Genomic DNA, 120,390 nt, shown 5'->3' on the forward strand with positions numbered 1-120,390 from the left:
ACACTGGTAACAGATGTGCGCTCTGCAAGCAGTGAATGGAAATGCACACTGGTAATAGATGTGCGCTCTGCAGGCTGTAAATGGAAATGCACACTGGTAATAGATGTGCGCTCTGCAGGCTGTGAATGGAAATGTACACTGGAAATAGATGTGCGCTCTGCAAGCTGTGAATGGAAATGCACACTGGTAACAGATGTGCGCTCTGCAGGCTGTGAATGGAAATGCACACTGGTAATAGATGTGCGCTCTGCAGGCTGTGAAGGGAAATGCACACTGGTAATAAATGTGCGCTCTGCAGGCTGTGAATGGAAATGCGCACTGGTAACAGATGTGCGCTCTGCAGGCTGTAAATGGAAATGCGCACTGGTAATAGATGTGCACTCTGCAGGCTGTGAATGGAAATGCACACTGGTAATAAATGTGCGCTCTGCAGGCTGTGAATGGAAATGCGCACTGGTAACAGATGTGCGCTCTGCAGGCTGTGAATGGAAACGCGCACTGATAACAGATGTGCGCTCTGCAGGCTGTGAATGGAAATGCGCACTGGTAATAGATGTGCGTTCTGCAGGCTGTGAATGGAAATGCACACTGGTAATAGATGTGCGCTCTGCAGGCTGTGAATGGAAATGCACACTGGAAATAGATGTGCGCTCTGCAAGCTGTGAAAGGAAATGCACACTGGTAACAGATGTGCGCTCTGCAGGCTGTGAATGGAAATGCACACTGGTAACAGATGTGCGCTCTGCAGTCTGTGAATGGAAATGCACACTGGTAATAGATGTGCGCTCTGCAGGCTGTGAATGGAAATGCACACTGGTAATAGATGTGCGCTCTGCAGGCTGTGAATGGAAATGCACACTGGTAATAGATGTGCGCTCTGCAGGCTGTGAATGGAAATGCACACTGGTAATAGATGTGCGCTCTGCAGGCTGTGAATGGAAATGCACACTGGTAACAGATGTGCGCTCTGTAGGCTTTGAATGGAAACGCACACTGGTAATAGATGTGCGCTCTGCAGGCTGTGAATGGAAATGCACACTGATAACAGATGTGCGCTCTGCAGGCTGTGAATGGAAATGCGCACTGGTAATAGATGTGCGTTCTGCAGGCTGTGAATGGAAATGCACACTGGTAATAGATGTGCGCTCTGCAGGCTGTGAATGGAAATGCACACTGGTGATAGATGTGCGCTCTGCAGGCTGTGAATGGAAATGCACATTGATAACAGATGTGCGCTCTGCAGGCTGTGAATGGGAATGCACACTGGTAATAGATGTGCGCTCTGCAGGCTGTGAATGGAAATGCACACTGGTGATAGATGTGCGCTCTGCAGGCTGTGAATGGAAATGCACACTGATAACAGATGTGCGCTCTGTAGGCTGTGAATGGAAATGCACATTGATAACAGATGTGCGCTCTGCAGGCGGTGAATGGAAATGCACACTGGTATTAGATGTGCTCTCTGCAGGCTGTGAATGGAAATGCACACTGGTATGGTAATAGATGTGCGCTCTGAATGCTGTGAATGGAAATGCACACTGGTGAGAGAAGTTCGCTCTGCAGGTTGTGAATGGAAATGCACACTGGTATTAGATGTGCTCTCTGCAGGCTGTGAATGGAAATGCACACTGGTAATAGATGTGCGCTCTGCAGGCTGTGAATGGAAATGCACATTGGTAACAGATGTGCGCTCTGCAGGCTGTGAATGGAAATGCACACTGGTAATAGATGTGCACTCTGCAGGCTGTGAATGGAAATGCACACAGGTAATAAATGTGCGCTCTGCAGGCTGTGAATGGAAATGCACATTGGTAAGAGATGTGCGCTCTGCAGGCTGTGAATTGAAATGCGCACTGGTAACAGATGTGCGCTCTGCAGGCTGTGAATGGAAACGCGCACTGATAACAGATGTGCGCTCTGCAGGCTGTGAATGGAAACGCACACTGGTAACAGATGTGTGCTCTGTAAGCAGTGAATGGAAATGCACACTGGTAATAGATGTGCGCTCTGCAGCCTGTGATTGGAAATGCACACTGGAAATAGATGTGCGCTCTGCAAGCTGTGAATGGAAATGCACACTGGTAACAGATGTGCGCTCTGCCGGCTGTGAATGGAAATGCACACTGGTAATAGATGTGCGCTCTGCAGGCTGTGAATGGAAATGCACACTGGTAATAGATGTGCGCTCTGCAGGCTGTGAATGGAAATGCACACTGGTAACAGATGTGCGCTCTGTAGGCTTTGAATGGAAATGCACACTGGTAATAGATTTGCGCTCTGCAGGCTGTGAATGGAAATGCACACTGGTAACAGATGTGCGCTCTGCAGGTTGTGAATGGAAATGCACACTGGTAACAGATGTGCGCTCTGCAGGCTGAGAATGGAAATGCACACTGGTAACAGATGTGCGCTCTGCAGGCTGTGAATGGAAACGCGCACTGGTAACAGATGTGCGCTCTGCAGGCTGTGAATGGAAACGCGCACAGATAACAGATGTGCGCTCTGCAGGCTGTGAATGGAAATGCACACTGGTAACAGATGTGCGCTCTGCAAGCAGTGAATGGAAATGCACACTGGTAATAGATGTGCACTCTGCAGGCTGTAAATGGAAATGCACACTGGTAATAGATGTGCGCTCTGCAGGCTGTGAATGGAAATGTACACTGGAAATAGATGTGCGCTCTGCAAGCTGTGAATGGAAATGCACACTGGTAACAGATGTGCGCTCTGCAGGCTGTGAATGGAAATGCACACTGGTAATAGATGTGCGCTCTGCAGGCTGTGAATGGAAATGCACACTGGTAATAAATGTGCGCTCTGCAGGCTGTGAATGGAAATGCGCACTGGTAACAGATGTGCGCTCTGCAGGCTGTAAATGGAAATGCGCACTGGTAATAGATGTGCACTCTGCAGGCTGTGAATGGAAATGCACACTGGTAATAAATGTGCACTCTGCAGGCTGTGAATGGAAATGCGCACTGGTAACAGATGTGCGCTCTGCAGGCTGTGAATGGAAACGCGCACTGATAACAGATGTGCGCTCTGCAGGCTGTGAATGGAAATGCGCACTGGTAATAGATGTGCGTTCTGCAGGCTGTGAATGGAAATGCACACTGGTAATAGATGTGCGCTCTGCAGGCTGTGAATGGAAATGCACACTGGTGATAGATGTGCGCTCTGCAGGCTGTGAATGGAAATGCACATTGGTAACAGATGTGCGCTCTGCAGGCTGTGAATGGAAATGCGCACTGGTAATAGATGTGCACTCTGCAGGCTGTGAATGGAAATGCGCACTGGTAATAAATGTGCGCTCTGCAGGCTGTGAATGGAAATGCACATTGGTAAGAGATGTGCGCTCTGCAGGCTGTGAATTGAAATGCGCACTGGTAACAGATGTGCGCTCTGCAGGCTGTGAATGGAAACGCGCACTGATAACAGATGTGCGCTCTGCAGGCTGTGAATGGAAACGCACACTGGTAACAGATGTGTGCTCTGCAAGCAGTGAATGGAAATGCACACTGGTAATAGATGTGCGCTCTGCAGACTGTGAATGGAAATGCACACTGGAAATAGATGTGCGCTCTGCAAGCTGTGAAAGGAAATGCACACTGGTAACAGATGTGCGCTCTGCAGGCTGTGAGTGGAAATGCACACTGGTAATAGATGTGCGCTCTGCAGTCTGTGAATGGAAATGCACACTGGTAATAGATGTGCGCTCTGCAGGCTGTGAATGGAAATGCACACTGGTAATAGATGTGCGCTCTGCAGGCTGTGAATGGAAATGCACACTGGTAATAGATGTGCGCTCTGCAGGCTGTGAATGGAAATGCACACTGGTAATAGATGTGCGCTCTGCAGGCTGTGAATGGAAATGCACACTGGTAACAGATGTGCGCTCTGTAGGCTTTGAATGGAAACGCACACTGGTAATAGATGTGCGCTCTGCAGGCTGTGAATGGAAATGCACACTGATAACAGATGTGCGCTCTGCAGGCTGTGAATGGAAATGCGCACTGGTAATAGATGTGCGTTCTGCAGGCTGTGAATGGAAATGCACACTGGTAATAGATGTGCGCTCTGCAGGCTGTGAATGGAAATGCACACTGGTGATAGATGTGCGCTCTGCAGGCTGTGAATGGAAATGCACATTGATAACAGATGTGCGCTCTGCAGGCTGTGAATGGGAATGCACACTGGTAATAGATGTGCGCTCTGCAGGCTGTGAATGGAAATGCACACTGGTGATAGATGTGCGCTCTGCAGGCTGTGAATGGAAATGCACACTGATAACAGATGTGCGCTCTGTAGGCTGTGAATGGAAATGCACATTGATAACAGATGTGCGCTCTGCAGGCGGTGAATGGAAATGCACACTGGTATTAGATGTGCTCTCTGCAGGCTGTGAATGGAAATGCACACTGGTAATAGATGTGCGCTCTGAATGCTGTGAATGGAAATGCACACTGGTGAGAGAAGTTCGCTCTGCAGGTTGTGAATGGAAATGCACACTGGTATTAGATGTGCTCTCTGCAGGCTGTGAATGGAAATGCACACTGGTAATAGATGTGCGCTCTGCAGGCTGTGAATGGAAATGCACATTGGTAACAGATGTGCGCTCTGCAGGCTGTGAATGGAAATGCGCACTGGTAATAGATGTGCACTCTGCAGGCTGTGAATGGAAATGCACACAGGTAATAAATGTGCGCTCTGCAGGCTGTGAATGGAAATGCACATTGGTAAGAGATGTGCGCTCTGCAGGCTGTGAATTGAAATGCGCACTGGTAACAGATGTGCGCTCTGCAGGCTGTGAATGGAAACGCGCACTGATAACAGATGTGCGCTCTGCAGGCTGTGAATGGAAACGCACACTGGTAACAGATGTGTGCTCTGTAAGCAGTGAATGGAAATGCACACTGGTAATAGATGTGCGCTCTGCAGCCTGTGATTGGAAATGCACACTGGAAATAGATGTGCGCTCTGCAAGCTGTGAATGGAAATGCACACTGGTAACAGATGTGCGCTCTGCCGGCTGTGAATGGAAATGCACACTGGTAATAGATGTGTGCTCTGCAGGCTGTGAATGGAAATGCACACTGGTAATAGATGTGCGCTCTGCAGGCTGTGAATGGAAATGCGCACTGGTAATAGATTGCATTTCCATTCACAGCCTGCAGAACGCACCACTGGTAATAGATGTGCGCTCTGCAGGCTGTGAATGGAAATGCACACTGGTTATAGATGTGCGCTCTGCAGGCTGTGAATGGAAATGCACATTGATAACAGATGTGCGCTCTGCAGGCTGTGAATGGGAATGCACATTGATAACAGATGTGCGCTCTGCAGGCGGTGAATGGAAATGCACACTGGTAATAGATGTGCGCTCTGCAGGCTGTGAATAGTAATGCACATTGGTGAGAGATGTGCGCTCTGCAGGCTGTGAATGGGAATGCACACTGGTAATAGATGTGCGCTCTGCAGGCTGTGAATGGAAATGCACAGTGGTAATAGATGTGCGCTCTGCAGGCTGTGAATGGAAATGCACACTGGTAATAGATGTGCGCTCTGCAGGCTGTGAATGGAAATGCACACTGGTAATAGATGTGCGCTCTGCAGGCTGTGAATGGAAATGCACACTGGTAATAGATGTGCCCTCTGTAGGCTGTGAATGGAAATGCACACTGGTAATAGATGTGCGCTCTGCAGGCTGTGAATGGAAATGCACACTGGTAACAGATGTGCGCTCTGTAGGCTTTGAATGGAAATGCACACTGGTAATAGATGTGCGCTCTGCAGGCTGTGAATGGAAATGCACACTGGTAACAGATGTGCGCTCTGCAGGTTGTGAATGGAAATGCACACTGGTAACAGATGTGCGCTCTGCAAGCAGTGAATGGAAATGCACACTAGTAATAAATGTGCGCTCTGTAGGCTTTGAATGGAAATGCACACTGGTAACAGATGTGCGCTCTGCAGGTTGTGAATGGAAATGCACACTGGTAACAGATGTGCGCTCTGCAGGCTGTGAATGGAAATGCGCACTGGTAATAGATTGCATTTCCATTCACAGCCTGCAGAACGCACCACTGGTAATAGATGTGCGCTCTGCAGGCTGTGAATGGAAATGCACACTGGTGATAGATGTGCGCTCTGCAGGCTGTGAATGGAAAAGCACACTGGTAACAGATGTGCGCTCTGCAAGCAGTGAATGGAAATGCACACTGGTAACAGATGTGCGCTCTGCAGGCTGTGAATGGAAATGCACACTGTTAATAGATGTGCGCTCTGTAGGCTTTGAATGGAAATGCACACTGGTAATAGATGTGCGCTCTGCAGGCTGTGAATGGAAATGCGCACTGGTAATAGATTGCATTTCCATTCACAGCCTGCAGAACGCACCACTGGTAATAGATGTGCGCTCTGCAGGCTGTGAATGGAAATGCACACTGGTGATAGATGTGCGCTCTGCAGGCTGTGAATGGAAATGCACATTGATAACAGATGTGCGCTCTGCAGGCTGTGAATGGAAATGCACACTGGTGATAGATGTGCGCTCTGCAGGCTGTGAATGGGAATGCACATTGATAACAGATGTGCGCTCTGCAGGCGGTGAATGGAAATGCACACTGGTAATAGATGTGTGCTCTGCAGGCTGTGAATAGTAATGCACATTGGTGAGAGATGTGCGCTCTGCAGGCTGTGAATGGGAATGCACACTGGTAATAGATGTGCGCTCTGCAGGCTGTGAATGGAAATGCACAGTGGTAATAGATGTGCGCTCTGCAGGCTGTGAATGGAAATGCACACTGGTAATAGATGTGCGCTCTGCAGGCTGTGAATGGAAATGCACACTGGTAATAGATGTGCGCTCTGCAGGCTGTGAATGGAAATGCACACTGGTAATAGATGTGCGCTCTGTAGGCTGTGAATGGAAATGCACACTGGTAATAGATGTGCGCTCTGCAGGCTGTGAATGGAAATGCACACTGGTAATAGATGTGCGCTCTGCAGGCTGTGAATGGAAATGTACACTGGTAATAGATGTGCGCTCTGCAGGCTGTGAATGGAAATGCACACAGGTAATAGATGTGCGCTCTGCAGGCTGTGAATGGAAATGCACACTGGTAACAGATGTGCGCTCTGCAAGCAGTGAATGGAAATGCACACTGGTAATAGATGTGCGCTCTGCAGGCTGTGAATGGAAATGCACACTGGTAACAGATGTGCGCTCTGCAGGTTGTGAATGGAAATGCACACTGGTAACAGATGTGCGTTTTGCAGGCTGTGAATGGAAATGCACACTGGTAACAGATGTGCGCTCTGCAGGCTGTGAATGGAAATGTACACTGGTAATAGATGTGCGCTCTGCAGGCTGTGAATGGAAATGCACACAGGTAATAGATGTGCGCTCTGCAGGCTGTGAATGGAAATGCACACTGGTAACAGATGTGCGCTCTGCAAGCAGTGAATGGAAATGCACACTGGTAATAGATGTGCGCTCTGCAGGCTGTGAATGGAAATGCACACTGGTAACAGATGTGCGCTCTGCAGGTTGTGAATGGAAATGCACACTGGTAACAGATGTGCGTTTTGCAGGCTGTGAATGGAAATGCACACTGGTAACAGATGTGCGCTCTGCAGGCTGTAAATGGAAACGCGCACTGGTAACAGATGTGCGCTCTGCAGGCTGTGAATGGAAACGCGCACAGATAACAGATGTGCGCTCTGCAGGCTGTGAATGGAAATGCACACTGGTAACAGATGTGCGCTCTGCAAGCAGTGAATGGAAATGCACACTGGTAATAGATGTGCGCTCTGCAGGCTGTAAATGGAAATGCACACTGGTAATAGATGTGCGCTCTGCAGGCTGTGAATGGAAATGTACACTGGTAATAGATGTGCGCTCTGCAGGCTGTGAATGGAAATGTACACTGGAAATAGATGTGCGCTCTGCAAGCTGTGAATGGAAATGCACACTGGTAACAGATGTGCGCTCTGCAGGCTGTGAATGGAAATGCACACTGGTAATAGATGTGCGCTCTGCAGGCTGTGAATGGAAATGCACACTGGTAATAGATGTGCGCTCTGCAGGCTGTGAATGGAAATGCGCACTGGTAACAGATGTGCGCTCTGCAGGCTGTGAATGGAAATGCACATTGATAACAGATGTGCACTCTGCAGGCTGTGAATGGGAATGCACATTGATAACAGATGTGCGCTCTGCAGGCGGTGAATGGAAATGCACACTGGTAAGAGATGTGCGCTCTGCAGGCTGTGAATGGTAATGCACACTGGTGAGAGATGTGCGCTCTGCAGGTTGTGAATAGAAATGCACACTGTTATTAGATGTGCTCTCTGCAGGCTGTGAATGGAAATGCACACTGGTAATAAATGTGCGCTCTGCAGGCTGTGAATGGAAATGCACATTGGTAACAGATGTGCGCTCTGCAGGTTGTGAATGGAAATGCACACTGGAAATAGATGTGCACTCTGCAGGCTGTGAATGGAAATGCACACTGGAAATAGATGTGCACTCTGCAAGCTGTGAATGGAAATGCACACTGGTAACAGATGTGCGCTCTGCAGGCTGTGAATGGAAATGCACACTGGTAATAGATGTGCGTTCTGCAGGCTGTGAATGGAAATGCACACTGGTAATAGATGTGCGCTCTGCAGGCTGTGAATGGAAATGCACACTGGTAATAGATGTGCGCTCTGCAGGCTGTGAATGGAAATGCACACTGGTGAGAGATGTGCGCTCTGCAGGTTGTGAATGGAAATGCACACTGGTATTAGATGTGCTCTCTGCAGGCTGTGAATGGAAATGCACACTGGTAATAAATGTGCGCTCTGCAGGCTGTGAATGGAAATGCACATTGGTAACAGATGTGCGCTCTGCAGGTTGTGAATGGAAATGCACACTGGAAATAGATGTGCACTCTGCAGGCTGTGAATGGAAATGCACACTGGAAATAGATGTGCACTCTGCAAGCTGTGAATGGAAATGCACACTGGTAACAGATGTGCGCTCTGCAGGCTGTGAATGGAAATGCACACTGTTAATAGATGTGCGTTCTGCAGGCTGTGAATGGAAATGCACACTGGTAATAGATGTGCGCTCTGCAGGCTGTGAATGGAAATGCACACTGGTAATAGATGTGCGCTCTGCAGGCTGTGAATGGAAATGCACACTGGTAATAGATGTGCGCTCTGCAGGCTGTGAATGGAAATGCACACTGGTAATAGATGTGCGCTCTGCAGGCTGTGAATGGAAATGCACACTGGTAATAGATGTGCACTCTGCAGGCTGTGAATGGAAATGCACACTGGTAACAGATGTGCGCTCTGCAAGCAGTGAATGGAAATGCACACTGGTAACAGATGTGCGCTCTGCAGGCTGTAAATGGAAATGCACACTGGTAATAGATGTGCGCTCTGCAGGCTGTGAATGGAAATGTACACTGGTAATAGATGTGCGCTCTGCAGGCTGTGAATGGAAATGTACACTGGAAATAGATGTGCGCTCTGCAAGCTGTGAATGGAAATGCACACTGGTAACAGATGTGCGCTCTGCAGGCTGTGAATGGAAATGCACACTGGTAATAGATGTGCGCTCTGCAGGCTTTGAATGGAAATGCACACTGGTAATAGATGTACGCTCTGCAGGCTGTGAATGGAAATGCACACTGGTAACAGATGTGCGCTCTGCAGGTTGTGAATGGAAATGCACACTGGTAACAGATGTGCGCTCTGCAGGTTGTTAATGGAAATGCACACTGGTAACAGATGTGCGCTCTGCAGGCTGTCAATGGAAATGCGCACTGGTAATAGATGTGCACTCTGCAGGCTGTGAATGGAAATGCACACTGGTAATAAATGTGCGCTCTGCAGGCTGTGAATGGAAATGCGCACTGGTAACAGATGTGCGCTCTGCAGGCTGTGAATGGAAACGCGCACTGATAACAGATGTGCGCTCTGCAGGCTGTGAATGGAAATGCGCACTGGTAATAGATGTGCGTTCTGCAGGCTGTGAATGGAAATGTACACTGGTAATAGATGTGCGCTCTGCAGGCTGTGAATGGAAATGCACATTGATAACAGATGTGCGCTCTGCAGGCTGTGAATGGGAATGCACACTGGTAATAGATGTGCGCTCTGCAGGCTGTGAATGGAAATGCACACTGGTGATAGATGTGCGCTCTGCAGGCTGTGAATGGAAATGCACATTGATAACAGATGTGCGCTCTGCAGGCGGTGAATGGAAATGCACACTGGTAATAGATGTGCGCTCTGAATGCTGTGAATGGTAATGCACACTGGTGAGAGAAGTGCGCTCTGCAGGTTGTGAATGGAAATGCACACTGGTAATAGATGTGCGCTCTGCAGGCTGTGAATGGAAATGCACATTGGTAACAGATGTGCGCTCTGCAGGCTGTGAATGGAAATGCGCACTGGTAATAGATGTGCGCTCTGCAAGCTGTGAATGGAAATGCACACTGGTAATAAATGTGCGCTCTGCAGGCTGTGAATGGAAATGCACATTGGTAAGAGATGTGCGCTCTGCAGGCTGTGAATTGAAATGTGCACTGGTAACAGATGTGCGCTCTGCAGGCTGTGAATGGAAACGCACACTGATAACAGATGTGCGCTCTGCAGGCTATGAATGGAAACGCACACTGGTAACAGATGTGTGCTCTGCAAGCAGTGAATGGAAATGCACACTGGTAACAGATGTGCACTCTGCAGGCTGTGAATGGAAATGCACACTGGTAATAGATGTGCGCTCTGCAGCCTGTGAATGGAAATGCACACTGGAAATAGATGTGCGCTCTGCAAGCTGTGAATGGAAATGCACACTGGTAACAGATGTGCGCTCTGCAGGCTGTGAATGGAAATGCACACTGGTAATAGATGTGCGCTCTGCAGGCTGTGAATGGAAATGCACACTGGTAATAGATGTGCGCTCTGCAGGCTGTGAATGGAAATGTACACTGGTAATAGATGTGCGCTCTGCAGGCTGTGAATGGAAATGCACACTGGTAACAGATGTGCGCTCTGCAGGCTGTGAATGGAAATGCACACTGGTAACAGATGTGCGCTCTGCAAGCAGTGAATGGAAATGCACACTGGTAACAGATGTGCGCTCTGCAGGTTGTGAATGGAAATGCACACTGGTAATAAATGTGCGCTCTGCAGGTTGTGAATGGAAATGCACACTGGTAATAAATGTGCGCTCTGTAGGCTTTGAATGGAAATGCACACTGGTAACAGATGTGCGCTCAGCAGGCTGTGAATGGAAATGCACACTGGTAACAGATGTGCGCTCAGCAGGCTGTGAATGGAAATGCGCACTGGTAATAGATGTGCGCTCTATAGGCTGTGAATGGAAATGCGCACTGGTAACAGATGTGCGCTCTGCAGGCTGTGAATGGAAATGCGAACTGGTAACAGATGTGCGCTCTGCATGCTGTGAATGGAAATGCACACTGGTAATAGATGTGCGCTCTGTAGGCTTTGAATGGAAATGCACACTGGTAATAGATGTGCGCTCTGCAGGCTGTGAATGGAAATGCGCACTGGTAATAGATTGCATTTCCATTCACAGCCTGCTGAACGCACCACTGGTAATAGATGTGCGCTCTGCAGGCTGTGAATGGAAATGCACACTGGTGATAGATGTGCGCTCTGCAGGCTGTGAATGGAAATGCGCACTGGTAATAGATTGCATTTCCATTCACAGCCTGCAGAACGCACCACTGGTAATAGATGTGCGCTCTGCAGGCTGTGAATGGAAATGCACACTGGTGATAGATGTGCGCTCTGCAGGCTGTGAATGGGAATGCACACTGGTAATAGATGTGCGCTCTGCAGGCTGTGAATGGAAATGCACACTGGTAATAGATGTGCGCTCTGCAGGCTGTGAATGGAAATGTACACTGGTAATAGATGTGCGCTCTGCAGGCTGTGAATGGAAATGCACACTGGTAACAGATGTGCGCTCTGCAGGCTGTGAATGGAAATGCACACTGGTAACAGATGTGCGCTCTGCAAGCAGTGAATGGAAATGCACACTGGTAACAGATGTGCGCTCTGCAGGTTGTGAATGGAAATGCACACTGGTAATAAATGTGCGCTCTGCAGGTTGTGAATGGAAATGCACACTGGTAATAAATGTGCGCTCTGTAGGCTTTGAATGGAAATGCACACTGGTAACAGATGTGCGCTCAGCAGGCTGTGAATGGAAATGCACACTGGTAACAGATGTGCGCTCAGCAGGCTGTGAATGGAAATGCGCACTGGTAATAGATGTGCGCTCTGCAGGCTGTGAATGGAAATGCGCACTGGTAACAGATGTGCGCTCTGCAGGCTGTGAATGGAAATGCGAACTGGTAACAGATGTGCGCTCTGCATGCTGTGAATGGAAATGCACACTGGTAATAGATGTGCGCTCTGTAGGCTTTGAATGGAAATGCACACTGGTAATAGATGTGCGCTCTGCAGGCTGTGAATGGAAATGCGCACTGGTAATAGATTGCATTTCCATTCACAGCCTGCAGAACGCACCACTGGTAATAGATGTGCGCTCTGCAGGCTGTGAATGGAAATGCGAACTGGTAACAGATGTGCGCTCTGCATGCTGTGAATGGAAATGCACACTGGTAATAGATGTGCGCTCTGTAGGCTTTGAATGGAAATGCACACTGGTAATAGATGTGCGCTCTGCAGGCTGTGAATGGAAATGCGCACTGGTAATAGATTGCATTTCCATTCACAGCCTGCAGAACGCACCACTGGTAATAGATGTGCGCTCTGCAGGCTGTGAATGGAAATGCACACTGGTGATAGATGTGCGCTCTGCAGGCTGTGAATGGAAATGCACACTGGTGATAGATGTGCGCTCTGCAGGCTGTGAATGGAAATGCACACTGGTAACAGATGTGCGCTCTGCAAGCAGTGAATGGAAATGCACACTGGTAACAGATGTGCGCTCTGCAGGCTGTGAATGGAAATGCACACTGGTAATAGATGTGCGCTCTGCAGGCTGTGAATGGAAATGCGCACTGGTAATAGATTGCATTTCCATTCACAGCCTGCAGAACGCACCACTGGTAATAGATGTGCGCTCTGCAGGCTGTGAATGGAAATGCACACTGGTGATAGATGTGCGCTCTGCAGGCTGTGAATGGGAATGCACATTGATAACAGATGTGCGCTCTGCAGGCTGTGAATGGGAATGCACATTGATAACAGATGTGCGCTCTGCAGGCTGTGAATGGAAATGCACACTGGTAATAGATGTGCGCTCTGCAGGCTGTGAATGGAAATGCACACTGGTAATAGATGTGCGCTCTGCAGGCTGTGAATGGAAATGCACACTGGTAATAGATGTGCGCTCTGCAGGCTGTGAATGGAAATGCACACTGGTAATAGATGTGCGCTCTGCAGGCTGTGAATGGAAAAGCACACTGGTAATAGATGTGCGCTCTGCTGGCTGTGAATGGAAATGCACACTGGTAATAAATGTGCGCTCTGCAGGCTGTGAATGGAAATGCACACTGCTAACAGATGTGCACTCTACAGCCTGTGAATGGAAATGCACACTGGTAACAGATGTGCGCTCTGCAGGCTGTGAATGGAAATGCACACTGGTAATAGATGTGCGCTCTGCAGGCTGTGAATGGAAATGCACACTGGTAACAGATGTGCCCTCTGCAGGCAGTGAATGGAAATGCGCACTGGTAACAGATGTGCACTCTGCAGGCTGTGAATGGAAATGCACACTGGTAACAGATGTGCCCTCTGCAGGCTGTGAATGGAAATGCACACTGGTAATAGATGTGCGCTCTGCAGGCTGTGAATGGAAATGCACACTGGTAACAGATGTGCGCTCTGCAGGCTGTGAATGGAAATGCACACTGGTAACAGATGTGCCCTCTGCAGGCTGTGAATGGAAATGCACACTGGTAACAGATGTGCCCTCTGCAGGCTGTGAATGGAAATGAACACTGGTAACAGCCTCAAAACATCAAAGTTTTGGATCCTTGGACAGGAAACTCCCCAGACCTTAATCCCATTGAGAACTTGTGGTCACTCCTCAAGAGGTGGGTGGACAAACAAAAACCCACAAATTCTGACAAACTCCAAGCATTGATTGGGCTAGAATGGGCGGCCATCAGTCTGTATGTGGCCCAGAAGTTAATTGACAGCATGCTAGGGTGAGTTGCAGAGGTCTGCTGCTCTCAGCCAATCAGTGCATCTCCAATCATTTCTATGGAGAGAGACTAATTTTAATTTTCTCTAAGGATTCCTTTGGAGTTAGTTGGCGCTATGGCAAGGCAACCCCACGCTGTGTCCCCCCGACTGGTTCAGCCTGGTGCTGGTTATTTGAAAGTAGGGGGAGCTCCACACAGTTTTTCCCCTATTTTCCAATACCAGCCTAGGATCAGAGGCTCGGGGCAGGTTATGGATTTGGGGGCAGCCCAAGCTTTTTTTTTTCTATTTTTACCTTTTTATTCACATTTTACACTAACAAAGCCTGTACAAATCTTAGTGATCTGTGCAGTGCTTCACCTAAACTCACTGCCACAGGCAGGTCTGTTGCCTGGACGTGTTTACCATTTGGAGCATTTGGAAGCGATCAGTAATAAATCTGCGGAAGTTGGGTTTTTGGTTGTTTTGCCATTGGTTTTGACTTTAGTAAATGGTCGGTTTGCAAAACAGATGGAAAAACGATCAAAAGCCCAAAAAAGACGTTTAGTAAATTTACCCTCTGACCATATTTATTCTTCTTATTAGTACTTTGTGTATATTGCACTAGACAAGTCTAAAGCCGCGTATCCTCTACACAACATTACTGAGCGATTGCACGATTACAACATCGTAGTCGTGCAATCGCTCAGTAATCGGGCACAAATCGCGCACATTAATGTTGGAAACGACCAGTTTCCGACATCTATCATTGCCCAGACATGCTGGTCATCCTGACGATAACATTAGGTTGAGCATGTTCGGGAATGATTGATGAGCCTACACTGAACGACTGCATGATTACAATGTTTCAATGTCTGCTAGTTTCACAGTCTGCTAGTGGATATGCACCTTTAGATTTTACCAACTAGTTGAAACTAGTTTTGGACAATTTGTGGCGTGTGGGCGTAAAGGACGATTATCTTATGCTCCTACACACTAACAGATTATAGGTCCAACCAGCCAATTAGTTGGGTGGTTGGAACAATAATCATTAGATGTTTGGCCAGCTCAAAACTGCTCCATAATGGGCTTCGAAGGGTGAGAAATACAGATAGAACGTAATGACCAAAAGGAAGAAAGGATCCTGCTAACAAACATACATTTTGTCCTTTAAGAGTAATACAATGTTATTTTCTCCCTTAGAGATCATGGGGGTCATTCAGACCCGGTTGTTAGCCCCCCACAGAGCATGCGCACGACGGCGCCGTCGTGCGCATGTGTGAGACCCGCTACGACTGACAGCGCCGGTCGTAGCGGGTCTCGATCCAAAGGGGGCGAGCTGTCGATGTTGATTGACAGCTCGCCCCGTTTGGAAGGCGGGCCGGGGGGGTGGCAGCCCAAACGGGGGCGTTCCCATGGCAATGCCTGCCGTTTGGGGGAGGCCCCACTGACATCACTAGTGATGTCAGTGGAGAGCTTCCGGCTCAGGCACAGCCAGAAGCTCTCCGGGGCTTACGACAAGGGAGACCCTACCCTAGGGTCTCGTCGTAAGCCCTGATGGTCGCGATGGTCTCTGACCATCGCAACCATCACCCGAGCGGTCGTTAGGCCTATCGACCGCAACAGAGGCGGGCGGTCAGGATGCAAGTGGCCGCCCAGTTTCTGAGTGACCGCTTGCATCCTCCTCTGAATGAGGCCCCATATGTGGCTACTTTAAAAATATTTTTTTTTGTGCTCAAATAAGGTTTTATCTTGTTTTAAATAAATAATAGTACACTTACAAATATATAATTCAATGTCCACATGCTGGTTGGTCAGGTTTCTACATACAGATCTGAAGAGGCTCAGTACTTGGGAGCATGGCCAAGTGTATGGGGGCATGACTAGGCCCTGTTGCAAATATCAGGGCTTTTTTTTTTTGCTGCAGGAGTGGTGACCCCACCATATTTGGAGAGTGGCTACACCCCTTTCCTCCTGCTGCAGGGGGTGTGACCACACCATATTCAGGGATTGGCTATAACCTCCCCCTACAGAGCCCAGGATCACTTGGGGGCCACCTGACCAGTCCAGGCCATATACAAGTACTCCCAGCATCCTTGATGCCGGCCCTGAATGAGACACCCACCATTTGCAAGATCCTGCTGTCCTCTTCTTATATGCCAGCCACAAATGTTGCGGACATAAATGTTGCTTGTGTCACCCAAATCGAACATCTTAACAATCCTAACGAAACCATTTGAATTATTAAGCATGTTGATAAATATGGTGGCAGTTAAGCTAATGCGGGCCATACATCTACGGCCCCGATTCCCTGTTCTGCCGATCCGATGATGGATGATCAATATTACAGATCCACAGGGAAAAATAGCATGTTAAAAATACCCGACTCGCCGATCATTTTTTTGGGTCAGGATTGGTGAATCGAAAATTTCCAATGTGTTGGATTTCCCCGATCGCAGCAGAATGGGGAATTGAGACAATACATTGCAGATGAATGGGCCCCTGTAGAGAGAACTGGCTAATTGCTTGTGTGCTGAATGGTCGCATATAATGCGATTTGGTTATATTGGACTCTGAAAGCCGTCCAACAAGTGGACATTCCAGGCCTCCATTCCCAAAACATGCCTCAACAACCAGTAATACACACATTTAATAAATAGGCCTCCTTCATCCACCAGGCAATGGCAGCACATTCTCTGCAGTGTTTACAATGTATGGATGTAGCTACTGGTGGTGGAGTCTCTATTAATTACATGTGGGGTTTATTAATATAATATGGCTTGATGGAGGCTGACAATATATTGTACCGAGTAATGCAGGGCAGAATCCCTGTATTAAATGTTGGGACTGATAATTTAATCACAAGGCTAGTTTGAGTGAAGGACGCCTATTTAAGACTCATACTTGGTGCGTCTTTAGACACCATTGGTCGCACCATCGAAACTTGTAGCAGCTCTATAGATAATGCAGATAACCCATCTGAGTACGGAGTCCTATGTGAACGGGTCTGCATCGCTGTATGCAAACACTTTCAGCCACACGCCCATAATACGCTATGTCCGTGCATCTGATTAGCCACCCTGTTACTTCCCAGTCATGCTAGTACCCTTTAGTGACCGTGCATGAGAATCTATACTGCATCTCGGATGCATGCGCAGATGAAAAACGTTGGCCATTTGCGTGAATATCAGCATAGCGGGCGACTCAGTATCAGGTCCTATAGCTTCATTTCTCTCTGATGAAACTGCCTCTTAGTGAATGCAGAAAGCAAGAATTTCACTCATAAAGATCTTCTTGGTTTCGGTTGGAAACATCACTCCAGATTGTTCCAGTTCAGCCTTCAGCTCTTCCGATGTTTTGCATGGTGTTTTTCCACAGTCCGTACCAACCTTCGATTTTCCTATTTCCCCCATGTCCAGGCAGGTTCTTCACAGTGCTAAGAGTAGCAAACTTATTAATAACATTGGGCACTGTCGAAACAGGGATTCCAAGGTCTTTAGAGGTGGCCTTGTAGCCTTTAGAGCAGGGATGGGGAACCTCAGGCCCAGGGGTCGTGTAGCTCCCTCCTTCCAGGAGGGAGCTGTCGGGCATCCTCAGTAGGGGGGCGTGTCCCACCAAAGGGGGCGTGACCCGGACCATGACTAGTCAATGGGGACGGGGCATGGGCGTGACAACGCGATCGCGTCATTGTGGCCCCGCTTCCTCTTCACAATGCCAAGATAAATGGCAGTGTGAAGCAGGGGGCGGGGCCATGATGACGCGAATCGCGTCATCGGGCCCCCTGCTGCCGGGGATAATACTGTATTCGCGGGGTGAGCCAGATGGATCGCCGGGGACCGGGAGACTTACCTACCTTTCCAGGGGGGCCGGGAGCGGCACCCGATTTTCGGGAGGCTCCCGACCAAATCGGGAGGGTAGGTAAGTATGGTATAAGGCTCGCGGAATCATTTGGTCTGGCCCTCTGAGCTTTTCTCTGGTACCTCATCTGGCCAGCAGGGTGCTTAGAATGGCACCCTGCAGCCAGAATCTATGCAGCAGTGCCGCCTGGAGCGTCCTTAGGACCCTTCAGATGGTCACACCGCTGCCCTTACAGCTCCCCAGAGCATCAGATTGTGGCCTCATCCCCCATGTGACGTTACCCGGAGGGGACATGGCCAGCAACGGGCCCGCGAATATTGTTATATATATCAAAATGGCCCTCGGCGAAAAAAGGTTCCCCACCCCTGCTTTAGAGGTCTTGTGTTTGGCGATAATAGCACTCCTGATGGTCTAGATAGATACTGTAGAGATCTCTTGTCATCACAATTGTGACAAAGTAACAGGGTATAAAAAGTTGCAGTTATCATTCAATGGTTACTGCAAGTCATGTATATAATTAAAATTGATTAAACAGGTGCCAATAATTGTGTCATGGCAATCTTTCAATTTTAATAGTTAAATATATTCTTTTTTGCACATGCAACCTGTGCTTGCTAGTTTTTCTGCATTATTTTTACTACTTAGAGGTCTTCGGTGCAGTTTCATTGGGAGCTGCACTGAGCATGTTTTGATTGTGGGGTTGACCTGTTTATATTTTCTGGGGGGATATCTTGAGACCATGTTGGCCTGTGCCCCCTACTTGAATTCATTGCACAAGCTATTTTTTTCTTAATCACAGTATACCTATATGAATAATGGGATCACTCTGAAGTACCACGATTCCATATTTAGTTATTTTTTTCATCCACCCAACCTGGATAATGTGCTTCAGCTGGCTTTCTAATGCTTTTGACCAGAGGTGCCCAAAATCGGTCCTCAGGGCACCCTAATGGTCCAGGTTTTAAGGATATCCATGGTTGAGCACAGATGGTTAAATCAAAAGACTGAGGTACTAAATTAAGTAACTTGTGCCCAAGCATGGTTATCCTTAAAACTTGGACAGTTAGGGTGCCCTGAGGACCGAGTTTGGGGACCTCTGCTTTAACTATTAATTAGTATATTAATAACAGAAGGACACTGTACTATTAACACTTCCTGTGCACATCACATTATCCTTTTTTTTACGTAGTCTCTATATGCCCTCTGTTTGCAGCCCCCTCCCCCATTTCTATGTAAGCGCTCTCAAATACGAATTTTGCAGCCATTTAACATAACCAATAATAATCTTTTCTAATCTTGTCATTTAACTGAACTATGGGTTACAGTAAATTAAGTACTAGGGGTAAATTTACTAAAGTGAGAGTTTTTAGAAGTGGAGATGTTGCCCATAGCAACCAATAAGAGTGTAGCTATTATCTTCTAGAAGGTGCTGGTTAAATGTTAAGCAGAATCTGATTGGTTGCTTTGGTCAACATCTCCACTTCTAAAACCTCTCACTTTAGTAAATATACCAGCTAGTCTCATCTACAGTCATTATCTGCCTTATATATAAAGACACCATTTTAGGTATAAATTGATATAATCAATCCTAAAACAGCATCACAAATCCTATTAAAACAAACAAACAAAAAACACATCCCCATATCTTCCACACAATATACTCAGAATTCTGGCATGAACAAGCCCCCAATAGACACAATACTAGAGACTGGCTTTTCAGCACTTTCAGTTACTTAGTAAACAATGTACCTAATTCACACAATAGTTTTTGGTTTCCAAGTCACCGTCACACGCGGCTGTACCATAACATTAACCGTTAACTGACTCGGCAATGATGCAGAGCACCAGCATATTTAAACTACATTTTGATGTAACTCTTAAGGACATGCATTGATTTAATAACTGGAACAACTGACGTCATTCTTCAATCTCTTGATAGGCTCAAGCTGCAGGACACAAGTAATCTAATGCAATACTGGCATTGTTAAATAAGAAAAAAATCTATTTCTTAATCCCTGTAGGGAATGTTCTCTGAAACATAAAAACATTGTACTTACTTGACGAGGGAAGTTAAAGGTACTAAATGTCCAGCAAACTGGCATTTGTATTAATAGGAATGTTATTAGTGGTGCCCAGCCTGATGATTTTGGCAGAGTTATGTTAAAGCTTACCCTAATAACTATGTAGCCAACACGGAGAGGAGGGAAAACATGGTTAAATGTTTTTGAAATAATAAAAAATTGTGGCTTATGTTTTTCTCTTCCACAAATCAGAAAGATTACTTTCCGTTATGTGTTCTAACCCGCAGTGGCTTCTGTAAGGGTCAGGCGGCATACCAGGAGGTAAGGCACCGCAAACTAGCACTACGCCGATGCGCTGTGGGTCTTATCGAGTTGCCAGAGGGGGGTGTTTGTCTGCCCCACCCCATGAGCTGAGATGACAATACATTGCAGCTTTCTTGTTTCCTGCTTTGCCTGGATTAGAGGCGAAACAGGAAGAGCTATAGTACATCACCCCCATGGGGAGAAACATAATAAAGTTTCTAATGTAGGGGTGGGCAATAAGCGGCCCCCCAGATGTTGTAAAACTACACATCCCAGCACGCCCGGACACAGTTTTGCTATTTGGCCATACTAAAAATGTTGCAATGCAAGCTGGGATTTGTAGTTCAACAACAGCTGGAGTGCCGTTTATTGCCCACCCCTGTAATCTAAGGAGTGGAGAAGTAGACAAGTTAATAGCTTATACCTATCATTTGATAGAATGTACTTTATAAATACTAGATAGAAACTGATTGGTTGCTATGGGCAACTTCTCCATTACTTAGAAAGTTTGACACTTTACACTGACCCTACAACAAGTCTCATTATTAATGATCTGAAGAGGGATCCTGTAAGACGGATCCTGTTAAAATATCTTGGTTATCCCCTCTTCTGTTTAATTTAGCCCTGGATCCTGGTACGCATCTTGCCGTCGTATGACGACTTTCAAGGCATCCCTATTGGTCGTAGTTCCCTGTAGTTGCTGTCCTTTGCGGATGACCTTCTCCTGTTTATTCCCAATCCTCAAGGTTGTTTTACTAAGATTATGGACAGAATCTCCCAATTCGGGATTCGTGGCTAACATTCACAAGTCTGTGGCTTTGTCCTTGTCCCATGCAACTTACCACTTTTGGACAAGGGGTCTGATTTAGCAAGGATCGCAGTAGCAAAGACACATGCAATTGGTCGATTAATTTGCATTGCGTATGCATATACATCGCAGTACACGTGCGCGAACTAGCAAATGCAATGAGAAATGCGTTTGCAGAGGCTACGCAGACCCCGAGCACATTGATTGACAAGAAGTGCCGTTTGTGGGTGGTGATGGGTGGGGGTCTGGTGAACACAGGCATGCCAACAGGGGCTCATAGCGTGTGCTGAAGTAAGCAATTCCTGAGTGAGGTCTGACCTGCCTTTACTGTGCTTATGGGTCCAATGTTACCGATTCATTTGCTATGTTGCCCAAGTATACGGATGTGTGTAAGGGGAAGTGGGCGTCCTTATGTTAGGCTGTGATCGCAATGCAATTGCAAACATTTGCATTTCACCACAAATGTTAGCAAATGCGGTGCGTGCATTCTAGCAGACTAGCGATCCTTGCTGAATCAGGCCCACAATCTTTAAATCGGACCTGGGCCCCCATTAGTATTATCCAGCTCTCTAAAAATGTCAATCTGTTATATTAATTGAATATAACCAAGGCCATTGATAAAGTTATGAACAACATTTGCAACTTTCATTCTTAGGCCGGGCTCATCTTATAAAGACAGTGTCCTTCCCAAAGCTTTTGTACCCGTTGTATTGCCCCTTTTGCTAACGACTAGGGATGAACAGGCCATTAACTCAGTTTTTCCCCATTTTATTTAGAATGGTAACAAGTCTAAAATGAGTCTCAAAGTCTTATAAAAACAAAAAAAGTTTGAGGGGGGACATAAACTTCCTCACCTCTCCCTTTATAACCAACCCTTTGTCTTTCCTTCGGACCCAACATTATATATATACAGCTGTCCCTAATCTTTCTCGGTCTGACTGGTGTAATGCGCTGGATAATGCATTGCTGGTCAGACACCAACCCTCGAAGGCCATCTCATTTATTACTCCTTCACACGTACTCCCCTCTTCTCTAGTGATTGCCGGACGGGTCTAATGGCTTGGCAGGAGCAGTTACCACACCTTAAGCTCTCTCACATTTTGAATGCCCCATCTTATTCGCTTTGCACATTACAAGTTGTTGGTGGAGAGATGTTGTTTAAAATATTGTATGGGGGCTATTGCTCTCCATCCAGAACTTGTGTGACAGGAATAAGGGATTCCCCTAAATGTCTCAAGAGTGCCACATCTCCTGCCATGCTGGATCACTGCTTCTGGGATTGCCGCCTGGTAAAGCAATTCTGGGTTTAGATCAAGCAATATTCTGTGTTGGATTTGATCAACTTTCTTCCACTAAGACCAGAGTGGGCAGTTTTGGGAATCCTTGGTTCTGAGGTTTCAATGACCCATGGCAGCAGGAAGCTTTTAACCATTTTTCCTGCTGTAGCCTGTAAATGTATTTTACAGCATTGGCTTTCTCCCCTTCTGCCTTTTAGCGAGAAAAGCTCTTTTTTTGCGTTTAAAATGGATTGGATTGAGGCCTCTCTCCACAATGAAGAGCAGGTCAAAATTTTGTTTCACCATTTGGGAAAGCTGGATTGATTCTTCATCTTTTTTTTTCATAATTGTTTCTTTATTGAAGCATAATCGTAAGCGTAGCTACAATAGTACAAAGAGTGCACAGATACCTTTAGGCTATACAATAACAGTGACATAAATATGACATATATATTCTACATGTTTCATCATCAACATATCACTGCAAGATTATACACAAAACTATGTAAATATAGATAATGTGAGGATGTATACATTGTGTGAGCCCGGGTCTTCAATATCGTCTCATAAACTCTCAGTAAATTGACCAAATATTTTAAAATAAAAGCGGAGGGTCTTCTGCACATATACGCGTTTCATATCAGAGTGTATTTCTAAAACATTTCCCTAATTGTTCTTTTAGTGATTGGGACAATGTTTCAATATAACTTTCCCGGGTGGCAAACAGTTTTCTGGAAACTTTTCTTTTTGCAGCGAGGCTTCCAGCCATTCCATTCGGAAGATATGGAAACGTTTTCCCTGAAACATTGTTAATGTAGGTGCCGTAGTCTGTAGCCACACTTCCAGAATGCATTTCTTCGCTACTGCTGATACAATAACTAATCATTTTTTAACTCCTCTTGGTACTTTGGTTTCTTTGGGCGTGATACCAAATATTGCCCACTCAGGTGTTAATGGTAGGCAATTTACCAAATGTCTATTGATATAATTTCCAACCATAACCCAAAATCCCCGTATTATTGGGCAGCTCCATAGACAATGCATCAGTTCTGCACCTTGTGTTCCCCAACGAAGACAATTAGAAGTTTCTAGCAATCCCATGGCATGACTACCACTAGGGGTGAGATAGGTTCTGTGTAACACATTTAAGAAGAGTTCTGTGTAAGATGTTGCTGGCACCAATTTAATCGATTGCTCAAATGAGCATAAAAAGTGGTCTATGGATAAAGATGGAAATGTTCTTTACACTGTGCCAAACCTGTTTTTTGAGTATTGTAATTTAATGGATTGTGTAAGAACGAGTAGTGTTGCGATATTGCTTTGTTTTGGGGATTCTCTGTTCTAAGAAGATCATCTAATCTACTGTCATAATCATTTGGCGCTAGTGTTTTAGAGAGCTTAACTATATAATGTTGGGCTTGGAGGTAGGATAATGGTGAAGTAGTAACTATTGGATATTTATCTCCTGCTTGGGTTAAGGGCTTTCTTGAGGCGCTACCTATAAAATGTCAGATTGAGGAGAGTCCTTGTCTATGCCATAAAGTAAATGGATGTCCAGCAATCCTGTGATGAAATTTTGGGTTTTGTATAAATGGAAGATGTAGAGAGAAATATGGGTTTAATATGTATCTATGGCGTAGAATGTACCATAGTTTTCTGGTAGTCATCAACAAAGATTGGCCTTAATCGTTTCTGGAATTTCCTCGTGTAAATGTAAAAAAAGCTATGATATTGATGTTCCCCAGAAATGCTGCTTCTAGTGTTGTGTTGGCATATTGATTCTTATTGTGAATCCAATCCCTTAAGTAGCGAAGGTGTGCAGCATGACTATACATATTGATGTTCGGTAAATTGATACCGCCATTTGATTTGTGTTGTTGAAGACTCACCATGCTAATTCTTGCCCTTCCATATAAAAGGTGCACATAATTTTTTCTATTTCAGATGTGTCCTTCTTAGTTAATAAGATGGGAAGGGATTGAAGTGGATAGAGGAGCCTTGGAAATAGGATAATTTGTACTAAATTGGCTCGACCCAAATAAGAGATGTTGAGATGTTTCCATCTCTCTATATCATTCCTAATACTATGCAAAATATGTTTCACGTTTATGGTGTATAAATTATTAAGATATTTAGGTAACTGAATCCCTAGATATGTAATAGAATTTGTTGTCCATTCAATAGGTATTTCTCTAAACCAAGCCGGTTTTGCACAACCTCTCTTTATATAAAGCGCCTTTGATTTTTCTAAATTTACCTCAAAACCTGACACTGATCCGATTTCTACTATTTGCCCTATTAACTGATTAAGTATTCTCCTGGGTTACGAAATAAATAAAAGGACATCATCTGCAAATGCCAACATTTTAACTGTCTCTGTGCCAATAGTAAGTCCCCTAAATTGTGTCCAGTTTTGCAAAATTCTCAACATAGGATCTAATACCAGATTGAAAAGAATGGGTGAAAGTGTACAGCCCTGTCTAGGGCCCCTGGTCATTGTTATTCCTTCTCCGATGGTTCCATTAATTAATAATGAAGTAGTTGGTTGTATGTAAAAGAATTTAATGAATGATTGGAATATCGGTCCAAAACCCCTTCTGTCTAGAATTGCATATAGATAGGGCCATGAAACCATATCAAAAGCCTTGGTGGAAACAAGACTCAGAAGCATAGACGGGGTCTCAGGTTGTAAATTGGCTGTCATCACTGCTGCTATTGCAGTACGTATACCATTTACGGAGTGTCTTCCTTTGTAAAGCCTATTTGGTGTGATGTAAGTAAAGTGGCAAAAAAATTTTGGAGGCGATCTGCCAATATTTTGGCTAATAATTTAAAGTCAGTATTCAATAGTGTAATTGGGTGGTATGATGACAATAAAGTCAAGTCTTTATTAGGTTTTGGTATCAAAGATGTGTATGCTTGATTAAAATTTGGGTAATAAGAGGCATTTTCTCTGATTTTGCTATAAAGAGCACATAACGATGGGACAATCTCGTGTTGTAAGATTTTGTAATATTCTGCCGAGTAACCATCAGGTCCCGGAGACTTATTGAGATGTAAGGACGATATTACAGTGGATAATTGTTTTGTGTGATCTAATTTTATTTGTGCTGGGGTTAACATAAAACTATCATTTAATTGCTTCGCTTCTAGATAGGCTGATTGGTTTTCTGTTGTGGGTTGAGAGATATAATCTGTCAATGCTAATTGTAAGGTTCGTTGTAATTCTGCATAGTGTGCCTTATTATCTTTATTTCTCCTTGCTATATAGGAAAGAATATGTCCACGTAGGACTGCTTTGGATGTTTCTCAGAATAAAATGTGTGTGTCCCAATGGTTTAGATTATCGTCCATGTATTCTGTCCACTTGGACACCAGATATTTTCGAAATTGTTCATAATTATATAAATATGATTTAAAGCGCTATATAAAGGGGCGTGATGGAATTGATTTTGCAGCTAAGTTACCGATACTGGTGCATGGTCAGATATTGCAATATCCCCTATTGAAGTAGATAGTATGTCCGAAAAGAGTGGTGCGGTAATTAGCAATTAATCAATTCGTGAAAAAGACCCATGAACTGTAGAATAAATAGTATATGATCTATCCGTAGAGTTGTGTAATCTCCAGACATCAGTTAAATTATGGTCAGTTAGAAATTGCCGTCCAATGTGTAGCTAAAGGGTTCGTTGGAGTTGGTAATTTATCCATGTTGGGATTAGCAACATTATTTAAGTCACCTCCAATTATTAAGTTATAGTTGACTCTGCTATGTAAAAGTTGTGTGATGGATTGAAAGAAAACCTGTTGGTCAGTATTAGGTGCATATAGATTTAATGTGTATTTACCTTAATAAATGTGAACATCTATCAATATGTAACGTCCCTCTGCTTCTAAGATGGAATTTAGTATGATATTAGGTAGGTGAGTAGCGATAAACCATTATTTTGCTAGAGAAGAAGCCTGAATTTGAAGGATCAAATTGTATATTTGGACATTAGACCAGCTGTTTCTACTGGCAGCAATTGGCTTAAACCTATCAATGGAGCATATAAATGCACAGGGTGCACCAACTGTCGCTACATGGTTATCGGCGAAGCTTTCCCTCATCCTACGAATGGATCTGTATTCCAACTTAAACATCGCATAAACTGTGAAACCAAATTTACAGTATCCGTAATCATGTGCCCATGTAAAAAATTATGTTGGCAAGACCATACAAATGGTCAAATAGTGAATCTCAATGCACAGATCCTCAATTAAGAAAGCATTTAGCAAACTTGAATCCATGACACCCCCTGTAGCTGGACACTTTGTCACCTGTGGACATACCATCAAGGATTTTTTCCTTAATGCCAATTAATCACGTACCACCGCTGAGGAGGGGTGGGGATGGGCATAAGCTGCTACTACAAAGAGTGCAGATGGATTCATCTACTTGGCACCATGTGTCCACATGGGCTGGAGGAGTTTACCCTTACTCCCTTTCTGGGACAATAATCCTCCTTCGTGCTGATCATCTAATTAATGTATCTATTGAGGAAATATTATGATTATGCGACAACCTCTTCAAGGCTATTGGTATATTGTCTCTGTCATAACAGGTAATATTCCTTTCTTATCATCCGATTCCATAAATTGTGTTTTAACGTGGCATTTAGATTACCTGATCTTGAGCCATATTGGCACCTGGTGTTGGAATAGAACAGGTGCTATAGATGGTTCATGCTTGACACGAGAATTGTGTATTCATTTTATATATTGATTGTTAAAATGTGGTGAGATGTGTCTTCTTTGTTTATACCCGAAATAACAAGCAGGCTGTGATTGGTCCCTTTGTGACTTATGCTGATCCTGTCAATAATCGTAATTTCTGACACATCAACGGATTGCAGCTGGCCGCATATGGGACACACACAGTGCATTCGGATAGTATTCACAGCGCTTCACTTTTTTCACATATTGTTATGTTACAGCCTTATTATAAAATGGAATAAATTCATTTTTGTCCTCAAAATTCTACACACAATACCCCATAATGACAACCTGTAAAACATTTTTTTTGCAAATCTAATAATAAAAAAAACAAACAAACTAAGAAATCACAGGTACATAAGTATTCACAGCCTTTGCTCAATACTTTGTTGATGCACCTTTGGCAGCAATTACAGCCGCAAGACTTTTTGAATATGATGCCACAAGCTTGGCACGCCTATCTTTGGGCAGTTTCGCCCATTCCTCTTTGCAGCACCTCTCAAGCTCCATCAGGTTGGATGGGAAGCGTCTGTGTACAGCCATTTTCAGATCTCTCCAGAGATGTTCAATCAGATTCAAGTCTGGGCTCTGGCTGGGCCACTCAAGGACATTCAGAGTTGTCCTGAAGCCACTCCATTGATATCTTGGCTGTGTGCTTAGGGTCGTTGTCCTGCTGAAAGATGAACAGTCGCCCCAGTCTGAGGTCAAGAGCTCTCTGGAGGTTTTCATCCAGGATGTCTGTGTACATTGCTGCATTCATCTTTCCCTCTATCCTGACTAGTCTCCCAGTTCCTGCCGCTGAAAAACATCCCCACAGTATGATGCTGCCACCACCATGCTTCACTGTAGGGATGGTATTAGCCTGGTGATGAGCAGTGCCTGGTTTCCTCCAAACAAAGCCTGGCATTGACGCCAAACAGTTCAATCTTTGTCTCATCAGACCAGAGAATTTTGTTTCTCATGGTCTGAGTCCTTCAGGAACATTTTGGCAAATTCCAGGAGGGCTGCCATGTGCTTTTTACTAAGGCGTGGGTTCCGTCTGGCCACTCTACCATACAGACCTGATTGGTGGAATGCTGCAGAAATGGTCGTCCTTCTGGAAGGTTCTCCTCTCTCCACAGAGGAATGCTGTAGCTCTGACAGAGTGACTATTGGGTTCTTGGTCACCTCCCTGACTAGGGCCCTTCTCTCATGATCGCTCAGTTTAGACGGCTGGCCAACTCTAGGAAGAGTCCTGGTGGTTCCGAACTTCTTCCATTTACGGATGATGGAGGCCACTGTGCTCATTGGGACCTTCAAAGCAGCAGATATTTTTCTGTACGCTTCCCCAGATTTGTGCCTCAAGACAATCCTGTCTCGGAGGTTTACAGACAATTCCTTGGATGTCATGCTTGGTTTGTGCTCTGACATGCACTGTCAAGTGTGGGACCTTATATAAACAGGTGTTTGCCTTTCAAAATAATGTCCAGATAACTGAAGTTACCACAGGTAGACTCCAATTAAGTTATAGGAACATCTCAAGGATGATCAGTGGAAACAGGATGCACCCAAGCTCAATTCTGAGCTTCATGGAAAAGGCTGTGAATACTTATGTACATGTGATTTCTTAAGATATATATATATATATATATATACACATATATACACACACACAGATTTAGTAAATTAACGATTTTAGTAAACAATTTTCGTTCATTTTTTTCCAAAGGAAAAATTAACGAAAATCGTTTACTAAAATCGTTCATTTACTAAATGGAATGAACGATTTTTTGAACTACAAACGATTTTTGCATATTCCCTTACTGAAAATCATTCAGTTGGTCAGTCTGACTGAACTACAAACGTGAACGCGCATGAACGATAATCGTTCATCGTTTTAACTCAGAAAGTGAACGATTTTTCCAACGACTAACCAATATAGTTATCGGTAATCATTGAAAAAATCGTGTGTATGCACCTTTGTTTTTTTTTTTTTGATTTTTTTAATAAATTGGCAAATCTCTGTTAAAAAAAAAAAAAAAAAGCTTTTTACACTTTGTCATTATGGGGTATTGTGTGTACAATTGAGGACAAAAATGAATTTATTGCATTTTGGAATAAGGCTGTAACATAACAAAATGTGGAAAAAGTGAAGTGCTGTGAATACTTTCCGGATGCACTGTAGTAATACCTAGCCTCTATCTATAATTGTATGTATTTATTAATGTTTGATGTTGCGAGGTAGTCTGCAATGTCACGTCCGGTGACTGGGAACCCTTTGGTGCTCCCCAGCAAGAGAGCCTTTGGATAGTTCCGCCGGCTGACGTCACTTCCGGCACAGCCAATTGGCCTGCTCCCATTTGCCGGGAGAGCCAGTGTTCTCTGGGCACTTTGACTGACGCTGATGACGCCATGTTACTCACACAGGTGATTGCAGTTATGTTGTATTAGAGGGGTATATAGTCTGCACTTGGTGGGTTGGTGAGATTGCAGTCCCTTGAGGAAGATTATATCGAAACAGCTGTTGGGACATGCTCCTAACTACATGGGCTTTTTTGTGGACATCAAGGGTTACTGAGCATAGCTCCCCTTTATGGCATTTAATAGATAAGTACTGATGTCTTTTTTATTTACAAATGGATGGCTTGTTTCCCCTCTCTGCTTGATTTGGTGGAATAAATAGGATTTTTGGTCAACTTACAGTTGAATCCTTTTCTCTAAAGCAGGCTGGGGAATACTGGACCATGGGGATTGTAGGTTGGGGCTGGAGCTGGCCCTTACTGAAATGCATCTTTAAATCCTATGATCCTCCCCCCTGCAATCCCACAATTCCAGTAGTTCTTTAAGAGAGTCCGGAGAGGAGTAGCAGTAACCCAGAGAAGCTGTTAGAGCAACCAAACAAACCAGTAGGTAAAAGACCGGTCAAGAACCAAATACCTCGCACGACTGAGCATGAGGGAGGGCTCACACTGTTCCCGAGCCTGCTTAAGAGAAAAGGATTCAACGGTAAATTGACCAAAAATCCTATTTTCTCTTGCAGCAAGGCTAGGGAACATGGGACATGGGACATACCAAAGCAACCCCCAGGGGAGAAAACGCTCAGGGTGCCTAACCAGACAACTGTATGCCCGAAGTGGGTAAACCTGGATGCAAAAAAACAAACAAAAAAAATGTAAATAAGAGCAACCATGCAGACAGAGGACCGGATTGCCGCACAGTGAACCTGTGCTTCTGAAGTCCCGCTGCCCAAAATATCGCCACTGCCCCAGGAGAAGGCACTGACACCCGGTCTGATGGCCGTCAAACCGCACCAGAATAGGCTTGAGTAATGACTAAGCTGGACCAACGTGCATGGAGCTGCTGAGTAGCCAACTAACCATGTTCCAACACGTCATAAAGAACCCGCAGAGAACCGTGCGGCTTACCAAAGAAAACACGTCCAAGGAAATCTGCAGGGCTCAGCCCAACTAGCAGAACCAGATCATCCCAGTCCCGGGAATTTGCCAAAAGGAGGAGGAAGAACCGGGAGGACATCCGAAAACCAATGTCGTCTGGAATCTTAAAACTTGTACCGCTCAATCTACATGGAAGACACGCAAATACAGAACTATGCAGAGGGAAGGCAATAGCTATAAGGAAGAACAGCTTCCAAGCAACTGACTGGAGATCCATTGAATGCAACAACTCCAATGGAGCCTGTGTGAGAGCCCAGGAGACTAGATTAAGAATCCACGGCTCTACCTGCGGATTAAACTGTCAAATACACAGCGAACCCTGCAAATACGGTCTGTACCCTTGGGAAAAAAAAAAAGTGTCAAACGCAGCTGGAAAGAAAATGACAGGGCCAAAACCTGTAACGTCACAAGACAAATTCATCAGCCAGCCTGCCAATCCTTCATGACCAGCGCAGCCAGCCTGAAGCCACCAGGATTACCCTCACTTGGAAAGCCTTAATACCCCTGGAGATGTGAAGGAAGAGTGTAGACAGTGGAAACAGATGCTCTGGATAAATATTCCACGGAACTGTCAAGGCAGCCACTTGTGGAAGCCAGCGGATACCCAGATCCCATCCAAAACGTGGAGCCTTGCAATCTTTCCGAGTGGCCCTGAAAACCTAACCTAGGTCTCACTCCTGAACATTAGGAAGACCACTAGAGAGAGAGACCGCTACCCTGTGAGAAACGTGGTTCTGTTGAAAAAGTACACTGTCCCATGTCCCACTACCAGCATGACAATCACAGAGAGAAGGAACAAAAACTTCCACCCCGGAAGACTACGCATACTTTTGTCTGCTGGAAGACGTACTTATGCCATCACCGGGTCGTTGTCCGACCAACTGCAACTGGCCAGCGAGGACGGAGGCTTGGGACGGGTGACCCAAGGCCCCAGCGCCAAAAACAACTTCATGGCACCTCAGTCCAGGAGACTCGCGGCCGTGCCCACCATGAGCCCGTTTGGAAGGACCAAGGAGTGGACCTGGAGATGAACGGAAACCCTCCACCAATGGAGAGTGACGGATGCTGCTGTACCTAATGGGAACGGAGACAAGAGGGATACCATGCAACCCTGTCAAGATTGGAGAATTACACACTGGGACTCCCATAAGTAGAACCTGGTGTACTGGATGATCTTCAGGTAGAGACCAACTTGCCCAACAACAGAATGTTCAATACGATCCATGGATGAGGCACCGATAGAACCATTGAGCCAAAGAATGTTAGGGTCCCAGCACTATCTGCCGCAAGACACTACTGGAGAGAAGTGTCAAAGGCCACCCCCAGAAGTGAAGGTGCAGACACAGAAGCAAGCAAGGACTCACAAAGTCGGGATACAGCCCTGATCTGAAAGTACTTGGAAACAAGCGACCGGAGAAGATCTGTAACTCTGAAGCAGAGGTATCCTACACAAGTAGAACCTCCTAAGAGGGCCAAATTGTGATACCTGCTGTGCTCACTATGCGTGGCAGCACCGACTGTTGTATTACAACCATATGGAGCTAGGTCTACACCAAATGGTAGGGTCCGGAATTGAAAGGAACAGAGAGTCAAGTACCCACTGAGGAAGTAGGACGACCTGCCTCAAACAGAATCCGAAAACACAGGTTCCAGACGTCTAGCTTGGCCTCCATGCTGTGGATCCCGGATTGGAGAATTCATGCAAACTGAACTACCCACTCCCTGGTGCTCAAGGCACGAAGAGACAAGAGTGGCTGGAATTAACCAGTTGGCCTGAGAACTAGGGAGATGGCAAAGTCGTGAAAAAAAAAAACAATAAGCCACTCCCTGGTGGCGGACCTCCAAGGTCCCAGATGGAACCACAGCGAAAAATGCCAAGCACCAAGCTGGCTAAAGATGTCACCAATCTGTCGCTGACCCGGAGCAACCGCTCTACCATGTGCAAGTGAACTGGTTAGAGAGAGCCACTCCATTAGGCCCTAGGCTTCCTTGGAGCATTGTCCCCATAACAGAGTGTTACTAGAAATTCTAGTAACACTAATTATAGAGGCAGAAGTTAACCCCTGCTGGGGAAGCGGCTTGTGGCAGACTGACCGTCCAAGGACGCACCACCCTGAAAGAGTGGAAATTTGGCAATGCAGACCCCACCATTGGGGAAGGCCACCGACAGAGAAAGTCCTTACCAAACAGTTGATAGTGTAAGGAACAAACTGGCAAGAACGCGTATGGGAAGAGTAGAGCCAAAAGGGCCCTTTAAGCCAAAGCGGTCGTAGCTGACAACTCGGAAGCTGCCTGTGCCCAGTATTTCCTGGCCTCCCACACACAGCTTGCCGCAAATGTCCTGCCAATGTAGAAGGGAATCTCAGGGCAAATCGCTGAAGCCCCATGATGAAGTCGGAAGTAGTAGTGACCATAGCTCACGCCACCCCTGCAGGGCTCGCCAAAGGCGGATAACAACCCCAGAGCCTATCAAACCAGACCGGAGACCACATTCCAAGGTTTAGCTAGCAGATCCCCACTGGATGCCGAGCCCCGGCCAGGAAGGGGTGTGTGGCGGTCTAAACAGCTACCGCAGCGACTACCGTGGGAGGTTCTCTCTCTTGGACACTCAATCTGCTAGAAGCAACTGTGTAAGGAACAGAGCTCTCCAAAACCGGCATTTCATAAGCGTCCTTGATGAGACTGGAGTTTCACCAAAGGGAAAGTAATGACCAACAGCTTGGTAATCCATGACTAAAACTGCCAACAGAGTGGTGCGCAGCACCAATGAGGCGGAAGACAGCAGGTCCTATTCCTTCGGGACAGAGCAAGTCTGTGCAAGGTCTTTCCTTTGTGAAACTGCTAATTGGGCCCTAGACCTGCGCCTCACAGCAGGATTCCTGCCCCCCTCAAAAAAACACTCCAAAATAGAATGACAAGTTGCAATGCTGCCCGCTGCAAAACACAGAACCAGAGTGGGACATACCTTGGCTTGGAACTAACTCTATAGAGGGAACAAAGCCTGTGCCAGAAATGAGGAAATACCCAAGCCTGAACTTGGTCTCCCTGTGAAGTGCCACCAGCTGCAGTAGGGTGTACACAGAACTGCCGAGAGCCCCAGCCCACGCAGGTTCTACCCTGGTGAACGCAGCATCCCAGATGCCTATGCGTCACCAGGTCCTATACACGCAAGGCGCGAGGGCAACTGCTCGTTACCCCACGCATGGGAGTAAACAGTGGCCAAAACACAGCAAAAACCCTGCATATAAACTCCACAGTTAGGGCGGTAGCGGGCATCAAACCCACACCACAGTACGGCAAGGCAACAACGCCAACTATCACACCGTCCGTGTTGTCAGGGTAGGGGATAGATCCTTTTCAGTAGACGTACCCTGACTTCATCAGTTACTGTCCAACGCCATTAGTCACCATCTATGTGGACATAGAGGGGGTATATAAATCTGTGGCGAGTCAGAGAGGGGGCGTATCAGATATTAAACAGATACTACACTTGATCTTAGCCAAAAGGTCAAGAAGAAGAGCATGTTGTCAGTTTGCTTCTGTAACATCTGACAGCAGTTGCACCTAAACCCAATTAACAGGTGGTAATTAAAACAGGTACCCAGTTAGTAAATGAAAACAGGGTTACACAGGCAGCTTAATACAGAAACAAGGGTACTTAGCCTTCCAGGGAGACAACACCGCTGCTGCAAAGGAGAGGATTTGTGCAGAGCAGGCGAATGCAACAGTCCCGGCAGATGCACGACTCATCCAGGTTCCCGCTGACTGTACCGCAGCGGAGGGGGAGAACTGCGCAGGAAGCTCCGCCCCCTCCAATCGTCACTCTCCCTGGACACCAAGTACTTCCCCGTGTGAGTGAAAACTCCGGTCCAGCCTGGCTGAGGTATGAGTGCTCCTCCTGCATCTGCATGAGTGGAGCCGCTGCCCAACAAAACCCGGCAAAATGGCAGTCGCCATTCAGGACCGCACCAGCACCCTCTAAAAGGGCGACAGTGTGCTATTTTGACCTAGAGTTACGGCGCCTGGTGCTTGCTACACCACCCTCAGTGCATGACATGCCACGTGGGAGTGGGGCCACAAGCGACCAGATCATTGCTGCCGGAAGAGGGCTGTTATGGCTGCAGTCTGCCATTTGCAGTGCCCAGAGGACACTCCGGGCAATAATGCATTTACGATTCCGACTACAGGATGCCATTCTGTGCGGTGGCACCGGTCGTCCATCGCTATTTACGGCCCTGGCACACATGTCCACAGTGAGAGAGACAGAAAACAAAAGTGTGAGATATAGGGGAATTGGGTAAAGAAGAGACAAGCTGAGAAGGGGGGGGGAACCCTAGCACCGCCTTAGTATTTAGGTCTCCATTTAAGAAAGTCATAACCCCTTTAACAGTAGTTTCTGCTGCTAAAAGGGATGAGAACTGCAATAAAATAGCAAACAGCTTACCGCTGTTTGAGCTCTATGCGCATACACAGACTGTTGTCAGGTATGTGCATTAGTCTGTGACCCTTCAACGGCAGCGTTAGGCTGCCAGCAACACAGCAGAGTATGCCACGGAGAATGGGGACACCGCTGTACCTCGCTGGATAGGTAATTAATGATAAATACCGGCGGCATATTCATGTATCACGCTGACACTAAACAAAATAGGACATCAGCATTTAGCATCACTCTTAAATGGAGCCCAAAGTATTATATAGATGTAGCATGTATTAATGACAGTATAAGATAAAAATATAATGACTAAAGCACAATATACTTCTCTCACTCCTCAGCACATTAATATAAATGGAACAGTCCACCACATTGACATACTGGGATTTAGAAGGCAGAGTGTAAAGGATTTAATTAGAAACATCATAGTCACAAGATAGCCTGGCCACACCTATCGGGTGCTGGAGGAGAGAGCATATGGTCCTAGGTTCATTAACCTGATCCATTTTTACTACTCCAATCCCACAACTAAACTAATCGTTTTCAACTTTGCTCTGGACCCCCTGCTACGTATTCTGCAAAACCTTAATAATTTTAAAGGCATTCCCATAGGCATGAAATCTCTGAAGATTCTGGCTTTTGCCGATGATAGTATGAGTGAGGTCCTTTCTAAGATTTCCCAATTTGGCCTAATATCTGGCTTTTCTATTAACATCCAAAAATCGATAGCCATGGCCTTATCTTCCGTTCAGTGCTCCCGTTGGGCAGCTAATTTAAATCTCCAGTGGGCAAACACTTCTATTCCTTATTTGGGCATTCAACTGCCAAAAAATATCTCTTTATTATACCCACTTAATATTACTAAATTAATCTCCAAAGTCACAGAGGAATTAAGCCGTTGGCAGAATCTAGTTATCTTTTTTGGGCCGTGCACAGTCCGAAATTATTATATATTTTACAAGTCTTACCCATAGTTCTAATCAAGGATGAGCAGAGCCTGAATTCCACATTCCACCGTTTTGTATGGAATGGCAATAAACCCAGAATCAGCCTTAAAATCTTACAAAAAAAACAAAAAAGGAGGTATTAATTTCCCTCATATAGGGTACTATAGCCAGGCAGCTATCTGCCGTTACATAAGAGATTGGATACATTATAAAAATCATTATGCCAATTCTGAATTGGAACAGCAGCTCATACCTGACATCCACCTAGTGGCCTTCCCTCATATGGCAAGGAAAGATATCCCACTTACAGTAATTGAAAATCCACTGCTAATCTCCACTAGAATAGTGTGGTTTAAAATGCGAAAAGCCTGGAAACTAAATCCCTCCTGCTCTCTTTTTTGGGTTTCTCAAAAATCAAACCTTTGCCTATTTCCAATCACAACACTATGCAATCACGTCCATACAAAATCTGTCAGAAAATGACTGGATTAACAAGTTAGACCTATCTTATCAGGAACAATTTCCATATCTCCAAATTTCAGAAATTATAACCACTTTATCCTATTCACTGAATATCCTACCGGCAACCACATAGAGAAATTATATACAAAATATTTTATAGGGGATAGGTTTCCCCCTCTCGGGCGGGTGTGGTGGGATTGTCGGACTCCTCCTCTTGTCCTAAATGTGGCCCTTATCTCGCTACACTTTTCCACTGCCTCTGGACTTGTACCCATATCCAGTCGTTCTGGTTGCAAATCACACACTATATAATTCTCCATTTTACCCAATCGTTTATACTAACCCGTTTGAGGAGAAGCTGTTTTTCATTTTTAAAATGGACTGGACGGGACGGAGGCCTCTCTTCAGAAGGATCTTTGAGTTAAAAGGTTTTTCGTTGTATGGGAGAGATACATAGCCTCCCAATCTAGCAATATTAGAAATATGATATCTAATGTTTTAATTTAACACAATGGCTACAGTCGCATACTGCCTATGCTGATGCCCGGCCCTAGACATGAAGCACAACCCTTTCCATCTTATTGTTGATGGGTGACTGGCTGTTGTGAGCTGCGGTGCCCCCTGTGCTCCGGTTCTACTGCTCCCCCCTCCTCCCTCTTACCTTTGGTACTTTCTCCCTATACTTTTAAGAATGATTCACTTCTATCTCATCTTCCTTTCTTTTAAAAAATAAATAAAATTTTATACTTTATTCTTGGAGTTCACATCATTGAATCCAATTCCAAAGTCTACGCCCGCCATATCTGATTGTTCAATGTTATTCGGTAATATCGAGTTGAAACTAACATTTCCCTGTGGACTCCTCAATATATTACAATACAAATTAACAAACGTCGGTTCAATTAGGACTCACTTATTGTGATTTATGTATTGTCTATTGTTATGCCAACTTTTGTTTTGCCATCAAAACTATGTAAACTTATGTACACTTTGAATACATGTTTGTATTTTAATCTGTCTCAATAAAAAAAATATTGATATATATATATATATATAAAAAAAAAAAAAAAAAAAAGAAAGTCCCATTCTGACAGCACCCATCAAACACGTCCAAAGATATCCCCCATATGTAGCAGATTAAGTAACAGTTCTGTCCCAACAGCTGTGGGATTTTGTTTTTATCCAATACTGTCCTGTCCTCAAGGTCATGTCATATTATAGTAATCACGCTGCAAGTCTGCCGACGCATAGAACTAAGCTGCCCTGATCTTTCGCCCAGTCACTACCTTATGGGAGTATGTCCTTCTGCCGGTGAGCTGAGCTGTGCGGTGTCAGGGCTCTAGTGTATGAGAGGCAGCAACAGCAAAGCCCTGATACAGGCAGTTACCATTATGACATCACAGCATGACCTCACAGACCCAACCAGACTGGTTATATCAGGTTTGAGGCCCCTGTTGTCTTTTACATAACCATGATTTCACTCCCCATTTAAAACTAGTTCATTCATATTAGAATATTATTTATTTTTATGGCAGGGTTTCCCTATTAATCTCTGGCTATGAGGCTTAATATGAACCCAATTTCCACTGTTGCTGTTTAATGTTACAGTGTATCGTTGATCACATCAATAAAGGATGAAACACTGTTTATGTCACTGACCTCCCTCAGAAGTTGAGATATTTAATTCAAAATCATATGGGCCGTAAAACTCAACATCACAGTCTCTCCTGTCCCTGTTCAGATCTGCAGAGCAACTATGGAAAGTTGTCGAGTAGAACTTTATGAAAAAAAATATTTTTTTTTAATATAGATCTACTAATTGCTTTTGCCGATGTAAGTGGTGTATAGTAGAGTTTCGTTAATATCTACCTGAGGGGTGAGGTTCCCAACTAGAGTATAAACAAGTCTTCGAATTATTTACTTTTATTTGATCAAATTTTAAATAATTTCTACAACAAATCAAATTTGTCTTTCTACGCTATAAATTCATCAATTACAATCACTAACTTTAGAACACACAAATGAACAAAAGCAATTTCTTATTTTAAGATTACAAGAAATCCACTGGAACCCACAGCTGCAGCTTTTCCCAGGAACCCTGCAAACTGAGACAATCAGTGCATCCAACCAGAGCCGTAACTAGACTTTTTGGTGCCCTGTGCCAGAAAGAGCATTGGCGCCCCCTCATTTTTCAAAGGAACATAATGCACCCAAAAAAGGGCCATGGCTTCATGGGGAGGGGCCAGGGAAGAGATAGGAGAGGCCAGGAGATGCTGGGGATGCAATAGGAAGCTACAAGCAAGAATGATGAACAGAAATTTGACAGGCCCAAACAGCGCCCCGACCTGTGCGATGGCACCGGCCGCACTACCCTAGCTACGGTCCTGCATCCAACACCCCATGCAATATGAGCAAACTAAACAAGGATTTTTATTAACTATCTAGCTATTCCATAAACTACTTATATTTCTAATTTAAAGTCTTCTATATTTCTTGACCAACTCTATATTCATTCTACACTTGTATCCCAGCTTGAGACTAACAAAAGTTCAGTGCTATTTTCAGTTTTGTGCATAAAGCGTTGCCCGGGTTGCTGACTATCCATAAGGCTATATTGTACACTATAAAGCAATGTACTCTGTTTCAGCCACTTATTCAATTTCAATTGAAGTCTCCTTTATAGTAATATTCTCTGTATCCTTAGTGCAGGTATTTAGCTGATATTTACTTGTAGACTGTAATTTTAATGTAATGTGCAACAATATCCCTTTCTAGCGATGACTTCACTGTATTATCCTTTATTTATATGGCGTCTCAAAGGTGCCGCAGCGCCTTACACAGTAGATAAATGAGTACAAGAAAAACAGTTAATAGTAATACAAAACAATGCAGGACAAGGACATGGTTATAGACATAGCTGCATAACACAAGCAGCAGGACATGAGCAACCAGGTGTTAGGTGCTGTTGTGGGGAGTTAGGAGTAAATGATACTATAACTAGGGGGAGGAGAAGCACGTGAGGGACGAGGGCTCTGATCGTGAGAGTTTACATTCTAAAGGGGAAGGGCAGACAGACAGGGGCAACACACATGGGGTAGATAGTGAGGAAGGAGCATGGAGCAGTGGGTTAGGATATGTGCTGCGGATTGTGTGTGTTTAAGCTGACCTGATGTATGAAGGACTTAATTTTTACATAACATCTATCTCTATGACAGAAAATAGATGGGTTATTTTGTACATCTATCATGTAAATAACACATAAAGTTGTAGCACTTTAATGATTGTGTGTTACATTTTAGCATCTATATACAGCCTGATAAAAAAATGCAGCTATTATGGGAAACTGTAGCAAAGCTGTATCAATAAAGTTATTTGTATCCATTTAATTTATCAGTGTCCCGTCTGCTCTCCTTGAGGTTGCTTTTAGTAAAACTGACTGTCTTGGTAGTATAAATCCTGTATTCATTGTGTTTAAGACTCCACAATTCCTGCAGTTGCTATGCGAATCTCTTCTGTGCAGCAGTAGTATAACTCCTGGCTGGCCTACGCTTCTATTCCTGAGCTCACTTAATAGCGTATATGATGATCACTAACAAAGGCTCAACAGAGACCAGCGTGGATGTAGGGGGGGGGGGGGGCGGGGGTCAAAGTATTTCTCATCCTCTTGCATATAGTCTAATAGCCTCACCTTCCATATTTTTTCCCAACCTGTCCATTTATTGTACCATTCTCATATCAACTCCCCTTCCACCAACCCCATCAGTATTATTCTGCCTTTACACTATTATTGCACCATCCTCAAACGCGCCACACTAATTTTTTCCATCAAACATCTGTATTAAAATGCACACCATCTGTATCCACCGTGATCCATTTGCAGTGAAGCCCACTATATGCCCACAGTGGTCTTAAGACAAACAAAAAGACTTTTTTATACAACATAAAAAAATTACTAAGATTTAATCCTCTTTGCGCTGAAGAGCGCCCAATCAGGAGCAGCGATGCTCTACATAACCACCCCCGGACTGACACAGAGACAGACCCTTGACAAAGTCTCCCAGGGGAGACTAAACGAGTTGGTCCTGCTTAGTGAATCCAGCGTGCCTTCTCAAACGAGTGGCACAGTGCAGCAGAGTGAACACCTTCTTTGAGAAGAACCAAAAAATTCAATTTTAGCTTGGAACGGCCTCCTCCTGGCCCAGTGCTTCTCAGGTCTCAGTTTCTCCCCACCCACTCTTATATCTCCCTCTGGGCCCTCACTTCTCACCTCCTACTTTTCTACTCCCTCCACACATTCTTTGACTCCTTTTCCACTCTATTCCTGGTCAACTTCTCTACCCTCCTATTTTCTTACCTGCTATTAAACCCATATTTGTGGTTACAGTGGTCCAGCCATGTCAAATAGGTCATCCAAATTATCTGGTGTGTATATACACATCCGCACTCATACCAATGGTGCTACTGTCTAGATTTTAGACTTTAAAGGATCAGAGTGCACAAGTGTATGGAATATTTAGCAGCTTCCTTCAAACAAAGCCATTAAGAAAGCAGCAATAAAACTCAACAGCCAACTACTTAGATAAATGGACTTTTATTCGACGTAGCATAAGATTCACGCTTCTTAATACAAAGCTGTAAGGAAGAAAACATAAAATGGTTAGTGCTTTCAGAAAACTGATTGATCAAGCAAAAAACATGACATGCTCCAGTAGCTCAGAGAAAAATAGAGTGATCCAAAAGCGCGATCTTCTATTAATTGATTCTGTCGAAGTGGAAGGAGAGATACACAAGAAATTAAATCCAAAGTACATGGACCCCTTTTAGGGCTTCAAAATTCTCCACCTCCGACTCACCTCCAAATGGAGAAATATGTTCACATAAAGGTATCTGTCTTGCGTCAGCTTACAGTGGAAATACAGGTATTCATATATTCCCAATTGGACCTCCCCTATGTAAAAACACTCACCTGGGACCAGGTATAAACGTTCCCATCAGGGTTTCTTTAGGTCCAACAGAGCACTCCTCATTCCAAAAGCTGGAAGCAATCCTATCAATACAATGATCCAAAAATCATATAAAAGTCCAAAGTTTATTGGTACAATACAGGAACAAATAAAAAATAGATAAAATCCAAGCATAGAGTCCTCTTTCCTTATTACAGGTAAGTAATAGAAATTCTCTCCTGAAACCCCAAATGAATGAGTATGGAGAACCAACCAGTAAAAGAATAAAAAAATAGCAGCAACAAGAAAACTTGCCACAGTACCACCAATGCGTTTCTGATCATAGGTCCTTCCTCAGACACTCTGCTATTTTTTTCTCCATACTCATTCATTTGGGGTTTCAGGAGAGAATTTCTATTACTTACCTGTAATAAGGAAAGAGGACTCTATGCTTGGATTTTATCTATTTTTTATTTGTTCCTGTATTGTACCAATAAACTTTGGACTTTTATATGATTTTTGGATCATTGTATTGAAAGGATTGCTTCCAGCTTTTGGAATGAGGAGTGCTCTGTTGGACCTAAAGAAACCCTGATGGGAACGTTTATACCTGGTCCCAGGTGAGTGTTTTTACATAGGGGAGGTCCAATTGGGAATATATGAATACCTGTATTTCCACTGTAAGCTGACGCAAGACAGATACCTTTATGTGAACATATTTCTCCATTTGGAGGCGAGTCGGAGGTGGAGGATTTTGAAGCCCTAAAAGGGGTCCATGTACTTTGGATTTAATTTCTTGTGTATCTCTCCTTCCACTTCGACAGAATCAATTAATAGAAGATCGCGCTTTTGGATCACTCTATTTTTCTCTGTGCATTTGACTTGGAGGCGTGGTGCCCCTAAGAGTGGACTAAGCAGCGGTTTGTGGGGCGCTGGTTGCCTTTACATTTTTTTGTATTTGTATTTTATGCTCCAGTAGCTGATGACTACCTAGAATAACTCATATACCAGTATCTGCGGATGGTTTCAGACTGCAATATACTGGTCAAGATTTGTTACACTCCATTGGGCCACAAGCCTGGACATATGGCTCTCAGACTAATCCATACAGCTACGATACCAGTATTGAGCTGCTTCATGTATCACAGCTACATTTAATGTTATGCTTAAAGGAAAAGTGTGAAAAATATGTACAGACTATAATAAAAAAAAGCCTAGGAATCAACTACCGGAGCCACATAAGTGTCTAGTGTTCATTCTAGCACCCTGAACCTATCACAACACATGCAGTTCCTTTTTCCTGTCAGGTGGGTCGTTCACTGCTCTGGTGCTTCTAGCACTCAGTTGCTGCAACAAACATCTGAGATACAGACCAGTGTGTGCTAGAAGCAACAAAGCAGAGCGACACTCCAGGCAGGAAATAGGAACTGCACGGGTTATGACAGGTGCAGGGTGCTAGAATGTACACTAAAACCACCCACATCAAGTGCAAGTAACACACTAACCTTTTAGTCATCCTGCTGCTGAACTGTTCCCTTCTCGGAGACATAGATACCATCCAAGAACTTTCTGATATCCTTATTCTTTACCGTGGTGGCTTGCTGGATCAAGGCCGCTGCACACCATAAGGAGACAAATACCACATCAATAAACGCATGCAACTTGTAAAAGAAAGTATTCTAGCAAGGAATACTCCCAGACTGGTGTTTGCCAACTGAAAAGTGTTACTGGGACACGCTGGTAAATCTAGGATTTACAGAGGGGGAATCTAGTTCGTTAGTGGTCATAGCAAATTTGTACACCTGGTGTCCTGAGCAGTCAGTACTTCAATAATGTGAAGAAGAACAGTGTCACCTGGACATAACCCAATGATTTTTTGCTGAAAACACTTCATGCTGTCTTATAACAGCAGAACTGCTTTAACGTTACACTGACAGTTAGATGTAGTGTGTCCAGGCAGGAAAAGCACTGTGTTCTGAATTCCTTGTGCCTCAAACATACAAGCAGCACACTTCTAGAATACAAATTAATATTTGAAAGAGTAGAGACCTGATGGCGCCCACCTGGTACAGGCTCGTTTTACAACTGAATTATATGCACTCACAGTTATGCAATATATATTACAATATTAAGCACCTATTTAATAGTTTCGCAAGCTGGGTGAATAAATCAGGAATTTGGAAGGTGGCGGACAACTGCAATATGCAAGGGAGTGTGTAATATGGACAATTTATAAATGTATCAGTTATATAATTAGCAGAATTCAGAGACCATTGTATGAACAAATACAGTTCTTGTTTAAGTGACAACTGGCTTCAGCTGGGCTTACAGTATGCAAGTGAAGGTACTAAAGTAACTGGTGTCCACCTCCTGCAATTCTATTCTGCTGGTAGGTGAGAAGCCGAATAGCTGAAGTGTTAGGGAAAATAAACCTTCACATGGGGCAATGTATAGGGGCCTGTTTAATGTTCAGTTTCCTCAGAGCAAGTCTGTATCCTGATTTACAGGGCACAACACAGAAACCACATGAGTAACATACCTGAGTTTGAGACAAGTTCAATGTCATTCCCTTCGAGAATCAGCTCGTCCTTCTGGGCTTGGGACAAAGAACATGCAACACCTAGAGAACCAACATATTCAGATCAATCACTGCAACGGGCCAGGACTTATCTAAGGGCACAAAAGGGACAATCAGCCTATTCTAAGACCCTGCCATGTTTGGATTACAGCCCATTTTACATAGTACCCTCCGCAATGTAAGCATGCCTCATTGTGTATTTCAATGCATGCTACACACTGAAGCAACTCAAGCACAATATTGTATACCAGTTATTAGCAAGCTACTGGGTAATGGGACTACTAGTAGTAATCTCCACACCCAAGCCACTTGGTAATGGCAATACTAGTAGTATCCTGCCACTAGGTAATAGCAGTACTAGTAGTGCGCCCCACATGCAAACCATTAGATAACGGCAATAGTAATCGTGTGCCTCACAGGCAATCCACCATGTTTTAACAGTCCTAGTAGTGTGCCCCAAAGCACAAGGTAATGCCAGCACTAGTAGTGTGCCCCAAAGCACTAGGTAATGCCAGCACTAGTAGTGTGCCCTACACACAAAGTACTAGGTAATGCCAGTAATAGCAGTGTACACCGCACGCAAACTGGATACCATTGTGATAAGTGCATTAGGTTATGCTGCCTGGTCATAAATAACACTTTGGGGCAATTCAATTGAGCGCGATGTGAATAGTGCTGGGAAGGGGTTCTCTGAGCTATTCAATTGAACGCGCTGTTATGTCCAATTAAAGGGTTTCTGCTCGCAAACTTCTGGGGGTGCGAGCAGAAACCTGACTAAAATGCCGGCTGCAATGTTATTTTGCAGCTTAGAGCTGCACTAACAGCATCGCGGCCGGCACTAAAGTCGGAAAATGCAGGTTAGTATGCCCAAACACCTGGCTTAAGGTACACGGTCTGGAGATGCTGGTCAAAGTGCCAGACGCGAGGAGGATAACTGAATAGCTCCAGGAACTCCTTCCCAGCGCTATTCACATTGCGTTCAATTGAATCACCCCCTTTGAAAGAAACAAATAAAGCTTCAAATACACACAAACAAAAGCTTTACCAAAAATACATAAGGGGTAATACAGGTTTACATTTTTCAGGAGGCTTTCCAGGGAGAATAAATTGTGGCCTTGTATACAGAATGAAGTTATTGCATGTGAAATTGCAAGGTTCAGATAAATAGAAACAAAAATGAGCTGTTGTCACTAGTGCCCCAAAGCACTAGGTACAAGGGACCAAACGCTTCCTTGCCACTGCTCCTTTAGCATTGTAAGCTCATCCAGTTTAACTAGACCGTGTCAAGAGGATTTAACCAAATCCATTTCAACAGCCTACTCAAGTGTATTACAGAAGATTCCAGATAAGCCAAGATTCAGAGTAAAATAAAACAGGACTCAAACTTGTTAAAAATTATCTGGTTTACTGTAAGCTTCTGTGACTACCAAATGGCCAGAGCACTCCAGTTTGCCTCTAGATTTCCGTTCTGGCAATGGAAATAACGAGTGCCTGATAATTGGAGCCTGGGCAAGCCTATCAGATTGCTTCCAGGTTACACTGAGACCAGGACAACTGGCTGCTGAACTCACAGGTGTATATGATCACCCTCCAATAAGTGTGATTTTTATTGAGCTATGCAATTTGTGTGGTTAGTGACAGCTTTTAAGATTTTGTTGCATCTTGAACGGAATTCTGAAATGCGCCCTTAACAGATTTTAGAATACCATAACGTGACACCAATACTGAACTATTACAGTATACAGATTTAATTAGCAATATCTTTATCTGTAAAATTTAAGCAATTCAATGTCTTCTAGATGGTCCACCACTGAGTGATAACCCCAATATATATACCACTACATACGAGAGTCAGCAAAGCTGGGTAGAGAAAAGGATAAAGCTCTTACTGTGAACACAAGCTGCCAAAAACAACCAGTTAATCGGTTAAATAATTTCATCCCCAATTCTGTGTAAGCTGCAGTACATAAGGTAAAGTCATTAAGGAAATCATTAACATGTTCTGTAACACTCAGTGCTGAAAAATACCCATGAGTGTTCCACATCACAACATCCAATTGTTACCAATTCTGTGGCACAAACTATTATATATCTGCCAGTAACACCTACAGATTATATACGGGTATGTGTATAAATCGTCAGCACCGCAATGGCAAGTGGGAAACACAGCCATATACTCTGTCAGAGTTCCCAAATACTGCCATTACAGTCCAGGTTTTAAGGATATCCATGCTTGAGGCCATATGGTTATATCAAATTGACTGAGGTACACAGCTCTGCATGTCAGGAGAACTCCCAAGGCTGCGACTGGTCAGGCCTGCAAGGGTAAGATGGCCACCGATGTGCAGCGATGTTGCCAATATTTACACAGGTAGGAGTCGTCGTAGGTAAGAAGGCAGCAGTGGGCATCTCTATGCTCGGGTGGATCTTTGCAGACATTAGTATATTTTCGCAGCTGCATTTCGTGCAAAATCGCAGCGGTGATCGCACTAGCGTCCATCTCTGAATCCAGCCCTATATTAGAACCATTATGTTCAGCTGTAAAGTGGAGAAAGACCAGCACAGAGCAGGGGTGCGGGGGAGTTTACCAAACCTGTCTAGCCAAGGAGTAGGAACACAAATGTTGAACCTGCAGAAGTTAAAGACTTGTCAATTCACCACCTGGCCTGGAACCATAGTAAATTGTATATTTCACCTAAACATGCCACCCCTGAAGCATATCATGCTGGATAAGCTACAATACCAAGCTGTGTCACAGCATTAGCTATCCCAGACTTCACTGCTCCATTTGGTAACAGATGGGTGGCCGGAGTTAGGAGTTGTATTAAATGGAGGTTAGTGGAAAGTTCCATGGAATGGTTTCCCAAAAAATTTAGTCACATGGGCCACAAAACCCTCCAGTTTCCATCTAATAATCCTTTTGTTTAAAGTTCTCCCAGGCTAAATAATCCAGGCAGCCGGAGTGAGCATCCCAAATCTCAGAGGCCTGCAGGTGATAAGGGTGTCCATGGAGGGTTCACCGAGATAAGACTGCACATCTGCTAAATAGTAACCATCTTAATATAAATGATACTGTACCATATATGGTTTTAATACACATCCATCCCAATTTGTTTTTCTGTGGTGATAAATAATGGTTACCCCAGCATTGTTTAGCCATTGTCTGCTGCCCGTGCTATAAGCAATGGAGGGGGAAGCAACTCGCATGAAATCACGTTTGAGCACCAGAACCCGGACAGTATATTTCCAGCAGCAACCAGGTAACCCATCCCCAGACTGAGTCCATGTAGCACTGTACATACCTGGCCTCATGCGCACCCTGCGGATGTACTTTTCACCCAGGAAGTTCCTGATCTCCACCAGTGCGCCAGTCTCCTGAATAACTACGTTTATGGGAAAGTGAGCGTACACGGACCTCATCTTGTAACGAAAACCCTGTGAATGAGATGATTGAAAGACTAACATTATGTGCAAAACTAATTCATCTCCACCTGAGCCAAATAGCAAAGCACACCACTAAGGGTTATAGCATTGGAGCAATCTACACATCCAATATGGATCACAGCTATTTAGAGAGCATGAGATTTGTAGTATACACAGAAATATTCCACTTACTACTGCCAATTACATTCAAAACAGGCTATGCATCAAGTACTAATTCAACTTCTCCAAGTTAGCGCCAGACTTTACAGCCGTGGAGGAAATGTGCTACCATGATGGAGGACTATTTCCTAGTCAGTGAAGCGTTCCCGCTAGGCCGTTTTAGCACGGTGCCACGCCCTGGCCTATTTCTGAAGGACAGAAAGCACCCTGCCCTCCAGCGCGGCGCTCCGCTGAAACAGCCTGCAGGTTCTGTCTCCACCCGCAGGTCAGTGTCCCGCAGGTGGTCAAAACGGCACAGCAGCGGTCACCGCAGCGCTTAGGGGCTGTCCGGCATTAAGTGCCGGGAACGCCCCCAGGAGTGACGAAAAGGGGACGCGTCAAAGACAAGCACTTTTAGTAGGCCACGCCCCCTATTTGGGCGTGCGCAGAGGTGCCCTATCTCTAGGTCCTGCGCCCTGCCTGCTGCCGGACCTAGAGTGAACACTATCAGTGTGCTAGTCCCCATCACAGAACCTTCACATTCCATAGGGGAGAAAAAAAAAAAAAAAGGAAACTACCTACAACCACACCAAATATATAGGGTGAGGAGGAAATCAGCCTGCATGAAATAAGACACTTGTATACCTTATTTCTTAGCTCTTTCAGGTGTGCACCTTCTGAAAGCCAGGATACAGACCTAAGATTTTTTTATTTTACACAAGATTATACACCCTTAAAAAAAAAGTTGTCCATCCTGACCTGTCCCTTCTTGCCTCCACATTCTAATCATGGAGGTTTTGCAGTGGGACATTCGTGCTGGTTGGATGTTTCCACTTTGAGGATTTCTCTTCTGCACACAATTTTGTAGAAAGGTGCAGCAAAGCGAGACAAGCGCCTCTGGTATGAGGCGGATAAACTTACCAGTGTGACTCCCTTGATCATGTTCTGTACATGACTGCAGATTGTGCGCACTGTGGCCAGCTCCTTCCTGTTACCCCACCATTTGTCTACACGGAGCTGAGGGGGGGAAAAAAACAAAATCATCAAACCATGAGGACTGACCCAGCGTGTGCTGGTGGATTACATACACCCATAGGTCACAAACCAGCTCTACTGTACACCTATTAATGGCCTGCAAATGACATTACCGAAAAGGAGGACTCCCTCTATTACATAGAGGAACAGTTACTTATATTGTCCAAATGTTACCATTCCTTCAGAACCTTCCTCGTACAGTAACGTAGGCTTAACATCTAGAAGAAAAGCAGCATCTGCAAACGCTGAGCAAACCCTGTAGTGGCCACTGGACAGTGCAAGAAGTAGGTGCATAGTATCAATTACATACTCTGCACAGTACTGACAATCAACATTACCCACTTTACCGTAGTAATCAAAATAACCGCATAAACCTGAGGTGTAGCGTAATAAGTCCACCCATAGGTCCAAGCTTTGAGGACCTAAGGAAAATAAAGCCATTATAACAACTCCTCACCCTCCGCTTCTTCTTGCCCAGTAAGCACAGTTCTACATTGATGTGGTTGAAGTTTTTCCGCAGGGTTCCCCTGGGCCCCTTCACAGTAACTGTGCGGCCCTTCAAGGAGATTTCAACTGTTGAGGTAAACAAAGCTGTCAGAAAGAACCAAGTACAAAGTTAGGCAAAAGCATGCAAGGGCTGTTATGGGGCGGAAACTCACCCTTGCTGGGGATGTCAACAGTCTGGTTGCTGAGAATGGTCTTCATTCTGGAGAACGGAACAGTATTTAGTTTCATGTAAGTGATTTACACAGTTCAAGGATAAGAGCTTCGTAAGTCACACACTGCAAGACCAGCACTGATTGTGTAGCTCCAACAACAGATAGTCCTAATATTCATAATTATGGCAGTGATGAGGAATAACTGAATGCATACACTACTATCTAAATATAAACTTCTCAACTCATGTATTAAGATTGTCATATACAGCAGGACAGTGTAGCCAGCAAGAGGACATGCCCAATAATCTGAGGTGAGCTCCATTCACCTTGAAGCTGGCTTCACAATTGATGGATTAAACAAGTTTGATAACCAAATGATGCAGGTGTTCAGGCTGTGTGCCATCAATGTTCAGTACCATAAACTATTCAAACCAGTTATTTATAAAAGCCACTTCATACAATTATGCAAAAACAGCAGTTTCAGCATAATTTATTCCCACTATGAACTAATAGCCTAATGTCGAAGATGTCAAATCTCCTGCAAAAGGCTAATTAGCACCACAGAACACAGTCCCCAATATTAATCAATGGGGACTATGGTCTGACCTCTATGGGCTCGATTCAACTGCCCGCAATGTAAAAAGCGCCGGGAGATAGCTCCTGGAGCTATTCAACTCTGCGCAGTGTTTAGTCGGAGAATGCCCATTCTCGCGACTAAACACCCTGTTTAAGGCGCAAGAACGGGCATCCCCCGACCTAACTTCCCGGTGCGATGCTGTTTTCCAGGCGCGAAGGGTGGAAAACAGCTTCGCGCATGGGCTTTTGTCGGATTTCTGCTCGCATCCCCGGAGGGGTGAGAGAAGAAATACTTAGTCGGGCTTAGCAGTGCGGTGTATTGAATAGCTCCGGGAGCTGATTCCCAGCGCTATTCACTTTGTGCAGAATAGAATCGAGCCCTATGTGCCGAAAAAAAAGCGAAGCTTTTTGGTCCTGTCCACAATTTCAGATGACATACACAGCTTTATGACCCCTCTCCTACAGCCTCCGGAATCTGATGCTGTGCGCATGGTCACATGTGAAATACTCCTCCAATATGTCGGGGATGTAAATTGCATGATCACTGTCCCTATGAGTTACACTTAGTATATAGACGGGGCATTATTTGTAAAAAAAAAAAAAAGCCCACTGCAGATATTAATACATGGGTCCCTTAGTAGTTAGTTTGCGCGTTTACGTAGTGTATGGCCAGCTTACTTCCAACAAGACAAAAACATACCAGAAAATCCTCCCATAATGTTATTTATATAGCACTTCCCACAATAGGACTCAGTGCTTTACATTTGCATTTAAAAAACAAAACAAAAACACAAGACAAAATAAGTTTAACCAAAAAGAAGCTAGGTTTAAAATAATAATAAAAAAAAATCTATAAAGCTTATTTTGACAGCTCCTTGGTACATAGGGCAGCCTATCCATGGGTACATCTATTAGTGCTAAAACAACCCTCACAGCTGTACACATGCCCTATTGCTCTATGAGGGTTAGGCAAATAAAAAGGACAAACCCAGGCACCAGCACATCCATGGTCAGACCCAGGCACCAGCACATCCATGGTCAGACCCAGGCACCAGCACATCCATGGTCAGACCCAGGCACCAGCACATCCATGGTCAGACCCAGGCACCAGCACATCCATGGTCAGACCCAGGCACCAGCACATCCATGGTCAGACCCAGGCACCAGCACATCCATGGTCAGGCTCAGTATAAGTAGCAACAGTGTGATCAGCTGCCACACACAGGTATAGGAACTGATCTTCCCACACACATACACTTTACAAGTAACACTACGTACAGCGCCGTGCACACCTCCGGCGAGTAGGGGCCTCACTGATCAGAGTAAGTAATGTCACAGAGGGGAGAGCAGCCCCCAGTACCCGGAACACACACTCCCTATAGACACCAGGACTAGGCCAGGCCGGGGGGAGGTGACGTTACCACCCCGTTACCCCGAGCCTCCGGGCACACAGCACGCCCATATCTAGCACAGCATTAGCCGCAAACCCTGCGGAGGCTGCCACACAGCGCCAAGAGGCCGGGTGACCGGCACACAGCCAGGATGGACCCGGATTCCTGCACCCAGCCCGCCGATAGCCTCCATATCCTACCTCGCTGCTGACAGAGGAAAGGGACGGCGTTTGACGTCATCACGTATTTATACTGCCGGCGGCGCCAGGGACAGGTCAGCGACGCGATCAACGCAGCCATGATCAATCGAGGTCCGATGCCAGCAGCCAGCGTAGTAATACTACAGAGTTACAGATACAAAGAGTAGTAGTCTACAGAGTAGCACAGTGGATGGCAGTCTGCCGCTGTGACGCTGCAGGCACCGACATGAGAGATTAGCAAGGCTTGCTGCGACTTGTAGTTAGACAACAGCTGGGGTGCCATACATACATTGCTGAAACACAGCTTCGAAGATTGGAGTAAACTACAACTACCATTATCAACTAGCGCTGCCTGGCTACGGAAGCCCACTGGTTACAAGCTGGTGAAATCAGTATTATACTAGAAGTGTCAGCGCAGGCCGGGGCCTCAGGCTCGACCAATCGCTCGCAGAGCCGTGCCCTTACCTGCAGGTTGCCCAGCTGACAGTTCAGTGAGCGGTCTCAGCGGGACGATGAGGTTGGTCGGGCTGAGGAAGGGAGCAGAGCTGATTCGGGTCACTGGGGTGAGATAATGAAATTATCTAAATAATGTACACCCTATGCTAACCTGTACCTTCGCTCAGGGCCAGGGTGCTTGCTGGCTCTCCAATGCAGTGACCATAGGATAGGAAATCCAGACAATTCTGGGAGAACATACAAACTCTGCACAGATGGGATCCTGGTCAGCATGAGTGACCCCAGAACTATTAGGGTGTAATATTTAGCACTTTGCCGCTCTATGTTTAGATGAACAGCACAAATGGCAGCAGAGACGGTGTTAGCATTAATGCCTGACAGTGGCCCTGGGTGCGATTCCCACTAAGGCCCTAACTGTGTGGAGTTTGTATATTCTCCCTGTGCTTGCATGGGTTTTTTCCCACACTCCAAAATATACAGGTAGGTTAATTGGCTCCTGACAAACAAATGAACCGTAGTGTGTATGTGTGTGCTACATAGGGAATATAGATTGTAAGCCATACTTTTGAAAATGCATTTCAGGGAGATTGTGAAAACACCACCTATGAGTGCGCCCTAAAGTGGGTGTGTTCTGCTACATCTAATGGTGCGTACACACTGGGCGATAAAGTGGACGACTGAACGATAACGATATCGTTATCGTTCAGTCGTCCACTTTATCGTCCATTTTTAAGCCCAAAAAGATGAACGATGACGACGACGCGCGTTCCCCCGGGTCGTTCGTCATCATCGTTCATCGGGCTGACATGCAGGCCAACCTGACGATCTCGTCAGGTTGCTGCATGTCAGGGAATGGGGGAGAGAGCCCGGCGCTGAATGATATCGTTAATGATATCGTTCAGTGGCTGTGCTCAATGTCATGAACGACATTGAGCACAGCCTGCCGGGGACAACACTACACAATATCGCTCAGGGAGCATATCGTGTAGTGTGTACCCACCATAAAGAGGCGTATCATAAAATTGACCTAAGCTGGGTACACATTTAACCATGTGTACCCAGCCGACCTGTCATGCGATGGGACCAGGCGGGGGTTCCGGCATCGGTAAGTGCATACACACTTGCCGTTGTTGGGAGCAACATTGCAACAGTGGGCAGCATGGCCGACTATGTCTCCCCCGACGGACCTGCATGCAGATCTGACGGGCGATGTCGCTGATGATGCGCAGGTTCGCAAATTGTCAGTGACATTGGACGGAATTCAATTGTTTTAGCACGCCTGATTTCTCGTCCAAAGTGACGGGAGATCGTGGTGCTCTTTTCAATTGATGCTAATTATCTCGCTGATCGCACCCATAGAGGTCGGGTTTAGCAGAATAAGACAGCTAAACCCGACCAAAGTGCGTGCTGGGCGCGATCATGAAAAGTGCCATTTGGGCGTCCAAATGGGTCACTTTTCATGCATTTCAGCTCACTACCCCCGGGGGATGCGACCTGAAATGCTGGCGCCGGCAGCTGATCACGCCTGGCAGGAGCAACAACTAAATAGCTCCGTCGGGCGTGAGGGTAGGTCATCTGCCTGCGAAAAGAATTGAATTGCGCCCATTGAATCTACATTCTAGATGTTGCGGATATGTCGTACGATCTGGTGACATATTGTCTAGTGTGTACCGACATTACATCCAAATGTAAATAAGCCCCAAAGCAGCTAATAAAATCTATTTGTTGATGAAGACACACTGATACTTTTCAGAAAATGCATGTAGCCATAGAGATCATTGTGCCTTATAACCAATGCAAGGAAATTATACTAATGATCTCATTTGAATGTATATATCTCTGTTTTCACTAAAACAGCTTCATAATAGTGGTAAGGTGCAATCAGGGAGATTGCTAGACTCTTCAGGAAGTCAGGGAGATTGATACTATGTCAGGGAGACTCCCTGACAATCAGGTAGAGTTGGCAAGTATGTTGTAAACTCCACTGGGGCAGGGACTGATGTGAGTGGCCAAATATTGTCTGCAAAACGCTACAAAATATAGGCCTGATTCAGCAAGGAACGCATTTACTAATACAGATGCAATCGTGCGCTTACTGCGTATGCATCGCAGTGCGCGAACTAGCATTGGTGATCCGAACTGCGTTTGCAGAGGCCACGCAGACCCAAAGCACAGTGATTGACAGGAAGTGTAGTTTGTGGGTGGTGACGGGGGTGTGGTCGGGCAAACGCAGGCGTGCCAGTGCGTTGCAACGCCATTGCAGGGGGCGTGTATAAATGATTCACTGCTATGGCCATATGCAACATGAGGCCTCACAGCGTGCGCTGAAGTTAGCAATTCCTGAGTGAGGTCTGTCCTGTCTTAACTGTGCGTATGAGTCCGATGTTACCGATTATTTTGCTATGTTGCCCAAGTATACGGGTGTGAGTAAAGGGAAGTGGGCGTCCTTATGTTAGGGTGTCATCGTAATGCGATTGTAAACATTTGCATTTTACTGCTGATTTTAGCAACTGTGTAGCGTGCGTATTAGCAGAATAGCGATTCTTGCTGAATCAGGCCCTATGTGCGCCCTATATGAATTACTAGTAATAAATAAGTAAATTAACAAAATGGTAGCCAACTTGCAGCTATCCTTCAGTTTAGTCGTATATTCTAGAGTGCCCCTTCTCCCAGACTGCGCCCTGCCCGCTGTTCACCCTAGAGTGAACACTATTACTAGGGTCATGGGTTCGATTCCCACAACGGCCCTACCTATGTGGAGTTTGTATATTCTCCCTGTGCTTGTGTGGGTGGCGTAACTAAAGGGGGTCAGCTGGGGCTCGTGCCCTGGGCGCCACCGGCCGCGGCCCCGGTCCGTTAAAGTCAGTGTAGTGCAGACCGCACTACACAGTTGCAAATACACAGCCTACCAGACTCTCATTGGCGGCTGCACCCACAGCCAGAGCCGGGCTGGAGTTCACTCATGAGCTCCATCTTCCGGCTCCCGCACTGGGCGAAGGGAGAGACGTCATGACGTCTCTCCCGTAGTGCCGAGCGGGAGGAAGGAGGAGCGGATGGCGGCGTGCGCAGGAGTGGTGATTCAGGTAAGTGTTTTGTGTGTGTATGTCTGTGTGTTATATACGTAAAGGGGCACTACTGGCTGGGGGCACTGTATCACTACTGGGGGCACTGCATAGGGGCGAACACTACTGGGGGCATTGCATAGGGGGACCACTACTGGAAGCACTGTATAAAGGGCACTATTGGTGCACTGCGTAGGGCGACCACTACTGGGGGCACTGCATAGGGGCGGCTACTACTTGGGGCACTGTAAAAGTGGCACTACTGGGGGCACTGTATAAGGGTGCACTACTGGGGGCACTGTATAAGGGGAACTACTGGGGCACTGCTACTTCAGACATTGCATAAGGGGCACTACTACAGTGGGCACTGCAAGAGGGGCACTACTACTGTGGGTATTAAGGTGCATATGGAAAGGAATGTTCCCAGAGTGATGAGAAACGGTGGTGTGTCATGTTGTCATGACCCCATTTCTTCTTCAGGGTCCATAGGGATCCACAGAGATACCATGGGGAATATTATGGTTGGAGGCCAGGCACCAAACAGTTAAAGCTTCAGCTCCCAGGATGCCTCAGGTCCTCCTCCATATATACCCCGCCCCTAGCCATAGGACTTGTTCGTTTGATGCTGTAGGATCAAGACACACCTTTGTAACAGGGGACTGCTCTGGCAGTCCTAAGCTTTTATTTTATGTTATGTTATGTTTTTGGGTTGGCAGTACTAAGCTTCTGAATTAAGAAGCATATACTGCGACTCTATCTACCTCTGCTGGGCCGTAACACCAGTATCTGGGCTGGTGATTTCGGTGGGTCGCGACTAAGCTTGCTAACAGCAATGCTGCGACCTGGACTGCAACCGGACGCACAGAGATGTCAGGTAAAGCTATTCCTCACTTACGGGAAATCGTACGCGGCAGTCCTTGCTTCTGGTGTCAGAGACACACCAGAAGCCGCTGCTGTTAGGGCCCGGGATTGTCCGCGTCCTCACTATACCACTGGGGCCTTATCGTCTGACGCCGGGGATCGGCAGCAGACGCTTCTGTTGCCACGGGACCAGTGTACCCAGCTGGTTAACGCAGCTTAGGGGAGGTAGGCGCTCCCCCGGCAGCTTCTCCACCCAACCCAGACACAGTCCCTACGAAGGGTTTCGCGCGTCTGGGTTGCTCTGCCCACCCTCCACGTGTATATGAGATGCTCACGGTCCACGCTCAGTGCGCCCTGTAGCTGTTGGTCTCAGGAGGGTTTGGGTCAGTCTCCCTGTATACCTCTCCCTTGGTTAAGGTATATAGTGCTCTATGTCCTACCATTCCTGTGTTTGTATAGCTGATTTAGAGTTGATTGTAATTATATTACATATGCATTGTATGTAACTATTTGCTAGCTGCTGTATTGACACTGTCTTTTATTTCTGTCTATCACTTCACATTCATTAAGATTTTGTGAAGGCTGTCACATAACATTGGAAGTTTTGCCTTTATTGAACATGTCAAAAGATAAAGGGAAACAGGAGGGGGAGCCCTGTGTGCTGGTTTCATGTAAATCATGTACGGCCTATGTGTCCTCTCAGGACGTATAGGATGGTTTGTGTGTTGTCGGTTATAAAGAGCCTTCTCACCAGTCCAGTTTACCTGTCCCTAGACAAGAACCATCTTGTGTATCCTCTTAGTCCCAGGTAATGAAGCAGTTTGTGGATTATATGGCTGCTCCCACACTGCCTCCTTGGATGGGGTGTTCACAGCATGCTATGTTTGCACCTCTTATGCATCCTTCCTGGAAGGATGTTTATGGCCATTCTAGTCAGAGTATGGCACCATCTAATGTTGATAGCAGACCGGTAGTTACTAAGGCGCCTAAGCACAAGTTATCTTTTTATCAGTCTTCTCAACATATAAATTCAGACTAGGGATGTGCAGGCTCGGATTAGTTTGGATTTTCCCGCCAAAAATCGGGTCTCCGAAAGAGACAAAACGTCATCTTTCATGAACAAACATCATCATTCCTGGACAAAAGACCATGCAAGATGATGTTTGTCCATGAAAGATGACGTTTTGCCTCTTTCTGAGACCCGATTTTTGGCGGGAAAATTTTAACTAATCCGAGCCTGCACATCCCTAATTCAGACGCATCATCAGATGATTCAAATGATGCACAAGGTTCCTCTCCAGGGTCTAACTCAGGGGAGGAGGACCATCCTTCCACAGTGGATGTTCCTTCTTTGGTGAAGGCGGTTAAATCAATCCTAGACATTCAGGATGATGAACCAGCTTATAGTAAGAAGGCTCCAGTGTTTAATCACCACTCGAAGGTGGTTCAAACGGAGTTTCCTGTATCTGAACAGCTCACTGAGCTTATGGATGAGGCACGGGGTAACCCTGACAAACGTTTTTATGTGAATAAGAGAATAACAGCGTATCCTTTCCCGTCTTCTGTGTGTACTTAGCGGAAGGTACCTCCTACTGTGGATGCTCGCGTAACACATTTAATCAGAAATGCTACATTGCCTATTCCGTCGGCATCCTCCCTGAAGGATTCCACAGATAAAAAGATTGAAGCATGTCTTAAAACGATCTTTTCATCATCTGCAGCTGTTACACGTCCAGCTATGGCTGGAGCCTGGGTAGCCAAAGCTGTTGAAGAATGGATGGGAGCATTGGAAAATTCTCTACCAAATGCTACTAGAGAACAGATGATGTATATCTCCCATATACGGGAAGCAGCTACTTATCTGGGAGGAGCTGCTGTAGATGCTGGAATTTTAGCTTCAATAGTGGCACGAAGGGGCCTTTGGTTAAGATCCTGGAAAGCTGATACAGGATCTAAGAAGGCACTGGAAGTCTTACCTTTCTATGGAAAAGTACTTTTTGGAGCAGAGTTGGATAAAATAATAGCTACTCTGGCGGCTTCAAAGTCAGCAGGTCTGCCATCTACGGCAACTATAAAGTCTAGGCAGGTTTCTTTTCGGTCCTTCCGTTCTCGGACGAGCAAGGGAACAGCCTTCCTCCAAGACGTCTAGTTTTCGCAAAATATCATGGCGACAAACTAAGAGGTCTGGCCTGGCAAGATGTCCAGCTTCTAAGCCTGATGACAAGCCCTCTGCCTGAGGAGCGGGCCTCCTCCTGGGGGATCCCAGGGCGGGAGGCCGACATCTTCAGTTTGCGGATTGTTGGCGTCAAACAACAACTGATACCTGGGTCCGAGAAGTGGTCTCTCAGGGGTATGTCCTCACTTTCACGAGGCATCCTCCCCAGAAGATTTTTTTGCACAGATCCTCCAGCAGATGCTGTAAAGGCTTTGGCCCTTCAGGAAGCCATTCACTCCCTGCTGCAGGCTGGGGTAATAGTCCCGGTTCCTGTGTCACAACAAGGAAGGTGTTATTATTCCAATCTATTTGTGGTTAAGAAACTGAATGGGGCTTATCGCCCTCTACTAAATCTAAAAACCCTTAACAGGTTTATCCATGTACCCAAGTTTCGTATGGAAACTCTTAGATCAATTATTTTGGCAATGGAGCCGGGGGATTACATGGTTTCCCTGGACATTCAGGATGCATATCTGCATGTTCCTATTATACCATCCCACCAGCAATTTTTACGGTTTCCTGTCCTTCAGCAATATCAACGTCATCTTTCGGCCATCTCGGCAATATTCATACCGGGAGTACTCAATTGAGAAGCAGATTTCCTAAGTCGCCAGGACAGGAGTGGTCTCTTCATCCGGTTTTGTTTCAGCTCCTGGTAAACAAATGGGGTCTACCAGAGATAGATCTCATGGCGTCATGTCGCAACCAATAGACAGTCCATATCCTCTTTCTCTATGGCAGGATCTGCTAACGCAGGGCCCCTGCCGGCATCCGGACTTACCACATCTGGCTTTGACGGTGTGGCTCTTGAATATTTCATCCTAAGAGCAAAAGGTTTTTAAAATTCTGTAATGCACACGATGCTTAGGGCAAGGAAGCCTGCTTCTGCCTGCATCTATTACAGGTTTGGCATTCTTTTGGTCAATGGTGTTCCCACAGAAAGTATGATTCTAAGGTGTTTAGGATCTCCAGGATACCGGCTTTCTCCAGGCAGGTTTAGACCGTGTTCTCTGCCTGGCTACTTTGAGAGTGCAGGTTTCTGCACTGTCAGTCTGGTTCCAGAGGAAGATTGTCTCGTTACCAGATGTTAGAATTTCCAAGGAGTTCTGTGAGTTCAGCCTCCTTTTGTTCCAACGGTAGCTCTGTGGGATTTGTCTTTCGTTCTTAAGGGGTTACAAGCTCCCCCATTTGAACCTCTAGACTCTGTAGATTTGAAGTGGTTGACAGCGAAGACACTTTTTTTTTTTCTCGCTATCTCTCTTGCTCGCAGAGTCTCTGATTTGGCAGCGCTTTCTTGTCTCTCTCCATGTTATTTTTTTTTCACCAGCATAAAGCTGTTGTTATTACAAGGGAGGGTCACCTTTCTAAGGTAGTGTCCCGTTTTCATGTAAATGAAGAAATTGTAGTTCCAGCTTTTCAGGCTCCAGATCTTTCTGTAGGTGAAGCCTCCCTGGATGTAGTTTGTGCTCTCTGTATCTATGTGGAGCGCACAAACTATGTTAGAAAATCAGATGCACTCTTTGTATTATATGGTTTTAACAAATGAGGATGGCCAACCAGTAAGCCGACTCTGGCGAGATGGCTACGGATGACTATCTCTCAGGTGTACACACAGACTGATCTCCCTGTCCCGAGCATGGCCACAGAACATTCTACTAGGTCTGTCGGGCCATCGTGGGCATTTAGTCGTGGTGCCACGGCTGAACAGTTGTGCAAGGCAGCCACGTGGTCTTCTGTCCATTCTTTTCTTAGGTTTTATGCCTTTGATACTTTAGCCTCTCAGGATGCTTCCTTTGGGTGACGAGTTCTCCTCCCTAGAGGAACTGCTTTAGGACATCCCCATGGTATCCCTGTGGTTCCTTATGGACCCTGATGAAGAAAATTAGAGTTATGGTAGACTTACCTAGATAACTCCTTTTCTTCGAGGTCCATAGACTTCTCAGGGCACCCACCCTGACGCACCTGGCTGTATGGGTAATATTTTCTTTCGGTCACAGATTCCCTCATTCTGTGTAAGAGTGTTTCTGGTGTACGATTGCTTTTACTTCTCCTCTTTCCTTCTCCTGCCTTGAGGCTTGTTAACTAAATTGAAGTCCTATGGCAAGAGGCAGGGACTATATAAAGGAGGACGCGAGGCATCCAGGGAGCTGAAGCTTAACTGTTTGGTGCCTGGTCTCCAACCATAATATTCCCCATGGTATCCCTGTGGACCTAGAAGAAAAGCAGTTATCTAGGTAAGTCTACGATAACTAACATTTTTTCAGTGGCATGTGGCCTTGCCCACTTTTTAGGGGTGCGTGCACATAGGGGGGGCTCAATATTTAATCTTGCCCTGGGCTCCAAATACCCTAGTTACGCCACTGGATCTAAATAAAGCATAATAAAATAAATACTGAATATAATGTGATTATTATAATGATCTACTTATTTGCTGTTCTTTAGTTGGCTGAGTACCACACATCGTACAGAGTGTCAGCCACTTTATCTGATGAAAAGAAGGACCTTATTCAAAATGGGCCAGACCTGGGTGATTTCATATCCGGAGACTTGACAGACAAACATGCATGGGCAGATTACAAAGGCACCCTGAAGAGGCAGAAGGGGGAGAGGTAAAAATGTGATTTATCTGTAGGAGTATTCCCAGCTACAGTGTATGATGTGTGGGTAACTACTTTCCTCCATCTTTATCAAAATGCAACGATGTTCTCATGGAGATCTGGTAACATTTGAAATCATATGTGTAAAGACTGACATAGGATAGAATAGTATGGTGCCATAAAAAAATGAGTGAAGAACATGTACTTCTGTTAATCTTTATATATGCGCTGTAAATGCGGTCTAAATATGTCTTCCCCCCCCCCCCCCCCCAAAGCTCTGACTCCCCCAGATACCTCCTACATGTCCAACATAATCCAATCCAGTCAATGCTGTCTTCCCACTGATGTTTTCAAACCCAATAGCTGTTCCCCGGACAGCTGTACCTCCAGAATAGAAAACAGGCAGGATCAGCGTAATAGAGGAATAGGAATCCCTGTGTACCCTGGTACAACCATGCTGCACTGCAGGTGGGGCAGATGTAAAATATGCAGAGATGTAGATTTGGGAGGGGGGTGTCCAAACTGACATCTAAATTGCAGTGTAAAAATAAAGCTGTGCAGTATTTGTGGGCTACATGCAAAAGCAGCCAGTGTTTATGCCACATGATAAAAAAAAATTATGTATTTGCACCCCTTACATTGCAGCATGGGTTGTCCAGGTGCACAGTTACTTGCTCTATCTTACTCTATTCCCATTTTTGAATCGGGCCCTTGTAGAGGTGTTAGCACTTGGGTAAGGTCCATCCCATATGTCAATTCAGGCAAAGTGTTCTGTGATACAATCCTAGAGTGCACTTTACCATTAAGTCAACAAGCAAAGTGACCCACTGACGCAGCTGCAAGAATGGATGTGAATTAACGGAATATGAAATAATAACATTATATAATGCATTAGTGTGTAGATCATGGATATAAAGACTGAGGCCCTCATTTAGAGGCGGCCGGAGGATGCAAGCGGCCGCTTGCATCCTGACCGCCCGCCTCTGTTTCGGTCGTTAGGCTGTGGGTCTACACCCACAGCTCTAACGACCGCTAGGGTGATGGTCGCGATGGTCATAGACCATCGCGACCATTGGGGCTTACGACGAGACCCTAGGGTAGGGTCTCACTTGTCGTAAGCTCCGGAGAGCTTCTGGCTCTGTCAGAGCCGGAAGCTCTCCACTGACATCACTAGTGATGTCAGTGGGGCCTCCCCCAAACGGCAGGCGTTCCCATGGGAACGCCTCCGTTTGGGCTGCCACCCCCCCGGCCCGCCTTCCAAACGGGGCGAGCTGTCAATCAACATCGACAGCTCGCCCCCTTTGGAAAGAGACCCGCTACGACCGGCGCTGTTGGTCGTAGCGGATCTCACGCATGCGCACGAAGGAGCCGGCTCCCTCGTGCGCATGCGCACTGGACAAACATCGTGTGGTCGTAGACCGTGCGGCCGCCTCTGAATGAAGCCCTGAGGGCCTGATACATTACGGATCACTATTGCGATCGCAGCAGCGATTACGCACGCAGACTCACTGCAAAAATATGCCAATGTTTGCAATTGCAATGCCATTGCAGCCTAACATAAGGACGTCCACTTTCTCTTACACACATCAGTAATACTGTCTGCGAAATCATCGGTAACATCGAGTACAATCAGAACTTCACGCACACATGCACAAGGTCTGACCTTACACAGGAATTGCTAACCTCATCGCACGCAATGAAAGCTCAAGCTGTGTAGGGCATCGCAGGGGCTAATTTATGCACGCCCCTGTAACTGCGTTTAAACGCACTGACATTCCTGCATTTCTCCGCTCACCACCCCCAAACGCTCACTTTCTGTCACTCACTCTGCGACGGGTCTGCGTAGTCACTGCGATCGCAGTCCGATCACAGTGGGGCTCTCGCTCACACGCACTGCCGTACACACGCATGCGCAGTACGCAACAATCGGCCGATTGCGTGCGTAATCGCAGCTGCGATCGGTAATGAATCAGGCCCTGAGACAATACATTACACTATCCTATTAACCATTTGTTGAGTACTGTCTATACAGTCACATTTGAGGTAAGTGTACCTTAGACTGAGCGTATTTAAAATGATTCTGCTTAGTAAGGTCATACATGGAAACCAGCTGTCAATGGCACTCTTGGATTCCAGGGATTGGACAGGGACCATTATGTATGTTTCCTGTCTTTCGGAACACAGGCCCTGATGGTTTGCTTACAACTCCGATGGTGGGTGCACTGCACATGCGCGGGACCAGTACAGAGTATGTGCAGAACGAGTCCTGTGACATTGCACGCAGTGCTGCGACCCGCAACATGATTGACATCCTGAGGCTGTTTGGTGGCGCTGCCTGCGTTTTCAGAAAACGGGGTTGTCTGCCCAGTTTCCTAGGAGTGTTGAGGCCAATGTCTAAATCTTCTGAGCGGATTTACTGGCCTCGCAAGCGGGGCAGGAGGTGGCCATTCTGAGTAAGCATTCTGAGTTAGCGTCAGCTTAGGCTTACTCAGATGGCCGATGCAGCAAACATCGCAACCGATGGTCATGATGTTAATCCGTTTCTACACTTTCGGGAGCAAACATTGAATCGGAGAACTTGGCTGGAGATGTCTTTTTCCTTCACACGCCTCCTGCAGGCATTAGCATATATGTTTGCACAAAGGCTGTTTCCAAAAGTGTACATCTCTGAATCAGTCCCGCAGTACTCAAAGTGAGCCCTATGTAAACTCAGTAGTGAAGAATGGACTTGCCTATTGATTACAGGAAATCCTATGATGTCACAATAGTACCAAACTACTATTTCCCTATAGACTGTAAGTTTGCGAGCAGGTCCCTCTTACCTTTCTGTCTGTCTGCTTTACCCAGTCTCGTTATATTACTGGTTTGTTCACAATTCTAAAACGAAACGGAATATGCTGGCACTATATAAATAAACTAGTTGGGATACCCAGCGTTGCACCGGTTGAAGAATAAACCTTAAAGTCCATCTGCAGCCTTCATTTTTTTACATTTTCCTCGCTTAGAACCCCATTCCATTTATCCTGAAAATTACCCCACTGTTTGTCAACATGGTTTTAGCACTGAAAAGGACCTTTCTACTCCGGGTCCATAGGGGGTCCACAGGGTTGACCTTGGGGTATAGCTGGATCTGGATCCACGGGCACCACGCAGTTAAAGCTTTCACTGCTCCCAGGATGCACTTGGGTCCGTCCTCCTCTATACCCCGCCCCCGAGCCACAGGCACCTCAGTTTTAGTTGGTGCCCGGCCGGAGTCGGGTCACCCTGTTGCAGTGGGGCTGTTTTTAGCAGCCCCTAAGCTTTATTTTTGAAGATAGAAGATTTTATTATTGAAATTTTTACTCTTCAGAGCGGCAGCATCAGACTGTGCAACTGAACGTCCACGCTGCCGCTCCAACAACCCCGCTGGCGCTGCGACGCCAGTACTGATCTGGGGATCGCAGCCGGACCCCGGAGTCAGTACTAGCATGGCTCCGGGACCTCCCACTGACTGCTGCCGGGCTCACAGGGATTAAGGTAAACCGCGAGCAGCGCTATCAGCGCTGCTCGAGTGGATTAATGCAGTCTCTAGCCGCCGGTCTGTGGGGACAGACCGGCGGCTCTAGTAGCGGCGGCGGGCTCCCCCTCTTCAGGCATACCCCGCGCGTCCGCCAGGGAATAATTGCTGGAGGGGAACCAGCGTCCCTGGGGTTACTCACTAGCCAGGGGAGGCAGCTTTCCCTGGTTTAGCGGCTCCTCCCCTCAGCTCAGCGCGCCTTCTCTCACGTGTGCTGGCGTCGCTGAGCTGTTCCTCATGCGGCCACTCCTCCTCAGAGCTCTCCGGCGGCCATCTTCTAGGCTGTAACGCAGACTCCCAGGCGGTGCGTGGACAGGTCCCCCTGTATACCTCTCCTCTTCAAAGGGACAGTGTATGCAGCGCTATAGCCCTCCCAGACACTGAATCTGGGAGGTTGATTGTAGCGGAATGTGCGGTGAGTCAAACCCTTACTGCATTGTATGTGACTATTGCTAGTGCTGCTATCTGTGACTTATTTTTAACTTACTGTCAGCTTGTACCTATCCCTTTCCTTTTGCATACGGCCCGACAGGTGTGGGGGGAAGGGCTTTTTTCTGTGGACTTCGCTTGTATAAATCAAGTATTTGCGAGGTCAGTCACATACAGTTGTGTGCTGCACAGTTCCATATTGTGGGCTGTTTGTGTTGCATGCTGTGAGTGGGGGGGTGTTTTTCACCGTAATTCCTCTGGTGATACGTATTCATTGAGTATTTACTGTATCATGTCTGATGAGGAGACTGAGCACTCCGGGGCTCCTGTGTTGTTTTCCTGCAGACGCTGTTCTGCTGGAGTTGATAGGGAGGATTTATCTCAGGATGGTCTGTGCGGGCGGTGCCATCTGGTACCTGGCCCCTCTATACCCCCTATATCGCAGGATCCTCCTTGGGCGATGTTTTCCCAGGTGCTGGCGTCTATTCCGGACCGTTTAGCGGTGCCGGCTGCAGTGCCTGTTAGGGCGTTGCCCCAGCCTAACATCTCCCATTCCCCGGGTATTCCGCATTTATTGCAGTCTCCCCCCGGGTCTCAGACTGTGGGTCCTTATGCGGGGTTGCCTGTGTATGTCCAGTCCCACTCTGTGACTCAGCAGTCGATGGTGCCTTTTCAGGGTTATCCTCAAGCAGCTCCTCCACCTTGGGTGGATGTACTCTCCAGCTCTGTGCAGAGTCTGGAGGCCTCATCCTCTGTTTTTCAGTCTATGTTGCAGACTGATTTGCCCCCTAAGGCGCCCAAGCGTCACGTTGTGAGTTCTCTAACAGCGCAGCTGTCAGACTCGGATGTGTCTTCGGATGATGGAGAAGTTCATGAGGACACTGACTCAGACGCCATGGCCCAGGAGATGGAGACTAAGTCCTCCATTAATGTGCCGGCATTGGTTAGGTCGGTGCCCGCTATCCTTCATATAGAGGATGATGCACCGGCCCCGAAGTCTAAGTACCCTAACTTTGAAAAGGCTAAGGTTACGTCGAGTGTCTTTCCCTTGTCTGACCAGTTGACGGATCATATGGCGGGGGCCTGGCAGTTGCCCAGTAAGAGATTCCAGCCACAAAAGAGGTTGGCATCTAATTATCCTTTTCCTGAAGCGCATTGCAGGAAGTGGGAAACTCCACCGGCGGTGGATTCCCATGTCACCCGCTTGATTAAGAGCGCTACACTCCCATTGCCGTCTATCTCCTCTTCAAAGGATCCCACAGACAGGAAGGTCGAGATCTGTTTGAAATCCATTTACTCCCTTTCGGGGGTGGTGGCGCGCCCGTCCATGGCCATCTCATGGGTGGCTAAGGCATTGAGAGCTGGGCTAACGCTTTGGAGGATACTTTTCCAGAGGATGCTCCGGATATCCAAAGAGCGTTAATTGGACAAATGAGGGATGCCGCTTCCTATGTCGGGGAAGCTTCGTTGGATGCCAGTCTGCTGACCTCTAGCGTTTCGGCTGCAGCTGTGTCTGCTCGTCGGTCCTTGTGGCTGAGGTCTTGGCGAGCAGATGCGGACTAAAAAGGGTCTGGAGGCATTGCCTTTTAATGGTGAGTTACTATTTGGTCCGGACTTGGACAAAATAGTGGCTACCTTGGCTAAATCCAAGTCGGCCTTCCTTCCTTTGGGTTCAGCGCCGGCTAAGGTGAGGAGCTCTGCCTTTCGGTCCTTTCGGGTTCAGGGTAAGGCCAAAGGTCAGTCCTTCCCGAGACATCCGGCAACCAAATCCGCACCCAAGCCCAAGAAGCAGGAATGGAGTGCTCGGCGCCCTTCTTCCAAGCAGGAGGATAAACCTGCTGCCTGATGGGACAGGCCTCCCTCTGGGGGACCTCAGAGTGGGAGGCCGACTTTTCCAATTCGCCCAGTGTTGGCACAATACCACCACGGATGCCTGGGTTCGAGAAGTAGTCTCTCAGGGGTACGCCCTGTCTTTTCGGCTCAGGCCGCCCCAACAGTTTTTTTGCACAAGTCCTTCTCTGGACAAGACCAATGCTTCTCAGATTCAGGTGGCTATAGAATCCTTGCTACAAGCAGGGGTCATTGTTCCCGTTCCGCAGTCTCAACGCGGGAAGGGGTACTATTCTACTCTGTTTCTGGTACAGAAGCCAAATGGTTCTCATCGCCCTATCCTGAATTTGAAGTCTCTGAACAAATTCCTCAGAGTTCCCAAATTCAGGATGGAAATGTTACATTCCATCATTCTAGCGATGGAGCCAGGAGATTACATGGTTTCCCTGGACATCCAGGACGCCTATCTCCATGTGCCCATAGCACCGACACATCAGCGATATCTGAGATTTGCTATCCTGCAAAGTCATTACCAGTTTCGGGCGTTGCCTTTCGGCCTTTCCACGGCTCCGAGGGTGTTCACCAAGGTGATGGCAGTTATGGCTGCCCACCTTCGGGACCAGGGTATACGGCTGCTACCGTGCCTGGACGATCTTCTGCTGCTGGCAAGTTCCCTGGAGGTACTTCTTCGGCATCTGCACCTGACCATTGCTTGTCTTCAAGCACACGGGTGGTTAATAAATTGGACGAAGTCATCTCTGATCCCATCACAACGGATGGTCCATCTGGGAGCCCTTCTGGATTCTTGTCAACAAAGGATTTTCTTGACTCCGGAAAAGGTGTCCTCCTAACAACTGAGGTTACACAGTTGTCTGAGCAGTCGCAGGGTGTCGGTTCATTCGGCAATGAGAGTCCTAGGGTCCATGGTGTCGGCATTCGACGTGGTGGAATTTGCCCAGTTCCATTCCAGGCCCCTGCAGGGGCAGATTCTATCGGAGTGGAACGGGTTACCTCACTGGATCCGATCCCAGATGCTGGTTTTGTCCCCGGAAGTGCGCCGGTCTCTGGCGTGGTGGCTTCGGCCAGCTCATCTCATCGAGGGTCGCCCCTTTTGGATCCCGGACTGGGTTCTGCTTACGACAGATGCCAGTCTCCGGGGTTGGGGGGCAGTGACCGGCTTGTTGTCTCTTCAGGGCCGTTGGTCGGCGGAGGAAGCAGTCCTTCCCATAAACGTTCTGGAGCTGCGGGCCATGTACAAAACTCTGCTGTCCTTAGGCACCGCTCTTTACGGAAGGGCGGTTCAGGTGCAATCTGACAACGCCACCACGGTGGCGTACATCAATCACCAGGGAGGAACTCGCAGTCGAGCGGCCATGTTGGAGGTGTCTCAGATCCTGGCTTGGGCGGAATGCCACCTTCCAGCAATTTCGGCAGTCTTCATCCCGGGAGTCCTCAATTGGGAGGCAGACTTCCTCAGCCGTCACGACGGGCATCCCGGGAAATGGTCGCTCCACCCAGAGGTGTTTCAACTTCTCGTGGACAGATGGGGACTGCCGGAGTTGGACCTGATGGCCTCCCATCACAACTACAAGTTGCCCGTTTACGGCTCAAGGACAAGGGACGCAGGCGCAAGTCTGGTGGACGCGCTGCCGGTGAAGTGGACATTTCACCTTGCGCACCTGTTTCCTCCGATCTCCCTGCTGCCTCGGATACTAAGAAAGATCAAGCAGGACGGAGGCACGTTTCTGCTGGTGGCTCCAGTGTGGCCCAGATGTCCTTGGTACTCCGATCTCAGGAGCTTGTCCATCGACGTGCCGCACCTTCTACCTCAGCGTCGGGACCTGCTGTCTCAGGGGCCCTGCCTTTACCCGGATCTGGGTCGACTGTCTTTGACGGCGTGGCTCTTGAGACAGCCGTCTTAAGGTCCCGGGGATTTTCAAGCTCTGTCATCAGTACCATGCTCAGGGCGCGTAAACCTGCCTCCGCTCGGATTTACCACAGGGTGTGGCACACTTACTTTCAGTGGTGTGAGTCCAGAAACTTTGATCCTCAGGTGTTCAGGGTTTCTAGGATTTTGGCATTTCTCCAGTCAGGTCTTGACCTGGGCTTACGTCTGGTTTCCCTGAAGGTTCATGTGTCAGCTCTGTCTGTGTGGTTCCAACGTAGGATCGCTACACTGCCTGATGTTCACACCTTTTTCCAGAGTGTTCTTAGAATCCAGCCTCCCTTTGTGCCTCCAGTGGCTCCGTGGGACTTGGCAGTGGTTCTTCGGGTCCTGCAGGGACCTCCTTTTGAGCCTCTTGAGTCGGTTGACCTCAAGTGGTTAAAGCTTAAGACTGTTTTTATCCTGGCTATTGCTTCAGCCAGAAGGGTGTCTGAGTTGGGGGCGCTTTCCTGTAGTCCCCCCTTCTTAATTTTTCACCAGGACAGAGCGGTGCTTCGCACTCGTCCTGAGTTTTTGCCTAAAGTGGTCTCTAAGTTCCACATCAATCAGGAACTTGTGGTGCCAGCTTTTCAATCCCCTGATCTTACAGCTGGTGAGGCTTCGTTGGACGTTGTCCGTGCTCTCAGAATTTATGTGGTCGGGATTGCTTCTGTTAGAAAGTCCGATTCTTTGGTTGTCCTCTTTGGTTTTCACAGGAGGGGTTGGCCTGCCAACAAACAAACTGTTGCCCGTTGGCTTTGTTCGGTTATTCGTGAGGCTTATGCACAGGAAGGTTTACCTGTTCCAGCCTCTGTTAAGGCTCATTCCACTCGGTCTGTGGGTCCTTCTTGGGCTGCTAGACGTGGTGCCTCCGCTGTTCAGCTGTGCAAGGCAGCCACTTGGTCTTCAATTTAGACGTTTTTGAGGTTTTATGCGTTTGACACCTTCGCCTCTAAGGATGCATCCTTTCTGCACAGGAGGGTCCCCGCCCTTAGTTGAACTGCTTTGGGACATCCCCAAGTTCAACCCTGTGGACCCCCTATGGACCATGAAGTAGAAAACAAGAGATATGGTAAGAACTTACCTTTGTTATCTCTGTTTCTACGAAGTCCATAGGGTCCACAGGGCGCCCGCCCTGACGCACCTGGCTTCAAATGGTCTGTGTGGCTGGTCACCGGTTTTTCCGTCTCCCATTTCTGTGAGTATGGTTTCTTGTGTGTTCCAGTCTTCCTTCTCTCTGTTTAGTCTCCTCCTCCGGCCTTGGCTACTTACCAACTGAGGTGCCTGTGGCTCGGGGGCGGGGTATAGAGAAGGATGGACCCAAGTGCATCCTGGGAGCAGTGAAAGCTTTAACTGCGTGATGCCCGTGGATCCAGATCCAGCTATACCCCAAAGTCAACTCTGTGGGCCCTATGGACTTCGTAGAAACAGAGATAACAAAGGTAAGTTCTTACCATATCTCTTGTTATCTATCCATTCAAATAGAGCAGAGTTACCCAAACGTGGTTCTCAGGCACCCTAACAGTCCAGGTTTTAAGGATATCCATGCTTGATCACAGATGACTTAATTAGTACTTCAGTCAATTGGACTTAACAACCTGTGCTCAATCATGGATATCTCTAAAACCTGGACTGTTGGGGTGCCTTGAGGCCCGGGTTTTTGGAACCTCTGATATAGAGTATTTAGACACTGTTACCTCAACACTGAGGTATGAACAGTGTTGTATAAACAATACCTTCACTTTTTCTTGTTACTATAGAACTAATTCTGTTCTATAAAACTGTTTGATCTGACACCAATCTGGGCTCATTTTCTGTCACAAATCTCTGCAACTGTGCAACATTATAGTTTGTTTCACATAACATGTCTTTACTAAGACTGGAAGTGTTACTTCTGTTAGGAGTTGGAAGCCCTAGCTGATGCAGACTCTTGCCTACCAACTGCTGAATTTTGTCCTCGAAGCAGATGAGAGCTTGATTGTAACCTTAGCTCAGGATTGGCTCGTTTTGCTTCATAATGAATGTCTTCACTCATATGTTCTCTAAAGTCACGTCATACGTGTGTTTTGCACAGAAATGTGACTTGGGGGTGCGGCATTCCCCGTGAGGCTACACCCTATAATTTCAGGCACAGGCTGCCTCGTGTGCAAAGGTCCCTCTTCCTAGGGTGAAGAAGATGGGAGGTATGCCAAAAGCGGGATAATGTCTGGTCCCTGAAAATAAACAAATTTCAGTCAAACGCCGCCTTGTAGCCGGTGACTTGAAGGGATGTGTTGCAGCCCGAAAACCATTGCTTAAGCCCATAAATAAAAAGAAAAGGCTATTGTGGGTAAAAAAAGGAACTGGGCCACTAGAATGTGGAAGAAGACTCTTTTTAAAGGCAATTGAGGTGTTTTGGTCCATGAGGCGCAAGTCCGTTGGTCATGCGACAGTTGAGCACATGCTTCCTACTTGCATTCAGCCTACAGTCAAACACGGAGGAGGTTCCATTATGGTCTGGGGATGTTTTGGAAGTGGTGCAGATTGTGACTTCCTATAAATCGAAGAAATCATGGACTCCAAACGCTACCACAACATCCTGGTGCGCCATGCCATCCCTTCCAGTACCCACCTTATTGGTCGTGGTTTCACACTACAGCATGATAACGACTCAAAACATACCTCCAGTCTTTGCAAAAAGTATGGTCAGTCAAAAAATGACAGCAGGTGCTGAGGAACATTGCAATCCAAATGAACTCCTTAAAATTTAAGGAAAGCAAAACTCCATTTATTTGTAAAAAGTGTGTGTGTGTGTGTGTGTGTGTGTGTATATATATATATATATATATATATATATATATATAATTTTCTTTTCTGCGTTTACTCACTTGAACCTGTTTAAATCACTTTAAACTAGAAAGCATAATGTCAATATGCTGCCTAATAACAGTACTCTGTCTTGAACTGAAATTTTTTTAAAGTTAATAGGATGCACAAAGCAGTTAAAAGTTACTTTTCAGCTAATAGTCTTACAAACGTCTAATGTAGTATGGTTGCAAACATATAAAATACTGATGCGGCTTGGTTGCCAGTAGGACACACAAGTGTTCTTTTTTTCTTCTCAGACTAAGACTTCCACCATGGGCAAGGTCTGAAATTCCGATGGGCAAAAATTACAATAAATTGAAAAACACATTACGAAATCTGAACCTTCACACAGTAAGTATGTGCACATATGTGGTCTCTATCTATGTGGTTCTTCATCTATTTATAGGTAAATGTGACCTCTCCCAAATACCTAATCACTCCTGATGTCTGTCAAAATGCTATTTGTTTCTCTGTCCATAAGGCTATAACAGTAAGAGATAGAAGTTACAGATTACTGCACGATTCCACGATGTACATATAATTATTTTTTTTATTCAGGAAGTACAGACATAAAGTGAAAAAATAAACAGCAATAAGATAGCAAGTACTGTATAAGTAGCCACTCAAAGAGTTACAGTAACGCTGCAGCAGTGCCGCCTTTGGACACTACAAGTAGGCACCCTGCCAAGCGTACAGCTTCAAGCTGCACTTCTGGGTGCTGGCTGCCCCCACCCCCTAAGCATGATGTCATGCACAGTGGGGGCGTGGCTTCCACAGGGCACTGTTAAGCCCTTTTACGGTCCTGAAGAGGATAATGACTGTGAAATACAATGCATGTAAAGGGACAATGCCTGTAACAGGACAAAGAAGATAATGAGGTCAATACAATTAGGTGCGAGTTGCTGTTTTCTCTTCGAATTCACACAGCAAATAAATTTTGCAATCCAATTAGCAACTCGCACTGAACCAGAGTGAATTCACATTTTTCCATTCGCACCTCTCTGAGGGCAGAATGTACTAACCTTGTGGTGTACATCCAGCCAGTCACCGCAACCTTACTAATCGCATATGTACTAATATATGCGATTAGTATCGCAAAGGACAGCTCTTGTGATAAGAGCTGCCCTTTGCGAAGCAGCCAATGCCAGGTGAGGGGGCCTCCGTGGGACTCCGCCCCCCCTGAGCCCCAGGAACTTCCTGCTGGTGACCTGTGCAGGTGCAGGACCCAGGAGGAGACTACGGTGAGAGAGGGCCAGTGCGGGGCGGCAAGGCGGTGGCGAAGCGTCGGGTGTGGGATGCGGTAAGAAGCCCATAGGCTTCTATAGGGTAACGTACCGATAATAGGGCGGCCGGGGCTTAGTACATACGAAAATGCAGTAAAAACCCCAAAAATGGGGGTTTTACTGCATTTTTCCTTTAGTACATCCCGGCCTGAGGGTGAGAGATGAATGATGAATTAGGTAATTGGAAGTTTCCAATTAGCTTAATTAGTCCATTATATTTATTTGGATGTTAATCTTTCTCTTTGCCCCCTGTGTATCCCTGCAAATAAAAACGTACATTTCCCTGGGATAAATGAAGTGATAAATGGTTTTGCGGTGTAAGCAATGCATGGCATAAATATGGAAATGTTTCTGGTCAAGAAGAGATAAAACACCTCTGGATATATGGGGATAATGTATAATGGTGACTTTGTAAGCACAGTAGTAAGTGATTGTCTGTGTTGATCAGGTATGTGAAGAAGCTCGGTGTCCCAACATCGGGGAGTGCTGGGGAGGTGGAGAATATGGCACGGCTACTGCAACCATCATGGTGTGTGATGACATTATATACTTCACCGTTCCTATTCTCTCTTCTCTGTCTGACTTTACCCCTCTATAGTGTCTTTAGATAATAACATTCTTCCGTGTTCTGTGACTTTTATATCCTCAGTTAATGGGAGATACGTGTACCAGGGGCTGCCGCTTCTGTTCTGTGAAAACAGCTAAGAAGCCTCCACCGCTGGACCCAGATGAGCCATACAACACTGCTAAAGCCATAGCGGAGTGGGGACTGGACTACGTGGTCCTGACATCTGTGGACAGAGATGGTCGGTATGCGCCTCGGCCAGAGCTAGACTTTTCTTTTAGGGGAAGGGAGAGAGGGTGATTTAACAATTAATATTAATTAATAATGCACTTTGTATTTCTCTCACTTCTTAGTCTGCGCTCCTCTGTACTCTTATAATACCAATATAATTAGAACAACATATATACGTGTACATCAATACTAGAACAACAACATACACGTGTACATCATTACCCTGTAGTAAAACGCACACTTCACATCATTTACTGCAAGGGATTCGAACTCCAGACCACATGCACCATAGTCAGACATTTAAATTGAGAGCTATCCGTAATTTTGTAGTGTGCGTTTGTACCATGGTAATAATAATATTCACTGACTTAATCCTCCCTGTATTTAAATGCACAACATTGCAAGCTGGGACACTGTTCAAGTGTATATAAAGAACAATAACAATTTATACTGATACAGACTGATGTTTATGGAATACTAATAATTTATGCTAATGCACCTCTGGATTCATTGTGAATTGGGACAATTTACGTCCAGCTATTTCTGTATAGTACCATTGCATGCTAATGCTAAGTATTTACCTGACCGACTAAAGAACTTGTCCCTACATATGGACTATTATTTAGCTAATGATTTGTTTTATTCAGGTTATTATATAAATGTTTGATAGGAGATTATCTGTTTTTAATTGAATCACCGCCTATGTGTAGATTGTATTTTATTGTGATATTCAATTGTTATCTGGATTCAGCAATTCATTGTTCACTTTGTCAGTGTGGGTTCCAGGAAGCCCTCCTAATGTAGTAGCAGCTTCCAGATAAATTGTTTTACTTTGTGGTCAGCGCCCAATTGTGTTTCTGCGTGTGATATCTGAATATATTGTACCCATCATTGTCTGCATCTGTACTGAGCCGTTTCAATCTTTAAAAATATTTTAATTTTGCTATTTTTACAGACCTCCCAGATGGGGGAGCTGAGCACCTTGCAAAAACAGTGTCTCATTTAAAGGAGAGGTGAAGTTTTTTTTTTGTCCTTCTCACTTAATGCCATATAATGTGCATGTTTTATATTTTGTAGGCATTATTGCTGACACTCTGACTAGAATACTGGGGTTGGACTAAACTTATGACTGCCACGCACAATGTTGGTGCCGATGGTGCATATGTGGGCCTAAAATAATCTACATGTCCAAAAATAGGTCCGATCAGCTATGGGCATGACCAAACATCTGTTCAGTAGATGCCAGCTATTTGCTTGTGTGCGAGCGATCTGCCATTGACATGAACAAGCCCTTTCAGACCTAATTGACTTGAGTACTATACATATAAATCAGCTGTATAGAATTGTATGTTATAGCCCAGTGGTGGCGAACCCTGGCACTCCAGCTGCTGTGGGACTACATATCCCAGCATGCCCTGCCACAGTTTTAGCACTCCCTAATAGGAAAACTCTGGCAGTGCATGCTGGGATATGTAGTCTCACAGCAGCTGGAGTGCCAGGGTTGGCCACCACTGTTATAAGGCTGTACACCATTACATAATTATTAGCTTGAAAAAAAATAGGAAACTTGGTGCAAAATAAAAATGTAGTATTGCCTTTGGCTCTCAGCTACTAAACTGCACTAAAAGTGGAGCTGGGATATTCAAGTTTTTTGTCTTGCAGTCTGTTTATTTTTCAGCAGCAGTAACAATCGTTATTAAGCTCTGCATATTGCAGTGATATATAATGTACTGTTGCAGAGGAGCACCAGCTACAACCTAGCTCTTTAGCAAGGCTTTTCTCCTGGTCAGGAGCAGCCTAGTGCTGCCTGCGAAGGGTTAAAGCATATTATACATATGTGCATAGTAATTTCACCTGAGGGAGACCCAGCGAAGCCTCTTTGACATTGCTGGTCCCCATTGGCGGGTGTAGATGACACTATGCTGAGATGGGGTTAGTTAGTGGCTACTCTTTGCAAAGCATGGTAAAGTGAGAAGCTGGGATCAGCCATTTCTCTGGCCGAAACACTGGAGGAGGAAGGGCTTAGCTCCGCTTCATTACATAATCTCCTTAGTCTGCATTCTCTGCACTTTCCTTCCAGAAAAAGAGGAGACACCTCCTTGAACCTACAATCATGTTTTTTTGAAATGATGGCGAGAAGGATTGTTGAGTTTATGCTGCCTGTCACTTTACACAGGAACCTGTCATGGGTACACATTGTAGAATCAGGGGCTAGAGGTTTAGGTCATAGGTTGGGTGAAATGATCTCCCACTGTCGTCATGGTCTCAATAACTATGTACACTCATGTATGTCCACATCAACGACAGTGCTCACCTTGTACTATCATTATGTAAATGTTATTACTTTGTACATCTATGTTATATGTGTTCTTATCTGTAGTGCAATAAGTTAGATTTCTTTTGTTTTTTGCTCCAGGAACTCAAAGATTATTATTGAGTGTCTGACACCAGACTTCCGAGGAGATGTGAAAGCTGTAGAAACCATTGTCCATTCTGGGCTGGATGTTTACGCCCACAACGTAGAGACCGTTCCAGCATTACAAAGGTACTCGCTGCGCTAGAGGAAAAATAAATCGGACATACTTTATTTGCATTGATTCATTCTTTCTTATGGTTGGTTGATTTAGGTCATCTTTGGCCTCTCCAGGCTAAAATAACTTGAGATGATTTGCATTGATGTTGTCTGAGTGTGTACTAAGCAACATACAGTACAGCCCACGTATGCTGAGGGAGATGATGTGTTTCCATTGTTAATGCAGAAAACAAAAGTGTGCCAGTTCACTTGTCTGTTCTCGTATTCAGAAACTCGTAATGCACAAAGAAACATAATAGCAAAACTATTTTATTGTGCTTACAGCTCACCAGTTTTTCCATACTACAGATGTGTGCACAGACTCCACATACATCTATCCTCCGTGCGGAACAAGTCGCGTTACACATAACGTGTGAGCGCTGTGTGACTCTGTAGCACCAAGCGTCTGTTTCTACAATTGTTTCCCTTCAAATGAGTCTGATCAATGCGAATAGGGAGCACAAGCAGCTTATGCTGATTACAATGATATGCGGCATGCCTATATTCTGTCTGCTACTGCGGCTGTATCTGCATGTGAAATGCTATCTTATGCTGTCAGCGGCTGTGACACTGTAACATAGCGTATTCACAATGCTGTGCAAATAAGATGCATTTGAAGGGAAAAAGTCGCACGAAATAACGCTCGGCACTACCGAGTTACGTCCCGGCTTAGCGCGACTAGAAGGGCTGTTTAACGCGCCAGGAGGCTAGATGTATGTGGACACATCTGTATATACATCTTTTGTCTATAAAAGTTCACTAAAATGCTTGGGCACTTTAGAATTACCGGCAATAACTGAAGCTCTATAACCTGCTGTGAGGGACGTCAGTTGTTTTTCAAGTGCCTGTTGGAGCTGGACGCTTGTTTTATTGCTGCTTATAGCAGCCTTTCTATTTTGTTTTGTAGAGGTCAGCAGGAAAACAGCCTAGGTAGCTAAGCGGTTAGCTCCCTTTACAGAAGCAGTCGGCATAATTGGTAAGCCAGAGTTACCTGTGGATGGAGCAGGTCTGTTGATTCCATCACTGTCACCTGTGCAAGAGTAACTGCCAAGTCAGGGATACATACAAGATCTCGTTTTGTCCCCACCCAGACTATTTCTCTGGCCTTTCTGGAGACAAAAACATTGTTTTGTCCTTAAGGAAGCCATCCAGTGCCACTACCTTTCCTGTCCTGGAAGTATAGAGTAGAATACGTTTTTGCTTCATTCTCTTCTAGCTTCAGAATCCAGGCAGATCCTTTTGACCCTTTCTGGATTTATAATTCTTGAACATTCTGACAGCAGGTGGACAGGCGCAAGATGGAGTCCTGGAGGTCAGCCATCAATAGTATGGAACAGGATGAGTTCATGGTGTTGACGGTACATTAGGTACACGTACATGCATGTTCCAAGCTTGGGAGGGATCACACGGATTTGCCGGTCAGTTCCATCTCTTTCCGTTTCCAGTTCTGCCTTTTGGCCTAGCTACAGGCATAGGATGTCCGTAGGACCAGGGAATCACACATGGCTGATAACCTCGTAGACCTTGAAGATGTCTACAAGAGTGACTGGCCAACATCTAAGCAGACCATTGGCAGGTGGATTACTTTGGTAATTCACCATTCTTACATTGGGAAAGGAACATGTGAGCACATTTCAGCAGATTGGTCATTGTCTGGCACGGGGCCGTAGCTGAACAACCGTGCACACTACCACCTGGTGTTCTGTACACACTTTCCAAAAATTCTGCAGATTCAACATTTTTGAATCCAAACATGGCTATTCTTGAAATTGCTGCACACAACTGCTTCTGAGAGTACCCACCCGTAGTTACAGCTTTGAGACATCCTCAGTGTTGCCCATGAATAAAAGCGAGAAAAGGGGGTATATTTACTAGAGGTCGAATTTTGGGTTTTTGTTCTATTCGTAGTCGATCTTCGTTCGTTTTTACAAATCCGAGATTTACTAAAGGCAAAACTGACCTATAAAATCAACTATAAAACCAAATCACAACCAAAACTGAATAACGACCAAACATCAATACTTTTACATAGATGACTACAGGATCTCCGGATTTACTAATGGTCGATTTTAAAAGCGAACAAGAATCCTACAAATAAAACGGCCATTCAGTCCCCCGAGTTGAGTAACCAGATGTCCTGTGACACCCCCGGGATTTGTTAATCATCCACTTGTACTTACCTACATGACTGATAATGATCATGAGGATAGATATCGGAACAGATTATTGAGCATCGCAGTTGTTTCCAGGCCCCATGTAACATTGGACTAACTGACCGGACTACTGCCAATATCACAGTGTGTGGCCAGCTTAAGCTGATATAAAAGATTCCTGTAAGGTCACACCATGCCTACCGTTATTATAACTCAGCAAAACAGAGCGAAAATTAATTCTATTTTTATTACTCTGGTCTCAAGCACTTACCAGTGATTTTTCCATCCACCCATGGTGTGCGACCAACACTTATTAAATTAATAATAAATAATATTATTGATAAACGCATTTACAATACTCTGTGGATTGCCGGCCCACCATTAATATTGTTTTTTGTCTTTTTGGTCTTCCAACGTGCGCTGTACACACCATTGGCGGCTGTATAACACCAGCAAGTATACACATGACGGTGTGCCTTTATTATCTGCTGTTTTTAATTTCTGAATACTGTAGACTGTTCATAGGAGATTACATGATGGGCTCTTGATTCTGTCCACCATGACAATATTATGGAGTGTGATCTTTTACTGATACAATGATTAATGCCTTGATGGTATAAACTACGTATATAATGTCTCTGTGTGTGCTATCGCTTGTATGTTATGTTTCTAGGCAGGTACGTGACCCACGTGCTAATTTTGAGCAGTCTGTGAGCGTTTTGAGACACGCTAAACACGTTCATCCTGACATCGTCACCAAAACCTCCATAATGCTGGGCTTGGGAGAGACGGATGAGCAGGTCTATGAGACAATGACTGGTGAGTGACTGGAGATGTGATGTCACATGCACTGGGGGAGGGGGGGTGGCAGGGGCCTATCCAGCGCACTACAGTACCAGAGTACGTGCACCCAACCACTAAGAAAAAGAAAGTGATATATGCATGTAGATTGTAATTCCCAGTCTCCTCTGGTTTAATGTCCCTACAATATGCATGAAATGTTTTTAATGTTGTCACAGGCACCTGTTCATCCACCACACTATAAACTTGTGTCTTGTACTTGTAACAGCTTTGCGAGAAGCAGACGTGGACTGTTTGACGCTCGGTCAGTACATGCAGCCGACAAAGCGTCACCTGAAGGTAACAACCTATGAACTCGGTGCCGTGATCTTTATTCCATGGGAGATTGTCTTTTGCATACAGCAGACTTCCTGGGCCAGAGATTACAGAGGAGAAGGAAAACCTGAAGATAATGAATTACTGTGCTGAAGTACCTAAACCTATTCCACATATTATTTCCATAATTGGCTGATGCAGTAAGATACTTATCTCTTTTGCAGGTTGAAGAATACGTCACCCCGGAGAAGTTTCAGCACTGGGAGAAAATAGGCAACCAGTTAGGTTTCCTGTATACGGCCAGTGGGCCTCTGGTTCGATCGTCTTATAAAGCAGGTATGGCGTATTACTTACAATACTAGCCAAATGTCGCTGGAGACTAATGTTATTTTATAAACCTGTAAATCCCACCTTATAACTTCAGCTTTGTTTTTCCTGTTTAGTATGAACTTTAATCTTTATTATTTTTGGTAAAAGGCGCACAGGCTTCACTTCCCTTTGCTTAGATACACTGTAACCATTAAGCGATGAATGTAATTGGAGTATTTTTGAAGCAAATGATGTAGCTTCAACAAGGTGATGTCGGGATACTGTAACGCAAGGGTAGGCAACGTGCGACACTCCAGCTGCTGTGACGTCCGCTACAAACAGGGCACTGTACTTTCATTAATGACTCTTATTGTTTTAGTCTTTGCCAGACAATTCACTTACAGTACCTCCTACTGAAACTGTCATTACAGATGTATTTGCATGATTTATACCACAGCTGGGGGTCGTCCTCTATGTAGAGGGGAAAAGATTGATGACATAAAGGAGAGTTGTGACATAATTAGATTTGTGACTATCTAGGCATCTGCGCAGGAACAGGCCGCCTAAAGCTGGCCACACACTAGACCAACTTACATCCAACCAGCCAACTTGTTGATTGGTTGGAATGAAAATCTGGTAAGGAATACAATCAGCAACTTGCTCCCAGACGCTGAAAAATGGACCAAAACTGTTGTATGAACAATAGTTTAGATCAAACATTTAACAAACTTGTCTGAACGACCATTTTCATCTGTTTTCTGGCATTTAGGAGTAAATTTCTGATCATCAGTTACTCCCATTCCTTACCAGATTTTCATTCCAACCAATCAACAAGTTGGCTGGTTGGATGTAAGTTGTTCTAGTGTGTGGCCAGCTTGAGTGTATATAGGAATTGCAGCGTTTTGCTTCATACTTATACTTAGAACTGGAGGCTGGCAGCATTAGAGGTTCGCCCAGCTGCCCCCTAGGATACAAAGCATCTCCGTGGAGCTGGGCTCTGGATGCTGCTCTAGGTCTTCTAATAGTATTACATTTCAATTGTGATGATACAGGTGTTCTCTCTGGGGCCCGTCCTCCATGTTATTCTGATGGATTCTGGGTATTTCTCTGTGTATGTTGGGGGCAGATCTGTGTCTCTAACAATGATGATTTTCTCACACATTTATTAGGTGAATATTTTTTGAAGAACTTGGTGGAGAAGAGGAAAACCAAAGCCATGTAAGGGAGGAAATGACATTTTTATATGGACTGTTCAACCAGAAACATGGAAGAAAAAGGCTAAACCATGCGTCCTGGCATTATGAACACCGATCCCTCTGCCGAATAGAGATAGGTGATGTGTGGTACATGTGGAGGGAGGGCGACTATTTCAGAAACGCCCCCACAGACCCTCTGCCCTGTAATGTACACGCACCGTACTATCAGTGATGCTGCTTATTTTAGCAACAGTTTTGTTGTGTAATAAAGCACATAATGGATGTGTTATTACAGTTACACCTGCCCCATGTTCTCAGGGTGTAGTTAGTTTTGAAACATATGGCATTTTGCTGACAGATTTTATTTGAAATAATTACATTTACTGTATGTAATAAAAGAATAGAATATTCATTATGTATGAATAAAAAAAATATCCTCATGTGCTGAATTGTCAGGGTGAAAACAAATGTAATGCAGTATATGTGTTACATAACCATATTGGTTGGTAGGGTCTCCACTTTCTCATTCCTAAACCGTAAATGAATGATAATTGTAAGAATTGCAAAAACATACAGATGTGGCCCCTTACACATCTTTGCAGTCACGCTAAAAACCCCTCTCAGCGAGCCAGGTACCGTGAGACTCTGTTAGCATCTTTTGTGCATCTTTTTTCTTTGAAAAAGTGTCTAAATGGCAATGCAATGCATCTAGGACGCACCAGCAGCCTGTGCTCATTAATCTGATATGCGACACTTGTATATCTGTGTGTGACCGAGTCTCTGAATCTGTATATGAAGTGCTACATTGTAGCAGCCGCAGGTTTTTTCATTCCAAGTTCCGTTGTGGTTCACATACAGACTCAGTCACACACAGATATACAAGGGTCACATATCACATTAATCAGCACAGTCTGCTGGCTCACACTCACGCCAGGCAAGTCGCGCTGCCTGATGTATGGAAGCTCGATGTAGGAGGACATCTTTATCGCTAACAATAGCTATGTATTAACTACTATTCACAGAATGTTAATTTATGGTAACAGGTTCACTTTAAATTTCTGTTATTCAGTTGGCTGCAAAATCTGTTAAGTTGTGCAACCTGCCACAGTACAGGGTCATAGACCGTGCATTTCACATGCAGAGCAAACGTCTTACATACAATCTGGGTGACCATGTATATAGGTTATTTTATTTTTTGCATTGATGTCCAGATTAAAGGCAGGTATCCACTACTAGATATACAAACGATAGCACGATTACGACATTGCAATCGTGCTCTCGTTTGTATATCTAGTGATGTGCCTAGATTGAACGTTCATTCGTTCAGTCCAGGCATATCCATCATCCCCGCACATGCTGAACCTGACGGGATCGCCAGCATGTACGGGCGATGATAGATGTCGGAAGCGACCGGCGTGCACGTGCATCGCTGGTTGCTTCCGACCAAAACATGCCCGATGCAGATCACTGTGACACTAGCACCTGATAGATGATGCTCACCATCTATTTCTGGTCTTGTGTTTTAGACCGCATAGTAAAACAACATTCAATTCCTCTTGGCCATTGCTAGCACTAATCAATCACTGACCATTTGTCTATTAGATAGGCCAGCTTTTAATGCCGCATCCAAGGAACAAGCCTTTTAAACACATAGCTCCTTCCCAGCTGGATCCGAAGTCAGATGTCAAACCCATGTCTTTCGCTCCCGAGTTTCACAGCACCCATCTTTCCTAGATAAGGTTGATTAAGACAGATGCACTACTTTGCTGTTCCATAAGGCAGTGTTTCCCAACTCCAGTCCTCATTAACAGTGCATGTTTTACAGATCTCCTCAGTATCACATTTGAAATAATTAGTGACACCTGTGGATCTTTTAGAATGGGTCAGCCAGTAATGACTGCACCTGTGCACCAACTAGGAGATCTGTAAAACATGCACTGTTATCGGCACCCGGGGACTGCAATCGGGAAACACTTCCGCTAGGCCTCATCCCATCCCGGTAACCTGCTAGGCATATGTAGTAATTTACTTTGCCCCACAACTTTATCTACTTCCCTGATGGAGACACACACACAAAAATCATCAATACCTGGATATACTGTTTAAAAAAAAAAAAAAAAGTGTGAAACTCGTTTTACGGTGACCTGTGTGTAGTGATTTTTTTTGTTTATTATATGACTAAGGTACCAGTGCTCAGCGTTTTAATCGACAGTTCTAGGGCAAGGTCACTGTTTTCCTGGTCTAAAAAGTAGGTTGATCAGAGGAGTCTAGTCATGGAAGTTCCAGGCACGAATGTTAAAATAAATCAGTAATGACAATAGAAGAACACCCTGTCTCCAGAAATAAACTCCACTGATGATCCATTTGTGTCAGGTGTGCAATACTGCTGAGACCTCTGTCGTGATTAGTGTGCGTCAGGGGTGTGTAATATGTTATTGTTTTATACCATTCAGATATTTACTGTGATCTATATCATCACGCAAAAAATGTATAACGTTACTGTGATGGAACCTTTGTTCCTAGTGGTCCCTACATGACACATGAATACTGGTAGACGATGGTCAGATTATGTTGGCCTACACAGGGTTGACTTGGAAGATCAGAAACCACACACAACTGTTGCAAATAGTTTATTTCACATATTACATTAATGAACATACCATAAATGACGGTTGTGTTAATGCTTCGGTGACTCCCATCTACAAGTCTCTGTACCATTAGAATATCCTGACAGGAGACTGACTTTCCCTAAGAGAGACCTTTTTATCTTCAACATTCAAAACTGAAATGAATGAATCTACAGGTTCTTTGCCTGGTAGTGTGGCTTACAACAGACTGTCACAGATCCTTTATATCCATAATAGGCCATTTTGGATATGGCTAGCCTGTGTGATCTGTATACCCATATGCACAGTGGAGCTAGTCATTTTGTGGGTTGAATGAATAAGCGGCATACTCCATAACATGCGTTCACTAGGCACTAGTGACATCACTGAGGCACAAAGTGAATTGTGAGGATGAAAGTTGGTTCAGCCCACAAAATGTCTGCAGTCATTGTGCTTAGGCAACAGGTACACCACAATGATGGACAGTATATGTGGGAAGCGATGGATTTATCTTCTCACTGGCCTTGATCAGTTGTGTCCATGTAACATGTGCAGGGGACCACATTGTGACTTTAATACAAGCCGTATTACAGCCAAGGCAGAACCATGTTCCACGTTTCAAATGTTTTACTGTTCCAGACTACTAGGCAGAGGGACCTCTCACATGATTAACTGGTAAAGCATCCGCACCCATTTCCAAGAGCCCAGTCTACAAATCTTATTAGTTTGCCCATTCGCCAAAACACCTGGGTGCTCGATACAGGATTATAAAAATACAAAACGTTCCAAAAATAGATCTGATCCAAAATGTTTCTTTAAATATCCAAATACAAAAGGCTACAAAGTGTCCATTCCTGTTATGTGAAGTAAGGGCATGCTGTAATTACTGCAATACCCTCATTCAATAAAAGATAAAGGGGTCTATTTACTAAGCAGTGTTAGAAGACAGAGTGAAAAGTGATAAGGTGCCAGCCAATCAGCTCCCAACTGTCATCTCACAGGCTGTGTTTGAAAAATTACAGTTGGGAGCTGATTGGCTGGCACCTTATCACTTTTCACTCTATCTCCTAACTGCTTAGTAAATAGACCCCCTAGTTATATATGGTTATTAAAAAGAAAAAAAAATATTCCGTTCTAGTACAAAGATTTCTGTTTGGTCTTCATAATTGTGGGGTTGTGAAAGCTATATCCCAGAATGTGCAGTGGGGAAGGTGAATTATTTACAAATAAATTATCTATTGATATGTAATGAATTATCAACCATGCAATGTACCTATAAGAAAACCCCTTGTTGCCAGGTGAGTATGGAGGAATACTGCAGACATACTGGACAGTCCACATCCATTACACGTTCATATACTTGTGACCTAAATTGCTCTCGGCACAGTCTATACTCTGGCCTTCTTGAGAGGTAGATCTGCCAGACTAAACTTGGGCATGTCGGCTGTCGGTGTGAATGGGATTCTCTTGGTAGCCACCTTTTTCCCAATGGTCTCAACCTGAAATGTAAAAGAAGCAGATTAGATAGCAATTTGCAATCAATATAACTGTAAGCCAGGGGTGGGGAACCTTTTTTCTGCCAAGGGCCATTTTGACATATATAACATTATTTGCGGGCCCGGTGCAGGCCATGCCCCCTCCATGTGATGTCGCCTGGGGAGAGGCCACAATCGCCAGCAATACCCGGAGCATCCTGAGGATGTTCCAGGGAGCTGTAAGGGCAGCGGTGTGACAGTCTGAAGCTCCAGGCGGCACTGCTACATAGATTCTGGCTGCAGCGTGTCATTCTGGGCACCGTGCTAGCCAGATGAGTCTAGCAGAAAATGCGCTGAGGGCCAGTCCAAACAGTTCCGGGTGCCTTAAATGGCCCCCCGGGCCTGAGGTTCCCCATCCCTGCTGTAAGCAGATACTACAGGGTTTTTATTGTTGTATTATTAGAGGAAATACCTTCACTTAGCCTGTAAATGGAGATCATTATGCTTAACATGGCTAGACTGATAAAATAATACTGTAATGGTGCGTACACACGGTCAGATTTTTCTTCAGATCTGAACGATAATGATTTAAAAAATCGTTCATATCTGAGAGAAAATCTGACATATCTGACATGCCTGAACGATGAACGATGCGCGTTCCCGATGGTCAGATAACGATATCTGACATCTGATGTGTTTGCAGTCAGACTTGGACGATTCCATTCACTTTAATGCAGTCAAAAATTGTTCAAGCGTTCATCTGACAGATCTGACCGTGTGTATGCTCCACTACTTAGTTTTACTATGTGCCATATCGTGGGCTCTAATGTATCTGTTTTTTCCCCCAGACTCTTTAACTCCTAGTACAGTACTTATTTTCCTATATATTAAACTACTGATGAACCTAAATTAACAGGAAAAGATATAATAGAGTACACATATCCAAGTTATTATTAATCATAAATCAAATTTGACCTCACATAATCGGTTAGACTTATTTTAGGAGTCATGCATTTGTAATTATAATTAGCCATTGTCTGTAACCGCAACAAGTGGGCATTCTGGTTTGCAGATTTCCCTTATAGCATTGTTGAACGATGGGGAATCATTTTATATTTGCATGTACAGCACAGATCAATAACCGTATGACTAGGAGGAGTACTGTTTGTAATTGTTATGTGCAAGGAGCAAACAGCACAAATAACCAGGATTTCTGTTTGTACTACATCCACAATATCCACACCAGCAAGCCAGAGTCATTTTTAACTTGCTGCCATGTCTTCTAAGGCACTGCATAAAGCAGAGCTTCCCATACTCCACCATTACAGTCCAGGTTTAAATCACATTAAGTGAGGTACTAATTAAGTCACCTGTGCTTAAGCATGGATATCCTTAAAAAGTGGACTGTAATTGCAGCGTTTGGGAACCTCTGGCATTAAGAATTATACTGTCAGCCAGTAATGCGGACTCCTGTACTGGAGAGGATGCAAATTAACGTAGCAAATACACCTGGCAAGTCTCTCGGAACAAGCCAAATTAAACAGTTTTAATTGCGCTCATACTTTTCTTAAAATGGTTTCAAAGAAAATAAATAAAGTTTAGCATGGATTGTGTAAACGTTGATGCAATGTTCTATTAGAGTCTGGCGTCAGTCAGTAGTCAGCGCCTGTCTTTTCTGCTGAGAAGAAGCAGAGTTTAACCTATTCCCCTTGGTCAGTGATGTCCAATTGCAGAATGACTGCACAGTTACACCCATGTAACAGTCTGCCTCACACACAGGGCGGGTTCATCATCTTTGGCCGGGACTACTCTTTATTTGGAAATGTTTCACGCCCAGAAAACATGAGCCTGGAGTCATTTTAATCTTATGAGCTTAGTAAAGTTATTAAAGACAAGAAAACATTTAGACGCTTGAAAACGACACCAACGTTAGGGCAGCTATCCAAGGATGTTGCAATCCCGATATATCAAACCCCAATAAATAAGATGGCGCTATAATAGTCTTGTACAAATAATACAAAATAGATATTAAGGTTATCAAAAGCCAAGCGTCCTTATGCCGTGTTGGCCACAATTGCACACCAAATTGCAGCAGTAAGTTGTGTTCACTGGGAAATCCCAAACGTTTAAGTCTCTCACTGGTAGCATATGTGCCAATACATGTTAGGCATATATTACATACACCCATGCTTTTAATGGTTTATTTTATGCTATTAAGTCTCAATAAAACTTATAGAAGGTCTCAAATACATCAGCTACAACCCTCAGACCCCAGATACTTATTTATTTGGACCATTGTTCAGATAAACTATTTGTCCTTTATCAAGGATGGGTTTTTAATCCTTATTTCTTACTTTACTAACAAAATACTGCACTTAGAATCGCTCTCTGTGGTTCTCGAAATGATGCATGTTGAAAGTATTAGGTGATCTGCTGCCATAATAAACAGTGGGCCTGATTCAGACTCGCAAGCGCTGAGCGCTCGCAAGCGGGTTCAATGTTGGCCCAGTAGGCATGCGCACGACGGAGGAGGTTCCGTCGTGCGCATGCGCGAGACCCGGATAGCGACGGGCAAGCTGTCGCTCTGGGTCTCGCTACGAAGGGGACGTGCTGTCGATGTTGAGTGACAGCACGCCCCCTTTGGTGGGCGGGCCGGGGGCGTGGCTGCCCAGGCGGAGGCGTTCCCATGGGAACGCCTACCGTCTGGGGCCGGCCCCAGGGCTTGCGGCAACGAGACCCTACCACAACGGTCTCATTGCAAGCCTGATGGTCTTGACCATTGTCCTGGCCGCTCGTTACAGCTATACGAGCGGACAGGAGGCTGCTCTAAAAACGAAGGACGGCCCGGACTCAGAGCGAGCGCTCTGTCAGAGCGTCCGGCTCTGAATCAGGGCCTGTGACCCTAATGTTTATGCCACTCGTTACTTACAAGAGTTTATACAGAATATCACTTGTGCATTAAGTGGTGAAGAATGTAACCATGGATATAGGTACCTGGAACCCAATGTTCTGCAGCTCGCCATGGAGGTCATCTAGAACCCTCCTCCCATCAAATATAAAAGCTGGTTTCAGCATCTTGGCGTGGATACGATGAAAATCCAACTCCTGCCAAGAGGAAAACAAAGACGCTTTTAGATGACAGCTCACAAAATGTTGTCAGTGTTCACAAAACTGATATGCCAAGGGGATGTAGTCCCCACCCTGGCGGTCGGGATGCCAGCGCTCAGAATACCGGCTCCAGAATCCTGACCGCCGGCGTTCAGGGAAGGATTAGGTTTAGGCTGTGGAAGGGGGAGGAGGGGAAGAAGGGGTAGGCTATGGGAAAGGTGATTTAGGGGTTAGGCACTTATCTACTTGTGTCGGGATTCTAACAGTTGGGTTGCCGCTGTTGGTATTCTGACTGCCGGGATCAGGTACCCAACCCATGCCCAGGCATACACCCCGGCCCCAATGTCACGCTACATACAGATGTGCTCTGCTCACCTTAAACATGTCCCACTCCGTGCAGATAACCATAGCATGGGCGCTCTCACAGGCTTCATATGGGTCTGTTGATATGTGCACCAACTTATCCACTAAACAGAAGAAATAATATGTATATTAATAACCATTGTCTCAAAGTGTCACATCCATACCCCCAATATAACAAAGACTTGTGTGCCAGCTGACAGGCCCTTGCTTCTGCAATAGTACTGGAGCACATCCCATCAGAACAACTGGATAGAGTTGTACATATGGGGTCACAGAACCTTGCAGACTAATATTACTCAAGTTTTCTGGGTTGGAAAGAGTCACATCTCATCGAGGTTCAAGGATTTACTCTTGTAATTACCCACAATATGTGAGGCCACACAACCTGCCAGGTTCCAAGAGATCCTGACGCTTAGCTGACTCTCCCCCATGGGGTTCTGTGCCTCAGCAAGCAGCGCTAATAGGCCAAGTCCAATGATAAGGTTATGGAGAATAAGGTGAAGGTTCATCAAAACTTCTAAAGAGGACAAGAGGAGGTGTCGCCCATATCAACCAGATTCTTTATAGTAGATAACTGGAATGTCTTCTTTAGAAGAAGGTTTGAGAAATCTTTCCCCAAGTGCCCTCATGCTCCTGTAGAACATGTTGAATATGAGAAAACTAACAGCGGTCATTGCAACAACCAGCAGTTATTATCCGCCCTATGCTATATGTGTCCTGCTGGTTTCTGCATCTGTGCACCTACCCCTGTCATCAGCAGTCACTCCAGGGAGGGACAAGTCCATGATGATTTGCTCTCTTGGTACTTTGGGGTCAAAGATGTGCAGCTTGGCGCCTTCATCCATGAGGTATTTACTAATGTAGATACTGGAGGACTCTCTGGAAACAAGCCGTATTCATACACAAGTTAAAATTTGGATAAACATAGTATATTAAGAAACAAGTCATTTTATCTTACAGTTCCATGTCAATGTCAGACCAATCACAATTACTTTCCTGGTGTGAGGCTAATGGGGCCCTTACATCTTCAACGGATTGCCCCAATTCCCCGTTCTGCCATCCCCGGGGTTGGAAAATCAGGAAAATGCAACATGTTGGATAATCGGTTCCCATAAATGGTCGGTATCGGCAAGTCAGGGATTTTTAATGTGCTGTTTTTCTACCATCCACCGATGGATCGCCTATCATGGATGCCTGTGAATCTGCATCAGCAGAGTGGGGAATCAAGCCGTAGATGTATGGGCTGCATTAGGTGCAGGTGGGTCGCCACGTCTGTGTATATCATTTTATACTTCCAGCATGCGTAGGACCTTACAGAGGAATTAAACTCTTGCGTGACGGCGGATTTTCCCTTTCATGTAAGTGCTTCTTCCAATCAGGTATGTTTGTGTGTTGTGCTCGGATACAAGAGCAGAAGATCCAATTGTTCTGTGCATTAGATTGGTTGATTTCCATTGCTGTGAGATACAACCAATGTGCCTGGAGTTTGCCTATAAGTACAAGGGGCTCATATAGCGGAATGCTATAAGAAATAAGGAGTATTACCTTTATCTACTATATTAATCCTATTTTTAAAAATGATTAATAAAAGAAAAAAAAATGGTTACAAGATTTATGCTAAGTGGCTGATGTGGAAGGAGTTCTATGCCTATCTGCGTAGTATATTGGTCGTGAAATCACCCTGCCCATATATATGCACCTAGGTAGTCTTTGGTAATTCTGGGGGAAATGCATCAAAACTTTTTTTTAGAGTGGTGAAGTTGTCCATAGCAACCAATCAGCTACTGGCTAGCATTTATCACATTCTATAAAATGATAGACAGATCTGGATTGGTTACTATGGTCAACTTTCCATTTGTCCAGGGTGCTACATCTCCCCCACTGGCACTCGTGTCTTCCTGCACCAGCAGAGGCAAGGTGTGGGAGGTAGTATTGGCCTAGTACAATTATTTCATGTTCACATAACTGCAAACAGATGCAATCTGGCAACCAGAAACCTATGTGTGGGGAAACTATGATTTGCGGGTGGCTACGGGCAGGTGTAAATGGCAGATGATGACAGACGCCAGCAGTAGCAGATTGTGATTGCCCATTTTATGACTCTCTCTACATTAGCCCCTTTGTCATCAGTTTAACATTTCCAGATTTTTGAGTGCATGTCTTAATGGGGATCCAGAGGAAGACATTACTACCCACACAGAAACAGCACCGCAACGATTTCGGCATCATAGTTTATTACCGTGTGTCTCCGGTGTCTTTTTTGAATGCAAATCCCAGGACAGCAATTTTTTTGTCTGCCACCGTGTTGAAAAGACAATCAATGATCCTGGAGGTAAACCGTCTTCTCTGGTACTCATTCATGTCTATAACCTGGAGTGCGAGAATAAGGACCAGTTCAAATGTGCGGTGTTCAGTTCAAAGGCCAGTGGCCAGATATGCACACACACACAAAGCAAAAAACAAGAACAAAAAGCAACAACCAACAAAGGACCTCATTCAGAGCCGTTCGTAAGCGGCCGTACGCTCGTTCAGAGCGATGTTCGCCCATCTGCGCATGCGTACGGTTTGGAATACGCATGCGCGAACCAGTCAGTGCGGCCGAAAATCGTTTGTTCGCTAAATAGCGAATGCCTGCTATTTTGAGTAACAGGAGGAGGCGTATGTGGGTGGTAACAGGGGAAGGTGCTTGAAAACGGGGAGTGGAGATCAGAACGCAGGCGTGCTTAAAGGTCAAAGCGGGCGTTTTATGGGTGTGCATAATTAACAAAGCAGCGTCAGCGACCACGTCACCTGGTTGTTTTATAGTCAGAACTGCTCGCAATATAGTGGTAGGAAAAACCAGCCACAAGAATAGCGAGCAGTTCATACGCTGTTCGATGTACTCGATTAATCAAATAAATAGCGCACATGACGTATGATGCGAGCGGCCAGGGGGCGTATTTTTCAAATAAACGACCGCATGTTTTGTTCGCTCGTTCAGACATAGAGGCGGCAACAGACCGCAAGCAGCGAACGGTTCATTTGAATAGCCACCCCCTTTTTCTGAACGAGCGAGCGCTAATAGCGTCCGGCTCTGAATCAGGCCCAAAGTGTATAGATTTCTCTTTCCCATTACACGAGGCAGGAGAACAAAATGTCAGCTACCATTCTATTACTCTGTAAACAGCAATCTTTCAGATCTAACTTGCATTAAGGAGGGTCTAGCACAGAGAAGGAGTTTTGGTTCTGCACAAGAGTCATTCACATATTGCTCATAAATGAGCATCAACCGGAAATACCAACAATATATGATAAAGTCCAATAAGGAAAGCAAATTTACCTGAGTCAATAGTGTCATACTGAGAACAAGAGATAGGGAAGAGAGACTCTTTGGGGTATATACACTAAACTCAGAGTTTTTAGGAGCGGAGATGTTGCCCATAGCAACCAATCAGATTCTTATTAACATTTGACTAGCACCTTCTAGGAGATAATAGCTAGAATCTGATGATTGGTTACTATGGGCAACATCTCTACTTCTAAAAATTCTCACTTTAGTACATATACCCCTTTGTTGAGCCACTCTTTGGTAGAATTGTTAAAACGAGGGTCTAGCCAGAATTACTGCAAACATAAAAAAGGTACTGTAATATCCCAAGCGCAGCAGCAGGGCACAGAAGAATATGTACCTGTTGCCAGTATCTTGCTACTTCGTGCAGATTCAAAACTTCACACAAATAAACCAGATTCAATACATCTTTCTGGAAGCAGCTCCCACCAAAGCCTGTAACAAAGTAAAAAGCAAATACTGTACATAGGATATTTAAAAAAATTTTTTTAGGCAACACATAATACCACTTCCAGATAAATCCCCGGCTTCAACCCGGCTCGGACCTGGGACATCGAGCACGGTTTGAAGCTGGGCTACCCCTTTCACACTGAGAGGGACGACCCAGGTTATTTCTCTGGGTCGTCACCCTTCACACCGGACTTGGGTCTTGCAGTGACCTGGCCAGTGGGCACTTGGAGATTCTCTCATCTCCAAGCGCTACTGTTCCCGGCCAATCAATTTGTGTTAAGCGTGACCCGGGTCATCAAGTTTAGCCGAGTCGTCGACCACAGTTGCAAGTCCTGGGAAAAAACCTTGCTAGCGAGCAGGGTCACGGACCTGGGACTGTCAACCCGGGTCACACCTTTCAGACATACGCCTGACACGGGTTGACGCGCGTTCGCACACAAAAACCCTGGTTTTAGGCGTAAGTCTGAAAGTGGTTTAAGTCTGCCGAGAAATCTTGGTTATCCATTGACCTTGGAATATTTATGACCATCTGCAAGCAGCAGCGTTACCACATTCAGCTTCATTCTGTATGCGACGGATCTGTCTGAGAACGTACCATTGTCTATTGCTTATATGTGTTTCAAGCCTGAGTCAACACATTGGCCCTTAATATTAATCAAGGTTCTACTTGTGTTCGGATAATAGGATGAGCTGTAGACAAAGATCATATTTAAATAATTATATATATATATTTTTTTTCAAAAAGATGTCCGGCAGCGCTATCCGGTCTCAGGGCCTGATCCACTACAGATCGCAGCTGCGAATACAATAGCGATTACGCATGCAGTCTCACTGCGATAGTATGCTAATCCATTGAGATCGAGAAGCCGTCGCAGCATAACATTAGGAAGCCCACTTTACCTTACACACATCTGTAGTGTTTAGCAAGACTGCAAAACCATCGGTACAACCGCAGCCTCACGGACACTTGCACAAGGTCTGACCTTACTCAGAAATTGCTAACTTCATCGCACGCAATGAGTCCTCAGGCTGTGTACGGCATCGCAGTGGCTAATTTATACATGTTCCAGCAACGGCATTGAAATGCACGCCTGCGTTTTGCCAAATCCCCCCCCCTCCCACAAATGGCACTTCCTGTCAATAACTCTGCGATGGGTCTGCGCAGTCCCGATCGCAGTGGCTAGCACGCACACGTGCGTAATAGCAGTTGCAATCGGCAGTGAATCAGGCCCTCTATTCATGTTACCAATCTGTTTTTAATGATCTAGGCCAGTGGTTTCTCAACTCTCAAGTATTCCCAGCAGGTCATGTTTTGAGGATGTATATCTATGGAAGCAGGTGGGATAATTACTGACCCTGCAAAATACAACTCACCTGTGCATGCAGGGCCGGCGCTAGGCTGTGCTGCGCCCAGCGCAATATTGAGTTGCCGCCCCTTCCCTCCTCCGCTCCCTCCCCCATAGCTTACATTATCCCTCTATTGCCAGGCGGGTGGGAGGGAATTTCCTGCGCCCTCCGGATACAGTGGCGCTCCGGGCGACGGACCGGCTTGCCCATGCCTGGAGCCGCTACTGTGTGCATGATTACAGAAATCCACAAAACATGACCTGCTGGGGGTACTCGAGGATTGAAGTTTAGGACCCCTGATGTAGGCCACTGCTTTGTCCATTTATTCTATAACCACTGACATGCTATAATGCTGCTATTGTTTGCTACACAGCAAATATTTTTTTACCTTGTATTGCCCCTTTCATATCACTGCTTTGATTCGTTATTATTCATGGTGAGATATTGAAGTTGAATGCTCTCACTTATTTTTAGGTTTGGTTCTAGTGCAGAGGTTCCCAAACTCCGTCATCACAGTTCAGGTTTTACAATGTCCATGCTTGAGTCCAGATGGGCTAATTAAGTCACCTGTGCTCAAGCAGGGATCTCTTTATATTTTTATGTAGATGTTGGAAGACATTTTTATGCCCGATTAATAACCTTTCACCCCACCATCTATTGCAGAGCATTCTGCCCACACTCATCTCCCCCATCACAGCAACAATAGACAACCCCAATCCACTCTCCTCACAAAAGACTCATGTTCTTAGGGTTCCTTACTCCATTTCCCCTACTTACTACATTGCCACAATTCACTTATTTTATTCCCTATGAATACTGAGAACGTCAGCTGAAATGCCAGGCTTCATTAGCCCTTTATAGAGTTTTAGGCAGCCTAATTATAAACTGATTAAAGTACAATTTGTTGCAAGTTAAATATTTCTATACAGGCACAAGATTGTAACTGGTACACAATCCAAATTCTCTTAGAGCACAGGTTCTTAAACTCGCTCCTCAGGGCCCCAAACAGTGCATGTTTTCCAGTTCTCCTCACAGAATCACAAGTGAAATACTTAGCTCCAACTGTGGATCTTTAAAATGTGTCAGTGAGTAATGAATACACCTGTGCACCTGTTGGGTGACCTGGAAAATGTGACCTGTGTGGGGTCCTGGGGACCGAGTTTGAAAACCACTGTCTTAGAGGAAAGCTAATACCCAGTTATAGGAATAAGTAGGATTTATACTAGGAAGATAAATCCTAACTGCACCTGATGTACAAACACACTTTTTTACAAATGACATTTGAGACTAATCCTGATAAAAAATCTATTACATGCAGGGCTCTTTATATTGTTGTACCAGTTAGCAATGCAAGGCTTAGGTCAGGCATGAATACAGCAATAATTAGGCCATGTAACAAAATACCCGGATAACTACCCATTAGAAAACACCATCTACAGTACAGAAACACATTTGGTACAGAACATAATAAGCCAAATAACAGAAAAAACAGGGAAGATATTTACCTACGCTGGCTTTAAGGAATTTGTTTCCAATTCTTTGGTCCATTCCAATGGCCCTGGCCACTTCCTCTACATCTGCACCCGTTGCCTCACACAAAGCACTGATGGAATTAATACTGCTGATCCTCTGGGCGAGAAACGCGTTGGCAGCCTAAATACAGTACAGCAGGGACTAAGTAATCACATTCAGTGTAAATGACCAGTTCATGCCAACTTCAAGGGGCTCATTTGTTTTTCAGGATGCTAGATTAGCATAGATCAGCTCCAGTATGTGATCTTTTTATGCAATATGTTCTTACAGACATGTGCGTTTTGCTCTTGTGATATATTCCATTGGAGGGAAATGTATCAAAGAAGTGAGACTCTGCAACAGGCAGAGCCTCTATATTACAACCATCCTGACAGATTGATTTGGAGAGTGCATCAAAAAAGGCAGCAATGCCGTGACATACAGCAAGTCCACTTTCTAGAACTAGATGCTTTAATGGACAAAGGGCCTGATTCAGAGCCGGATGCTCTTGAAGAGCGCTCGCTTTGAATCAGGGCATTTTTTTTTCTTTTTGTTGCGGCCTCCTGGCCGCTCGCTAAGCTGTGGGTGACCACCCATAGCTTTTGCGAGCGGCAAGGTGATGGTCGCGATGGTTGCGACCATCGGGGCTTGCGACGAGACCCTTGTGGTAGGGTCTCGTCCGTCGCAAGCCCCAGAGAGCTTCCTGCTCTAACAGAGCTCTCCACTGACATCACTGGTGATGTCAGTGGTGCCTCCCACAAACGGCAAGCGTTCCTTCAGGAACGCCTCCATTTTGTGTAGCCACCCCCCCTCCCCACCTACAAAACGGGGCGAGCTGTCGATCAACATCGACAGCTGCCCCTTTTATAGTGAGTCCCGGAGTGAGAGAATTTCTCTCTCGCTCCGGGGCTTGCACATGCGAGCAGCGTGTGCACAGTACCCCACCATCGACCTGCTTCCGAACGCTATGTGCTCGCGAGCGGGTCTGAATCAGGCCCAAAGTACGTACCAGTTTAGAAAGCTCCGATGACCAAGTGTTAGTGGTTATAATTTTTTCCGAGGGGACCCAGTTCTCGTAAACCGCACACAGAGCACGCACAGCTTTTTGCCCCTCTGGGGTCTCATCTCCACCAATTAACACACGGTCAGGATTCTTAAGATCTTTAATTGCCGTCCCTTCTGCCAGGAACTCGGGGTTAGACAGCACCTAGAATCAAAGGGAAATGATACAATTAGTACCAATGCCAAACCACCACCTAAACCTCCAACAGATAAGATATAGAACTAACATTTGTATAAAACGCACATACTATGACAAAGCTACTCGTAAGAAAAGGATAAAATAAAAAAAAAGTGTATTACATCCTGCCGGAAGATTATAGCATCAAGGTGCCAAGTAATTAAACCAACTACAAAATTGTATCAGAGGTTTCAGTGATAGAAATGTATGGCACACATACCAGCAGAGATAGGATCCTGCCCACGTGTACACTGACCTGGAGATTGAGATTAGGTTTTGTGTTGGCATCGAATATCCTCCGAATGCTCTCTGCGGCTCGCACTGGCACGGTGCTCTTTTCTGTCACAATCTTGTAACCATTTGAGTTCTGAACGATTCGTCGGGCGCAGGCTTCAATGTATTTCAGATCTGCAGCCCGGCCTTTGCCCATGCCATAGGTCTTTGTTGGGGTGTTAACCTGCGAGAAGGGTGGTGAAGATCAAATTCATTTTTCCTAGTACTAATTGTAAATGGCTAAATTATGATTATTAGAATAACTTTTGTGCAAAATGAGTCCCATTGCAAATGAAAGTTTGCGGCTCCGCTAGCACGGATCTCATGCAAAAATAACCCCCCTAAAAATGTGCCCTTTTTCGCTTTCAATAACTTGGCTCTGCAAAATTAAATCTTCTATTTTGCGCTGCACTCCATACATACAAAGCAAGGACAACCTCTCTGCGCCCATCGGTCGGTGCAAACTTCACATCCATCATCCCCAGCTGTCTCGCTCCACAAATGCATGCAGTTTGGTGGAAATAACCGGGCACGTTACCAAACATCATTCAGCCCTTGGCTTCGGCCATTTTGTCACCACGGTGACCTGGGAGCAGCTATAGTATGAATAGGCTCAGCTCACGCTTGCTTTGCTTCTGTGGCTTTTTTATTGCAGGTGGTCGGGAAAGTTTGCATTTTTAAGTACAAAAGAAATCCTTACGGAAATGAAGACCAGGTCCGCCTCTTGTATGGCTCCATCAATATCCGTGGAGTAGAACAAGTTTTTCCCTCGACAGGACTCAACCACTTCTTTCAAACCCGGCTGCAAATAAACAAAAAATACAACAAAACTGTATAAAAAGTGGGAAGACTAAACAACACTGTCCAAGCAAATGGATAATTAGCATTTCAATGTTCCCGTTACCCCACTACTCCTTTACCAATGACACAAATTAACAAGGATTGCAAAATGAACATAAAATGGACAGTACGAGCATCATCTCTGCCAGTGGCTGGGAAAAACATTCTGGGAGATGAAGTTTAACAACAAATACGGAACCTTCTGACAATTAACAATAAAGAATACAAATGCAAAATTCACCAACCTTTTCCACTGCATATATTTTATCAGTTTCCCACCTTCTGTTGACATGTACTAGTGCAGGGGTAGGCAACGTCCAGCTGCTGTGGAACTACATATCCCAGCATGCTTCGCCACAGTTTTAACATGCTCTAACAGCAAATCTCTCGCAGGGCATGCCTGGGGTGTGTCGCCGTTGCCTACTCTTGCATTAGTGTGTACACTATCTCCTGCAGGATTCAAAATATACTTTACTGTACCATGTTTTCTGCCTTCTGTGGTTTAATTTATTTTTATATACAGCATCTACAGTAGTTAGTTATTGTCATTGCCTAAAGCTGGGTACACACCTAAAGTTTGTCTGTCCAACCATGCAACTAGTTGATTGGCTTGAATGAAAATCTGGAAAGGCATGAAAGTAAATGACAATCAGGAATTTGCTCCCAAACGTGGGAAAATGGACAAAAACTGTTTGAACAAATTGTTTAGATCAAACATTTAACAAACTTGTCTGACGACCATTTTCATCTGTTTTCTGGCATTTAGGAGCAAATTGCTGATATCAGTTACTCCCATCCGTTACCAGATTTTCATTCCAACCAATCAACTAGTTGGATGGTTGGACAGAAAATCTTTAGGTGTGAACCCAGCATTAGGAAGGGACACAACACTGCTCTGTGGATAAAGTATTGTGCCGTAGTCATGGCAATAAAACAATTAGATCATATAAAAAGGCTTGGTGAAGAAACCACAAGAGAAAGCAATGCGTTAAGTAAAAACTGCAGGAAGACATAGCAAACCTATGAACTTGGTATGACTCTTCTGCAATTGAAACTTTTCTTGTACATGCATTAACAGTGTAGTCATCGGCCGAGCTGTTTGAACTACTGCCTGGATACGATATATCAGTGTCACTGTGCTGGTCACTTCCTGTAATCTTTATGTCTGAGTGGTTACAGATGTATCACAGTTCTGCCAGCTCAGCAGAGTACAGATAAGACCCCTCTAGTGGACATCCTTAAAAACACGCATTTCGGGTTACGTGAACAGCGCTAGAATTGTACTTTGAAATACAGCTATTTACTTGGCAATACCATTTCCTTACCGTTTTTACACAGTCATTAAAATGAAGGCAGCAGAACCATAGTCTCAAAAAGTATCAATTCAAAACAGGAATATATTTAAAAAGAATCGTTATTTTGTTCTATTTAGTTCATTTGGAATTTAAGGTAAACCTTTGGGAAGGATGGTGGCGTTTTTTGGGCGTTTTTTTGTATTCAGGTCACTCAAAAACTGCAATAACAACTGCAAAAGAAGTAAAAATGCTACATTCAAGGACGGGACAAGAAAGCGCAGTTATGCAGATTAAACTGTGGCTAAAATAAAATTGACTGTTCTCACATTTTTATGCATCTCAAAGACAGAACATCGAAGTCACATGACAGTGTAAACAGACAAGCACTAAGCAGGGGGGCATATTACAAGGAATGGAGATCACAGCAGGGAGGCTGTAAGTGTCAGTTCATGGTTTCTAGAACATTTTTAAAGAAAACTACTATGACATCCCCTGTGCTTCTTTGTGCGGTTAGCTCATTTGTGTTAAAAATGTAAAATATACTTTTACTTTGACAGTGGGGTGTGGACTGTGTGACCTGATTTTATGGCTGTGTTTATTTCCTACTGCAACATTCATTACAGTATATACAATCCTTTATATACATTTAGGCCTTCTCTGTAATCTTCAGTCATGTCTTTAGATCATCAGGCAGAGTTGTTTAGTTTCACTTTCTGGATACGACAACAAGCTGCTCTGTAGCTGCCTACAGCCAATGCTGAGCTGTGTCATATCCAAGGGAAACGACATTCTAATGTATACTATTAATTCACGGATGATCAGCACAGAGAGATGATATTACAGAGCTTTGTGGCACCTAACAAATAAACCGTAATGATGATAATAAAATAACAATGATGTGCTTGTAGTGGTCACTAAGTCTTCTCTCGGAATCAGCACCTCATGACCCTTTCTCACCCTGGAGGCTACTAAGACCCTCACCTACTCACTGGTCATCTATACATCGGTCTACCCTCTCCTACAAGTGCTACGCTGGCTCCCCATCCCCTTCAAAACCCAATTCAAGCTTCGCACACGCACTTACAAAGTCCTCACCCGATCCTCTCCTATTTACATCTCAGAACTTATCTCTCTTCACACTCCTGCCCGCCCACTTCACGCCACAAATGCAATGCCGTCTCTCCTGCCAACTGATCACTTTCTCCAACTCCCGCCTCCAAGATTTATTACCAAGCTGCTCCCTACTCTCCCCATCAGATGCTTCACCTCTGTGCAAAACTTCAAACGGGTGCTCAAGACCCACTTCTTCATTACAGCCATCCAGCTGTCATCCTAACACAGTGCTCCATGCTCCTTACTCACTGTCTACCCCATCTGTGTCACCCCTGTCTTTGTGCCTCTCCCATTTAGAATGTAAACTCTCACGAGCAGGGCCCTCCTCCCTCATTTGCTTCTCCTTCCCTTACTTATGCCATCATCTACTCCATACTCCCTACCACAGCGACTAACTCTTGGTTTCTGCCGCCCTGCTGCTTAACTGACTATTATGACCACTAATGCAGCAATGTTTAGAAACCATGCCCTTGTCCTGCAATGGGTTGTACTGTAAGGGGCAGTACTCGAAGTAGGGCAGTATACGGCGGTATGACATACCGCCACTTCCTGCCACCACTTTGTTTTGCCACATTAGAAAATGTACCAGCGCTGGGATCGTATATATGGGATTCCAGCGCTGGAACAGCAGCGGCATTGTGTGGAGATGTGTCCCCAGCGGGCAACATCTCTACTTCTAAAAATCCAGACTTTAGTAAATACCTAAAGTCACCGTTTTCTTGTTTTGTTCATTCTGTTTATGTACTTTGTTAGGCGCTGCAGAACCCTTGAGACGCTGTATAAATACAGGATAATAATAATGAATATGAACCAGGCCTCATCTTATTAGTCAGGCCGATCCTCTGTAACAACACAAGACACAAATATGCAGAGGTTATCCTGCTGAACCAGTCTATTCTTCTCTACTTCTGTGTGTACATATCTACCTTGGAAAAAATAGAAAGGTTAAAGTGAGGAAGAGGAACAAAACACACCATAAAAGTGCTAAAGTTCATTCTGCCAATATGTCACAACTTCAGAGCAACCGTGAAATACAGAACGTGGTATCCACAATATGTACTGTATATATTTATTACAGAGTGTAATGGTGACATTTTTCTATTTTCTGAAACAAAGACAATTCCTACTTATTGGTACAACAACAAAAAAAAAGAAAAATTCAATGTTTTAAGACCTCCATACATCAGCAATTGATTGTGTATAAAAATCTTTTCCTTTTTCAATCGATTGCAGACTGCAGAATGACCACAATCGATTGAAAAAGGGAAAGATTTTTATACACAATCGATTGCAAATTGCACGATTGCTGATGTATGGGGGCCTTCAGTCCAAGTTTTAACAATAAAACATGTCTACCCAGCTGAGGTAAACTAGCTAGACTAGAGCATCTCCATAGAGCATAAAGCCAGGAGTGATAAGCGACCACCGAGCGGCACAGACCATTACCTCATAGATAGGGAGCGTGTCTGAGTTCCATGCATTTATCCGAGATTCATTTACATCCACCACAGTCACCTTGATGTCAGGACACATGTGAGCTATGACGCTGCACGTCGGCCCCCCGACATACCCTGCGCCGATGCAGCAGATCTTCTTAATTTGAAACATTATTCCACTGCAAGTTAGAGGAAAACAGTTTGATGAGTTCTGAAATTACACACCGGGGTTAATGCATCTCTACCAGCAGCCGCTTACATTTACTGTTTTTTTTAGAATACACAAGTGATGTTTACATATGTAAAAGGTTGTAATTAAATATTACAATACATATGTGTAGTGCGTTATTTGTTTAGCCTGTGTTAGACTACTTTGCAGACACTCCACATTATCATACTCAGAAGTGAATGTTTAAGTGGATACCCTATACCCAGGTCAGCCTACCCCACCAGTGTAAAGCGTGCATTAAAGGAGATTTTATGAAGAATAAAAAATAAAAAAATTGGGTTGCCAGAAATATTAAGCGGGATATTCAATCACTGCACAACAATGAAAATGTTTCCGATGTGAAAATAGTTACTTCTAATTGATTTCAGCATGCAAAGAATGAATATGACATATAAAACTCTCAGTTAGCTCTGAGTTCCGATATATAGCCCATTTATGACGATGTAGGGGTATTCCTAGTGAAGTGGGCAGAATGGAGAGAATCTTACCAGCAATCTGCGTTCCGTGCAGAGGGGGCGGGGCCTAATGACCCAATTAAATGAATCAGTTATTTGTCCCCTCCCCTATTCATATATATGCGATTCACGAGATTACCCACACAAGATAACTATGGTGCACTGAGTGACAAGCATAGGGAGTGATTCCACCAAGACATTTCAGCAATGGCACAAAGATATCAGGGTAGGTGATCACTACTGTTGGACAGTGACAAGAGATGCCCCAGAAGAGGAGGACAAGCGACAAGCAAAGAGAAAGCACCCCCATGAATAGGCCACTATATTACATAGTACTTTCCTATGCTGTATGTTTGTTTCATATGCTGTATGTTTGTTTCGTTTTGTGTTCTTATTTGTGATTGATAGAAAATAAATAACAGTTGTTTTAATTCAATCAAGAAAATATCAGATTTTAAAATAGCTTTTCTCTATGACTATATTACTAATGTACATACAGTATAGTGCAAGTAGTGTAGCTCAAAAAATAGAGCTAGTAAAAACATTCTGAAATCATTTTAGTTTTTCTTGACCTCAAATTAGTAATGTATGACTATTTTTAGAAAGGAAACAAATTAAAAATATTCAATTGTTGTACAGTGTTATTGGCATTGGCCACAAGGTGCTGGCGTTGCGATTGTTTCTCTGGCACCTTGCAGCAATCAACATCGCAGATTTTACCCCTCACCCCCCCATAGATGTCGGGCTACCATATAAGTGGTGCAGTGCACAGCCAAACATCACTGCAAACTGAATACAGTCCTAGGTATTAGTTTCATGAATAACTTAGGGGGTCATTCAGACCCGCTCGCAAGCGGCAGTACGCTCGCAAGCTGGTCGATGTTCCCCACTGCGCATGCGCGAGACTCGGCGAGCGACGGGCTTTCCATCGCTCCGGGTCTCGCACCAAAGGGGGCGTGCTGTCGATGTTGATTGACAGCATGCCCCCTTTGGTGGGCGTGCCGGGGGCGTGCCTGCCAGACGGAGGCGTTCCCATGGGAACGCCTACCGTCTGAAGCCAGCCCCACTGACATGACTAGTGATGTCAGTGGGAGTGATTTTGGCTCTGATAGAGCCAAAATAACTCCAGGGCTTGTGGCAGGGAGACCATACCGCAGGGTCTCCGTCGCAAGTCCGATGGTCGCGATGGTCAAGACCATCGCGACCATCTTTTTGGCCGCTCGCATATGCTGTGGGTGGTCACCCACAGCTATGCGAGCGCCAGGAGGCTGCACCATTTTCATGGAGGAGGGCACTGATTCAGAGCAAACGCTCTGGTCAGAGCGTTCAGCTCTGAATCAGGCCCTTAATACAGTGTCACCAAAATAAGAATAGTTATTAAATAAGCACACCAATAACCGAGGTCAAACTTAAAAGTATCTATGAAAGTTAAAGATTCTGGTTTCACCCAAAATTTATCTAATTAGAATAAAAAAAAAAAAAAAAAAATTTCATTGACTCCAAGATTTAATATTATGGAATCCAAAGTGCGTATGTGTAAATTGCAGCGATTTGTTCAGTTTGGAGCTATGATCATAGGCTATTGCTAATTCAGCGTGTTGAGATGAATGAGTTTCCACCAAGTTTTTCAGCCATTTCTTTATATCATCTGGGAGATCTGCTTATTTCCATCGGAATGAAACCACTCTGGATGAAAATATGAAAGACGAGTCTAAACAGCACATAACGGTAAACTATAAAGATAAAACACAACTTTTAGTAAAATCTGAAGTAGGGCATGCACAAGCCAGCTAATTAAGGGCCTCTCTTTGGATATATGTATTGTTCAGAGGGGTCATCCCAGCTGACTTGTATATATTTGTGACTTGGGGCTCTATTTACTAAGCAGTGTTAGGAGAAGTGAAATGTGAAGAGTGATAAGGTACCAGCCAATCAGCTCCCAACTGTCATTTTTCAAACACAGGACCTCATTTAGAGCCGCTCGTAAGCGGCCGCTCGTTCGTTCCGAGCAATGTTCGCACATATGCGCATGTGTATGGGTTGTAAAACGCATGCGCGAACCAGTCAGTGCGGTCGAAATTTGTGTGCTCGCAAAATAGAGAATGCCTGCTAATTTGAGTGACAGAGTGAGGCGTTTGTGGGTGGTAACAGGGGAAGGTGCTTGAAAACGGGGAGTGGAGATCCGAACGCAGGCGTGCCAAAAGGTCAAAACGGGCGTTTTAAGGGTGTGCATAATTAACAAAGCAGCGTCATTGACCACGTCAGTTGGTTGTCTTTTAGTCTGAACTGCTCGCATGATTGCGGTAGGAAAATGCAGCCACAAGAATAGCGAGCAGTTCATTTGTCTTTCGATGTACTCGATTAATCTAATAAATAGCGGACATGACGTATGATGCGAGCGGCCAGGGGGCGTTTTTTTCAAAATAACGACCGCATGTTTCGTTCAGACATAGAGGCGTCAACAGACCGCAAAGAGCGAACGGTCAATTTAAATAGCCAGCCCCTTTTTCTGAACGAGCGAGCGCAAATAGCGTCCGGCTCTGAATCAGGCCCACAGCCTGTGAGATGACAGTTAGGAGCTGATTGGCTGGCACCTTATCACTTTTCACTTCTCCTAACACTGCTTAGTAAATAGACCCCTTGGGGCTCTATTCAGCAACAGTGACAAAGTTGCCCAGAATATTATCAGGCAACATCGTCACGATTTGTTATCAATTGTTAAAAGTTATGGCTACTATTCAGCAATATTTTTTGGAGGGACAGCGGTTGCGGTAACACGCCGTCCCTGCAATGTTACAGAAGGCATTGTTATCGGTTTCCGAAAACAATCCCTTCTGTTTCTGCTCCTGCGCATGCTCAGTCATTGCGCTCGGGAACAGTCTCCGTCCCTGCTTTGTGGTGACCGCGGACGGGTAAGTACATCTCCAGCCTGTCCAAAGTGATTGACATGTGTATACAGGCTTTACACTAGCCTGTATACATGTATATTTATGTACTATTACATTTAAAATGTATATATACACATTTTAAATATAATAGCACATGTATATTTATTTTAAATATAATAGCACATACATATAATTGTATACAGACTAATATAAAGCCTGTATGCACATGTCAATCAATTTCGGCAGGTTTAACATGCTCGAATTGGACTTACCGGTCGGCGGTCAACGGGAGGCAGGGACGGAGACTGGGCGGTGTTACACAAGGCTTATGGGAAAATTCCCCTCTGACCCTGCAGTTTTCAGGCAATTTTATGCATTTTCTTCATATAACACCATTTTGAGATGGTGTTATATAAAGTAATGATTTTTCTAGTATTCAACACTTTTTGCTTTGCTGAATAGCAAAAAGCGTTAAAGCACTGTAGAGATCAATGGCTGATCCCTACAGTGCAGTACTCTGCGAGATGGGAATTAATGGATAAGATAATTATGTTATCTTCTCCATTATCCCATTGCTGAATAAGGGATTTACATAAAAAAATACAGAAATCATAGTTTCCGCATTTTTTAGGTAAAAAAAATCATTGCTGAATAGACCCCATACACTTTGTACAGAATTACCAATTCCACAGACCTTTCAGTGTTTAAAGTGATTTCAAACAGGTCTGGAGTGTCTATAGTACAAAGTAAACTATTTATTAGCGGAGAGAACAATATTGGCTGATAGACGTACAGTAGGGGGAGATTTATCAAGCCTTCTAAAGAGGACAATGGTAAAGATGTCCAACAGCTCCTAGCTAACGTTTTATAGAATGTACTACAGACATGATAACTAGTATCTGATTGGTTGCTGTGGTAACACCTCCATTGTCCCCTTTAGAAAGTTTGATAAATCTCCCTTTTAGAGTCTGCAGGCCAGAAGTCAGAGCATGACATGACACTATACCTTCCTAGCCAGACCCCCTAGTATACGAGGCCACTGCTATTTGTATTAAAATATTAGCAAAAGTCTGGATAGCGACTAATACTTTATAAAATTATACAAGTCTCTTCTTACAAGCTGTTGGAATGATATCAGAAAGATTAGTCTGCCAGACACAAGTCACACCCATTTCTACATTTAATTATGGTCTGAGATTGATGAAAAGGATGTGCCACAGTCCTACACAAGGACCAGACACATTTGTGCCCCTTTCAGTGATAATCGCATTAGGACTGCATTAAGACCTATATGACAATGATAAGGCTGACCCATGCTGTTTATAGTGCTATATCCACACCCACTACTAATTATTATTCATCTGTTGTCCAGCAACATCTGGACATATATATAAAATGCCTGCAGACGGGTTTAGAAGCTACATTTTCCAGCACATGGTTAACATTAATATGGGATCAGTTTTAGGAGGAAATGTACGTCACTAGAGGGGGGCCCTGTCAGTACTTCTGTCTGCAGCAGTTGTGTAATCATTGGCTACTCAGAAATCTCTGCAGGGAATTGTGTGGGGCCTGATCAGTTACAGAACATACAGTGATGTAATACACATTGGGCAAAATAAAATTGTTCGAGTTTATATTACCCCAATTTTAGATTTATTCAGTGGCCCATACCAGCAGAATAGATCACTAAAATAGATTATTTAACCTGGACAGCGGCTCTTTCACAAAGGTGTAAAAACATATATATATATATATATATATATTTTTTTTTTTTTTAAATGCGGGTAAGTCATGTACCCTGCCAGGAGAGCCCCAGAAGTGTAGATGTTCCCGACACTGCAGATGTAGTAAATGTTGCCTTTCATTCACTCACTGAACAGTTCACAGAGGGAGCATTCACATAGCACCGGGACAGCTTCCAGAGTAACCATCATGTGGTGATGGAGAGAATTCCTGTGTTAACAGAGACGACTCCACTGGCCATATGTAGAACATCGAGCAACAATCTCTAACGCTTTAGCAGCTGTAGAACTACAAATTCCAGCGTGTCCTGTCAGCCAGAGCTGGTTGCCTAAGCTTAGTTTCAAACAATGCACCAAAGTTCAATAACAAAGTTATGGACCCAAATTTGATTACTACATGGAATAAATTCCCTCAATTCTTCATCCACCTATAATATCCATGCTTTGACGGTTATACATTATCTTCAAGTGGCTGGTTATACCCATGGCAGTGGAACCATATATAGGCCTGAAAAATCACACTGGTGCCCTAATTACGCCCATACGCTTTGAAAAAGGTCAGGGTTAACTTTCAACTATACCAGAAAGTAGAGTGTAACAAAGGTTTCTCTTAAGAGAAGTACAAAAAAAAAAAAATAGGACTACATTGGCCATACATGTTCCCTTCCAATCCCAATGCTAAAGATATAAAGAAAAATTAAAAAAAGTTATGTTAGGACCACTGCCCAGCTGTTAGCACAGTGGTTGGATGTCAGCAGGCACCAATGAAGCACATTACAGCAGACATTGGGGCATGTTGAGCATCCTCCAACAATATTTGCACCCTGACCAATAATGATTCTATTAATTTCTACAGGATCAATAACAGCCATTGCAGTAGGTTTGGGACCAGACTCAGGGGTTCATTTATCAACGAGTTTTATCATACGCACCGAGTGATAAAACTTTTTGCGCATGATAAAACTCATTGATAAATGAGGCCCTCATTATGTAGATGGTCAGTTTAATGCTGGTCACACACATAGCGACATTTTACCCAATCTGGCCCATTCCAACACACTGGAACGACAGATCATGTAAAATATGGCCAAACTGAGAGTAAATTGTGAGTCCCCACTCACGATCACGATGCGATGCGCCTCCCCGCGGGTCGCACATCGCATCGTCAGATCTGCAGTGCAGTAGGGCAGATCTGACAATCTAGGACACCATGCACTCAGGATACAGGAGAGATCGTTTGGACACCAAATCGTGTGTAGAACTGCCGGGGGGAGTTGCAAGGGAGATCGTACACATCGTGTGCAGATCGCTATGTGTGTGGGCAGCTTAAGGCCTAGATAATGACTTGGTGAATAGAAAGTATGGAACTAAAGATTAGGTAGGTTCACAGGAAACTCTTTGATGATGGACTTCTAATAACCACTCTTATGGTCCTGGCTAAAGGAATGAAGTGTAACGGTGGGATTCCTGCCATGGTGAGCCCAGGAAACATTTATCCCTGTTGAGATCTTCAGCAGCGACTACTGTGGTGAGCACTCTGGCAAATTAGATTTCTTTATCATTAATAATGTTTTCTACATGCTCCATTGTGACTATCAGGCAACTTCACATTCCCACATTAATGAAATGGTAAAGGTTAGGGGACATGTATGAGTACACTATCCAACCCTCCCCTCTTCTATACTGTAATTTAATAAAGAATTGTTTAACAGGAAACATCAGAGTCCAGCACACTCCATATGTACCAATCTTACATCCCAAGCACTGTAACACATCAGCATTGCCAGCATTGTACAGGCCACTGCGGAAGATCAAGTTTCAAGTGTTAAGTTAAAGATCACTCCAGAAAGAGGTTTGTCTATGGTTTCCTGCATCAGACACAGGAGTTATTCTGCTTCCTTGCAAAAGCTATGAGCTGATATGGAATCAATTAAATAGTGCAGCAACTTTGTGGGGAGGAAATCTAGCAGCAGACTAATGAACATCAAATAAGAACATCAAATCACAGAACATAGAAAGCCAATGAATCACTTGCATAGTATGGCACACCACCCCCTCCCCAATACACCAGAAGTCATCTGTTCAGAGAGTACAAGCCACCTGGGCTAGACTCAGTCATCCTGCAGTGCTCCCACTGCATAACCCCTCTCAGGTGCCCCCATTGCCACAGAGTATAAACTCACTCCTGCAATGCCCACATAGCCCTGCAGAGCCTACACTGCTCTACAGAGCCTACCCCACCTACTGCAGTACCCACACTGCCCCACAGAGAATAACCCACCTCCTGTAGTGCCCACAGAGCCTAACCCACCTCATGCAGTGCTCACACTCCCCCCCCCCCCCAGCATAACCCACCTCCTGTGGTGCCCACACTGCCCCACAGAGCATAGCCCACCACATGCATTTCTCACACTGCCCCACAGAGAATAACCCACCTCCTGTAGTGCCCACAGAGCCTAACCCACCTCCTGAGGTGCCCACACTGCCCCCACAGAGCATAACCCACCTCATGCAGTGCTCACACTGCCCCCCCACAGAGCATAACCCACCTCCTGTGGTGCCCACACTGCCCCACAGAGCATAACCCATCTCTCTACAGAGCCAACACTGCCCCACAGAATATAACAAATCTCTCTACAGAGCCAACACTGCCCCACAGAGCATACCCCATCTCCTATAGTGCCCCATATAGCATAACTCCTCTTCTGCAGTACCCACACAGATCATACCCCGTCTCCTGCTGTGCCCCACATAGCATAACTCATCTCCTGCAGTACCCACACAGATCATACCCCTTCTCCTGCTGTGCCCCACATAGCATAACTCTTCTCCTGCAGTACCCACACAGACCATAACTCATCTCCGGCAGTGCCCACACTGAGCATACCCCATCTCCTGTAGTGCCCCACATAGAATAACTCATCTCCTGCAGTACCGACACAGTGCATAACCCATCTCCTGCAGTACCCACACAGAGCATAACCCATCTCCTGCAGTGCCTGCTAATGATCACACTTACCTTGAGAGTGCAGGGCTGAGCGCACGAAAGAGTCCTCACACTGTATCTCACCACCGTGCCTGTGGCCGGGCCGGCATTGGCAGTAAATCCATACACCCGTTAGATACACCCACTGGGGAGGGGGATAGGCGGAGACACGAGTGGGTGTGGAGAGGAGGGAGGGAGCGGCGGATGGAAGACGTGGAGGGTGATGATGATGAATGATGATGATGTGAGGCGTGGTGGGTCAGAATGAATGATGTAGGGGGACAGAGGCAGGGGATCTGGTGGTGGAATGGGGAAGGGGATCTCAGGATGGTGATTAATGGCCGAGGGATGAGAATCTCTTATTGCTCCGGATGTAGATGTCCGATGATGATCCCTCCCCCCACATTGCACCGAGCATGTCTGCACTACTCCCTCACGCCTCACCCATCATTAGAGTGCAAGCTCTCCGGGCTACCGGCGTGCTACTGGCTTATCCCTTAGTACACATCATTAGAGTGCAAGCTCTCCGGGCTACCGGCGTGCTACTGGCTTATCCCTCAGTACACATCATTAGAGTCTAAGCTCTTCGGGCTAGCAGGAATATACGTAGGAGATAGCACAGTTTATTAGCAGGTACAGTTATTGTTCTTGTTTCATGTGGGGCAAAATACCCAAACTATACAGAGTATATTATTTTCCACTATATTAATGTAACAAAGTGTGTGACATGCCCTGATCATGCCGGGGGGAAACTGCTTTTAAAATGGGGAACATAAAAAAAAAAGAAAATGTGTTCACAGGAAAACTACAGCAGCTGCCGAACATTATTGGTTACAAACATATTTAAAAACTGGAATTTCGAGAAAAACATGTTGGCAGGACCTGTGGGTGTTGGTAGGTGTCAGCGGTGTGTGATGGCGGTCAGTCTACATGGTGAATAGGGAATTCCGAATTGGTATGAAATACAGACAGTCGGGATCCTGGCTGTCAGAATCCCGATGCCGGGATACCCACAGGGTTAACATACCGATACTTCTCAGTCCTTATGGTAACCCTCTCCCTACCCTAACCCCCCCTCTTTGGTGCCTAACCCTAATCTCCCCCCCCCCTAGTGCCTGAACCTAACCTCCCCGCACCCTAAACCTAACCCTCCCGCCTTAGGCCCTCATTCAGAGCCGTACGCTCTGAGCAGAGCGCACACTCTGAATGAGGGCCGCCCTCCATAAAAATGGAGCGGCCTCCTGGACGCTCGTATAGCTGTGGGTCACCACCCACAGCCTATACGAGCGTGCAGTTTGATGGTCGTGACCATCGCGACCATCGAAACTGCGAGCCGGAGCCTGCGGTTGAGGTTTTCAACCGCAAGCCCCGGAGTGATTTTGGCTCTATCAGAGCCAAAATCACTCCCACTGACATCACTAGTGATGTCAGTGGGCCGGCTTCTGACGGGAGGCGTTCCCGTGGGAACACCCCCGTCAGGGAGGCACGCCCCCAGCACGCCAACCAAAGGGGGCGTGCTGTCAATCAACATCGACAGCACGCCCCCTTTGATCAGACACAACGAGCGAAGGAAAGTCCTTCGCTCGTCGCGTCTGGCTCATGCGCACGACGGAGCTCCCGCCGTCGTGCGCATGCGCAGTGCACAACATCGACCCACTTGCGAGCGGACAGCCGCTTGCGAGTGGGTCTGAATCAGGGCCTTAGTGCCTAACCCTCCCGGAGTGGCTAAACCTAACCCAACCCTGTATGTGTCAGTATGGCACAGTGTCTAGAGAGCCCATTTACTAATGATCCCATTTGCAAGGCAATCAATGCAATATTAGCACAGGATGCGATCATACCACCCGGATGTAACAAAAAGCACCCACAGGGACAGGGGCTACGAAAGGAGCCTACGATGTGCTGGGAGTGAAGTGATCGCGTCAGCAGTCTCTTCACGTCTGTGCCGGGACTACGCATGTGTGGTCTACAGATCATGCATGCGCCACAGCCATTGCTGGGGGAGGGTTCCTATGGAACCCTCTCCCGGCTAGTTATGAGATGTGTAGCCTACAGGATACAGCGGGCTACCACTATCTTCAGATGGCGGTAGCTGCGTGGGCCAATCTCCGGGAAAGCATCGCGTTCTGGAATTTGGTAAATATGGCAGCATCGCATCCTCCATAGAAACCTATGGGGATTGCGGCTGCCAGCAGGATTGGAGGGATCGTAGCAGGTATCGGAGTAACCCCTAGGTCCAAGGATGCAGCCACTGGCCTCGGCACACCCCGTTTTCTGTAATGCTGGCATCGCTGCTTCCCCCATCATGGTGCTGCTTAGAGGGCACAGATCTGCACAAATGCGCAAATTGCAATCTTCGGAGATGTACGTAAATCATTTGTGTATAACTGAATCAGGCCCCTCAATTGATAAATAGCACAATTGCATCATCTCCATACATTAAATGGGGACAGCTGTGATACCCCCGGCATTTTAGGCTTGATAAACAGGAACTTTAGTTAATTTTGTGATAATCGTGATTGGTGCCGAAAGACTCTTGTTAAATTAGGAGAAACCGCCGGAGAAAGGGATTATCACTGTTTGTAAATAGACCCCTCATTGTTTCATTTTCATTGAATATAAAAGGAAAAAGGGTTTGTTTTTATACCCAGTGATTGCCTCTTGCCTATAATTTATCTGTCACCTTATGCTACTTGTTATCAGAAAAGATAATTTTTCCTGCTTATGAATGGATTGTAGCGTCTCCTTCCTATCATCCAGGAGTGTGGTGTTGTCTGTTCCTTAGCATTGTTTGCTGTTATCAGGAGCTGCTGTAGGAGATAGTGGTCTACTCCTGTTACCATGGAACAATGATGCGAATATCTCTCTCATAGTGGGCGGGATGTTTGCATGCGACGTATCCCGTCACTCATCGCATACATGCTGGCAGTAATTACGCCGGTATGCCTGAAGACAGCTGTCTCTCTCACTAAGAGCGGTCTTTTGCGAGTGAGGGACTTCCGGGTCTATGACCCAGAAGTCCCTCTGGCAACCTTCTGCACAGGGCCGGATTATAGGGGGGGTGACAGGGGCAGTCGTCCCGGGGCCCCCACACCTAAAGGGCCCCCACGCAGCAGCAGCAGCTGCACAAGAGCAGGCACCGTTATTAAGCCCCGCCCACCTCGCTGCAAAATGGCGCGATTCGCGGGTCAATCGGCTGGAGGCGGAGCCAGTATGATGAATTTCCATTACATTTGTGTAATTGGCTCCGCCCCTTTCCGATTGACCTGCGAATCGCGGCCAAAGTTGCGAGGGGGCGGAGCTTAATAACATGGAGCCTTCCTGCCAGGTCCCCTCCCCATCCACAACATGCAGTGCAGATGGTGCAAGGCAAGTGTGTGTGTGACTTGTGTGTGTGTGTGTATGTATGTTTGTGTGTAATGTACAGTATGTGTGACACATGCATGTGTGGTGTATATATGTGTTTTTCTGTGTGAATGTACTGTATGTATGTGTGTGTAAGTACATAAATATATGTGTGTGGTGTATGTGTATATATAAATATATACAATTATATTGATAGGGGCCCTCACAAAGTTGTTGCCCCAGGGCCCCCTCAAATCTTAATCCGGCCCTGCTTCTGCGCAGAAGGACGTACGCGCCGCGGGGGAGATGGGAGGGATCCGACCGGATCCCTCCAAGGGGTCATCGCAAATAGAAGTCCAAAGGCTTCTATTGGGCAACGCCATCTAAAAATAGCATTGCCCATCATATTCAATCCTGGGAATGTATCGCATTCCGGGGCTTCGTGCATATGAGAAATGTGGTCAAACCCCCGAAAACTTCATTTTGGGGGTTTTACCGCATTTCTGACATGGCCAAATCCCGCCCAGTAAGCCCGATGGCTGAGCAGTAGCTTGGTGCTTCTCTCTTGTGCTTCAAACAACGAATGGACCATGGTCTAGGCCTGGTGTGTCCAGTGTTTGAAGTCAGTACGAGGATAGTGGGATACGCCTAATGAATAATATCTAGGAGTATATTTACTAAAGGTCGATTTTGATCGATTTTAAATCACACATTTACTAATACTTAAAAAAAACGAAATAAAAAATTGTCTGTTAGTAAATGTGTGATTAAGCCCCAGAAACCCAACATCGATTTTAAATCGATTATAATCGACCTTTAGTAAATATACCCCGTACTGTCTGCCAGACCAAGCCTGGTAATATAGCACTCTGTGGAAAAATTTTGTTTTTAACATACAAGCACTTCAGCTTTAAGAACGGTAGCTGTAGCATGTTCTATAAGGGGTCTATTTACTAAGCTTTGTTAGGAGATAAAGTGAACGGTGATAAGGTACCAGCCAATGAGCTCCTAACTGCCATGTCACAGGATGTGTTTGAAAAATGACAGGAGCTGATTGGCTGGTACCTTATCACCACTCACTTTTTCTCCTAACAAAGCTTAGTAAATAGACCCCTAAAGGGGGTAGGCAACCTGTGGCCCTCCAGCTGCTGTGGAACTATACATCCCAGCATGCTCTGCCACAGTTTAGCTGTTAGGTTAAGGCATGCTAAAACTTGTTTTACAAGCTACTGACTCATGGGGTGTTCACACAGGGCGTCTCCAAGTTGACTTATTTTTGTGGAATGCATAAAAGTAAAATCTGTAGTTTTAGTCACAAGTTTAGTTTTATCAAATTTACGCATACTTGTCTACTCTCCCGTAATGGCTGGGTGGCTCCCGAAACTCAGGAGCTGCTCCCCGCCACCTGGAAGAGCATTCAAGTCTCAAGGCCCTACACTATGTCCGCCCGCCCGCCGCCACCCCACTTCCCGAATAAAGTGGAGGGTCCGGTAATCCCGGCACTGTGTAGCAGGGGCGGGGCCACGATGATACAGTTGAGCTGTCACGCCCTCGAACCTCCCACCTAGGCGCGTCACGCCCGCATCCCATTGTGCCGACTAAAAAGTTAGCAAGTATGATTTTAGGTCTTGGCGTGAACATAATGACACGTCAAGAAAACACAGATTGGAAGGAGAGTTTCCATTTTGTGACTGTGGGGGAGATAAAATGGAGAGAGATAAAGTACCGACCAGCCAGCTTCTAATTGTCAATGTAAAGGCTGTGCTAGAACAATGACCAGGGGCGTATCTACCCATTGGCTAGGATGGCACTCGCCAGGGGCGGCGGCCAAAGGAGGGGCGCCACCCGGTGGTGTCACCTGCAGCCACGGGGTAGATACGCCCCTGTAGCCGCCCGCATGCACCGGCCGGGGGGAGGCTTGTCTGGGGCACTGAGGGTGCTAGGCCAGGCCCACGTTGCTGAGGATGCCTCCAAGGGGGACAGAGCGGAGACGGAGGTTTTCTCTAGTGTGGGGGCCTGGGTCGTGTTGAATCGTAAATAAACCTTTAGTACATTCCTGCCTATAAACCCCTAAGATTCACCTGCCTAGAACCTCTAAGACAAAACCTGCCTATACCTTCTAAAACCACAAGATGTAGCTAATTAGCGTTGTGTTTGATTATACCATTAATAATTCTCTAAGACAGTTGAATAGCGGTCCAACGCGCTAAAGATTATTATTCAGGTAAAAGTACAGATGTTTCCACGCTATGATCTAACATTGAGCGCTAAATAAATTGTACAAACATTAGGTCATAAGGTACAGTCAATACATACGCGTGCGCTCTGGGACCAGATACCGGCATCAATAATGAGACCTTTCGTCAAACAGCACAACAGGAACACCGCAGACTGGCATCTTGTTTCAGAGCACTCACATATATATACCCATACTGGGATAAGCAATACAATAAATACGTTGGCAGGTTCTCATTGGTTCCTCTTCTTGCTTCTTCCGTTACGGTACAATTCATAGGTCAGTGCAAAGACTCAACCCAGCCTCTAACAGCCTGATTGTGTTCACCTTCCCACTGCATAATAAATCTAATCTAACTATGGCATACAACATTTCAAGAAGTTATTCTCTCTAACATTCATATTTCAGAGCCGCATGTTCTGATCTTCTCACCGATGCCACCGGAACGCTGTGGGAACAGAGTAGATCAGTACGGCACCAAACACGGTCCAATTGTCATTTACTAAGCCATAGTTACAGAAAACATTCATTTCTTTATATGCTGACATTGCGATTAAACCGAGTAATAATCATTCCTTTCGCATTGCGGGACCATTGCTTTTAAATGTGTATGCGGGGAGAAATGACACTAAATTGTGTTGTGTGTTTGAGGGTCTGTGGGGCACTTAGCGACCAACACTAAGTTGGAGAGGCTTCTGTGTATGTGTGTGAGCATGCCAGTATGGGTTTGGGAAAGATCACTAAAAAGCTGGCTGTGCGTCTAAATAGCTATTTTGCGTTGTCCTATGTTTAACATGAAGTGCAGGGAAAACCACTAATTTGCTACTTTTTGCTACATCGCGTATGTGTTAATGTGAATGCAGGGGAAAACACCACTACTTTGCTACTGCTCAAATATAAGTCTGTGGTGATTTTAATGTGTTGGAAAGTTATTTTATGTCTGCTAAACACCGTCGGTAGGTGTTAGGGGAAGATTGTTAAAAAGCTGTTCGTGCAACTTTTTAGCAACTTTGCGTTGCGAGTAGCAAAATTGCTACTTTTAGCAATTTTGCACTGTGGATTGTGTACTATGTATTTTTGACAAAATGGCGCTTGTGTAAGCTTTCTTTTCTAAAATGGAGTCTTGCTGCCATTCACAAGATGGCGTCTTGCGGCCAGTCGCAAGATGGCGTCACCGCGATTAAATTTGAAGCTGAACTTGTCTCAGCCAATTATTCAGCTTTGACAGTCGGTATGCTGCAGGAGCCGGAGATCGGATGCCCGGGGAGGGAGTTTTGGGAGGAGGGCAGCGGCATGACTCTGACAGAGCCCATTGTGTGCCAATGGCTGGAGCTCCACCATTGCGTGGCCTCGTCCTCTGTGGAGGAGCTGAGCAGTGAGCACAGAGCAGATGATTAATAAAGTTTTTTTTACACAAGGCGCGCGTGACGTTATGTCACGCGCGCCGCATTGCTGCTCTCACTGAGGAGCCTGCCGCAGCCATAACACATCGGAAGATATGGTAAGTATCTGTGTGGTATGCGGGGGCTGGATGTGGGGGAGAAGCAGAAGGGGGATGCCTGGGGACACAGAAAAGAGATGGCTGGGGAGAGAGAAGGGGGGAAGGCTGTGGAGAATAAAGGGGGATGCCTGGGGACACAGAAGGGGTTGGCAGGGGACACAGAAAGTGGAAGGCTAATGGCTGGGTAGAGAAGGGGGAAAGGCTGTGTAGAATGAAGGGGGGTGGCTGGGGAGACAGAATAAAATTCCGAAAATTTGGAGGGAGGGGGCGCACAGATCCCTAGATACACCCCTGACAATGACAGAAGCTGATTGGTTGCTATGTTTTCATAAATCTCCCCCTGTATGTGTTTCAGGCATTTCCCATTGCATGGTTGTGGCAGTTTCTGAATACTTATACTTTTTATAGCTGGAAAAACTGAATCATTTAGCGACATTTGTGTGACCCTAGCCTCAGCGCACGCGGAAATGCCGGACTCCCTTGGAACGCTGAATGGTCATTTTTCCTGTGTCTAGCACTTCAGTGTACCTTGATGAGCGGATGATCACAGAGACCAATGATCTCTATGATTTAGGGGGAGATGTACTAAGCCTTGAAAAGTAATAAATTGGAGAGTGAGTAAACTACCAACCAATCAGCTCCAATTGTCACTTTACAGACTGAGTTTGTAAAATGACAGGAGCTAATTGGTTGGTAGTTTATCACTCTCTAATTTATCACTTTCCAGAGCTTAGTACATCTGCCCTATAATGTGCCCAAATTGTGGAAGTAAAAATACTTGCTTTTGACACTTGTTATTTATAGCTCTGTCCCAGCTGTCCATATTTTTCCTCTTCTAGCCCATTCAATAAGCCACTTTTTACTAGATCTATAATGTATCTATATAGGGCCTGACTGATGTAAGTTCAACTCCAACAGTAAAAAAAAAATCTGCTTTGCCTAAAGCTAGCTACACACTATACAATTATTGGTCCGGTGTTTGGGAGCAAATTGCTGATTATCCTTTGCTCCCATACATTACCAGATTTGCATTTTAACCAGCCAACTAGTTGGATGAAAGTTGGTCTAGAGCAGGGGTGGGGAACCTTTTTTCGTCCGAGGGCCATTTTAATATATATAACATTATTCGTGGGCCCGGTGCAGGCCACGCCGCCTCCATGTGATGTCACACGGGGCGGGACCACAATTGCCGGTGATCACAGCAATACCTGGAGCATCCTGAGGATGCTCTGGGGAGCTGTAAGGACAGCGCTGTGACCGTCTGAAGTGTCCTAAAGATGCTCCAGGCGGCACTGCTGCATAGATTCTGGCCGCAGGGTGCCATTCTAGGCACCCTGCTAGCCAGATGAGGCTAGTAGAAAAAAGCTCAGAGGGCCATACCAAATGATTCCGGGGGCCTTATACGGCCCTGGGCCTGAGGTTCCCCATCCCTGGTCTAATGTATGACTAGCTTAAGGATCTGAGCAACTTTGACAAAGCCAAATTGTGGTGGTTAGACGACTGGGTCTGACCCATCTCCAAATTGACAGGTCTTGTTCCTGGTATGCAGTGGTTAGTACCTACCAAAAGTGGTCCAAGCAGGGGCATATCTATAATGGGTGCACGGTGTGCGGGGAACACGGGCCCCGCACACATAGAATTACCTCTCCAGAGTCCTGCGTCGGCGCGGGGGTCCAGCGCTGTAAAAACAACTGAAAAATGGCCGCCGTGGCCATTTTCCCATCGTTTGCTCATGCGCAGTACAGGGAAAATTCCCGGTGACCAGTGCATCCTCTATAGACTCTGGGCGCACTCTAGTGCCCAGAGTCTATAACTCTGGCGCCGGCCGCCGGACAGAGGAGGGGGTCCATGTCGGAGACTGCACACGGGCCCCCTCCTCTCTAGAAACGCCCCTGGGTCCAAGGAAGCACAACCGGCGACAGGGTCATGGGCACCCAAGTTTTATTGATGCAGGTGGGGAGCGAAGGTTAGCCCGCCTGGTCTTAGCCTACAGAAGAGCTACTGTAGCACAAATTGCTGAAAAAGTTAATGCTGGCTATGAAAGAAAAGTGTCAGTGCATCGCAGTTTGCTGCATATGGGGCCAGTGCCGTTTCTAGAGGTGGACTGACCCACAAATAAAGTGCACAATGTATAATTCAAGTGCACTTAGAGTAAGTGGTGGGGCCCTTAGGCAGTGGTGCCCACCGGGGATTTCCCCTGTGCCCCTGTGGGCCAGTCCAACCCTGAACTTGTGTAATGCACGTGTCCCTCATTAAAGAGATATTACAGCCACCCTAAGCATGATGCTATGGCCAGTCTAACATTATGACAGGTGGACACTATGCTGCAGATCTCCCTGATAAAGTGTGATGACCCCAGCAAAGACTTGGGCTAGTTGCCACTATTGCAGTTTTACAATGAGCATGGAGTCTTATAACCAGCCCCGGATATGGCACAGGAGCTGGTTACTGATATCAGGTGGAGGGATTTTTATTTAATTATTGAATGATCCCAACGCCTGTCATCTTTATCAAGTTGATGACTGACCACCGTATCTTTTCTCTGGCTGCTTATTTACACTGTATTGCGCGTTGCACCTGTCTTACAATTGTCATTTTTAAAATAGAACAAATGTTTAACAATTGTGCAGGCAGGGAATTATAAAAGATACTGGAGTATATTTACTAAGCAGTGATCACTGTTTGGTTATCGCTGCTTAAAGCAGTTTTCTAAACCAGGGGTTCCCAACCACGGTCCTCAAGGCACACTAACAGTCCAGGCTTTAAGGATAGCCATACTTGAGCACAGGCAACTTAATTAGTACCTCAGATATTTTGATTAAACCATCTGTGCTTTAGCATGGATATCACAAAAATCAGGACTGTTAGTGTGCCTTGATTACTGAGTTTGGGAATCACTGTTCTAAATGGTTAGATTTATCATGTGGTCCCACCCTCATTGGTGGTTACTGCGTTCCAGTAATATGTTACAGAAATCTGGGTACACACCTAACGGATATATCTGCATATCGAGTGATCTGCAGATGATGGTTGTACATACACACTGAACAACTATCATCTGGCCGCAGGTCCCCCTGGCCGGGGGTCGCGTCGCGCCCTCCTCCCCGCGGCCTCTGCTGCGAGTGTACGGGTGGTCGGCTGATCGCCTGTACACGCAGCACGATGGACAGATACAGTATATCTGCATATGTTATTCTGGAATATTTTTGTGGCTTGAATCTAGCTTAGTGCTTGGTATGTTTAGATAATATTTAACATAAAAAGACACACGACCAAACTGTAATCACTGTTTATTAAGTAAATAGAAAGTGCATAGTACAAGCCCTTTACTCTGAATTATTTGTAAACTACATGGCACAATCAGGAGATATTGTTTGACTTAATTATGGAAAGCATTTGTAATCATCAAGTTGATAAGTGTTAATGAAGATACACTGATTATGTAACATAACAATATAGGCACTGCAAACCTTCCTGCACTGTAGGTGTATTAATGAGGCAGAATCCTCTGTAGTCCAGTATTCACAATGGTGACACAAACAATACGAGTCTGATGGTGCGTCAGCAAGCAGGGGGTCAATGGTGTGATGCAGAGACACGGGGGCAGATTCTCAATTGGGAGCAAAGGAGCAACTTGGCACCTGGACAAACCATGTTGCAATGCAAGGGGTGCAATGACATTTTATATATTTTGCATGCAGGGTAAATGCCATCTGCTTTTGCATGTAGACAACAAATACTGGGCAGCTTTATATTCACACTGAAACTGAACCCTCTGAAACCTAAATGTCTCTGCACATCTTACATCTGCCCCAGCATGGTGTTATCAAGGTGCAAAGCTTCTCCTTTTATTTTGCTTCGCTCCCTTCTCTGAATCAATCCCACATTCTGTAGATCAGGTTATATAATACTGGGGTTGCTTAGCCTGGATGTAATGCTTTCATTTATATAACTAGTATTTGCATCCTTACA

At 45.3% G+C, this 120,390-nt stretch overlaps 3 protein-coding genes across 3 annotated transcripts; 1 reads left to right on the plus strand and 2 right to left on the minus strand.

The window, feature by feature from the left end:
* Positions 1-41,059: 41,059 nt before the first annotated feature.
* RPL9 (ribosomal protein L9) lies at positions 41,060-51,486 on the minus strand. Its single transcript, XM_088482988.1, has 8 exons — positions 51,449-51,486; positions 49,282-49,328; positions 49,080-49,195; positions 48,509-48,604; positions 47,308-47,440; positions 43,967-44,047; positions 42,933-43,042; positions 41,060-41,116 (listed from the first exon to the last, which is right to left on the minus strand). Exons 2-7 carry the CDS (start codon positions 49,325-49,327, stop codon positions 42,936-42,938), a joined length of 579 nt encoding a protein of 192 aa, XP_088339114.1. The 5' UTR covers position 49,328; positions 51,449-51,486; the 3' UTR covers positions 41,060-41,116; positions 42,933-42,935.
* Positions 51,487-51,558: 72 nt separating this feature from the next.
* Positions 51,559-81,090, plus strand: LIAS (lipoic acid synthetase). Its single transcript, XM_088482987.1, has 11 exons — positions 51,559-52,011; positions 60,485-60,651; positions 71,483-71,576; positions 72,957-73,037; positions 73,158-73,314; positions 74,260-74,317; positions 75,721-75,849; positions 78,703-78,848; positions 79,099-79,169; positions 79,370-79,481; positions 80,624-81,090. The coding sequence occupies exons 1-11, from the start codon at positions 51,961-51,963 to the stop codon at positions 80,674-80,676; spliced, it is 1,119 nt and encodes a 372-aa protein (XP_088339113.1). The 5' UTR covers positions 51,559-51,960; the 3' UTR covers positions 80,677-81,090.
* A 3,206-nt stretch (positions 81,091-84,296) lies between these two features.
* On the minus strand, positions 84,297-109,673 carry UGDH (UDP-glucose 6-dehydrogenase). Its single transcript, XM_088482989.1, has 12 exons — positions 109,370-109,673; positions 101,047-101,215; positions 97,053-97,154; positions 96,336-96,536; positions 95,849-96,046; positions 94,833-94,980; positions 91,871-91,965; positions 90,442-90,572; positions 88,948-89,081; positions 88,215-88,306; positions 87,726-87,836; positions 84,297-84,755 (listed from the first exon to the last, which is right to left on the minus strand). The coding sequence occupies exons 2-12, from the start codon at positions 101,206-101,208 to the stop codon at positions 84,645-84,647; spliced, it is 1,485 nt and encodes a 494-aa protein (XP_088339115.1). The 5' UTR covers positions 101,209-101,215; positions 109,370-109,673; the 3' UTR covers positions 84,297-84,644.
* Positions 109,674-120,390: the final 10,717 nt, after the last annotated feature.

This window comes from Taudactylus pleione, unplaced genomic scaffold (genome assembly GCF_031769625.1).
Source record: "Taudactylus pleione unplaced genomic scaffold, aTauple2 ptg000302l, whole genome shotgun sequence".
NCBI classification, from domain to species: domain Eukaryota; kingdom Metazoa; phylum Chordata; class Amphibia; order Anura; family Myobatrachidae; genus Taudactylus; species Taudactylus pleione.

Bases quoted from the DNA above. Each gene is read 5' to 3' on its own strand.
- RPL9 (XM_088482988.1), bottom strand. From the start codon at position 49,327: ATGAAGACCATTCTCAGCAACCAGACTGTTGACATCCCCAGCAAGG. The intron at 49,196-49,281 runs GTGAGTTTCCGC...TTACCTCAACAG, and splicing joins TGTTGACATCCCCAGCAAGG to TTGAAATCTCCTTGAAGGGC. The intron at 48,605-49,079 runs GTGAGGAGTTGT...TCCCCCCCTCAG, and splicing joins TGGGCAAGAAGAAGCGGAGG to CTCCGTGTAGACAAATGGTG.
- LIAS (XM_088482987.1), top strand. From the start codon at position 51,961: ATGAGGTTGGTCGGGCTGAGGAAGGGAGCAGAGCTGATTCGGGTCACT. The intron at 73,038-73,157 runs GTGTGTGATGAC...TTATATCCTCAG, and splicing joins CGGCTACTGCAACCATCATG to TTAATGGGAGATACGTGTAC. The intron at 74,318-75,720 runs GTGAAGTTTTTT...TTTTTGCTCCAG, and splicing joins GTGTCTCATTTAAAGGAGAG to GAACTCAAAGATTATTATTG.
- UGDH (XM_088482989.1), bottom strand. From the start codon at position 101,208: ATGTTTCAAATTAAGAAGATCTGCTGCATCGGCGCAGGGTATGTCGGG. The intron at 97,155-101,046 runs GTAATGGTCTGT...GTTTATTTGCAG, and splicing joins ACACGCTCCCTATCTATGAG to CCGGGTTTGAAAGAAGTGGT. The intron at 84,756-87,725 runs GTACCTATATCC...TTTACATTTCAG, and splicing joins TGCAGAACATTGGGTTCCAG to GTTGAGACCATTGGGAAAAA.